Source organism: Enhydra lutris, unplaced genomic scaffold, assembly GCF_002288905.1.
Source record: "Enhydra lutris kenyoni isolate GAN:26980312 unplaced genomic scaffold, ASM228890v2 scaffoldscaffold6, whole genome shotgun sequence".
Taxonomy (NCBI): Eukaryota; Metazoa; Chordata; class Mammalia; order Carnivora; family Mustelidae; genus Enhydra; species Enhydra lutris.
The window spans coordinates 31,243,916-31,388,094 of NW_019154090.1; the positions used below are offsets into that span (position 1 = coordinate 31,243,916).

The 144,179-nt window shown below is 41.1% G+C and overlaps 1 protein-coding gene across 2 annotated transcripts; it reads right to left on the reverse strand.

Annotated features, from left to right (window-relative positions):
• Positions 1 to 26,747: 26,747 nt before the first annotated feature.
• On the reverse strand, positions 26,748 to 79,718 carry LOC111141391 (glycerophosphocholine phosphodiesterase 1). Of its 2 annotated transcripts, XM_022493902.1 has the most exons (20): positions 79,666 to 79,718; positions 74,290 to 74,366; positions 71,473 to 71,569; positions 67,245 to 67,329; positions 61,397 to 61,472; positions 59,459 to 59,500; positions 57,513 to 57,636; positions 53,523 to 53,754; positions 51,695 to 51,857; positions 51,243 to 51,375; positions 50,247 to 50,301; positions 47,140 to 47,232; positions 44,410 to 44,487; positions 43,680 to 43,719; positions 41,517 to 41,578; positions 39,154 to 39,219; positions 37,274 to 37,410; positions 36,640 to 36,775; positions 35,947 to 36,107; positions 26,748 to 30,169 (listed from the first exon to the last, which is right to left on the reverse strand). In XM_022493902.1, exons 2-20 carry the CDS (start codon positions 74,336 to 74,338, stop codon positions 29,980 to 29,982), a joined length of 2,019 nt encoding a protein of 672 aa, XP_022349610.1. In that variant the 5' UTR covers positions 74,339 to 74,366; positions 79,666 to 79,718; the 3' UTR covers positions 26,748 to 29,979. The 2 variants fall into 2 exon arrangements, with proteins under 2 accessions (XP_022349610.1, XP_022349611.1); XM_022493903.1 differs by lacking the exons at positions 67,245 to 67,329; positions 71,473 to 71,569; positions 74,290 to 74,366; positions 79,666 to 79,718 and adding an exon at positions 65,744 to 66,583.
• Between the last annotated feature and the right edge of the window lie 64,461 nt (positions 79,719 to 144,179).

Consider the following 144,179-nt stretch of genomic DNA (forward strand, 5'->3'; position numbering starts at 1 on the left):
GCAGAGAGGCAGGCAGAGAGAGGAGGAAGCAGGCCCCCCGCTGAGCAGAGAGCCCGATGCGGGGCTCGATCCCAGGACCCTGAGATCATGACCTGAGCTGAAGGCAGAGGCTTTAACCCACTGAGCCACCCAGGTGCCCCCCATTCACTCATTTTAAATGTACACTGGTTTTTAGTGTATTCAGAGTCCTATATCCATTGCCACAAGTTAACCTTGGGACATTTTTATCATCCCAAAGAGAAACTGTACTTGTTAGCAGTCCCCTCTACTCACCACCGTCCCCCAGTCCTAGACAACTACTAACCTACTTTTCTCTAGAGATTTGCCTATTTGGACATTGCATGTAAACGGGATGATACAATATGTGTTTTTTTGCAACTAACTTCTTTCACTTAGTATGTTTTCAAAGTCTCTCCTTATTAAATCATGTATCAAAACTGCATTCCAGGGGCACCTAAGAGGCTCAATCGATTAAGGGTCAGACTCAGGACCTGGTCTCAGAGTCATGAGATGGAGCCTTGAATGGGGCTTGTGTTGGGCATGGAGCCTGCTTGAGAGTCTCTTTCTCCCTCTCCCTCTGCCCTGGCCCCTGGCTTGCAGGCACTGTCACACTCTCTCAAAAACAAGAACAACTTCATTCTTTTATTGCTGAAACATAGTCTATTGTACATAGAAACCACATGGTACTCACCCATTCATAAGCAGTTTTATGCATAAGAGGCAAAAAGTGGAAATAATTCAAATTCTCATTCATTTATGAATTTTAACTGGCTTTTGTCTTTTTATTGCGTTGTAAGAGTCCCTTGTGTATCCTAGATAAAAGTCTTTTATCAGAAAAAAAGTATCTTATCAGATATATAATTTGAAAATATTTGCCTCCATTATGTGAGGTGTATTTTCACTTTCTTGGTGGTGTCCTCTGAAGTACAAAATTTTAAATTTTCATGAAATCCAATTTATTTTTTCCTTAGTCACTTGTGCTTTGGGCATCAAATCATTGCCTAACCCAAAGTCACAAAGATTTACTCCTATGTTTCCTTCTAAAAGTTTAACAGTGTAGCCCTTACACTTAAGTCTTTGATCCATTTTGAACTACTGCTTGTATACGGTGTGAGATAGGGATCCAGGTTTATTATTTTGCCCGTGGCTAGCCAGTTGTTCCAGCACCGTTTGCTGGAAAGACTATCCTTTCCCCCATTGAATTGCTTTGGCATCTTTCTCGAAAAGCAATTCACCATAAATATAAGGGTTTCTGGGGCACCTGGGTGGCTCAGTGGGTTAAAGCCTCTGCCTTCGCTCAGGTCATGATCCCAGGGTCCTGGGATTGAGCCCTGTGTCAGGCTCTCTGCTTAGCGGGGAGCCTGCTTCCTCCTCTCTCTCTGACTGCCTCTCTGCCTACTTGTGATCTCTGTCTGTCAAATAAATAAATAAAATCTTTAAAAAAAATAATAAATAAAAAATAAATATAAGGGTTTCTTTTTGGATTTTTGATTCTATTCCATTGATCTACACGCCTATCCTTAATGCTAATGCTACACTGTCTTGATTACTGTAGCTTCGTAATAAGTTTTGCAACCAGGAAGTGTGAATCCTCCAACTTGGCTGTTCTTTCACCAGATTGTTTTGGCAATTCTGAGTTCCTTGATTTTCTGCATGAATTTTAGGATCAGCTTGTCAACTTCTGTAAGGAGACCAGCTGCGGTTCTGGTAGGCATTGTGCTGAATCTATAGGTCAACCTGGGGAGTTATGTTTGTCAGGGTTCACAAGACAAACAGAATAAGGTATATATTTGTGTGTGTGCACAGGCAGGTGAGGGCACAGAGGCATCCACGCCATTCTGTGTCTCTGGATGTCCACACGCACAACATAGCCGACACCGCGATGTGTCCCTGGGACATGAGTCCCGGTGACCTGTTCATCACTGAAAGCCACACACTGAGGTGGAGCCTTAGACTGCCACCACTCTCCTTGCTGAGAGCTTCACGGGGCTCTGTCTGGCGCCCTGCGGTGAGCAATAGCATTCCAGGAAAGGCAGGTGTCAGGCACTGTAAGGAGCAGGTCCTCTGAAACCACAGCCCCCCACCGAAGATCCTCACAAGGCCATAAGATGGGGACCCCACATGAGAATCCTGCCCCCGCTGGCGGCTGGTACTGCTGGGAGGGGCGTCTCTTAGGGTCTTTGGCCTGGAACTTAAGGTTAGGGTCCTGCTGTAACCATGCTGTCATCCTAGTTGCCCATGAAGCCCACCTGGGAGCCTTCCCCCAGTTCTTGCCCCTGGAATCTCACCTCCGCAGCCCCTGAGACAAGTGTTTGGTGGTGCTGAGTGAACATCACGGGTTGTAAACCTCCTCCAGACTAATGTAATGAGCAGCCGAGGTTGAAACCCTCTGCTCCAACCCTTCATCCTTCTAGCAAGTACCCCTCATTTTCACGTGGGACCTCCTTCATCAAAACACCTGTTGCCAGGGCTCCTGGGTGGCTCAGTGGGTTAAGCCTCTGCCTTTGACTCCGGTTATGATCCCAGGGTCCTAGGATCGAACCCCACATAGGGCTCTCTGCTCAGCGGGGAGCCTGCTCCCCCCTTTCTCTCTGCCTGCCTCTCTGCCTACTTGTCATCTCTCTCTCTCTCAAGTAAATAAATAAAAATCTTTTAAAAACCCCACAAAAATCCATTGCCACCATAGTGAACAACTGTCCTGGTGTGCCTGGACACAGAAGCCCTGGGTCCCAGGAACTATGAGGGCATGGCCTAGTGGCTTACCCACTCACCTACTCTGCAGGGTCACCCTTGAATCCTCCCTGCTGCCTGGTGGCAGGAATGCCAGTCACCCCTCTAGAGGCCGGCAGCAAAGGCTTGCCCCCGGTGAGGGGGACAAAAGTGCCGGTCACTGATTGAAAGAACAGAAAGCACAGTGCAATTCACACTCTATCACATGCCAGGATTAGATGGAGGTTCAGTTTCACTGCACCCAACAGTGCAACAGCCCTAGTCCCTCCCTCAGTTCCTCCTGGGACCAGACTCCAAGAAGTCATGTGCTCATAAGTCCTGTACACAGGCTCTGCTTATAGGATCCCACATAGGACACTGGGGGGGTGGGGGGAGACAATGCAGGAAAGTTACTATGTTAAGCCAGAGCTATGGGAAGGTGGTGGTGTCATTGAGGCTCAGGGAAAGAGGGGTCAAGGAGAAGAGAGAGGTCCACCCAGGGCACCCTGTCCAGGGGTGGGGGTCAAATGAGGATGGGAGACACAGTGACTGTGGGGAGAAGGGTTGGGACGGAGTGGTGGGTTCTGAGATCAGGTAGGATTGGGCTGAAACTATTCAGAATTTGGGGGCGCCTGGGTGGCTCAGTGGGTTAAGCCGCTGCCTTCGGCTCAGGTCATGATCTCAGGGTCCTGGGATCGAGCCCCGCATCGGACTCTCTGCTCAGCAGGGAGCCTGCTTCCCCTTCTCTCTCTGCCTGCCTCTCTGCCTACTTGCGATCTCTCTCTCTCTGTAAAATAAATAAAAAAAAACAAAAAACTATTCAGAATTTGTGTCTGTCATCTCAAGAAATTTGCCTGTGAACAGAAGAGGGACTGGGAAGTGGGTAGAGAAGGATAATGGCCAGAAATAAGTTCCTAAACAGAGAATATAACCAGAGAGAGAGAGACAGAGGGAAATCCAACACTTCCCAGGCAATCCTACAGATTCCTTTTGGATTCTGGGCCTCTTCCTAAGTGTTTATGTGATTTTAAGGTTGTGCGTGTTTGAATGTTTTTACTGCAATAATTCTGATTTAGTTTGTGTTTTTATTCATTCACTTAGCAGGTGTTTGTTGAGAACCTACTGTGTGCCTTACACATTTCTGAACCTCGAACAACGGCTTTGAAGAGGCAGATGAAATCCCTGCCCCCTGGAACTTACATATGGAGAAGGCAGTGGTGGGGGGAGGGGGAGCAGCAACAAATAAACAGAGAGTGATATGGGGGGGGCATTGCTGAGATTGAAAACACCTTGATGGAGGAGGAATGGGAGACTCCTCGTGAGCTTTACAACCACCTGCCACTGTCAGCTGGCTGAAAAGGGAGGGGTCAATGGGAACGCAAAAATGAATGTATTTGCAGGGAAGGAGAATGCGAGGAACTCATTGACACTGGGTTTGGTACAACCACTTTGGAAGAGAGTTTGGACTCATCCAGTGACGTTGAGCGTGTAACTTTGACCTTGCAATCGCACCACTAGATAAAACTTTACACCTCTGTCCCGGAGGACAGGTAACTCTGGAACAAAGGAGTGAAACTAAGAATAATAACTAAGAACAATCCAACTGTACACAAACGGAAGAATTGTGGTCGAACCACCGCCATGGAACTCTTCATAGAGGTAAAAAAGTGCAAACAAGCTCTCTACACTTCACTATGCATACAGTAAGGAAGCCAAGGAATCCAGAAAACATGAGGGAAAGAGACACACAAAATGCTCCAGGGCATTCTTTGCAAATATGTCTCAGTGGGTTAAGCCTCTGCCTTCATCTCAAGTCATGGTCTCAGGGTCCTGGGATCGAGCCCCACATCAGGCTCTCTGCTCTGTGGGGAGCCTGCTTCCCCACCTCTCTCTGCCGTTCTCTCTGCCTACTTGTGATCTCTCTCTCTCTCTCTCGCTTAAATAAATAAATAAAATATTTTTAAAAAAATGTACAAAGAATTGTCTTCCATCTACAAAGAAAGGCAATCAATTGAGAACCACGATTCTGGGTACTGGTTTCCAAAGATGTGGCTGGTGGTGAGCGCCCAGGCGCCGGTTTCCAGAGCCAAGGGACAGTCACACCGAGGGACAGTCACACAAGGGAGATTCTGTGATTTGTTCTCCTTCTGCCTCATGTATGCAATTTGTGTTCTTTCCAGTTTGGCTACTACATTTCATTTTTAAAGATGGAGTAAAAGACCTACACATGGAAACCTTCGTTTCAGTGAAATGTATGAGTCTGGGCCAGTATTCAATCCTCCTCTGGACAGACTCCCTGCTAAAAACTGATTTGGGAAAAGCTTCCTCCATTCAAGAATACGTAAGATAAGAGCTGGACCGAAGGACGACAGTAATTACAACAACAACACCAACAAACTGTGAAAGAATTGGAAAGAAAAGAAAAGCCAAACAAGGCCTACTGAGAACATGCCCCAGAATGTTCGAGCAGAGACAACTATGACCCAGATTGTTGCCACCAATTACCATGCAGCCCTGGTGAGATCTAACAGCTCCTGGAACAGAAGGGGAGACAGCAGGGCGCCGAGAACTGGAGCTGGCAGAGCTGGGGGCATGGGGAGAGGGAGGGAATAGGACAGAAGATCTTTGCATCTCAGCTCAAAGAGCAGAAAATGGCTTTCTGGAGGGGGGCAGGCAATGGGGACAGGTCAGGGGAGGAGGTTTCCTGAAATAAAACCTCTTTGAAGTTCTTCATTCGGTCTACATGAATAAATAAGTTTGATTAAAAAAAAAAAGGAAATAATAGAAAGCCCCTTTCTTGGCCATCAGCCAGTGCTGACCCAGAGACCCTGTGCCCTGCGGGAGTCTCAGGCCTCTGCTGGCAAAGTGCCTGGTCCCTTCCTCGACAATCGCACCAACATCAAGGCCTTCCATAAACAGAGCCTCTCCTACCTGCCGTGGTATGTCCTTCTCAGGCTGATCCTACTGCTGGCCGCAAAGACCTGGAAACCTCTGGGTGCCCTCAGACAAACCTCTACCCATATTCCCCAAATTAAGCTGCTGAGACACTGTTTCCTGTGCTCCCTGTTGCTGCCATCCTGATCCCCAGGTCCAGAGCCCCAGGCCATAGTGCCTCCCCTGTCCTTTTTTGAGCCTCTTTGCAAAGCCTGATCACTCACTCGGGGGTTCTGTTCCTCTGTGTTCCTGTTCATGGCATCTGAACACTTGGGCTAGCAACCTGTAGCTGCTCTCCTGGAACCTCGGGATTTTTTTTTCTCACGCAAACCTGGGGTGTTTCATTGACTTTACTGTGGACAGATGGGGGTGAACTGAGGAGAGAGAGAACCAGGAGCTAGAAGTGGGGAAGAGCCGTCACTGGGGAGCCCCTCTGAGACTGGGTGTTGGGCTGGGGCCAGCAGAGAGGCAATTCCCAGAGTCAACTAACTCCAAGGGGGGCAGGGAGGTCATGAGGGTCCCTTGGTGGCCCCTACCTTCCAACCAGGAGGGGAGGGAGGATTGGTACAAGAAGGCACAGGAAGTTACAGAAGGGAATAAAAGGCTAGTTGCCCAACAACCAAACTAGAAATTCATAACAGAAAGATAATTAGGAACTCTCCAAAACTCTTGAGAACTAAACCACACATTCTGAATAATCTAGGCATCAAAAAGGAACTCTCGGGAAATTTCAAAAATAGAGGAAAATGAATAAAAATGTCTCGCCATCTGTTCTCCTACAGTAGAACAACTTTGAATAACTTCATGGGCAAAGTGACCCACTTCGTGAAAAACATTTTTTGTGTGTGCAGTTATGGGTGTTGATGTAACACACGTGCTTAGGAGTGTATGTAATCCTCAGAATGGATAGAATTCACCAAGTCACCAAAATGCAGCAGAGACATGTTCCCCTAACTACCACAAGATGGCAGCACATGCACACAGCATTTAAAGAGCTTTCCCCTGTGCCTTACCTTGCAATGAAAGGGTCCAGCAACACCCCCGCCCTCAGGAAAACCCTACACTTAAAAGTTTACAACAAAGCATATTTTAATGATAATGTGCTGCAAATGCATGAAGAATTCCTTTAGGTAGATAAGGATGACCATAGATCATGTAGTCAGACTTCTTCACCTTTTGGTAAAGAATATGTATCTTGCACCTAAAGCCAGAAATGAACAATATTTGATAAAAGGATTTCTTAAGCACAGGTTTCCTCTTTGGGTTCATGGCTTGAGACTGGCTGTGCTGGACAATTTCCCTGCATCTCATTTGTTGAGAATTTAGTCAGATGCTGGGCAAATTGCCAATACTTTACATGTATTATGCTTTAAACTGTACCGCAGCTGTTTCAAGTGGCGATTACGGATAGCCTAGTTTTACAGGTGGGCAAAATAAGGACTGGACCGGTTGGGAACTTTGGTAAGGATGCAGAGCTAGCAAAGCCCAAGGTGGCTCTAAACCCAGCCAGACTGGGGGCGCCTGGGTGGCTCAGTGGTTAAGGCCTCTGCCTTTGGCTCAGGTCATGGTCCCAGGGTCCTGGGATCGCGTCCCGCATTTGGGGTCTCTGCTCATCAGGGAGCCTGCCTCCTCCTCCTCTCTCTCTCTGCCTGCCTCTCTGCCTACTTGTGATCTGTCTGTCAAAAAAAAAAAAAATCTTTAAACCGAGCCAGACTGACTCCCGGCACTCCCCAGTACACGAGGGCTCCTCTAGGTAGCGCTCATGTCTGAGCTTTTACTGATTGATGATTCCCTGAAGCCTAAGACCAACACTCTAACAGAAAGGGTCTTTCTCCTTTCATCAAGAATACCGATGGTATTGATGGTATTGATACCGATTGGGGATAACCCTCAGTTTGGAAAAGCAAGAATAGGAACTAGCAACTTATTGTCAAAAAGTTTCATGGGGCACCTGGGTGGTTCAGTCGGTTAAGCTTCTGACTCAATCTCAGCTCAGGTCTTGGTTTCAAGGGTCTTGAGTTCATGTCCCACGTTGGGCATGAAGCCTATTTAAAAAAAAAAAAAAAAAAAAGGTCTTCATAACATTACATGGGCACCTGATGAGTTATTTTCCACTTCCATAACTGTAGGACTAAAATTACATCAAGACCCAAAGTGCTATTTGTTGGCAAGAAGACTCACAGGAGTGGCAGATCTCAGGTAAGCATAGACGGCTGATTTCGCATAGCCCACATCCAGACGCATGGCTCCTTTGGTGATGGGCAGGGCCTGGTGAAGGGGCTAGACATGAATGCTTAGACCTTTTCTGGAAATTCTGGCAAGTTGGCCTTTCTCAATTCCTATTTATGACCATGGGTGGAGGGGATCAAGATCATCGACAACAGGTAGTACTTAAGTCATCGAATGGTGAATGCATGAAAAGACAGGCAGGCAGGCATTCGGGATTCAGTCAATAGGAAATCACAAGTCCCTGTCTTTTTACTATTATTATTGAAAATGCCAAATCCATCTAATGCTCAGCACTGTGATTATGGCTAACAAACCATGTCATATACTTGAATGTTGCTAAGAAACTAAATCTTTAATGTTCTTACCATAAGAAAGAAATATAATTATGGGACGTGACGGAAGTGATAATTAGCACTATGCTGGTAATCATTTGGGGATATATAAGTATATCCCATCAGCATGTGGTCTACCTAAAACTCACACAGTGCTGGATGTCAATTATATCTCAATTTCTTTAAAAAAAGGAAAATGCCGGATCCTATCAGAACATATTTGGCCTAGGGGTTTCCTAGAACTAATATCTCTGATTTTTGATATGCACGCTTTTGGCATATGTGACTTACATAAGTTTTGTAAAGCCTCCATGTTAACCCCATAAGTTGGGCATTATGTCTTTCTTCAAATCAGGAAAATGTGGCAGCGGGTAACTTTCCTCAGTGGTCTATCTGGGGGAGGAAATGAATTTAGCTAAGTGGAAGTCTTTTGTACTTTTTGAAGGAGAGTAAACTACCGTCTAGGAGAATCAGGGATGAAGTGCAGAGAGAGCTGTTGGATTTGGGTCCAGCCCTGCAGACCCACTGAGGGTGGCCAGGGGTGACTATGGTGGCAGCCAGGCAGACGTGCTCTCCTCCAGCACATTCAGTTGTGTGGGTGCAGGTGCAGACTTGGAGGTGAGGGGGACAGAGTCAGAGGGGTGTGGTGAACAAGCCAGTGCGGGGCCTTGAAGGCACAGTTGAGCAAAGGACTCTGACAATGGACCATCTATTTAAAGCTGGGCAAGACAGGAGGGGGGCTGTAGTTGAAGACAAATTGATGCACAAGTGATCTGGTTGTGCAGAAGGCACACAAAGGTGTGAGCCATGATAGGGGAGGAGGATGCATGACATATCGAATTCTGAGGGTGTGTCGACAGTGGACAGACCAGGTCTAGGGTCTGACCATGGGAACGAATGGCTAAGCAGAAAAGACCATTGGTGGGGAACTGAAAGCCCTTCTGTTGGAAATAGTATTTAGAGTACTGATATTTCCAAGGATCGTGACTGGAGAGTGTTCAAGAAAGTGACAGTGAGCCAGGAAGTGAGGTCTTTGAGGAAAAGAGGCATCTACCCAGGCTTTGTGGTATTTCCAGGGAGAATGTCCCAGGAAAGCAGTGATGAGTGTGGAGGAAGACACCCATCCACCTTCGGGCTCACAGATACACAAAAAGTCTAGAAAAGACCCAGCTCTTGAGAGCAGCAGGAAAAGTGAGGTTTCCCTTAGATGGACAAAGTCCAATATGGCTGCCACCAGTCACTCGTGGCTAGAGAGCACTTTGAAATGAGGACCTGAATATTTAATTGCACTTCATTCCAATTAAGCTAAAAATCGAAATGCTGTAAATTATTTTTTCTGTTAAACATAGCCTTCATGTTTTGGTAGGACTGCATGACACTTTAACCATCAAAAAAACCAAAGCAAAATATACCCTAAGTGTAAAATGCGAACCGGATTTCAGACAGTATGAAAAAAAGATACAAAGTACCTCATTAATATTTTTATGCTTTTTGCTTATTGGAATATATTGGGCTACATAAAATATGTTTTTGTATGTCTATTGTGTTTGATGAAATATATTATAAAAATTAATTTTACCTGTTTTTTTATGATAAGAGTATACTCGAAATACAATGTTATATTAGTTTTACCTGCCTTTTTTCTGTTTATTTTAATGTGACAACTGGAAAATTGAGAATTACATATGTGGCTCACATTACATTTCTCTTGGGTAGTGCGGCTTAGAGAACCATGATGAAGGGGACAGCTAGAGAAGAGGTAGAAGACGCAGGGCATTTAGCTGACCTCTGACCAAACGTTCCAGAAGACATGGTGGGTCGGGGTTGGAAGAGGCTGCCAGAACGTGTCAGAAAGGCCAATGCGTAGGTCACATGAGGATGAGCGTTTCAGAGCTGAGGACTCTCCAGGGAGTCCTGAGATGCTTGTGGTTCCAGGAGAAAGTAGACACCAAGGTCAAAGGAGGTAAGTCCTGATTTTCTCAACGTAGATATGGATGGTGAAGTCATGACCTTGGAGGTGAAGGGGGTGATCCAGTTCTAGTTAGGGACTCCCATTCACTCTGTCAGACGAGGCAGGGAAAACAGAAATATTTTGAAGGAAGCATGCAACAGGATTTGCTGATGGATTGGATATGGGGCACAGAACTGTAAGAGATGTCAACGGTGACTCTAAGATTTGGCCTGAGCAACTGAAAGAACAGAGTTGCCTTCAATTGAAAAGGGGAGACTGTGGGTCAGTTATTGGGGGTGGTCGTGGACATCATGACTTCATATGGGGGTATGGGAGGTTCAAGGACCCTGTTGAACCCTCAAGTAGAAATCTTGAAGGGGCAATTGGTTATGGGGGTCTGCAGTTCACAGGAGAGATAACGCTAGAGATATCCTGAGATCAAAGAATTCTAGATCAATCCAGTTATCTCCCCATAGCTTGCTGAATAACCACAATATAAATAAGCCCCAATTCATTTTGTAAGGTGACTTTTTTTTTACAGATGTAACTTCCTTTGACATTTGGCCCAATCCAGTATTACCTCGAACACAGTTCAGCTGATAGAAAGTACAAGGTCCAGAAGCCAGATTTGTATTTCTACATTTTATAACATAGAGAATCTATAGCTTCTCATCAAGAACTTTCTACCCTTTGCTTGCCCTGCTCACAAGTTGCTCCCATCTCCTTGCAAACTCTCCCTACAAACTTGGAATTTTGCTACAAAAAAATAAAATATTGGGTAAGAATTTGGGGGGTTGAACCAGCCACATCACCTGAGCTGAAGAAAGCCATTCCCTCTGTGTTAGGCCAACTGGTAAACAAGAAATCCTCCTGTCCCAACCCTCAGCATCGAGGTTCCCATACAGAAATTAACCAATAGCATACACTGAAAAACAAAAACACAGTTTAGAAACAAGAAAGTTGCATCAGACAAATCTGTCTTCCCTTTTGCAGTTCCTTGTCTACCTAAAACAAAACACCAGTCAATCCTTGTTTATCACCATTTAACCACAAGTTGGTTCCGCATTCTCCTTCCTTCCCTCAGAGCCCCCCACGCCCCACTTCCCATGCAACCAGTACTACAGATGCCTTTTCACATGGACATAAACAGAAAGGCATTTAAAATTGGTTCCCGGGGCACCTGGGGGGCTCAGTCATTAAGTGTCTGCCCTTGGCTCAGGTCAGGATCCCAGCATCTTGGGATCAAGCCCACATTGGGCTCCCTGCTCAGCTGGTAGCCTGCTTCTCTCTTTCCCACCTCCCCTGTTTGTGTTCCCTCTATTGCTGTCTCTCTCTGTCAAATAAGTAAATAAATAAAAATCTTGGGGGGAAAAAAAGCGGTGCCCAAACCAAAGAGAGGATAAAGAACCCTAGAAGTCAGGAGCTGGAAGCTGGTTATTTCAATGAACTGATTTCACCCATAAGGAAACCAAAGCCCAGAAAGGTGAACTGACGTTCAAGTTTAGAACTGGTCAGTTTCTCAAAATAGAGGATCATAGGGGAATGGAGGGAAAAATAAAACAAGACGAAATCATCGAGGGAGACAAACCATAAGAGACTCTTAATCATAGGAAACAAACTGAGGGTTGCTGGAGGGGAGGGGTGTGGGGGGATGGGGTAACTGGGTGATGGACGTTAAGGAGGGCACACGATGTAATGAGTTCTGGGTATTATATAAGACTGATGAATCACAGAACTCTACCTCTGAAACTAATAAGACACTACATGTTAATTAATTTAAATTTTAAAAAAACTGGCCAGTTACTGCCTTCTCTTAACTTTTTGTTAAAGAAAATTTCAAGTGTATACAAAAGTAGACAGAATAGTATAATGAAGGATGTCTGGGTGGCTCAGTGGGTTAAGCATCTGCCTTTGGCTCAGGTCATGATCCCAAGGTCCTGGGATTGAGCCCCACATCTGGCTCCCTGCTCTGCAGGGAGCCTGCTTCTCCCTTTGCCCCTCCCCCGACTCGTGCTCTCCCTCTCTCTGACAACTAATAAAAAAAAAATAGTATAATGAACTCATACATACTCATCACTCAGCTACAGTTATCAGCATTTTGTCAGTGTTGTTTTATCTACCCCCCCCCTTCTGTTTGTACTGGATTGTCTCAAAGCAAATGCGAGATACATCATTTTTCTTGTGCACTTTAGCATGCTTCTTGAACTCAGGTAAAAATACTAAAAAAATAAAAATAAAACCTGGGCACCTGGGTAGCTCAGTTAGTTGAGCGACTGACTCTTAATTTCAGGCTGGGTCATGATCTCAAGGTCGTGGGATCGAGCCCAGCATTGGGCTCTGTCCTTAGTGCAGTCTCATTGAGAGTCTCTTTCCCCGTCCCTCTGCCCCTCCCCTGGTTTGTGCTCTCTCTCTCAGATAAATACATAAATAAACTAAATCTTTTTTAAAAATGTAAAAACCCCAGACCATTAAACTTTCAATAAAATTAATGATGATTCCTTTAATATCACCTAACATCTGTCCATATTCATTTCCCCATTTATATCAAAGGTGTCTTAAAAGTTGGGTTGTTTGAATCAGGATTAAAAGGGTCCACACATTGCATCTGGTTGTATATCTCTGAGGTCCCTTTTGGTCTACAGCAGTCTTCTCTCTCTTTTGGCTTTAATGCCATTGATTTCTTAGAGAGAGTGGCGCATTCTAGAAGGTTCCGTGTTCTGGGTTTGATTTTTTTTTAAATTTCCTGGGGTGTCCTCCACATCTCATGGTGCTCTCCATTACCTGTATGTCCTGTGCACTGGACGTCAGGTGTAGAGGCTGGCTCAGATTCAGATTCAGGTTTGGAGGCAAGAAAAATTGAGAGGAGTCCAGTGGAGAATTTGCTGGTGCTACCCATCGGGGGCCATATAATAGCTTCCAGCTATCTCTGGTTGTGCTAAGACCCTTGGGCAGGCGCAGGTGGCGCTAGCCTGATCCCTCCACGAAAAAGCTCCCCATCCACTTCCACGGGTGATTCCAGCATCTCGCGATGATCACCGTCTGCACTCATTGTTTCATGGTGCTTGAGGTTGGTGGGCTTTTGGACTCTATCATTCTTTTTGCTTCTATTAGCTGCTAAAATGGAAGACTTCCTTACCAACTACTAGGTTTTCCTGAAATGCAGCTGATTCAGTAAAGATAGGATAAATGCTCGATTCTGTCCATTTATTTAACAACTGTCAGAGAACTGGGTTGTGCCCTTGAAACGTCTAACGGTGACAAGGGCAGGATTTTCTGTTGTTTCATTTTGTTCGCCTATCATTATGACGTTTCTGTCCATTATAGACATTATATGCATGTCGGTGCTAAAACTGTTCAGTCTTAGGCGAGTGAAAGTCCTTTCAGATTGGCTCGTGTGTCCCTTTGACTTCATTCCATTAGCCTTTGACACCTTCTTTGCTTCTGACTTAGTGAGATGCCCATGCATGTCTCCCTCATGCCCTGCCCAAGACCTGTTAACATCTATTTTCTGCTGGTCGAGACATTCCATTGCCTCTCTTTATACCCCCTATTCCTTTGGGCTGGTCTGCGCCTTTCCTCTGACTAACGGTCATGGTCATTAAATACTGGTCTTAGACACCTCCATGCTCAGCAAGATACCTTGAGAGTTGTACAAAACTCTATGAGTTTTGTATGGCTCATTTCTTTAAGGCCTTGGAAGCCCTTTGCATGCCCAGATCTCATGCTCTGCTTTGCTTTTAGTTTTGTTTTTGGTTTTAATATGGCTGCTTCATAACCACAGAGGCAGAAACAGAGAGGAAGGGGAAGAAATCAGAACATTCTGGAGGTTCAGCTCAGCCTTTGGAAGAATCCAGTGTCAATTCAGGCATTCCTTTATCTATCCCCTCCTCTCCGAACACTGGTGCCCTTGGCGCAAGGTGGATAAGCTCCGTTGAGGCAGGTTCTGGAATCCAACATCCAAAGAATAACTTTCCACCTACTGTTGTTCACTTCTGACTCTTCCTCCATTTCTGAGGATTAGAGACAAGGGACAGGCAGCAGAGGTAGGAGCAGTAGGAGCAGGAGGGACTGAAGCTCAGAGCTGATGTGGGGGAATTAGGGAGGATGAGGAAGAGAGGGGAGGCCATGGAGGGCCAGCGGAGGCCTGAAGGTGGAGTAAAATTACCCAGTGCCCACATACTGGCTAAAAGTCCACTTGAACAAGCTGGAAGTCCTGTGCTTGTTTATTTAGCATGACGAAGAACTTGTAAAACAATTTGTCCTGAGATTGCTCAGGATGATGATGATATCCTTTGTCATTTGTGTATCAAAATATTCATGCCTCCAAATGGGATCAGACCATCACCCACACCGTTCACTGTAACAGGTGGGGGCGGGGCGTGACCAGCTCCTCATGCAGGGATGGTGGGCTCGGCATGGAAGAATGGGTGGAGCTCAGAGTTAGGCAGAGGGTGTGCCTCTGTGGCCACTGACTGCCCAGAAGCCAGGACGGGGACATTCCAGTTGTGAGTCAGCCCGGGGAGGGTTATCAGTGAGGCCTGCCGTGGGGATGTGCGTGTTGCCGTCAGACCGTCTAGAAAACATCTGGCCCCAGACTGATAAGTTCCTTTCTCACTCCCTCCCACTGCCTTCCTATAGCCCTCACCCAGTTTTGGAGGGAAGCCCAGAACTTGTTGTGACACCATGTGTGAAGCTGGCTAGATGATGGGGTCAGAACAAGCCAATGAGTGTTTGCAACAGACATGCATTAAATTTTAATATTAGCATTAACAGTCATCTCATTGAGGAGGGTCCTTGGTGACCATCCCATCTCACAATGAGCCAGGGAGCTCTCACCACCCCTAACGCAGCTCAACTTTAAACTTATTTGATGGTGAAGACCTCTTAAAATACAGATGAAATGTAGGGGCACCTGGGTGGCTCAGTCGGTTAAAAGTCTGCTTTTGGCTCAGGTCATGATCTCAGGGTCCTGGGATCGAGTTCCACACTGGACTCCCTGCTCATCAGAGCCTACTTCTTCTCCCTTTGCTGCTCCCCCTGCTTGTGCGTGCGCTCTCTCTCTCTTTCTGTCAAATAAATAAATACATAAAATCTTTAAAAAAAATATATAGATGAGGGGCGCCTGGGTGGCTCAGTGGGTTGAAGCCTCTGCCTTCGGCTTAGGTCATGATCTCAGGGTCCTGGGATCAAGCCCCGCATCGGGCTCTCTGCTCGGCAGGGAGCCTGTTTCCTCCTCTCTCTGCCTGCCTCTCTGCCTGCTTGTGATCTCTGTCAAATAAATCAATAAAATCTTAAAAAAAAAAATATATATATATATATAGATGACATGTGTTTACTCTGTGATGCCTGTCATGTAGGAAATCAGTAAAGGTTTATACAATAACTGGATGAGCAATGTCTCCTCTTGGGAGAAGCAGTTACTGGCGACAGTCCTCCTGATACCAGGACAGTGTCCCTGGACCCACCTCTCCATCTCCCCTTTGGTGTTTTAGGAAAGCCCAAACAGTACTGCTCCCCCACCCCACCACTAGGTTCCAAGTGCCTGCAACCTAGTCTCAGGGGTTCGGACACAAGGGACACAGAGAAATGGGCTGTCCCCTCCCTTCCCTTGTTGCCCTCCCCAGAGCTTGCTCCTGGCTTTCACGCCATCGGGTGACATCACCACTCCAGTGGAGATCTGTCCTGATGCCCAGAGCCATCCTCCCTGCTCCCAGGAGGGGAAGCCACTCCTTCCAGGTTCCAGAGCCCGGAGTGGCCTAGAGGGTCCCAGGCTGACGTTGACTCTATTCTCTCTCATGGATTCTTGTGGCCTTTATTTTATTTTTTAGTCTGTTAAACTAATTGAAAAGAAACTCTTTTCTCTTTGACGGGCTTTTGCACCCTCCTCTATTCTGTGTTTCCCTGGGCTCTTGTTCCCCACACTGTCTTGCACACCTGTATTCTGGAAGGCAGGACAAGGCCCAGGTATCCTGTGCCCCAAAAGACTCCACCTGCCCTCTTTGCTGATGAGAACCTTCCCCAGCACCTGCAACTGGAAACTGACCCACACTCAGGTACAGGACTGATTGGAGGCAAACCTTTCTATAGCTGTGTTTCCAAAAAAAGACTATACAGAGAAGTGGTTTTTTAAGTTAACTATATTTCTATATTCCTGATTCCTTTATTATTTATTCCTTGATTGCTGATTTCTAGATTACTGAGTCCCCAGAATTTCTGATAGGCTGTTGGTCAGAATTTCTGCAGGAGGAGATTAGGAATGTCTCCCTAAGCTTTCACCTGCAGAGCCCTGTGTAACACATCCAACATCCTAACTTTGGCTTCAGAATGCCATCGTACACACTATGGAAACGTTGTCCTGAAGTTTTTGCATTTTTGAAATAGGTCTATGACTCTAATAAACTGCTAAGTGTTGGAATTTCTGACTAACAAAATGCAAAGGAACTTTCCTGGCTCATTTGAGTGTGTGTGTGTGTGCGCACACACACACACGCGTGACATCGTGGCAGGCAGATCTCCACGGTAATGACTCTGATCTCTTCCTGGTCAGCCTGCTCAGTTCCAAACCAATATACCTGGTGGCCAATGTGACCGTCCCCTTGGGCATTCCCAGACAATGCAGACCAGCCAGACCCACAGGGGACGTCACTACATGCCATCCAGCAGCACATGGCCACAGCATCCAGCCACTCGGAGTCGGTGTCACCACCCTTTCCCTCCCACGGTGCCCCCACACCAAGTCCTGCAGCTCCCGCAGCTCTGTGGCTTCCTGCCCACCCCACACCCCTCCTGCCATGCTCGTGTCAAGGTCAGGGGCTGCGTGACTTCCCTCCGGACTGACCAGCTGCCTCATCTTCTCTGGGCAATGTCAGTAATAACAGCACCTGCCTCACTGGGCGGTGATGAAGAATAAAAACTTGCAAACGTAAAGCAACGATCTCCTCTCTCCTTGATGAAATAGCCGCCCATTTGAAAGTGTTTCTTCTGTGCGTGCGTCATCATTTCTAGGGCACTGCTTGGTCCTCAAGCCACAGATGGAGTAGATAGTTCCTGGGCACTTGATGGGTCGATGGTCTAACAAAAGCTAATGGAGGTGAGTGTCCTGGGCACTGAGACAGAGGCAGAGGCTCAACCCACTGAGCCTTATTCTTTTAAATAAGTGTTTGTTTTGTGGTGAGAAGCTGTTTCAGTATATCTAATTTGTCACGTTGCTGGAAATGGATGATTTCTCTGAGAAACCAATCAATCAATCAATCAACCAAACCAAACCAAACCTTGATCTTGGACTTTCAGCCTCCAGAACAGAAAAATTAAATCTGTTGTTTAAGCCCCCTGCTCTATGGGGCTTTGCTGGGGTGGTGTTAGCAGACGGATACAACACCAACCCATCGACTTCAACAATGAGGAACATTCTGCCGTTCTTGTCTCGTATCCCCAGGATCCCAAATCCCCATTTTATTTTTGGTCAGATTGTTATTTTAAAGCACATCCATGGCAGAATATCATTTTGCTTATGATAACATCATTATCTGTTTCTAACAGGCAAGGAGTTTTTAGACACAGCCCTGGTATTCACGTGGCTTTTGATTTAGGATTCCATTCCTAGGAATTGGCCCTAGGACACTTGCACGTGTGCTCTGCTGGGCCTCTGGGGAGGGAATGACTTCTGAGTGGTAGCTTGCTGACAACGTCCCCCCACCACTAATGCCCCCAACCCCATTTCTGTGCAGCAGTGGGGTCTCCAGTGTTCTACAATCTCCCTACTTCTCTGGGGGCTCGTTCAGTAACTGCCTCAAGGGGAGGAAATGGGACACAAGGATCCTGGTGTTTCACCTACTCCCGTTCCCACTCCCTTCCCCAGCACCTTCCCTCTGCTTTCTCACCCCCTTTCCTAATATGATTTGTGAGGCAAAGAAAAATACCCACCTTTATAATTGCAAACTCTTTTCCTAGTACCAGTTTTGTACACTTGAGTTTTCTGTGGTATCTGAACATTGCTTTTGTCCCCAAAAAATATTCAGAAAAAAAGAAAATTTGGATAAAACACAAACCTTAGAATTCACTCTAATTCATGTTCTATAGAAAAATTCTATACTACTTACATACTTCTAGCAAATTAATACACACTTCTTTTGGCCTGGAGTGATTTATTGTTTTTTATTATTAGTTATTATTATTCCGTGTGGATGATCCTGGTTTGCCGAAACACGATTATTTTTCAAGGCTGTGGGAAGGGACATTTGTGGCATCAGGCATTTCTGACATCAGACCAGACCATTTCTTCCCAAGGCCGGGGATCAGAGCAGTCCACACCCGGCTGTGTAAGGACCCTGTGCTGTGCACAACCCAGTGTGTGTCCTGCGCAGGGGCTGGCTTATCCTCAGCCTGGCATGGGCTCTGATGCGCCACCCTGCAGGGTAAATGTTTCCAGAGCTCTGGTGAAACACAGTCAGTTCTTCCCTTCCCTGCAGAAGACAGTGGTAGCTGCTAAGCTGGACAGAATCCCCTTCCTCTGGAATCAGCTTTCGAAAAGAGCCAAGGGCAGCAGGCTGTTTGGGGGTGGCAATGGCATTGCCATTCTGGGCAAGACACAGTGGCCACACTCTGCAAAGGCAGCAGAGGGCACCTCAGCTCAGAGATCTGGGTCCCCCCAAAAGAAGCAGGTTTGACTGTGACAGCTGACCAGCTACCATGACATTTGCCATTAATTCAATGAATAAGGAGGTGGTCAAGGACTAAGGGACAAGAGAGGGACAGAAGACGGACATTTCCCTCCTTATCTTAGAATTACTAGTGTTTTGTAACTGACATCAGGAAAGACGGAAATAGAATGCATTCCAGGGTGGGAGGAGGCCATCCTGAATTTTTGTCCTTTCCCATTCATTCACCATTTTCAAGAACAGGAGCCCATGAACAGTGTGGTATTGACTCGGAAGAGAAACAAGTGACTTCAGTTACTGTTCTTTTTTTCAGACGGTATCTGTCTGTGGAGCTGGCCACATGCCCTGTAAAATTCATGTGTGCACGTTTATAATCATTTTCATTTTTTAGGTCCCCAATGTTTATAGTTTCAGTTCATTCATTCATTCGATTAACTTGGGCATGGTTTATCGTTCACCCTGCATGTATCATTAGATAACATTATATATATTTCCCCACGGAGTGCTCCCCTGTGACAAAGCAGCCTCATTACCGCTGGGCACTGCTGAGAACCTTGATTCTCCTGGCTCTCTTCTGCCTCCATCCCAGAAGGGGAGAGGGGTCTCATTATTGCAAGTGGAGGTGGACGACAGGTTCCCACTAGGCCTTCTCTGACAACATCTTGGCAGGGGGTTGGGGTGTCAGTTTCAGCCTGGCAGGGGTGAAGTCTAGGCTCTCCATTCGGTCTTTACTGGCTGGAGGGCAGGGGGAGGATGGGGCTGCAGGCTTTCCCATGGCATTTGATCAGAATAGAGCAGTTATTGCCTGAAAGATTTGTCTTGCTAGCCTGCCCTTTTCCCTGGTTCTTGGGTTGGAGAGAAGGCTTTGTTGTTGTTTTGGCTTGTTGTTTTCTTCTTTTTTCTATACTTGGTGTTACCTGGTTGCCAGCTTCTCTGATATTATCTGGGACAGATGAGGCAAAAAGAAAACCTGAGGACCTCACCACCATGGAGTTCCTTGAGTCCTTAGGTTCCTAACTAATCTGTCTTCTCTCTGGCTTCGGGTCCTATGTTTTACACAGAATGTTCAGGATTTTTAGTTGGACAAGCAGCAAGAATATGGGAAGTCTGTCTATTCCATCTTTGTGGAAGGAGTCCAATTTCTCACTATATATTAAGTCAAAAAATGAGAAAAAAGATCAATTTTACTAAAAATAAAATGTACTATTATACCAAATTATACTAATGGTAACATTCAGGTCGTAGGCTTGTGGATATTTGTGTCTTTTGTTTACTAAATAATAAATCGCTTTGGAAATGAAAAAAAATTGTTTTCCTACAAGTCACTTTCAACTGGTATCTTCCCTTCATGTGAAACCGCCAGGTTATGCTCACTTTCGCTATGTGAGTATGGGTTCCAAACACCGGAAGCCCAAGTGTTTGGGTCCTTATTTTAGTATGCTTTTTAAAACTCCCAAGCAAGCTGGCGCTTTGCAGAATCACATCCTGGTCCCTACTTTCCAGGAAAAGGTCCTCTGGGTTCCTTTCTGCCCGAGGGAATCACCGAAGCCAGAGGGGAGAAAAAAGCTTGTCATCTTGGGCAAAGGCCCTCTGTGATTGCCGCCACTAGCAAACACGCCTTGTAAGCCAGCGGGCCGACCCAGACAAACCTGAGCAACGCCACCTCCTGCATGAACGTGATGGATACTCTTGAGAGTCAAGGTATACTTTGCCACCTTACAGCAACACTGTGATCTAGAATCCGTTCTAACAACCTTTCTTGGGAGATCCGGCTTATCTTCCAAACACCACTAGTTTTATTTAGGTGGAGCTAGGATACGAAGAGTTTTTTCAAGACAAGAACTTTCAATCAATATACTGAACATATCACTGCCCCAAATTTCCCCAAGTCTTTGTATAACCCATTTCTCCCTCATTTCACCCCCATTCCTCTGCCATCGCTGATGTGCTGTTTTCATATTCTAGAATTTTATGTAAGTGGATTTATATGGTATGAAATTTTGCCTTGCTTCTTATACTCAGTAAAATTATTTTTGTGATTCATCTATGTTGTATTAATAGTTTGTTCTTTTGTATTGGTGGAGAGCGTTCTATTGAATGGATATACCACAGGTTTTATATCCGTTCGCTTTTTAACGGACACATAGGTTGTTTCCGATTTGGGACTCTCACAGCTTATGCTGTGATATACATTCAAGGCTTTATGTGGGCGCAGGCTTTCACTTCTTGTGATAAACAGGAGGGAATGGCTGGCTGTATGCTAAGTACGTATTAAAGAAACCATGAAAACGGCTCAAATATGAAGTCACAGGAAAATCCAGTCATTGCTCATTCTCTTGTTTTACAGGTCATACGAGATTTTAATGTTCCAGCTCCCTAGCCCACTAATTAACGAAGTGCCACCTGTTAATGTTTAGTAACTCTAAATAGGAAACCCTTCCTGACAATATAAACCCTGTCCTAATGCTTTACATCTTCTCTTCTTGGTTGTCTTTGGCAGGAAGCAGCCATTTACCATTCTCATCTTCAGAATATTGGAAATTTTTTGCAGAGACAATATATTCAGCTCAGTTCACTTCCTATGGATATTAACTGACATTAGTATAAAACAATTTCACCTGCTAGAAAAGTATTAAATATTTAAATATTACTGTACTGCTGGGCCCCTGGCCATTTGAGATTTTCAAGAGAATGTTATGACCTCTGATTGATGTTAGGCTGATTTTGGCTTTTCTTAGTTCTCAGAAATTAAAAATATCTGAGACTTCCTGCTACCAAAACAGGAGTTTCATTAGTGAAGGAAGTTCTTCATGTATGCTATAAACAAGGCGGCTAAATCTGTCATCAGAGGCCCAGGCTCCAGTCCTTGAGGACATGCAGGACCTTGGTCTCTCCAATTCACAACTCATAAGGAGGTTTCTGACAGCTCCTTAAGAACTAGAACCAGCCAGGGGAAAAAGTGACTTCAGAAGGTTTTTCTGAGGCAAAAATGGAGACAAATATTTTTTAGGGGAGGGAAGGTGGCTTCTTCTTTACCTTTGGTGTTGGGTAATGAAATGTATCTCCTGCATGAGTATGGGATCTACTCACTTAATGGATGAAATGGTGTGAACATAATGCCGTGATGGACACTCATAGGACAGAAGGCAAGTGTGCATGTATCAGGCACGGTGATAAGCCTCTCTGACATGCTGTCAAACAGGGTGTTCTTTATGTCCTGGACTCAGACACACAAGTGACAAGGCAAGCAACTATTAAGTGAGCAGCTGTCGGCTGTTCTGGGCATTTAGGGCAGGGGCTGGGGAAAGGCACTGCACTGTAGCTCGGGAGTTCAGAAAAGGCTTCAGGCCATTGAGCTGGTCTTGCAGGAAGAAGCAAAGTAATAATAATAATAATAACAATAACAATAACAATAAAAGCATATACCATGAAGAGTGTTTAAGTGCCTTCTGAGACACCAAGTAGAGAGGTGTGACAGGAGACGAGCGCTGGATGGCCAGAGACAAGACTGGGAAGTGACAGGGGAAGCAGGGCACCCATGAGGATAGAGAAGTCACTCTGGCCACACTGTTCACCAGGCAGCAACAGCACGGGCTGGGGCGCTGATCCACCAAGACACTTGCCTGGCTAACTGAGATGTGGCCTACCACATCGTTCATCTATCCACATGCCAAGTACACGGAGTGTCTGACCTGCGTGAAGAAAATGCAAACTGTCATCCTGAAAAGCAGAGTACGTAAAAATTGTATCTGAGCACTTACACACACATCTGTAAGGCTACGTGGTCCACCAGTCAAGCTTCCCTGGGTGTTAAACAACAAAATTTGCCTCTAATAGTAGAAGGAAGGAATTTACTAGAGGGATGTAGGTGATCTCACAGAAGTGAAGGGAGGGCCCGAGCACAGGTCCAAAGGAGCAAGTAGGAAGATCCTAGGGGCTTCACTGCAGGAACTAAAGTTGCTCTAGAAGGCAAACAGTCTAAGTACTTATTCTATCCTTCAGCTGTTCTGATTAATATACAGTGATCCAAGACAGTCCAGGGTCCAGTTGGCCTGGCTCTGTTCATGCACCTAGTCCTTGGCTGGGGAAAGGATGACATTTTATTTTACAGGTCCCCAAAGACTGTACCCAACAGGGGAGAGAGAACATCTGCCACCCTCACCAAAATACTGCTCCCAAAAGTAGGAGTTGGGCACTGGGCAGCTAGACAACCCTACCCCTCCACCACACACACCACACACATTAACTCTGGCACCCTCTGGGGAGGAGGAACCTATACCACGATGCTCTGGGATGGCGGGAATTTTAACACCGTATGATGATTTGGTGAGTTTGTGCCAAAACAAAACAAAATAACAAACAAATCTTTTCTCCAAATATACAGGGAAAATGGGCAAACCACAAAAAGAGGAAACAAAAATAGCTAGATACAGTGAAAGTAAACAAGTGACCTGGAAGACAACACTGAGGAAATCAATCATGTCCTCCTCACCACCCCCGACACCATCCCCGACCCCCCACAGGTCTGATAGGCATCTCAAATGTTTTAGCCAAGGAGCCCTACCTTCAAATCACCCAGGTGCCCCCAATCTTTCATTTTTTAAAACATGTAATACCTCAACTAAATAATAAGCACGTTGAAGACAGAAGCTGCTTTATTCTCCTAAACAAGCCCTTGGCAAAATATTTGGTCATGGTTATCCCTTAAAGAATTACAACATAAGGGAATTCCGTTCAATCAGACTAGCTAAAAACTAAAATATAAGGTTCATACTTTACATGGTGCATACTTCCATTATTACAGAAAAACAGCTCCTTATGCAGATTTTTTTTTCCTTTTTCAAAAAGTAGTTCTTGTTCCCCTTCTACTAAAACATATTTTTCCAAGGTCAAGTCTATTATTCTGCTGCTATAGAATCAGGACTGTTTTTAGTATTGCGATAGATTGAACTCAAGGAGCAAGAACAGGTACAAAATAAATCCAAATTAGGTAGAATTTTACACACTAAATTTAAGAGCGGTGATTAATGAAATAGTAAAAACATTGCTCAATACTACTAAAGCCTAGTTTTAAAAAAAAAGATCTTTGGCAATCTAATCAAGGATAACTCCCTACTTCATGTCAAAGAAAATATTAAAAACAAAAAAGTGATTGTATCTCAGAAGATTTTACATATATATGATATCCAGTATTTGTATGTGTGTATATGTATTACATGTTATATAATATATACACCACACTAATACAGACTACATACAACATATGGTTGTATGTAGACAAATAATTTTTTTAAAATCTAGGAAAACTGCCTGCTTTTCCCCCCAAATATAAATTTAATAAAAAAGTAGAGAACACAAACAGGCTATGACTAAAGAAGAAACTGTGAGGGCAGAAAAGAAACACTTGAAAATATGTAGTTTTATAGGGGTGCTTATCAAACCATCAACAGAGGATACTAACATTATACACACTGTTCCACATGACAGAAAAACCTGAAAGGCTAACTCAAGTGACTTTATAAAGCGATCCTGATGGTCTCTAAAACTAGACATAAATAGCAGAAGAAAACTAAGTCAATCTCATTTATGAATATAGATAATAAATTCTAAACGGATCAATCACTGTCAAAAGAACAATAGGTTTTATACCAATTATTGAAGGGTAATGCAACATTAGAAAACGTATCAGCATCATTCACTTCATGAAAAATTAACAGATTAAGTGAAAAACTATGATTGTTTTCTAACTCCTCAAACACTCACTGAATAAATTCCACACCTACGCCTTGGGGGTGGAGAGGGGTTGGGGTCGAAGAAGAGATTCTTTAGCAAATCAAGAAGAAATTTCCTTAATTTGATAGAAACCCCAGAAGCCATCATACTATTTCCCATTACAGTCAGTAAAGAAACAAGGATGCCTACAATTGTTTTTAGTTACTGAAATAAGACAAGATAAAGAAAAAGCTGTGATTTTAAAAAATTAGAAAAATGTACTTGCAGATACGATTAACTAGAAAATCCCAGATACTTAAATAACAAATAATTTGACTGAATTCAGCAGAGTAGCTACAGATGAGATCAATAAACAAAAATTAACTGTGTATTATTGAAGAAGATATGTAAGGAAAATGGGAATTAAAACTCATTCTTTCAAATGTAAGAAAAAGTATACAACACGTAAATGAAAAAACTCATTTTCCGAGAAGACGTAAAAATTCTGAAAAAAATGGAGGCACACTGTGTTCTGGAAAACCCTATTTTTAAAACATTAATCCTTCCCACATATTAATCTAGAAAATCAATCCAACACTGTTCAAAAAAATCCCAAGGAGACTTTTCTGGCACAAAAGATGATTCTATGCTATTAAGCAAAAGAATACATGGACGATTTCTTTTTTAATTGAAAAGAAACAGGCAACTGACCTATCACATATCATAATATAAAGTTCCATGAGCTCTTTCTTACTGGTAACTTGTGATTAGTGTAATACTCCTGAGTATCGCTGACTGTGACATAGATCACTGGAGGAAGTGGGATGGGAGCAGTTTTACAGGAAGGAAGAAGAGCGTTTTGGCGGTACACACGTGAGGTGCCCATTACACCTCCAAGTGAAGATGCGGACACAGAGCTAGAGGTGTGAATCTGAGCTTAACAGGAGAAATCCAGGCTGCAGAGAGACACATTTGAAACGCTGGGACAGACTTTTGCTATACACTTTTAAGTTTTCCTCCTGTGACATTACATTAGTTTAGCTTTGCACACGTGCAAGTTAAGTTTCAGAAACTCACTTACCCCATCTGCATTTCTGTTTTTGGTCTGAGCAGGTAAGATGGATGTCTGGACCAATTTAGTAGAGGATTAGATAAACTAATCTTTGTATTTATTATTCCTGTACCAATACTACTTTCCTCATTATTTTAAAGTACATTTCTCTGGGTGTGTGTATAAACGATGAATTTTGGAACACTGAAAAAAATTAAATAAAATTTTTTAAAAAGTACATTTCCCTAATTTTCCTTTAAAATCCATTAAAAAAAAAAATCCTTTCCATTATCGGGATGGTTCCTTCATTCTCTCAACACTCCACAACTACTACCCTGGCCTCTGAGTTTACAAAGGCCATACCCCAAAGAGGCTTCACAACTACCCTGACCTCTATCCACTCCATTCTGCAATGGCTCAAGAGCCTTGCTTTAACCTATTATCTCTTCCTAATCTCCAACACACAGAAAATATAAAACGCTCTTAATCATATGCTCTCTTGCATTTTAAACATTTCAAATCCATTTCTCAAACTATATAAACTCAGATTATATTTGAATAGACTTCCACTCAGGAACAACAAAATAATCAATGTTCTTCATATGTACGTTTTGCTTCCTACCCCCAAAATACACAATCCAAACCTAACATGCAAAAAGAGTGAGTTATATCCAAATATGAATTAAAGGCCTCCACTGCCAACCCAGACTACCAAACCAGTAGAAACGTGAGACAGAATGTGGTCAGCTGTGAAGAGGAAGCACCGAGGCACAAAGGGCAGTGACGCTCCACCAGGGTTAATGAGACAGCGGGCCCACAGGTCACCTGAGTCCTACCCGAGGCAGCACATCCCGCACTCCCAGACCACCAGCTGCAGGACTTAGGTCTATCAGCCCAGGGAGGGCCAACCAGGCCTGCGGGAGAAACTAGACCTCACCTTCCATTGGGTCCCACAGTTGTCCTCATTCAGCACGGAGCAGAAAATTGGTTTACGGTAACCTGTCTGTGACCTTAAACAACTGGGGCAGAGTGGGAACTCCACGAGGGTACATGCAGACACACATGCACACGCATGCACACGAGCACACACACTCCAGACGACATAGCCAAGCAGGCCATACAAAACTGTATGCAGACTGTGAAACAATCTGAGTGAGGAAACTAGGATCGTTGCCACCGCCATTTATTTGTCTAGTTCATACCTAAGGAGAGAACATGATAGCAGTGCTAGAAATGCAAAGAAGTCCCTGCCCTTAAGGGGCTTACAATCTTAGGGAAATAGAACAGGCACATAAAAAGACCGTAGAAAGCACATGCTAACAAATGCCACAAGAATTCAGAAGGCAGCGTAGTTTAAGAACACGGGGTTAGGAATCACAAAACCCAGTTTTAGTCCCAACCTGGTAAGTCAGTTAACTTCCCTGGGTTTAGCAGCCCAGCTGCGAAATGAAGTCGTGAGATTGACAGGCTGTAAGCATTTGATTGCATCATGATTCTGATCAAAAGCTGAGCCAAGTTTTATGGAGGTGGTGGCACCTGAGCTGGACACAGAGGGAAGACAGAGAAGGCATTTCGGACAAGGAAAGCGGCACTGAGGTAGGCGTAAGTGTGGGGTTTGGAGGGGCGAAAACACAAGGGACGATGGGAGTGAGGTCATGGGTGGCTGTGGTAGCCCTTAGGCACTACCAACACAGGAATGAGCTGTATTCCTCAAATTTACATCCAGTCAGTTACAGTACATAATTCCAGAGAGTAGAAAACACCAGAGAACAACGGCGGCATTTTATCGAACATTGCACTCGATTTCCAGAAAATATAAAATGATTTTAACATTATACCTCTACATTTAAAATGGACATCAACAAACTGTTCCAACTGTCAAAAAATGTAAACCAAAGTTTACATTCTTAGTAAACATAATTAAATCTCTTAATTCAAAAGGACATTTGATACAAATTATATTATCCCAACAATTCCAACATTTATTCTCTACCGTGTTACGCGCACTGTGGAAATAGAGAGTAAGACGGGTTCCCTGCCCTTGAAAGAGCCCGCAGCCTGGTAGGTGAGACGAACAACTACGTCTACTTAAGAATGTGCTAGGACGCAAGGCATGATCAAGGTACGAGCATACGGCTATGGAGTAAGAGATGGATTCACACCTTTCTGCTTAACTTCCAGCAAGAACTCCAGAGAGGCTGATGGCTCAGCAGAAAGGAGTGTGGCAGGGAGACAGTGTCTGTGGGGAGGAGAGGGCTTCCAGGCAGAGGGCACATGGCTACAGACAGGGCATAGTGTAGGAGCATGGCATGGCCAGGGCCTACCATGGGTATAATGTGGCCGGAGCAGAGTGTACAGGGCAACAGTTAGTGATAAGGAAGCCTAGACTCAGTCCTTTAGCAACGGGGAGCTACTGCTATGCTTCAACTGTCTGCTAACCCTGGTTTGCAAGGTTGGGAAGGGACAGGAAAGAAAGGGAGCAGTGAGGTTCTGTTTGGGGCATAAGTAGTCCTTGTAAGTTCTTCGCTGCAAATTACACTGTTCAGGAAACTCCCCCCTCTCCCCATCACCTCTCCTTTCCTTTAATGGTCTGTGAGTCTTCAACATGGAGCTGCATTGCCACTGGATGGAAAGGCAGAAGGGAGGAGAGCAAACGAACAAGATCAGAAACGCACACCTATGGCTGATCAAGTTACCATAAGGTAATGGTCACTGTATTGTACAAAGGTCTACAGACAAAGAAAATGAATTCCTTTTTAGGAGTTTTCTAAAACTGCCTAACTCACACCAAAGCATGGGAAAATCTCATTCAACGTGGGAAAAGTATATAGAACACTTACAGAAGACTGCATTTCCTAAACTCTTTTCCATTAAATATAATGGTGTTACAGCCCAACAGCACAGGAGTTCAAAGCCTGTCTTCACACAATTAAGACTAAACCACAATTGCATTGTTTGGCTTTAAAAAATAAAAAGATACAACGTGTAATTCCAAATCTTAGGTTCTCAGCTAGTACTAAAATATGTCAGTGCGTGAGTAAGTTGCCTAGTGAAGAACACGCAGGAAAAAGTAGATGCAAAGAAACCATCACTTTAGGGCAGGATTCCAATTCTTAAATTCCAATTTCTCATTATAATAGTATAGAATCAATTCTACAAAAGTAATACCTTCTTGAAATTTCGTTTTATAAGGAAGAAAATAAATCTGTATATTTTATTTAACATTCATTCTTAAGTTACAGTTATGCCAAAACAATCAGTATCTAACTAAAGAAACCTTTGTATAATCCTAAAAACACACACATACATTTAGAAGGCTCTTCTACATTTCTAAATAAATTACATGCCTCATATACATTAACCAATAAAGAATACCAATATGAGAATTCAGGACATTTATTTTTCTGCATGGAGATTTAACTACTGTACAATACACACACAACAAACCCACAAAGCAACGGTGTGTAATAGGTAGTGAGAGACACTTAAAATAAGCATACTGAAAATGCCTACAAACAGGCTTTTTTTTTTTTTTTAGCAACAAAATATTTTCAGTCCTTGACACCTTCTCACACTCACCTAGCACCACAGATGCAAGGACTTACAGTAAACACGTATAATCTCATGCTTAAAACCTAAAGCATGCACTCAATAGGATTTATACATTATGATCTACTCTATTAACTACATAGACATACTTCTAGTATTTTATACATTAAATTACCCTGCAGCATTTTAACATTTATGCAAAACAAATTTTGAAAGACTTATGAAGCAAGTTTTCAAGGATCACCTCCAGGCTGTTTACACAGGCATTGGTTTGGTTAAGTGGGAGAATGGCAGCAACCTCAAGGTTCATACTGAATGGAAATGTTGTCTGTGCATGTCAATCCATGTAAAAAATACATATATACATAGATGGCACAAAGATTTGTGCAGTTGGAATCACCAGTGCAAATGCATGCATTTGAGGTACTTATTTTTTCCATGGTCAGGTATAATTATGCATAGTCATGTTCCCCAAGTGCTAAATGTTTCAGACCTGATCAAATGAAAGCTGTAAGAACTGTAAATATAAGATATTTATATAGTTAATTTCAAAGCACTATGCTTTTAATGAACATCTGTTTAACATTATATGTTTAGATATTTCGTTTAATATGTTTGCCAACCAATAAATTTTCTCACTGGAAAGAGACTGACTGGTAATTATACCTGGCCAAGTGATTTTAAATAGCATACTTGAAATTCGAGCAAGAATTGTAGTGAAAAGAGTAAAATACTTCATTATTGCTTCATTGGACGGAGAAACCTAGAAGGCGTAGATAAGACGATGCTCGACGATGAAAAGGGAATACCCAGAACAGTGGTGCATGCCCCCAGATGGCCTCTGTCCAGTAAGAACTAAGCACTCTCAACATTATCGATGCCGTTGGCATCCACATGGATATCAGGCTCCCCACACAGAGATGAGGGAACAAAGCGGCTAACAGTGGGACACAAACAGCTCTTAAGCTCTGGCAATTCTTGCTTCAGGCGTTCCAACTGCTCCACTTGGAATATATTTGGCTGTTCAGGCATCCAATCATATATCCTATGATGAAACAAACACAAAACACAAAAAATAGTACAATTTTATGGTCTACATAAGATCCGTCTGCCTTAACCTTTTCAGGGCAATCTGATTACAGAATGCCTGGAATATCCATTGTACGAGAGCCCACCTCCCTTTTAAAAGATGTAAGTTATCAGTTCAGTTTAAAAATACTTCTCTTCCATCTTTCCAACAACACAGAATAGCAGCATTTCCTTTTGTGCCCATAATGAAAAAGAATGGATTACAAAGCAACTGAATCAGAAAATGAAATAAACCTGTAGTTTACTAGTGACTGATTCGTCAGGTATCTTCTCTCCAAGCCAAGCAACTGGCAATGCCGCATTTTACCGATGGGAAGCTATTAAGAGGCAGGGTTGGAATTCATACCCAGTTGTGACTTCAAAGCACTGAAGATCTGGACTGTGAGAACTGTCCTAAAGTTGTGCAGCCTAGGCCAAGGTACCTCTAGTTGAAAGGCCAGAAAAAGTCCCATGTGACAACGGCAGCACTGCACTGCCCATCAGCAGAGAGAGGATGGCCTTTCAGGCCTAAATGTGAGGGCCAGGCAACTCATGCTACAGCAGAGGTCGTTGTGACATCATAGTAGGAAAGAATTTCTAAGAGAGTGAGAAGTGACCTCTGGGTCAAGATATCAGACCAAAATCAGAAGCAACTATACGTTCTCTGTATATTCCATTAAAAAGAAAATAAAAGGATTTTAAAAGAATCCATGCGTATGGGGGGGAAAAAAAAGAGACACACAGCAACAAAATTTTGGAAGCTGGAAAACAGATGCATAAGTAATAACAAAGTGTTTCAGTTAGCAGAACATAAAAGGCCAAATCACAAGCCAGTAGTGGAAAACATGAAAAGGCTGAGTTAAAAGCAGCACCAGATTCCCCTAGAACTGGGGAAAGAGGGGGGTGGCAGCTAAAACAGGGAGGATGAGTAAAGGCTCTTGAGCGGCATTAAACATCTCCCTTCCTTCTAACTTCCTGCCATGAAGGCTGCCCGGCACCCCGCTCCCCCACTTAGGTTGATTTGATTTCGAGAACTTAACAGAAAACCTCTTGGAATGGAGGACTAGACCACCAGGTGAGGGTTTGGGCGTTTTACAAAAGCCACCAGCACCAGGGGAATTAGAGACAGTCCATACATATAACACATGCAAAATTCAGAGACATGCCCTCCCTTCCCCAGCTCTCTTCCCTTACCTGAATCCCAAGAACCCTGGGAGCCAGATCTGGGTCCTCTAGGTAGTTTATATAGACTCTTCTGTGAGGAATCTGGTCAGCCAAAAAGTAAAGTTCTAAATCTACTGACAGCAGAACTATGACCAAACAGGCCACCCAGATCACCCCTCAGTGAAATCCAAGTTAACAAGCCCCATTCACACATTCAGGAGCCTCTAACAAGCATTTAGATCCCAGTTTCTTACCATGAGAAGCAGCCAAGGATTTCCCAACAACCGAGGAAAGCTTCTAACATGTAAGATAGTGAGTCAAAGAGAAAAAAATTCCAAAGACACAAAAGAAGTCCTTGATGCCTTCACAGAAATAGTTCACTGAACCAAAACAGGATGTTATACGTAGAAGAAAAAAGAGCATTCAGAGAAAAAAGACAGTTCTTAAAATTAAAGACAGAAAAAACGCAATAGAACGGTGGATGATAAGGTTGGCAAAATCTTTCCAAGTAGAGCAAAAAGACAAAGATAGGAAATAGGAGAAAACGTAAGAATTAGAAGTCTGGTCCAAGAGTGAATAGTATGTAAACTAAAGGATTTCTATAACGGGCGGGAGGGGGGAGAACCCAGAAAAACAGAAGAGACAAAAATCAAAGGATAATTCACAAAATCTCTGTGTCTTCAAAGACACATATCAACAGATTAAATGGGCTGCTGTGTGCCCAGCACAAGGGATGGAAGGAGACCCACACCAAGATCCATCTCTATGAAATTTTATAACACTGATGACAAAAAGAAGACTCTGTAAGCTTCCAGATAGGAAACAAAGAAATCACATGTGCAGGAACAAGAATCAACATGGCTTCACACTCCTCAATAGTAACACCGAAACTGTGAATGTGACAGAGAAATGCTTTTAAAATTCTAAAAGAAAATTATTCCTAACACGAAATTTTATGCCCAGCCACAATACTTCCAGGCATGCAAGACCAAACATTTACTTCCCTGTCTTCCTTTCTCAAGAAGATACTAAAGGATGTGTTCCATAAAAATGACAGGGAAGGGGAAAGATCAGGACTACAGGAGATGGGAGCTCTGACACAGGAACAGTCAGGGAGCAGTCTTCACTCAGGATGACAGCAGTACCCAAAGAAGTCAGTGAGTCTAGGAGCAGTCTGAGTAAAAAGGAAGGCGTGTGGGGGACTACCGTCACTCCAAGAGGGCCAATGCCACTGGACCAGCATTGTACCCTAAGGACAGAGCGCCCTAGCAGGCCTGATTCAGAATCCTACTTACACACGGCTTAACCATGTGTTGATGATAATAAATTGTCAGGTAGACAGTTTGTTACGCACTGGCCTTCTCCTGAGAACTGGTAGCAGGCTACAATGGGTACAGAACCAAGGAATACAGAACCATCCACTCCACAGGACATTAATCCTTACATACTCTTCTAATACATGACCCACAGACACCTTACAATGGGTTGCAAAACAACTTTGCAAAGTTAAGACTAGCATTTAAAAACATGAAGGCCAGCGGCAAAATGGACTAGCATTTCAAAAGTACACATACAAACAGAAAATGTCCGAGGGCCATTATTTTTAAAATTCTGTTTCAGGTACGTACTTGTAGATATACGTATCAATGTGTGCACCTTGTCATAATGTAGAATGCATTTCTAGCTGGGTTGGGTCAAGAAGGTTTGAAAGTCATTGGCCTAGAGAAATTCTACACATGTTTTCTAGAAGGCCTGGTTCAACAATGTTTACAGCAAACACTGCAAAAGCAAAAACCTAGCAACTACCTAAATGTTCTCATACAGAATAAATTGTAATAGAGACATAGCCATGAGTATTATACAGCCACAAAGTTGAACAAATTATAGGTATATACAACAAATAGGTTAATTTTAAGAACATTATCACAAGTGAGAAAAAAGTACAAATAAAGTTTAAAGATAATATATTATTTAGTGATAGAAACAGAATTTAAAATTTTTACAAAGAGAATAATAATTTGATAAGCAGTTTTATCTGAGGGAGGAGATAAGGAATTGGATTAGGGAGAGGCATATGGGAGACCTCAAATCTAATGATAACATTCTTTAAACGGTTGTGTTTGTTACTGAATTTATTTTTTAATCATTTGAGCAGGTACAGTAATTTTTTTAATAAAAAGAGGAAACACTGCCTAATTACTGAGGCAGTATTTTCCCCATACCAAAATGAGACAACAACCAGTTGAGAAAGGTAAATTTAAAGGTCATCTTACTCTATCAAAAATGCAAAAATTCCAAATACCAGCATATCAAACATAGCTCTTTATATGAGATAATGTACCATAAAACCACGATTAAATGTAAAATCTATAATATGTTACTGCCTTTGGAAAGAAGAGAAAAAAATCAGTTTTGATCAACTAAAACACCCACTCTCATGAACAATTCCCCCAACGTAAAAGAGATCAAAGGCTCCAAAATCATGAATTGTTCAAAACCTTCCCTGTTATGTCTAGATTTGACAATAAGAAAAATAATAGCATAACCACATTATGTGCCAAAAGAAACAGCTAAAAAAAACATTAGGGTGGGGCACCTGGGTGGCTCAATTGGTTAAGCGTGATTTTGGCTTAGGTCATAACCTCAGGTCATGAGACAGGTTCCACACACTGGGCAAGAGTTTGCTTAAGACTTCCTCTCCCTATGCCCCCCACTCTGTGCCTGCATGTGCTGCGCGCTCGCTCTCTCTCAGTAAAAAACATTCAGGCACAAGAACTCAGCTAAAAACAATGAAAGGGATAGGCATAGGGAACTGCTGGCTTTTATTGTAAACCTTGCACACACACACACTTGTTTAACTAAAACATTTTAAAAACCCCCAAACTTTTGCAGGTAAACACAACCCTAACAGACCCTAGCAGAAGCCCCGTCCTAGGCTATCTCCTCAACGTCTTCCACACCTTCAACACAGTCCTGCCCTGAGTCACACTATTGCTTCTGCCTAAAACTCAAATCCTGTCAAAGCAAACAGCCACTCTCAAAATCCAAATCCAGGCTTCCTCTTTGAAATTATTCTTACTGACCCAGGCCAGAAAGAGCTCACTTTCTTCAGGGCCTTTAATATCACAAAGCATCTTCCTGTTCTCCATTACATGTCACAATTTGGTTCCAACCAAGTTAAGGCCCTTCAAAGGATCTGTCTCACAAACCATTTTCTTGCCAGAATATATTTGCAATCATTCCTTCCTCTTCCTCCAAGAAAAATCTTCAAAAATTTTGCTAAAGCCAGCATTTCTTTCAAATGGTTACTGTAAAAATTTTATCTTCTTTTAATTAGTTGGAAGGGTCTATCATAAGTGATATTAACTACATAGGACAAACAGTAAAGTGAACTAAATTCAGGGAAAGTATTTTTAAAAGCAGGCCTGTAAGAATTTCATCACTTATTCTTTATATGATGTTGCTCAAGTATTACGAAGCCTGCTAATCCCTTAGCAGACTAAATGACATCCCACCTAAGCCAAACTTTCTTTATATTAAGAAATCTTTTAATCTCTCAGATCAGTGGCTCTCAAACTTCTATCATAAACATCTAGGGAGCTTATTAAAAAAGGAAAAAACTTTTGTTCAACAAATATTTGAGCCCCTACTGCATGTCACATATTGTTCTAACTTTTGGAGATATAGAAGTGAACAAAACAGGCAAAGAGCCTGTCCTTGTGGAGCTTATGTTTGTGTGGGTGTGTTGGGGTAGGAGATGGAGGAAGAAAGATGTCAATCAGCTCACGTGGGGCCTTGGAAGGACTCTGGATTTTACTCTAGGTGACAAAGAGAACTGTGGTAGAGTTTTAAGCAGTAACAGGATCTGACTTCAGTTAGAACAGGCTCCACTCTGGCTGCCGCGCCGGGAACAGAGAGCAAGGAGGCGTAGATAAAGGAGTGGACGGTAAGCAGACAGACTTCAATAAGCCACATGAGAAGTGAGCTGGTCTTAGCAGACAGTGACAGTGGTAAATACGGTGAGTGGATACATTCAGGTTATATTCTGAAGACAGAATCAAAAAGATTCGTCTGACTGGTTTTAGAGTATGAGTTTAAGAAGAGAGCCACAAAAGACTCCCAGGATTTGGAATGAGAAACGGGAAAGACTGAGTTGTCATTTATATTGAAATAAGTCTATAGGAAGGTTAGGTATTGATAGCTGGATATAAGAGTTTAGGCAGTCAGGGGAAAGACACAAAGGTTGGAGATTAAAAAAAAAAAAAATTAAAGAATAAAGGTATGAAAAGACACAGAACTGGATGAGATCCCCAAGAAAGTTGGTGCAGAGAGGTCTGGGGGAGACAGCCCCCCAACCCTCAAGATGACAGTACATCCGGTATAGAGCCCAGTTATCCAAATGTTTAATAAGCTTCCCACATGGCTGTGCTATACTCCAGAGTTTGAAAAATTCCACTGACAAATGTTAAGATAAACCTCAGGCTGAACTACAGAATTTTAACTTAACTAAATTTAATATTATTTTTAATTTTATAAAACAACTATTTTTTTTCTAACAATCCATGGAAACTTTTCATGAAAAACAAATACCTATCATAAATTAGACCATTAACTCCAAGTTCCTTCAGTTTCTTTCTGTTTTCGGGATCATTGGTATCATCACCCCAGCAGAATATGACCAGTCCCTTAGCTTTTGCCTCCTGAATATAGGATGGGTTTCTGAGCAGGTCTTCAGTATGAGCATTGATCCCCTAAAAGAAGAAAAATTAGTTACTCATGAAAAAATAACTTATTAACTGCAAATGCTGAAGGGTCATAATCTACATCAATGTTCCCCAAAGTAGAGTGAGTAGAGAAAAAAAATGTTAGAACTTTAAATTTGATAAAATAAATTGGAAGAAAAACTTCTAACATATTTTTTCAGTCTAGCCATTTTAGATGATTCATAAAATACACTCAGAAATCTATAAAAACTCACCAAAACCTAATATTAAATGTCAACTGAACTAACATTAAAAAAAAAAAAAGACTAAAAGAAAAAAAAAGACTAAAAGAAAAAAAAGACCTACAAAAATTTACTTGACCTAGGCCTGCAAGAAAATATTTTGTTGCTCATTTAACTGCTTTTCAGTATGAGATCTAATATCCTTATTTAAGTAGAGCTATAAGATTGTTATAAATGTGTCAAAACTAACCAATTAGATGTGTAAAATAACATGAAAACATATTTACTACTGCTCTCAGACATTTCTTAAAAAAAAAAAAAAAGCAAGCATAACTTACTAGGAGGTTTTCAAACTGTGCAAAGCTCATTGCAATGGGGGTTGTCCGAGATCTGAGGTCCATGAGTTCAGGGTAAATATCAGATTTTCCTTGAGTCAGAAATAATATGGGGTATTTGTTCTGCTTCTGCCGAACCCTAAAAAAGACAATTTAAAAATACTTTTCTCATCAGAGAGAGAATTCTAATATATTGTTTTAGAGTTTTAGGAAACTAAAAATATAAAGAAACCACCTCCCCCAAAAGAGCATAATCCCATTATTGAGATATAATCACCATTAACATGTATTACACCTGTCAATCAGAAAGAAAGATTTTAAATCATTCTATACAAGAGGTGAAAGATTCTCAGAATGGGCATAAGAAAGCCTTCGAAGGCTTATGAGTTCGTAAGGAGGATGTTACATGCCTATAAAACGAAACACAGGGTGTGAGGTACTAGGATCCAGTGGGTGTAGAGTTCATTGGAGGAGTTGGCAGGGCATCCTGCACCTAAAGGGATGTGAAAACATATGTAACCTGACTAAGAGGTCAAGTCAAGGGTGAAGTCTGGGCAACCTTCCTACCTTCAACCATAATCTTTGTACCCTAAATCCCAGCTACTATCTAAGGGTGAAAAAACTGAGTATTACTCACATTGTGCAAATATCTGCATCAAATGAGGAAAACACTATTCTCCTCTTCCCAGAATTTTCTAAGACAGTTTTCAAAATTATATCCAAAAACAGATTCATGTCAAAATACGTTGATAAGTTACCATCCCACATTCCATCCTATGTAGAAGAAATAAATAGGAAAACAAAAGTCATTAGATACCCTAGAATCATAGTGCCAGAAAAAAAATCTTGAGATCATCTAATCTAACTCTTATTTTACCTGTGGAAATCAAAGGCCTAAGATTAAGTAACTTGCCCAAGACCACAGAGCTACTTAGTGATTGTGCAGCTGTCGTAATTCAGGTAAAGACACATATACAAAGTGATTATACCATCAATAAACTTTTGCTTTAATAAAGTTAACAAAATAAAAGCTAAAACCCTGGAACTCTGCACTCTAAAATATTAAAATAAATTAATATTAAAAATATTTAAAATATTTTTATATGGGGTGCCTGGGTGGCTCAGTCGGTTAAACGTCTGACTTTGGCTCAGGTCATGATCTCAGGGTGCTAGGATGGAGCCCTACATCAGGCTCCAAACTCAGCGGGGAGTCTGCTTCTCCCAAACTATCCCCACCCCATGTTCATACTCTATCTCAAATAAATAAGTAACATCTTTTTAAAAAATAAAATATTTATATAATCTTCATGAACTGTAAGACAAAAGGGCTTCATTTGCTAATTCATTATCAAAAAACCCAGGTAATTTTTTTTTTTTAAAGTAGGCTTCATACCCAGTGTGGAGCCCAGAAAGAGCTTATAGTCATGGTCCAGAGATCAAGATCCGAGTTGAGATCAAGAGTTGGATGCTCAACCAACTGAGCCACCCAGGTGCCCCCCACAACAAAAAAACCCAGGTAATTACTAATCACTAATTAAAAGCTTCATTCTTTGGCTCTTAAAGTCATATCAAGTACCCTTAACAAGTAACAAAAATATTCTCTAAATATAGCTAAGACACTAAGAGCCCTGCTGATATTCAAATATTATATGTTTTATATACCAGTCATTAAAATAATCCTAAAAGCTCAGAAAACTAAAAATCACTTATTAAGAAAAATCACTTACAATGTTAACTGGGACCAGGTTATCATAAACAGCTACTTAGAAGGTAAGATTTGAGGGCAGTTATAGAGTATTCTGACAAAAGAAATCCAGGATATTGCTCTGACTGCCCAATCACACCTGAATTAAACCCTTTCAGCAACCCCCAGGCCCAAGAACCCTCTTCCCATGCATCCCAACCATTTATACATATCCCCATTGATATATTCAATAGTTAATTGTTTTCCTCAACTAGACTGTAAGTTCCAAGAAGGTAAGGTTTATTGTTTGTTCACAACTTGAACCCAGCACCCACAAAATGCCTCATTTTCAATATAAACTTTTGAACAAAAAAATGACTAAATCTGGGAATGATTTACAACACACCTATGGAAATTTCTTTTCTTGGTTAACTATTACTAGCTACTACTGCCACCTAACAGGACACTGCTTAGGGAATTATTTAAAATATATATTTAGATGGCGAATAAGAAAATAAAAACTAATCAGTTATAAAGTTAACGGTCCAGTTTTCACATTCATTTTCTAAGTATAGTCAGAATAATCCATATTAATGTTCACACAAGACACATGTAAACTGAAATTTATACTATGATACATTCATCATTACTTTTAAGTACTCATATATAGTATAAGGATAAAGGATGCTTTATTGAAAAGGTCCAATAATGTTGGGAGAAGCCACAGTAAGATTTCAGCTTTACTTTTCCATTAAAACAAGGAGATGGGAATAAATGCATTTAAAGAAATGAGGGGGAGAGAGGAAGAAGGCATTACATCAAGGATTACTTACCCTCTGTTGGCAGATCCATTTTATTTCTATGTTAAACCCTACATCTTCTGGCAAAGACTCTAAAACCTAGAGTTTTGTTTGTTGGAGGTGAATTTTGTTTTGTTTTTGGTGAGATGAACAGCAGAAGAAGAGAAGAAAAAAAAAGGAAAAGAGAATTATTACAAAATGCTACCTATAGTAAAACATATCACTAAGTACGGATAAAAATGTTTTGTGCCTTCAGCAGAAACCACTATCTTTTCTCAAACCCAAACTGACAATCTGGTTGATGATTAAGTCAAATAAGAAAGTCGACAGAAATTAAACAACAAAAGCAGCAATCTCAGGCAGCATCAGTGATGGCAGATGCACTACCATCACAAAGTTGTATCTTTCACCTCAAATCCTTCCACCAGCATAGCTCTGGGGTCTACAACAACCCGCTGCATGGAAAGTACAGCACCTAAAACTGTGTACTCAATTTCATGTGGAGCTTTTTGACTTTCTTCTCTGATACCTTTAGCCTTATTTTATTTAATGTACCTATCACGTTTTTACTGGACTAATGCAACATTAGAAAAATAAGGACAATAGTGAATGTCAGTGTTGAGAGTGCTAAACATCAAATTTACTAAGATTCTCTTTTATTTTATTTTTTTTAAAGATTTTATTTATTTATTTGACAGACAGAGATGACAAGCAGGCAGAGAGGCAGGCAGAGAGAGCGGGGGGAAGCAGGCTCCCTGCTGAGCAGAGATCCCGATGCGGGGCTCGATCCCATGACCCTGGGATCATGACCTGAGCCAAAGGCAGAGGCTTTAACCCACTGAGCCACCCAGGTGCCCCTAAGATTCTCTTTTAAATCAAGACTTTCAGGGGCACCCAGGTGGCTCAGTCTGTTAAGCATCCGACTCCTGATTTCAGCTCGGATCAAGACCTTAGGGTTGTGAAATCGAGCCCTGAGTAGGGCTCTACGCTGAGCCTGAGCCTGCTTAAGATTCTCTTCCTCCCTCTGCCCTTCCTCCCCCAACTCCCCTTGAGCACGCTCTTTACCCCTCTTAAAAATAAACAGATTTTATTTGGTCTTTTTGGTTTTAAAATTTCTGTGATTAAATTATAGTTGACAGTGCCAAAGTACATGAACAAAAGTGTGTTTAAGGTATTTGCCTAAGTAAATGTTAAACTGTTAATACACTTCTTTTAAAAAAAGATTTTATTTATTTGACCGACACAGATCACAAGCAGGCAGAGAGGCAGGCAGAGAGAGAAGGGGAAGCAGGCTCCCCGCCGAGCAGAGAGCTCAATGTGGGGGCTCGATCCCAGGACCCTGTGATCATGACCTGAGCCGAAGGCAGAGACTTTAACCCATTGAGCCACCCAGGCGCCCCAATATACAATTTTTTTAAAAGTTTTTAATCACAAGTCTAGGAATCATGAGATTTCCCAGAACCAAATGATTTCAGATTTTTGAACCAGAAGGAATGACGTTACTTGGCTGGGCATCATAAAAATCTGGAAAATTATCCCAATCATGTTTTACGAGCACTCTTATAGCTTCTTTTCTGTTGTGTAAATAATCATGATGAACTGTTGCCTAAGACATCTAGTGTACCTGACATCACCAGAAAAAGGCAATGGAGAACAGAAGTTAGAAAAGGAGCCAGAAGGAAAGAAAGCAGACCCAGCATGAGCAAGGAGTGCCTGGCATCCACAGGGACTTGCCTGATACTGGTAAAGGGATTCCTGTATGAATTGTGTCTAGTTTTAAAATCTTTGTACTAGTATTTGTTATACTTTTTCAAGTGAATTCTTGAAATTTGTGTCTCATTTTGAGTAATGAGGGTAGTTATTTTCTTTGGCTGGAGAATCTCATTTCTCTCTAAAAGCTAAAGAACAGTTTGTTTGTATGTTTTCCAAGTTTTTATTTAATTAAGTAAGCTCTACACCACCCAAATGGGGCTGGAACTCATAATCCCAAAATCAAGAATCACATGCTCCTCTGACTGAGCCAGCCAGGCACACCAGGGACAGTTTTAAATATTGTAAAAATGCTCTCTTACCATCATCAGTCCCTCCCACCCCTTCTTCTGTGCCCTCTATTTCTTGTTTATATACAGAAATATGTGAATTTCCTGTTCTTATCAAATTAACCCATTGAGATGGGGATTTTTATTCATTTGGGCAGAGAAGTTACTCTTAAAAAAAAAAGTAGCATACATACACCATACAAAAATATATCTTCTCTAAAAAGAATCAATGACAAGTTTATATAAATGCTATCTTTGACACAGTCTTTTTAGTGCCCATCTAAGAGACCAAAATAACTAATTCAGTTACAACAGAATTAATGAGACAGCCTTTGCTAGTTTCCCTAAGGAACTTACCATCTTAAGAGAAGGAAACGGCTGATTTTCAGAAAAAGAATTTTCTTCCTCAACCACAGATTCTGAAAATTAAAATTATAAAAACTCAGTAGATAGGATACTATTTTATCACTAAGATCTTATCCTAAACTCTCAGGACCAAAAAAAAAAAAAAAAAAAAAAAGAGAGAGAGAGAGATGTAAAGTTAATTAAGAGATCCCTTCATATGCAGTATTTTTCAAGGAAATAAGCATCCTTTATGAAAACTAGTTTACCACATTTCATAGAAACACCAAGTTTGAGGCCCCAAGAGTTGAGTACTTTCTTATAGACACTGTAATACTACTTTTTACAAAGTAGTCACCAGCAGTAATTCATTATTTCTCAATGGAATTATAAGCTGTGTCCTCGTGCTAAGGCTTCTTTTTGAAATATTAAAATCAGCTCAGAAGTTAGAAATTAAGAAAATATAAAGAAAAGTTAAAATTGTGCTTTTGTTACCACTACCATTTAATTAAAAATAGATTATATCTCAAGACACCTAAGAATTTTTTTCCAAGAGGGAAAAAAAATTTGGTATCAAACTAATTATCAAACTTTTCTTTTGTTAAAAAAAAAAAAAACCCTGTGTATTACAAAGACTAAAGTCATATAAAAATTTCCAACTAAATAATAATAATAAAAATAATAAATAACATTCATTTTGTTATTAACAGTCGTGAAATAGCTACAAAGCCTACAAAGTCCTATCAGTGCTCTGGGGATAACCTCTGGAGTCTTTAACACTTTACAATATCTTCATGAAGTCATTCCAACCACCCTGTTACCACAATTGCAGATAAATATCTAATGAGCACCTACTATATACAGAGCATTATAAGTGTCTTGGGGAATACAAAAACATGTTTTCCACCCTAGAGAGATTTATATTCTAGTTGAAGAGACAGGACATATAAAGAATCAAGTGTTAAAAAAAAGGAGCCATTCACAGTTGCCAAACTGTGGAAAGAACCAAGATGCCCTTCAACAGACGAACGGATGAAGAAGATATGGTCCATATATACAATGGAGTATTATGCCTCCATCAGAAAGGATGAATACCCAACTTTTATATCAACATGGATGGGACTGGAAGAGATCATGCTGAGTGAAATAAGTCAAGCAGAGAGTCAATTATCATATGGTTTTGCCTATTTGTGGAGCATAAGGAATAACACAGAGGACATGGGGAGATGGAGAAGAGAAGTGAGTTGGGAGAAATCAAAGGGGGAGATGAACCATGAGAGACTGTGGACTCTGAGAAACAAACTGAGGGTTTTGGAAGGGAGGGGGGTGGGAGGTTGGGTGAGCCTGGTGGTGGGTATTACGGAGGGCACGTATTGCATGGAGCACTGGGTGTGGTGCATAAAGAATGAATTCTGGAACACTGAAAAGAAATTTTTAAAAAAATTAAAATTTAAAAAAAAAAGGAGCCATTAAACCTCAAATGAATGGCACAAACTATGAAGTTCTATGAGAGTGCCAAGTAAAGTACAATCACAAAGGGATTTTATAGGCAGGACAAGTTTCAGGGAAACTGAGGGACAACGTGGTTAAAGTAACCTGCCCAAGGTCACAGCTGGTAAATGTCAGAGTTGGATTCAAACTCCTGGCTCTAGAGCCAGCTTTCATACTTTATATATCGTCCACTTTGTTCTTGGGTTAAGAATGTTTGGAAAAGGGGGGCCTGGGTGGCTCAGATGGTTAAGCCTCTGCCTTTGGCTCAGGTCATGATCCCAGGGTCCTGCTTGGCAGGGAGCCTGCTTTTTCCTCTCCCTCTACTGCTCCCCCTGCTCATGCTCTCTCTCTCTCTGTCAAATAAATACATAAAATCTTAAAAAATATATATTGGGGAAAAAAAAGAATGTTTGGAAAAAATGATAGGTAAAAAATTACAAAGAACTTTGATCATCAAGCTAAGAAAACTCACAAAAGTAAAAACTCATAATTACTATACACATGACATAAATGCATTTGAAAATGAATATATGTAAAGACTTCATGTCTACAAAATGATTTAGACAGCCCAATATTATATTCATTAAAATGACCAAGGGTATGTTAAAAGAAAAAAGAAAAAAAAAAGGAAATACCATATACATGTTAACTACGAAATGAAAATGGTGCCTCCATATTGGTACATACCTTTCAGATCTTTAGATTTTAGAGCAGTCACATGAGCAAGCTAGAAAACACACACACACAAACACAAAATGCAAGAAAAAAAGCCTTAGTTTATGAAGATATGGTTAACAGAACTATAACTTGAAAAGCTAGCAAGAAAACCATAAAATGTAGACTTAATCAGTTTAGTAAGAATAATCACTAATCACTATATATATTTTACATGTGCACACATACATCTAAGATCATGATCAAATACCCAAGTAGGGAAGAATATAAAAATTCTTAAGAAACTCTTTATACTCAATCAACCATTTATATAGGTATCTAGTGAAAATAGGAAGAGTAATCATATAAAATTACATGGTATAAAAAACATACAAAGATCCTAGTAATGGAAGTATAAAAACCAAGGGGAGCATAAAAGGCCAACTGTCAAACAGTTCTATGAAGAATGGCTAATGCACACCAGAGGCAATCTAGGACTGGATGAGAAGGGTCAGCCCCTATGGTCTACACACAGACTTATAGCCTAGCCTCTTCACATATGCAAAATCTGTGGGGTCTGTGGAAACTGTTAGAGAAGACAGATGGATTAGCACAAACCCATTCTTCCTACTAGAACAGAGAACCAAGCATATAGTCTACTGATGCTGAATATATAGTCATCTCCATGCAGAAAGAGAACATAAACAAGGTATAAATCATTCTAAAACTAAAAGATCATTTTCATTTTATGTATCATTATTACCTTTAACAACTGGAGTTGGTCAAATGTTAATTCCTTTACTGGAATTTCAAATAATTCAACTGGATCAGCATCAAATTTCTAAAAAGAAAATAAAGAGAAAAATGGGCCTCAAATTATTACTGAATGTTTAACCCTAGACAGGCCTAACAACCCAACATAGTGAATGATGAGAACAAAGCAAGCCACAGCAAGCCCATGCAGGGGAGCCCCCCCCCCCTTTTTAAAAAAAAGCACCTTCCAGCTCTTAAATTCTGGTTTTTGTTTTTGATGTAGGTGGGAGTGCCTGGAAGAAAAAAGCAGCTGGGAGGAGGCTAGGGCCCTGCAGACATATTGAGCCAGGAATCAGTCATTTCCCCTACTTCCTATCATACTGCTGACATTCTGACATATGTATATCCATGCTACATGACAAGGCAATCAACATGTACAAGTACTATACAAAGATTAATTTCTGTCAGTAAGTTTCTAAACTTTTCTAAACCTTTTAAACTTAAGTTTGGTTAAAAACAGCCACATTTTTTCAATGGTCATGAAAAAAAAAATGTCTGATTAGACTGAAGCAGTAATACTTAACAGGAACTCTAATCTATTACAAATGTTTTCCCCATGAAAAAACCTGTTTTATTAGAGTTTACTACCATATCAAACATCACACTATTTAAGCACCCCTATCTTAAGGAAATGAATTAACGGGCCACCGATAAATCATCAATCCAACAAATATGCTAAAATCTACTACATTTATATTCGTTCACATACATATGGTATAAACCTGTACATATAGCTCTTCTAGAAGACACACAAGAAACTGTTAAGAGTAAGGGAGTGTTACCAAAGACAAAAAGGAAAGGAAGATTTATTTTTCATTTCATAATCTTCTTCAGTTTTATAATGAACATGAATTGATTTTGTTAAGGAAAACAGCAGCTTGAAAATTAAAACTAAAAATACATATAATTTTTTACTTTCATTCTCTAACTCATCCAGATTCAACTTAAGAACAAGACAAAGTCTGGTGAAAACAGGATCAGTAATACTTTTCCATTAACTCTCATAGGTTTTTTGAAATTACGGCTTGATTCATTAACCTCAATCTTGGTTATAAAGATCTTTCTGCTCCATTCCTTCCTGTCCACTTTTGCATTGATTTTTTTTCCCACGACAAAACAATCTCCTCTTTTTCTACTAAGTTATTTTACCTCTATTATCTAAATAGGTGTATCTCCTTCCCTCTCCTAAGACTATGGACAAGAAGGGTCAGACCCTACGGTCTACCAAGAAAGACTTACAGCCTATCCCCTCACATATGCAAAAACAGTGGGGTCCACTTCTAGAAATGGAAGCATGCTTTTTCATACATCATAGCAATCCAAACCCCCATGACTGATTCAAATCCATGAGCAGGCAGGCACCTTGCCATGTATACTTCAACAATCATGTCTGGTAAAGTGTTGTATGTTAGCAAACTAGCCTTAACTTTAAATCACCTCAACAGAAAATAATACCCAAGAGTTTAATAGAAAATGCCAAATGAACCTAGTAAGTTCTTAAGAAATCACTTGGTTAATTTATACACTAAAGTTTAAGCACTATACAATTATCACAATTATGTTTGAACAATAATTACAATTTTTAGGAAATACCCATTTTTAAATCTTCTGGACTTTGTCCTCCATCGTGCCATTCTCCATTCTATCTCCACTCTGGGCCAGGCTTACTGTACCTTTGGCCACATTACCACTCCCCCTGCCTCTGGTCTCTGTCCTCTTCAATTCCCCTGACATCAGGTACTTACATCTAGAGGTTTAGTTCTGAACATTTCCCTTCTTGACTCAAAAGTCTGTCACATTCCCCTAGCTCCTAAATCTACACCCCTTTCCTAAGGCCCTCTTCCATTTGCTTGAAAGTGCTTTTCCACTGTGGCTCTTCTCTTCTGGCCAAATCATACTAACCTATTAATCTGAGGAAACGCTTGAGGCAAAACTAGAAGGGAGGCTAGAAAACAGGCACTATGACAGCTTCCTCTCTTGCTTTACTACAGGGAGAGTGGCAGACTGATACAGAAGCCACCTGGAAGGTTCCTTTGTTAGACAGTAGAAGAAAACAAATCAGCAATACAGAGACACTGCTCCAGGCAATTATTATTCCTGTCTCCTTACTCCATGTTACAGGAACTTGACAGAGGAAAGAACTGGCATTAATTGCCAAAAAAATGAACTGGTCAACTCTAATAAATAACTGTACACATATATGTAAAACAAACTTCCTAGCCTTTAAACCTATCTAACTGTAAGAGTTTAAAATGAAAGAATTTGGGGGCAACAGGGTGGCTCAGTCAGTTGAGTGACCAACTCTTGATTTCAGCTCAGGTCATGATCTCAGGGTTTTGAGAGTGAACCCCGTGTCAGGCTCTGCACTGGGCATGGAACTTGCTTAAGATTCTCTCTCCCCGCCCTCCCTCTCTCTCTCTCTCTGAAAAAATAAATAAAATAAAATGAAAGAATTTCTTTTTTTTTTTTTTTAAAGATTTTGTTTATTTATTTGACAGAGAGAGATCACAAGCAGGAAGAGGGGCAGGCAGAGAGAGAGGGGGAAGCAGGCTCCCTGCTGAGCAGAGAGCCCGATGCAGGGCTCGATCCCAGGACCCTGAGATCATGACCTGAGCCGAAGGCAGAGGCTTTAACCCACTGAGCCACCCAGGCGCCCCAAAATGAAGGAATTTCAACATACCTTTTTCATTGTCAAGCAACAGGTGAGATCATGATACACCACAGGCACAAAATCTTTTGAAAGATGTACATCAAATTCTACAAAGGCTGCACCCTAAAAGAAATAAAGGAAATGAGTACTTGAAAAACATTATCTAGCCCACAATACATCTAAAACTACAAGGACATAAGAAATTTACTGTTCACTATAAACTCACAGACCTGTACACAAAACAAAAAACTTCCTCATGAATTATGTTATGCTTCAAGCTTTTCTAAAAAGTAGTTTCTTCTCTTAAAATGTTTTTACCGTTCTTCATTGTAATAGCACAGCAATTTTTTTTTTCCTGGCAAAAACATGGGCACACTGACCCACCTGAACACACTCCAGGGCCACTCTGTGGCAGTAGCCAGCCTGTCACCTCTGCTACTACTATAAGCATAAACTGGGCCTGGCGGAACAGGGAGCGGGGGTCACCTTGTGCCTTATTGCCCATAGGTACCAGACCCTCAGAGATGAGGAGGTTAAAGGAAGAAGCCACTGTCTCAGTTCTGCACCCTGGTGCACTTGGGCGGCACACCTTCCAGCCTTTCCCGGCAAAACCCCAGAAGCAGAGTAAAGAGGAAATGACAGGTGCTGCTGAAAAGATAGAAAGAAGCAAGAGGGTCAAGAATGGGGCCGCACAAGCCCAGTCTCCTGACAGAGCGTCAAAAGGAAGGAGGATGATGACAATGAGTTAAGGGTGCATTTTTCCAAGTCAGAGCCATTCTGACACAGGAATTAATCCAAATAAAGCTGAGAACATAAACTGACCCACAAAGGTGTGCATTCATGGAAAGAAAGCCGGCTGGAATCAAAGGAAACTAGGTCTGAGCATTCTGTACGTTACTGCAGCCTAGAGAAGTGCTTGTGTAAGGATGGATGACATGCTTCCACCTGTGCCCGAGCTTTAGGTCACGGAAGGGGTGTCCAACTTTTGAGGGCACATGGATCACAGACTAGAATCAAAGGAGCCTATTTCCTCGATGACTTCTGAAGCAGGAAGTAAGTTTAGCTCCTTCTAGTGCTATAAACAAGACAGTAACACAAAGCATTTCTACCAGAGAACAAAACCTGCAATCCTTAAATAGTTACAATAATTAAACAAATTATAGTTCTGTAGTTTAAATGTTTAACTTTACAGGATCACCACCCTTTAGGAAGGTAATTTTACGAAGAGATAAAATCTGATCCCTAGATCCATGTGTAAGCTTTAAGAAATAAGCTAATAACATACCAGAACCCCTTCAAGGATATGTTTTTAGTATTAAAATAAACAAGCCATTAATAACTAGCATATGGCATTCTAAAATGCGATCTATATGACTTACGAAGGATCTCAACAGAACATGGAAGAAAAAAAGCTTAATGAAATTTTCTCTCAAAAAGCACAGAGGGATGCCTGGATGGCTCAGTCAATTAAGTAACCGACTCTTGATTTTGGCTCAGGTCATGATCTCAGGGTTGTGAGACTAAGCCCTGTGTCAGACTCTGTGCTAGGTGTGGAGCCTGCTTAAGATTCTCTCCTCCCTCTCCCTCTTCCAACCTTCCTCTCTTTTAAAAAAAAAAAAAAAAGAAGAAGCATGGAGACACTGCAAGTTCATTAACATGATCTTCATGTGTTTACAGAATAAAACAATGTATAGAATAGTTATTAGCTACCATGAAAACCGGTTCCAAATAACGAAGTAGAGCCCAACACTCATAGATTTAATACCCTTTCAACAAAAAGGCAAAGAAATCCACTATTCATATTTTTAAACACTAAAATAATTAACGTAAAATGTCATGAATTATAAAATGCTTCATATACCACTAAAAAGAGGAAAAAATGCTGCCCATGATACCAGGATGCAAGGCTAAGAAAGTAGTAAAACCCTTACCAATTGTAGAGATGCTCAAATATGAAAAAAGTATGTCTTGGAATAGATGTTTGCTCATGTAAGTGATAAAATTAAACATCACCTATTCAAGTTTACTTGCTGAACTATTTTATAAAAAGGCAAAAGCTTAAGGCATGCGGAGCACACTGTGGAAAAAATGAAAATAAAAGAATGAGTTGTTCCTCCATTTCCTCCCTAGTTTAACTTCAGAGCATGAAGCTTTTCAGTCAGGTACAAGGGCAGCAGGGGGGGACCTGGAAATCTCAGGTTCTTGATTAAAAATGTCAAGTTGTAGTTGCTGAAAAAAACTAAAAGCTAAAAAATGGACTCTAACCTTTAATAAATGCATAAAAGGAATTAAGAAATTTAACATAATCAAGTTGGTATGCAGGAGATAAACTGACAGACTTAAGTGTTATATAAAACCATCATCAAATCCTTCTGTAATCATTATTTCCAAAGTATCTGAATGAGACAATACTCAGTTAATGAAAACCAATGCTTAATGGGGAATGTTTTTCTTGTTCCAATCACTCAAAATTTGTGAACTCAGGGGCTCCTGGGTGGCTCAGTCGGTTGAACGTCTGCCTTCACCAGGGTCATGATCTCAGGGTCCTGGGATTGAGCCCCACGTTGGGCTTCCTGCTGAGTGGGGAGCCTGCTTTTCTCTCTCCCTCTGTCCCTCCCCCTGCTTATGCTCTCTTGCTCTCTCTCAATAAATAAAATCTTTTAAAACAAACAACAAAAAAACCCTTGTAATCTCAAACAAAGATGCTAATGATTCTATAGTTTTCATCACAATCCTAATCAAGAATCTAAAAACAAGGGGCACCTGGGTGGCTCAGTGGGTTAAAGCCTCTGCCTTCAGCTCAGGTCATGATCCCAGGGTCCTGGGATCGAGCCCCACATCGGGCTCTCTGCTCAGCAGGGAGCCTGCTTCCTCCTCTCTCTCTGCATGCCTCTTTGCCTACTTGTGATCTCTGTCTGTCAAATAAATAAATAAAAACTTAAAAAAAAAAAGAATCTAAAAACAAATGCTCAAAGATACTTTACCTTCGCTTAGAATTATAGTCAGAAGCACGCATCTTTAACCTACTTAACCTTTTTAAGCTTTTAATGGAACAGACTACCCAGGCCCACAATTCTCTACTTTGCTACCTTTGGACCAACAGTCCCAAGTTTTCAAAAAAAGAGAAGGTCACTTACATGACTCGCAGCATTTCTTAAAGAAGCAATAGTATTTTCTTGAACTTTAGCAAGTCTGGAAGAGAAGAAATATATAGATAAACAGTTATCACCGACGATAGAAAGGATAAAGAAAACAAATGTAATAAAGAAGCCAACTGGAGCCCCTGGAGGGCTGAGTCATTAAGCGTCTGACTTAGGTTCAGGTCAGGATCTCAGTGTTCTGGGATGGAGCCCTGCTGACAACAGGCTCTGTGCTTGGAGTCCGGGGGATAAGTCTGCTTGTCCCTCCCCGTGTTCTTGCTGTCTCTAATAAATCAGTAAAATCTTAAAAAAAAGAAAAAAAAAAAAAAAGAAGCCAACTATGTCTTTAACAATGGAACCAGTTCAATACTCTCTATTCTGGAGCTACTTCTGCCATCCCCAAATTAAGACTGTGACCATCACCTGGTGATGCATTTATTCCATAAAAATAAGCTCTAATGACTATAATTATGTATAAGCTGAATATAATTATATCCCACAGCCACACATACCTCCCCCAGTAAGGTGGCCAGGCAAGGAAAACCACCTTTTGCAGTGGCATAAAGTAGAAGAGACATGGAGACTTGCTCCTTGCAATGGTGCCTCAGAGGATTTAATCCTGGCGGACCAGGAGAATGGGAAAAGGCTGAGACCCGGCAGGACAGCAGTATGGAAACGATACCAAGTACGGGTGAGGAAACCGAGACCCAGAGAGTGGAGCACGCAAAAAGTTGAAACCACAACACACTGAAATTCAGGTTGCTTCCTGCATCAAGCTTTTCTTCCTGGCTTTCTGTTTTAATGTGCCTCTTCGCATCGGTTCAGTAGGTTTTAGACAGACTGTCCGGAGTCTTATGACAGAGTTTCTACTTAATTTGAATTACATTAAATCCCAGGTAATAAAGGATCCCTGACCTTCAGTGGGCCAACCCAATGGAGCCTTATCATGCACAAGCTACCAAGCACTAGATGCCGCTCAAATATTCAACCTACTGAGCAGTCGTTGTCGAATTCCCTGCACCTCGGTGTCCAACGTCCAACGGTGTTCTCGGCTTCCAATACTTGGAAAATGAAGATTTCATGTCACAACTGTATCCTGGTAATGGCTTAATAATTATATAGTCAACTTCCATAGAAAAAAAAGGGAGAAATAAAGATAAAGCCGATTAAAAAGACCACAATGAGCATCTAAATAGTATTAACATTTAAGTACTTGAACCAACCTTATCAATCTCTATCAAATAGAAAACAAATATCAAGCCAAAACTGATTCAAAGTAAAGCTTCCAGAAAATTTCACAGATGCCCCTTATTGCTACTATAGTAGATAATATTCTAAAAACAAATAATTTAACACCATTCCCAAAAGCTCAATTTGAAACTAACCAAAATTCGAATCTTACCTTTGCTCATTTATAAAGGGCCCCTCTGTTTCTCTCAGCTTACCTCTCACTTTGCCTATTGTTTTTCTGGAATTTCTGCTCATTATGGGAAGAGTGAGAATTCCAGCGCTCTTCCCACTCTCAGCAATGGTAGATGATAAGAGGCATGCTGTCCCTACATGTCCAGGAAGGGCATCACCCTGAACCACATGTTCACTGAGATCTTCCTGAAATAAAAAATGAGGCTTAAAATAATCCATATTCTTACACTTTAGCATTTCCCATTTAAAGGTCAACAAACTCCCTTAAAATTAATTCAAAATCTATTGAAGAAGATCAATAATAAATAGGAATCAAATTTATATTCAGGTAATTTAGATAGATTCTTTGTAAAATAAATGATACATTTTCTTTTAGTATATAATATTTTAAGATTTTATATGGTACTTTATTAGTCATAACTCTGGCGATTGGCACTTCTGATTCTCTAACATGTATCAGATGAATTTCAAACACTGACAAAATTTCTAAGTATCTTTATATTCAAAGACTAACAAACACCTGTAGTGAGCCGTTAATGTGCATTATATTCTCTAAAAATGCTTTCCAACAGAGGACATAAAGGGATAGTTAACTCTCTAGGAAACTGAATACTCATTTGGACATTACATTGGATATTTTATCAGCCCAGTCTATGAATAAAATAGTATTTCCAAAACTGCTAAATAAATGAAAAGCAAGTTAGGACATTTAAGAGTATTAAAAGGTACGTCCTTAAGAAATAAGGAAGTATTCAACGAAAACCTCACATTTTAACAATAAAGTCCCACAGATCTTCTTACTTAGGTAAGATCGAATTACAGGTTTTTTTAAAAAATAAAAATTTTTATAATAGTTTTTTGAAAGGAAACACTTTAAATTTCGTACAATACAAAGTAGCCAAAAAGCCAGTTGCAAAGGCAATGCATAAAGGCATCATCAAATTAAATAATTCAAAGACTATAATGACTTCAATTGACAAGTGTAACATATGTTACTTGTGGGTTTAAATCCATTCTGTTTTCTCCTATTTTGACAAAACTGTGGTTGGGTGCCCTCATCTAAAGGAAATGGGAGTGGAAGTACCAAAGATCAAGAATCTAAGGAAAGCAATACACATAACCACTAGCTGGGCACAATCAAGCAAGGACCTTAGTTAGCCAAGGACCCAGCAAGACTTGTGAAGACGAGAGCACTTGTACAGCCACCAAGTCAGAGGGCTCTAGTGTTAAGAGTCATAAGTAACTCTGGAAGGCTAGCAGCAGATTCTGAACAACCTGGCACAATTTTCATAGCAACTCTTTTTTGCTACATATTTACAATATCAAGTAAAGTTGCAAAAATGAGTCCACTGTTATGAATTCTTACAATAAAATGCCTCAATAAACTACACACTTTAGTCATGAGGAGGACTCAGTCATGTTGAGTCCTGGGTTGCCTATCAAGAGTTACACAGTCTGCTCGTCCCTCTGTTTATCCTTGGAGGCTCCTTTATATTATTCATTTATACTTAGAATAGGCACAGGGGTGCCTGGTTGGCTCAGTCAGAGAGCATGCAACTCTTGATCTCAGGGTTGTGAGTTCAAGCCCCACGTTGGTTTAAAAAAAAAAAGAACAGGCATAAACATTAAGACATCTGGTCTTGATGCAAAACATCAACTGAGATTTTTTTATAGTACTTGAGTCTATCAACTCCAAGTTTTTTAAGCCTGCTAAAATGTATAGAAAAATAAACATCTAAAAGGATGTATGAATCATGGGTTTACACTCAGACTAAAATAAAAATCAAAACATTTAAAAATAAGCCCATGCCCGCATTCTTTCTCAACTCTCTCCATGAAATAATTACTCACCTCAAAAAAATCAAATATTAGCTCCAGGTTATCTGGTTCCATCGTCTGTATGCTGTACTCTGTCCAACGATCAGGCTGTAAGCCATATCCACACTCTGGCTGTGAATGCCTGCACTTGAACTCATTGTCGCTTATTAAGGATATCTCTAGACTGTTGGACATTTTGTGAAGAACGGTGGGAGACACCCTATCATCATCATCTTCTTCCAGGCCCTCTAATGTCAGCTTTACCCTACACCAATGGAAAAAATAAGAAATGCAAAAAAAAAAAATGGAAAAGGAAAACTCATACAAATGTTACCCAAACGCCAACTTTTAAAAGTGCACCCTGAATATGCTAATCCTTCAAGTAACAAAAATATGGTATTATATGAGACTACACATATTACTGGTTAAGGTGTTAGTTATGTTTTATAAGATATTGATGTTTTTATCTACATGTATTTCTGCAAAGAATTAAAACAAGATAAATGCTCATTGTATCTAAGGTTATCAGTAATTCTTTTTCTATAGAGGCATTTACTATTATCTCATTTATATATGGCTATCTCAATTTCTTTTGAAAAGTCTCACAAAAGAATATATGTATAAAAACAAGCACAATACTGAAACCATATTCTGTCAGTGTACATTACAAGACTAGAGTTGGAGGCTGTAAATTAAAAATTTTCTCCTTTTGGGTGCCTGGGTGGCTTAGTGGTTAAGCATCTGCCTTCAGCTCAGGTCTTCATCCCATCAGGCCCTGCATAGGGCTCTCTGCTCAGCGGGGAGCCTGGTTCTCCCTCTCCCACTCCCTTGCTTGTGTTCCCTCTCTCATTGTAGTGTTCTGTGTCAAATAAATAAATAAAATCTTTTAAAAATAGGGAGAGGGTGGTTGGGTTATGGACATTGGGGAGGGTATGTGCTATGGTGAGTGTTGTGAAATGTGTAAGCCCGATGATTCACAGACCTGTACCCCTTGGGCAAATAATACATTATATGTTAATAAAAATAATTAAAAATATATTTTTAAGAAATTTCCCCTTTCTTCTACCTTACCACAGTGTGTCCAGGTATTCTGTAAAAAGTACATTATTTTTAAAAAATAGTGCATTAAATGTTTATTTGTATACATGCACATTTTTTACATGTGTGTGTATATACTTCCATGTAACTACTTTTTAAATGAAACAAATAAACAGGGCACCTGGGTGGCTTAGTCGGTTAAGCATCTCCCTTCAGGTCATCATCTCAGGATCCCGGGTTTGAGCCCCGCATGGGGCTCCCTGCCCCTCCACCCCACTTGTGCTGTCTCTCTCTCTCTCAAAAAATAAAAAAAATTTAAAAATTACATAAAGAATAGTTCTGGATAACTGATTCTATTAGTGATCCTCAAGGAACATTCTCCACCAGGATATATGAAGAGAGACCACATTTGGACAGTAATAAATAAGCAAGAAAGGCACAAAGATAAAAATAACTATTCTGAAAACAGCAATGTTATCAGAAAAATTCTGTAAAATTTATTTTACAAAAAATAAATAAATAAATTCAAGTTTAAAGGGATTTATGAAAAAATTTCAGTCATTTATATTAAATGTTTTCTTCAAATAGCTCTGTAATGGTTATAATCTCTTTCCACTTATGGAGAGAGTAAACTGAATGAGAAGCTTATTTAAAACTTGGTGGTAATGAAAAAAATTTTTTTTTAAACCTGCTGATAATGAGAAAGAACAGCATGTCTAGCATTTTATTTAAAATACATAGGCTGTTGCTAAGTTTTTAAAGTCCTGATATTCTTGCAGACCAATTTATTTCCTACCCCATAAAGGTTTAGTTTATCAAATACGAGTTTGGGAGGAAAAGGTGGTCAGAACACAAATTTCTAGTTACACACAAATTTTAATAAAGTTTACCACCTTTTTTTTTTTTTTTTTAAGTAACCTCTCCATCCAACATGGGGCTCATATTCACGACCCTGAGATCAAGAGTCACATACTCTTCAGACTGAGCCAGCCAGGTACTCCATACACAATTATTTCAATAGCAATCAGTTATTTAATTTGTAGAGCCCACAGAAGTTTGGTTATACAAAAATATTCCAATTTAAGCCTGATTAACACAATAATATATACTAACACTCAAAATAACTTCTATATAAATAAGAATGGTATAGGACTCAGTATGCATTTGCAATCAGAAATCTGCAAGCAGAACCCCAATCATTAATTATCTATTAATTTCTTAACCAAAGTCAAGGAAAGAAAAAAATCCTCATAAGCCCAACCAACCATCTGGTTTATCTTCTACAGTTATTTCAAGGTCTTACTTTTTTTTTTTTTTTAAAGATTTTATTTATCTATTTGACACAGCGAGAGAGCACAAGCAGTAGAAACGGCAGAGGGAGCGGGAGAAGCAGGCTCCCCACTGAGAAGGGAGCCAGATGACGCAGGGCTCATCCCAGGACCCTGGGATCACAACCTAAGCTAAAGACAGATGCTCAACCATCTGAGCCACCCAGGCACCCCTCAAGGTTTTATTCTTATTTTAAGAAGACCCTTTATAGTTTTAACATGATTTGTTTCTTCTCCCATGTAAATAAAAGACTCGATTATGTTAAACACTCCACCCCAAGAACAGAACCAAATCTCACAACCAAGTGAGATCAATACAGGAGCCAAACTCAAGAGGCTTAACAGACTGAGCCATCCAGTCTGCCCTTACGCCCTAGGTGGGGGGTCAGGGTGGGTCTCATGCGGGTACATTGGCGCTCTCCCGCAAAAAAAAAAAAAAAAACAAAAAAAACACCTAAATAAATAAAGTTTAAAAGAAAAAAGGATTCAATTATGTATGAAAAAGGCCTAGAAACACTATGAACAAAGATAAGATACACGTAAAACCTTTCACTTCTCAGAATAGCTAATGCAAAGGACTTCGAAATGCTACCCACTCTGTCCCTTTTTAAATTTTATGACTGAAGTAAGTACTACAGTATTTAAGCAGTTATTACAAAACACTTATGGGTTATTACCTACAGTATCTTTTAAGTCTTATTATAAAGACACTAAGTATTGTATTATTCATTACTTCAGTTGCTGAAAATGGCCCTTTCAACCCAACCCTGACATTTTGTCAGAAAAGGATGCATTACATACCAAAACTTACAACTCTCAGTCCCTAAGTTATAAAAACTCAAATGATAGGGCTGCCTGGGTCACTGAGATGCCAGCTCACTTAAAGGTATATATGATGGACATTACAGAAAAATCAAGTTACCCACTATGTAGCTATTTACACAAAGCTTGAAATCTATTCCTAATACAGAATTAGGAAGAAACTAATCTGGAACTGCCATGATCACTGTTACCTTTCTTCATGAAAAAATTTTCATTTTCAAGCCACAGGAACACTTTAGATCACTGAAGGATATTCCCAATAGTCATTTTTCTCTGTTTATACCATTATCCCCTCATTTAGCACAAATTCATTTCTGTCATATCAATTTTAAAACAAAATATTGCTACACTAAGAAATTTTAAATGGGGGCACCTAGGTGCCTCAGTTGGTTAAGTATCCAACTCCTAGTTTCAGCTAAGGTCATGATCTCAGGATCATGGGATCTCTGCACACAGTCAGCTTATCCCTCTCCCTCTGCTCCCCCAGCTCGCATTCATGCTTTCTTTCTCTCTCTAATAAATAAACACACAAAATCCTTAAAAAAAAAATTCTGCATGGTAGAAACCACAAAGATATATACATTTGGAAATCACTTACCTAGATAGAAAAATTTTCTGCTTTCAAATTTAGCAATAAAGAAGTATGTTTAACTGGAACAATCTGAGTCAGGGAAGCAGTTCACTCTCACAAGACCCTTCAATAAGAAAATGTAACCTTATCTATATGTGTGCTATGTTCTTAGTTTATACACTTAAAGGCTAAAAGCAAATGGGTCAGAATTCTACAGCATTAGTAAAAATGAACAGGTTAAGTAACAAATACACATGGTCATACCTAAATCTAGATTTTTTTAATTTTTTCTTTGTTATTGAGACAGGAGGTTTTTCAGAATAATGCAAACGTAATCGTATTTCAGTCTGACATGTCAGCCATCCAGAATCCAGAGTTTCAACACCATCTGGCAGAGTAAATATGAAGAACAGTAATTATTATACACACTTTTTGAAACAATCTGGTAAGTACAACACACCGTTGACAATTCTAGTTCATGTTTACATTTGCATACACTCAGTTTATATATCACTGGAACTTCTCTCCAAAGCAAACACACATGTTTTAAATTTATTCCTCAAAAACTTTTATATGAAGTCAGGGGAAAAAAGTTAAATGTTAACAATTAGCCATATTTAACCACTTAAGTAAATTAAAATTTCTTACTGAATCCATTATCAAGGTAACAGCATCTATTTCTGAGAGAATACCATATTCCTCACTGGCTCTAACCTAGTAGTGTTTCACTGAGGACCACTATGACACTTCCAAAGGGTCACATGAGCTACTCAGCTGGAACAAGTTCTATCACTAAAGCTGGAGCTTGAGACAGGAGAATGTTAAAACCAAACCTGTGAGTCAATTCTGTATTCCTGCATTTAGAAATTCGGACATAAATAAATGGCAGGATTGTGATAACACTGTATTAGTATTATTTAACTTGAAGTTTCCTGCTAACATATGTCATAAAATTTTTATAAATACCAGAGAGCTGTCAGCCATTTTGGACCTAAGTTTTTTATCAACAAGACTTTAAAAAAAAAAAAAAAAAAAAAAAGAACTTTTTCTCTTTAGATATAACTTAGGTTCAATAATTACTAAATTTTAAAAGTAAAAAGAAACCACTATCCTCTCTTAATTTTAAACTGTTCTCAGAAATGGATAAATTTGGAAAGACAGTCTTCCATCCTGACAGCTAAATTAAGCTGAGTTTAAGAGAACAACTACAAAAGAGCAAAGAAATGCCTGCATTTGTAACTATGCAGAGATATTAACATAGAGTAGAGGGACATGTCCTGCCTTATAGTTAGGGACATGAGAAAGCTACTTCTCCATCCAGCAAGCTCTCTAAAACATGTAGCATAAATATCTTTTGTAAATAAAGAGAACAAGACTCTAAAACACTAAAACTAAAGCTATGCAAGTATTTTAGACTACCTTACAATGTAATATAAGTCATCCCAAATAAAATTAAGGAAAAGAAGTAAAATTTCTATCCAAATACTGCCAAAGCATGTGTACATTTCTCAAGTGTATAAACATAGGCGCCTAGTATCAGCAATTTATCTCTGGTTCACGGTTAGTGCAAGTACACCTTTTTTGCTCACCCCCTCTGTATCTTTGACCAGTTTAGGATCTAAAACAAAAATGCAGTTTAGCATCGTAACACTATTCTACTGTGAGAATCCCAGTCACCAAAGACAACTTGAACCCTCAGGATAAAGTATTTAGTGAAGCACAAAAATATATGAATGCATAACATTTTCAACATATTCAGAAGTAAAAGGATTATCTACTCCACTATAAATTAATTTTTAAAGTATCAGGAGAATTACCAGAACATTTTGTTTAATCTGGATTTTACTGTAAGTGCATATACACACAAACTGCACAAACCTCACTTAAGAGTCTAGAATGCTGGGAACATTAATACCAAACACAGGGGTTAAAAGGGGATGATCTATTAACAGTTAAGTATAATATATAATACTCTTAAATTAAGTATAGTAATTCATACGTCTAAGTCACCAGTCAAAAACCAAAAGGATAAAATTTTAAAGCTTAAGAATTATACTGGAAACTATTATTTAACACAACGTGGTTGTTTCTTGGATCTAGTCTCTATTTTCAGTATCATACTGTCACATTTCCCTGTGCTGTTTCTAACAAAAAGTAAGGTAACATTTCAGTGGTATCAGTAAAGACTGTCAAAACTCAGTCTCACTTACTGTGGATTCCAAATTGTCCATCGTCAATAATAATTTCAGTTTCTAGAATTGAAGGAAAATAAAAAAAACCTAGTTAAAATTCATGATGTATACAGAATGCACAACTGAGAAATTACCCACCTTAAGGATTTTTAAAATATGAAATCTAAAATTTAAAAGCAGCCCAAAATGAATAAGCATATTTATTGTAGCCCTCAATAAAGAATTCCCTTTTAAGGAGGTAATCAAACAGTAGAAGTTCTTACAAACTTGGTGATGATTCATGGTGTTACAAGGAAGGGAAAGAAAACTCCTCAGAGAGGCCCTCTAGAGGCACTGGGACAAACCTCTACACCCACCAATTTATAAGACAGGCTGCTGAACAACAATATCTCCTGGGTGATTTTTTAAACCAAAGGTCTTGGCACAATTAAAATGCTTATTCTTATGTAGTGCATATTCTGAACTTATCTAAAACGTAACTCTCCTCGAATCCCAACTATTCTCTAGAGCCAGCTACAAGCTTCACAAACAGCACAAACTTACCTGCATATACAGAGCTGTGAGGAACTACCAAAAGAATAAGTGCTAGCACATTCCTCTCTAACAGAAATTTCAGCTAAATAAGAAAAGCGGGTAAGCCCCACCCTCTTCAGTAAAACACTAATGATCTTCCCTGCTACTTCCTTTCCCAGTTTAACTTTAAACGTTAAGTCTGAAATATTTGTCAAAATAGGTGTGATAGTTCCCAATAAAGATTCTTGGTAGATTTCACGTAGCTCTTTAGAGATTATGCTTTCCAAAAGTATAAAATTAATTTTTAAAAGACCAGAAACAAACATCCCATTTCTTACAATAAGGACATATATTTAACTGCAAGATGCTTCCAAATGCATATTATTTTTTCAATGTTTAATACCTAATAATTTCCAACCTCAGTATGGGACTATTATAATTCTAAAGTATGCTATTCATGAAAACTTTAAATATACTATCAAAAATGTATTAAAACATAAAAGAAAATCCAATAAAGAGGATGGAATGAAGTATCTGTTTAAACAAGACATGTCCTTGCCACAGGGTAAAGCAGGATCTCTCACTACTTTCTAATCTAAGATAGCTACTAGCAAGCCATTATTATCTTTAAATTCTAATTTTCTCTAGAAAATAAAAGATACAGTTTTCAGCACGAGTGAATTTACAGATGACTCCAAGTGGGTAATTTATGCATATGATATGAACTTCAAATTTTAATCTCAGTAAGGAAAAGGAAATTCAAAAATACTTGTATGAAGAGAGATGCCATTTTTTGGGCACAAGAAAACGGAATGAAGTTTTAGGGGGAAAAAAAACAAGAACAAAATAAAATCAACTATCTGAGTATCAATTTTAACAGAGCCAGCAGGTATTTAAGTAAATCAGGAGGAAAATATGTCTGCTACAAATCTGAATGCATTCATACAAGTTTATTCAAGTATTTACTAGTTAAAAAAAAAAAAAAAACACAACACAGAATAAATAGGATAACTTATTCTATTGCTCCTGCTATTCAAAGTTAAAAATTTAAGAATTTTTGTTTTGGATTAACTCTTTCCTCAAATGTTCTCTAAGCTCTCTGAGCAAGTAATCAAATAAAGCCGTGGATGCTCAGTCAAGAAGAATGTTATTTTACAAACTTTGTTAAATATTCCAAATGAAAATAAATATTCCACAATAAATTAATAAAATCCCCCCAAATAAAAATAACCTGGCAAGCATTTCTAACAAGTTTATAAAGAAAGGCAATTAAGAACTGTTTAGTTTTAAAAGATCCATGATATGCTAAGTGAAATTTGCAGTACTGACAATGCATTGACCTTAAACTTTAGAATAAAAATTTATTAAATCCCACTAAGCCATTGTGCAGCATATTAGTAACTTTATGCATATGCCTCAAACAGATGCAGTTAATGCCCATACCTAAAGGGGTTATTGATCGTGGTTGTAGATGAGTCTCCCACTTGTGAACTATGACTTGGCATGGACCACCGATAGTCTGCAATTTAAAAGTTAAACGTCTGCAATAATTTCTTATATCTTATTTTCTACCCATGACTCCATTAGATGTTTGTGGCCTAAGTCTTATACTAAATATGAAACCAAAAGATTCATCTTGTTATTTATCAATATTATATGCCAAAAATCAGGATGTATCAGGTCACAAAACATGAGTGCTGGAAGAAAAGGACGGTGAGGCAGTAAACAAGAAAAAAGAGATGAAAGTGGCACATAAAACCATCTTAAACCCTTTCTTAAATCTGCCTACAGTACTCCTAATTAGCTGGTAAATTCCCATAAATTAAAGTTAACACCAAATATACTTTATGCCTTGTTGTCAGTGGTCAATGAGGTATTACTGAATAAAGTTATCTCAAGTAACTCTCCAAGTGTTTGGGAAAAGCCTATACTCTATGATAGTAGGAATAGTAGGTACAAGTACTTCAAGATCAGTGATCACAAGGAACTAGAAGGCATAACAAGGTTCTTTATTATAGTAAGTAAATAACAGGAAGAACATCAGATTTCTTGTATTAGAGTAACCATTGTTTCTAAAGAGTACAGGAAAACCCTAAAAGAAAGTACATGTGCATGAGTAAATTCGAAGAATAAGTCTGACAAAAAGGAACTACCATCTAGTTTTTCTCTTTATGCCCTACAGTTCATAAATTCATACAGGGTGAAAACTAATACTGTCTACTGTTATCAAATTCTCTTACTAAAAGGGAAAATAAAGCTTTATGTGTTAACATCTACAGCGATTTAAAATTAAAAATGAACTATCGACTCAGATTCCCTATGTATACCTAAAGGATCGAACTACTAACTAAATGCTTCCTAATTTTAATTATTAAAAAAAATCAACTGAACTTATGTGCCAAAATAAAACCATTAAATACATATTTTAGAAGCAAAATTTCAAACTGTAACATTACAAGGCATTTTATATTTCTCTTCACATCTTCAGAAGACATTTAATAAAATACAAAGAAGCAAAAAGAAAACATAAAAGTTATTCATTATCACACCACTTAGGGATAATCACTACTGATATTTTCATACATAAATCTTCAACCCCTTTCCTAGGCATATATTATATATTCTAAAAAAGCACAGAACATATAAGCTCTCTATACACTGTATACCTTTAGATGGTATTAAATACTCTTCTATATCATTTTATAGCTTTCAGTATTAATAATAATGTGCTAAATGATAATCGAGTATGAGACAAATTAAGCACATTAAGTAATTAAATGCAAGAGATATTCTACTTAAAAATAACCAGAGGTTGAAATTCTTTTTAAAACTTGCAAACTTCTGAACTTTGAAAACTAAAATAGCATTTGCTATTCATTCAAATCATAAAGCAAACGGGATAATCATCAAATCCTCATTTTCTCTTGCTGAACACCTCCTTGTTTTAAGGGTTCAACTTATAAGTTGGTAAACTGGGCAGATGTTTTTAAAATTTTTTTTACTGTGAAACTGCTCATCTTAAATATAGTGAATTTCATTTCCTTTACACTAAAACATGGAAATAGTTTCATTCCTATATGTTAGATATTTTTTATCATGACTTTCCTGTCACATTTTTTTAAATTTCTTAAACATCAAAGTTTCTGATCCTCAAAAGATACAAATATATACGTTAAAAAAGGAACAATGTTTCTTAGCAATAGAGAGTATCCAGAACGATCTAACCTATAGTCTTCCCCATTCCTCTCATGTCCCCTGCACATCCCCCTTCCCAAAAAAATAATCCTCTTTGCTACAAAGATGGTATAGCTAGCTCTACATTCTTACAGAAGTTACTAAACAAAGGTGCCTTTAAAAGGTGCCAGGAACATAGTATTAAATACCAGCAAGGATAAGAAGTGGACAGAAGAAAGGAGAGTTTGTTTTTGTTTTTGTATCAATTCAGTGTCAGGGGAACTTTACAAAGTGTTGACTACAATATCTACATCTAATGTCAGAATAGCCCTGTGGATAAAATATTTGGTAGAAAATATATTTTAATAGTATTTTAATAACTCTACCCTCATCTGCTTTAGTAGCAAACCCACTCACAGCATAAAACCACCTAGGCTTGAAATGAATGGGGCATTCAAGGAGCAATCCAAAGAGCTGATTCAACGGATGACTTCTAATTGGGTATATAAGCGTTCACACTACAAATCATGTTTGTTGGTACAACAAAGTGTTAAAATTAAAAAAAAAATTAACCAAGTTTTAAAATACAGTTATCTTTCAAAATGGTATTACTCTGTCAAACTTTAGAAGGTAATCTTAAATTTTAGCTTACTGAACTTCTTAAAAAATATTTAAGCCCTGAGCACGGAAATTTAAAATCTCAGTAATGACTCCAAAACCTGCAATCCTTTTTAACAAGCTAAATGTAATAAACTCATTCTTCAAGATCTTAGAAAAAAGAACAGTTTCATTCCGTAAAAGGCTGCCATAATTTTAAGCACTTTGGAGTCAAGTGCAAGGTGGATCTTTGAAGAAAAAAGTAACATCATCAGTCCAAGACATTATTCCACTAATAGTACTGATAGAGTTGTTTTACAATTTAACGTATATTAAATCAGTTGATTGCTAAAATGTATGTTAAATTGTGAAACAACTCTATCAATACTATTAAGCATATTAAGAAAAATACAAAATAATCTATTTCTGCAAAGAAAGAAAAGCACAATGACTGCTTTCTTAAGCAGTGCTCAACATCACTGAGCTAGCTACATCAAGCCCTGAGAGAAACAACATGTAGACTGAGGTTTTTGGTCTGTTTTGTTTGAACAAAACATGTAGCAAAATCATCAACTAGTCAAGTTGTATCACTGCTTTCAAATATCATGAAAAATAAAACTTCTAAAATTTTATTGTTGTCTTTCCACATTTTGAAAAAAGGGGGGTGGGGCATGTAAAAGGGGCTCTGAGGAATTTGCATTTATGATGGCAAGGCCAGACCAACAGTCATTTAAAAATAACGATTTTGAATAAGACTAATAAGAAAAATAGTCACTTATGGGTAACTAAAGTGTGAGGTGAAGGAAGCTAGGCAGACAGAGATCTGTGAGATGGTTCAAGTCTCAGGTTAACAGCTGAAGGTATTTAGCATCTGGAAGAATTTTATTAAGAAAACCACTCAACAAAATAAGATACCTGGGCTATTCTATAAATAAACAATGATCTGCCTATCACAGATGACTGATTCTTTTGTTAAAGGATTTAAACAAAAATCAAGGGAAATTAAGAACAAAATAAGGGTTTATAAAAAAATCTATGAGTGAATGTGAATACCTATAAAAAGTAGAAACAGAAGTTACTAAAAAATAAAGAGCTATTTCCATTGAAATTAAGGGAAAAATCACAGACAACATTATTATAAATTGGCTAACATTTCATCAGGTTACATCACTAATCCTGCCCACAAGTATAGAAGGATGGACATGGACTAAAAAAATGTTTTACACATTTTTGTTCACACTGAAAAATTATCTCTGGTGAAGATGTGAAATTAATGGGCCATCTGCAGCTCCCACCTGTGTTTTCATTCCAAGAATATCTACAACCTTTGTTTGCTATGTTCAAGATAGTATTTGATTTGTCACCTGTAAAATTATTTAAAAATCAACATATTAACACCTAATTCTAATTCTACAGAGTAGAAGTCAACAGTTAGTTATAAAAAGTTGAGAAAAGGGACTCTTATAAACTAAAAAGAATATGCCAGAAAGAGCAAAAAAGGAGGAGAAAATACGAATGGTAAAATTTTATTTATTTGCAATAAAATTTTCACAATGGAAGGGATCTAAGAAATCTATGGTCCAAGCCCTTCATTTTATAGGTAAAAAAACTGAAATATGAAGGTCAATTGACAAGACCACAAGATTTTTAGCTTAGGCTCTACAAATGCTTGGGTAGACTACCTCAGCAAAATTAATCTTATTACTCATTTCAGCTTTTCACTGTTTCATAATTACTTTGCTTTCCTATCATTCTTTATATTTATAAAATATATATTCCAATAATTTCATTTTACAATTTAAGATTCTTTGCACATTAGTTTTATCATTTGACAATGCACAACTGAGACAAAGTTTCATAATTATTTCTATTTAAAATTAAGTGTCATTTAAAGAGCGCCACCAACTTTTAAAAGAAAAGAAGTGTCACTTTAAGCTGGCATGTGGAAAAAAAAACCTCTAGCTATATGCATGGGATTTTATGTAGCTATTTACTCTAGTCCATGAAAAACATACTTACCATGGCAGCCCCTGCATCACACGGTACATGTGTACACGATACAGAGCACCTACTTAAAGAAACACACTCACCAACACATACTGTAAACTTTTGCAAGTATTACAAGGGGGAAAAACTTGTTTTTTACTGTAAGCAGACTTTTTGCCAATTTTTTCAGAAGGCAGTTTGGACTGATTTGCTGCTTTTGGTTACACTTCAATGAAGAGGGAAAATACTGTAGGTTGGCTTAATTTGATCTATGTTGACAATAGTCTTACTTTAGAAAACTATGCCCAAAGGATTCATTATGATTTGTCTTGTCCAAATGCCCCTTTAAGTAAAATTTAGTTGACTTCATGTATTACAAATTTCACATACCAGGATCCTCAAATTAACTTTCAATGTCATGAGTGCTATGACCTACTTATCACTGCACAACTGTTCAATTTAAACTGAAAAACTCTGCCACAATGCACAACCCTTAAGCCAGAAAAATGATATTAAGTCATTAAAATGAGACTATTGTCAAGATAAGCCAACACAACGATCAACCATAATGTAATTTTAATTACTGAGTATTTACAATATATTGTTGGAATAAGAAACGTAATAGGTGCAAAAGACAGCTGAAGTGGCTTTGTCAGTTTTTTCTTTTCTATAATGGTGGCTAAGAGAATGAGGTAACAGTGGCTGCTTGCATTTTTCACATGTAATAAGTATTCAATGATCCCAAAGGGAAATAAAAATTTTAAAACGGTTTAATCCACGTTTTGCTTCCTAGACGCCTGCCTAAACCCGTGCTCACATGCAGCCTAAGTGTACTCAAAGATAAAAAACTGAAGGAAAAGAATCCTTTCAGGAAATAAGCATCTTTAAAATAAGAAGGAAAGAATCAACTTTTTTTTTCTTTTCTAAATATGAAAACAATCCCAAAATAATAAATCATTGTGAGCAAGCAGATTAGATTTAAGATACTCCGAAGGCCTTCAGAAAAGATCCTACTCTATCAACACCATGGTTGAAAAAAAAAAACTAAGAGGAATTACTTCAGTTCTGACAGGAGTTAAAACAAATGCAGCCACTAAGAGATGGCTTTTATGAAATAATTTTTAAAAATAATTACTCACTTAAAGCTGGCTATATACTCTTTCAAATGTATTTATACCATGTAAGAATTAAAAAATGAAACAAAAAGAAAACCCTTTTAACTGGTTACTTTACAAAAGTTAGAGAAAAAGCACAGCTACTGAGAACACTCGTTTATCATTAAAACCAATTTCATAACAAGAATACTGCAGAATATACTTACTATTAGTCTTTTAAAAATTCCACTGCAGACATCGTCTGCCTCTGAAGTGGCTACTTGCTTGCTTTTTAGCACTAAAATATCATTAATCTAGAGTTCGGTTTCCCTTATTTGATCAAAACAAACTCGCATTACTTTCAATGTTTCCAAACTTAAATTAGTTGCTTTTGAAAGAAGTTTGTTAAAGAAACTGGAAACGAGATAAAGAAAACATACCTTTGGTTCTAGAAAGCACCCTTTGAAGTAGCGATACTGAACTGATACTCCTCTAGTGAGTACAATGGTTGCTTTCCATAACATGCTGTGAGGAAAAAGAGCAGAAGCATTAATATCAAACTACAATGCATAGACTTCATAATGTATAAAACCCCTCCAGCAAGGTCTGTGACCAATACCACTTGTTTATTCCTACACAGAATTATACTCCAGGGTGACCCTGCATCAGGCACTGGGAACACAGTGAAGAATAAAGCAGAAAGAGCCCTATCTTCAAGCAGATTACTTTCTGGTGAAGGGAGACAAATAACCAAACATACATAGAAAGGGCTATTTGACCTTTCTGACATGACAGGAAGTTTTGGAGGAGAGGCCTCAATGAGGAAGAACAGTCTGAGCGGAGTCCTAGGTAATGAGAAGGAACCAGCCATACAAAGACAAGGAGAAGTATTTTAAACAGAAAAAGTAACACAAAGTTGGAAGCAAGAGTCAGAATCTTTTCTGACTTTCCACTTAGTTAGAGATGTTACAGGGCTGCTAAGAGGCTTTGGGGCTGAGGCAAATGAGTTATACTCGCATTCCCAAGTGTCCCTTGTCCTGATTTCTTCCCCAGCTTCTGGCTAATCCCCTGGCCAAACAAATTGGGATCTATATCTTACTCGTTTCAACTCAATGTCTTCCTCTGAACTATGCTATGCTAACATAGTCTACTGCTATTCTAAAGCTTTGACTCAACTGTGAAAGCAGAGTATAATCCAAGGACTATGACTATCACCCTGGAGACTGTTAGAAATCCAAAATTTTCAGGCCACACCTAGACCTACTATAGAAACTCTGGGGGGAGAGTCCAGCAATCTGTAATTTAACAAGCCTCCAGGTGACTCTGATGATGAACACTTAAGTTTGAGAGCTGCTGTCATAGACCATTACCCAAACATTACTTCAGCATGAATAGTTTAGTGAATAAACATCAGCTCCAAATGTTCTTCCACGATACCAGATGGCTAGCGCTGTTTCCCACCTGGCTCTGCCAAGGCAGGCTTTAGGGCATTATTCTCACTCGGACTCAATCCTGGGTTCCCAACAAAATACCCACAACCACCTGTCACCCCTGGTCAACAATTAGATTAATCTAGTAGTAATAAAATACATATGCCCTGGTTCCACCCTGGGAAACTCTGATTCCAGAGGTCTGGGTGGAGCCTGGTCAGGTGGAGTTTGCACAGGATAGGTGAAGACAGAAGGCTGGTTGAGGGCCACTGCTATAAAGCAAGACCAGCAAATGCTCAGCACAGGCGCCCGTACTACTTTTCTCTGATAAGCCTCAGAGTCCTTTTCAACACAGCATTCCAGGAACACTCTACCAACTCTGAGGTGAAATTATTTCCCATCTCTGCTACAAAAAAATGGCAAATTTCTAGTACTATTTCATTCATAAATTGGTCAGCCAGATAATGTGAAGCCAGCCTCAGATGTGAACAGCAGAATTAGCAGGAAGCTCTGAAAATGTATGGGGTCCCTCTCTCATGCACTATTCCTCATTCCCCAGGGGTAGGATCTAGACATGTGTATTTTTTAAAATCCCTCACAAGTGAGTCTAAGTGAGCCCCTGGTTAAGAACCACTAAATGAAAAAGATGCAGAGAGCAAAGCACTGAGTTTTTTATTCTACCTTCCTAAGTAAATGCTGCAAAGTTAAAAATGAACCGGAACTGTTCAGTGACATCAAAAATGAATATAATCTGATGAAATTCAAGAAAAGTCAGGAAAGAGGGGCAATAAGGCTTAGTGTACCTGCTTGATTTTGAATGCCCTCATATCCTCCCCCAAAATACCATAAAATCTACAAGAGCAAATAAAACCACAAGTGACCCACATTTTCTGCATTACTAGGAAACAATACCACAATTTTCAAATTATCTGTAAGTTGAAAAAAAAAAAAATCCTAACAGAGCTCTTGTCACTATAAGCCTACAGGTATGAAGAAGCTTAAGAGACTCTGAAAAGGAGCTCTGTACAAAGGGCTTAGATGCACAAGACACTGAAATCCAAATAGACACAATTCTAAAACACAAGAATGGTGTCCAAGGCAAATGTTTTTTGTATCCTCTTGTATCACCTACTTCCTTTCTCCATGTGAAACACTGTTTATCTGCCATATGTGAATCAATTACATTTCAGTGCATGTCAGCAAGGTAAAGTGGCTGGTCCCTTCAAGTTATGTAGTTAAGTGCTATCTCATCTGTTCACATAACTTTGATCAGGCTAGCTGAAATGGACTTAAGACAGGTGACAGTGCAGCTCAAACATTCAGAGCAAGGTGTGTTTTAGGAACAAGTTCAGAAAGGCATAAGGTTTTACTTCAGAGAGCAGTGGCTGAACTGAAAATGGAGGAAAAAATAGCCACTTGAAGGGAATAAACATTTCATTCCTCTGTGATTCCAGTATTATCAACTTCACTTATAAAAACCACTGCGAACTGGCTGAGAAAATATGTCACAATAACAAGTAGAAAAAGGATGTTCTATAGACTTTTTTTTTTTTTTAAGATTTTATTTATATTGTGAGAGAGAGAGAAAGAGCACAAGCACGGAGAGCAGCAGGCAGAGGGAGAAGCGGGCTCCCTGCTTAACCCAATGAGGTACTTGAGCCAAAGGCAGATGCTTAACTGACTGAGCCACCCAGGTGTCCCTGTTTTCCTTTTCCTTAATTTGCATTATGGTACTATATTTGTTATTTTCTTTTGCTCTGTCATCAGTGCTCCTCAAGCTATCTGCTGCAAAAGACCAGTTTTTGTTTGCTTGTCTGTCCTGTAACCAACACTTCTGATCTATGTATCCAGCACAACAAGAGGTGAGTCTACGGTGACATACATGAATGCCCTAACAATCTCAAAGTGCTATAAACATTTCTAAATGCTTGCTCTTAATTTATGTATTTCTCATATAATGCACTGATTATTAGAAAAACTAAAGTTTTGTTGTTGTTGTTGTTTTTTCCCCCTAGCACTGGCCCACAGGCCACATTTTCAGTAGCCATGCTCTACATGGAAAACAAGTTGAGCTTAATAATATGTAGTCTGGTGTTTCTCCCTAGGGGCACTGCATGTATTTGTATACTGTTTAAGTATCCTCTCTCCTTACCTCCCACATATATATCTTGACAACCCATAACGCCCCAAATATCTCTAATATTCACTGATTTTGTCCTAACCCCTTTATCATGCAGATGAGGTAACCCAGGCCTAGAGAAATCAGATCTGCCCAAGATTGCAGTTAACTGTGGAACTGAAACCTGCACCCAGGCCCTTCTTTCAACAGTGCAATGCACCAATACACCCACACTAACTTTAGCATTCTATTTAATGTCAGTTGCAAACTCATTTCAGTATATTAGCTAAAATACCTGTTTCACACTCTGCTCTAGAAAAATATTTTATAGGCTAAAGAAAAAATCAGATCTTTTATCAAGAATATGTATGGAGAGGAGCTCAGGCAGTTAAGCAACTGCTTTCGGCTCAGGTCATGATCCCTGGGATAGAGCACCACATTGGGCTCCCTGATAGGCGGGGAGCCTGCTTCTCCCTCTCCCTCTCCCTCTCCCTCTGCCCCTCCCCCTGCTTTCTCAAATAAATAAAATCTTAAAAAAAAAAAAAATAGAATATGTGCCGAGAGGCACCTGGGTGGCTCAGTTGGTAAAGTGTCTGCCTTCAGCTCAGTTCATGATCTCAGGATCCTGGGATCCAGCCCTGCTTCAGGGTCCCTGCTCAGCAGGGAGTCTGCTCCTCCTTCTCCCTTTGCCTCTCCCCCACCACCACTGGTGTGCTCTCTCTCTCTCTTGATCTCTCTCTCAAATAAATAAAATTTAAAAAATATATATACATATAGATATATGTATCCATATATAAATATATATTGAAAGCTAAAAGATAATACCTTAAAAAAGCTTAAAAAAATAAAAAATAGCAATATAAGCCTATTATTTAGAAATATAGTGGTAACTACCAAAAGAACCAGCCAAAAGTTGAAAATAGTTGAAGTGGGAAATTAAGAAACAGAGAAACTTTTTTTTTTAAACAACCGACTTTGTACAACTACTTCACTCTATGCACACGCAAGAACTATCATAAAAATTAAAAGAGAAAAACTACATGAAGGTATCTTAGAAACCCTCCAAGTTTCTAATCTGGGTATCACAATCATTCTGTAACCTGTTATTACCCTTCTTACCTTTCACCTGTCTCATTTTCTGGAAGAAGAGCCACAGCATTCTGAGGACTCCAGTTTCCCAAAGCATCACAGCTCCCACATATGGCATAAACTTCTCCTAAAGAAAGAGAACAACCAGTTATAGTGGGCTAAGTAAGGAAGTTTCAGACTATAGTTTTAGGAAGCCAGAAAAGAGCAGTCAGTTGCACTAGTTCACCTAGATGCAGAGCCCCCACTAGCAGAGACGGCAGAGCCCCACTGAGACATGTGTCAGACCTAGGTACCACACCAATACCTGCCTTCTTAACTTGACCTAACTCTACAGAACCAAAACCAAAGAAAAGGAGGGATGGATAGGGATGAACTTACTTCATTTGTTCAACCACTTAAGTGAGCTAATAACAAGTACCAAGAAGACAAAGTGATCATGCCACAGTTCCTGCCTTCAAGGCAGCTTCTGATTTAAAAAGGCACACACTAGGGGTGCCTAGGTGTCTCAGTGGGTTAAAGCCTCTGCCTTCGGCTCAGGTTGTGATTCCCGGGTCCTGGGATCGAGCCCCGAATCGGGCTCTCTGCTTGGCAGGGAGCCTGCTTCCTCCTCTCTCTCTGTCTGCCTCTCTGCCTACTTGTGATCTCTGCCAAATAAATAAATAAAATCCTTAAAAAAAAAAAAAAAAGGCACACACTAAATGCAAAGAAGTATTCTAGAGAAATAGTAACCAATATTTTCCAGGAACTCAAACAGTGGCTATTAAAACAAACTAAAGATTAAGAAAATTATCAATGGGACAACAACAACAACAAAACTTCTTCCAAAGACTTAGTGAAAAATCTAGTTTTCCTTACTAAAATAATGACTATTGTTTTACCTGAACACTTCTCATCAATAGACAAACCAAAATACAACTGTCACCTGTATTTGCTGAATTATATGCATTCAGCAAAAGTCTACAAGGTGCCTGGGTGGTTCAGTCAGTTGAGCATCTGACTCTTGGCTTTGGCTAGGTTCATGTTTGGGTCATGGGATTGAGCCCTGTGTTGGGTTCCACACTGAGCAGGGAGTCTCCTTGAGGTTCACTCTCACCCTGTCCCCCGCACCCCCACCCCAGCTTGCACATGCTCTCTCTAAAATGAATAAATCTTAAAAAAATTCTTGGATAGAAGTATGGAGAAGTCTTTGACTTACATAGCAATATATTCTGAATTACTATAATTAAAATTCATGGAGAAAAAGATAATGAACTGATGCCAAGTGAACAAAGTTCAAGACAAACTCCTCTACATTCCAAGTGGCTTTCAGGCGCTACTCTAGTAAAGCCAGAATTGTAGTTGGCTTTAACCGCCCTCATGAGCATTTTTTAAGGTTGGACTATCTAAAATTTAACTGAAAATTTCAAATGCAATAATCACTCAGGAGTTTTGGGGGTTCTAAATACATGTTTGTCAAGAATGGAGTGGTTATATATAGAGATTTCATGTTAAAATATTCACCAATCCTTTAGAGCAACCAGATTTTGTTTTGTAATTAGGTTATCACTACCTTCTCTGATTAAAAAGAAAGATAAAAGCTGTTGCTATATGCAAATATTCATTCCCAGAGTCAAACACACTGCTGTGCACACAGTGCTCTCTTATATTCACATCCACCACTATCTTCCCTCTAGTCCTTGAGAGTAAGACCTCGCCAAGCTCACCCTTCTAGGGCTAATTTTGTGGTTGGTCCCTATGCCTGACATGGCCAGTTCCTTCTACCTTAAGTTGTCTAAGAACAATTCCCTGAAAGGGTATGATACAGCTCTGCAGTCTTCTCTCCACAGAGAAGGCTACACACTGGACTAGAGGTGAGCTCTTGACCCCAGTGAGCCAACTTATCAGCTGACTAGCAATTTTCAATCTGCAGAATCCTGCCCAGAAATGAGAGCTCTCTACCAGATCATCTTGGCTAAGAATTTGAATTTGGACAAATATACACTCTGTCAGCCGCTCTGATTGCTGCTAGGCCAAAGATGCTGGACATACAGAGTTAATCATTTATTTATTCCTTGAACACGTATTTACTCCTGCTCTGAGTCAGGCACTGTGTTAGGTACATGCACTCAGCATGACAAAATAGTCACATTTTCACAGAACTGACAATCTATCCATAAACAAAATTACTCAAATAATTCCATAAAATCTGTAGGTACTACAAAAAGTCCTGGAACCCTTAATTTCACAGGAATCCTAACCTAGCTAAATGCAGGGCTAGAGTTAAGCAGAGTTAAAGGGAAGAAGGGAGGCCACAGATCTAGACAGAGGAAACAATTTTAAGAAAGGCCCAAAAGAGGGAAAGAATGTAACAGATATGGGGAACTGTCCAGTTGGTGAGTATATTAAATGAGGAGATACATGCCTCAGGCCTGATACTATTTTGATATGCTATTTACCCTAAAATTACTTCACACTGTGTTAGCAGACAACAAAAAATACAATAAGCCAAAAAATTTACAAATAGGGAACAAAGTTATCTTAACCAAATATTTCACCAACTTCTTGCACTAGGAAAATCTCCCTCATTTTCATGGTACTTAAAAATCATAGTCCATAGTCTTCATCCTGTGCAAAATTAAATACATTCACAGCCTTCTTGGAAAATATGACACTAAGACATTTACTGTTTGGGCAAGTATGTTTTTCTTTCTTATTACACTCCAAGCACATTTCTGAAATCAGGTAAGTCCTAAAGATAGTTTCATCTAAAAATGAGGCCTACTGTAATAACAAAGAGCATATTTAAGACAATCAAGATAGGAAAAATACTCATTTAAAATTTTGTTTTAAAGTAAAACTTTACAATACCTGGTAAAAGAGTTCCTCTTATTTCAAAGGTAACCTGAGAAGGTGTCATTCTGGTGGATTTACTTTACAATGTTGAGCTAGGAAAAAAAAGAAAAGATGTCATTTAAAATATATAAAAATCTTAGCTCTAGATAGCTGCCACCAAGAAACAAATTAAAAAATGAAACAAAAAAAAAAGAAAGAAATCAAAACTATGAACAAAAGATTTCAGAAAACTTACATAAAGGTTGAATTATTTATGAAATACCTAGAAATTTTTAAGACCTAATATTAAAACCTATTCTGTGTGTACGGACCAGAAAAAATGCAAAACAAGTGTGTCCACTTTTTTTTAAAGGATTTAAGATTTTCTTGTTACAAACTTTCTCTTCTGATAAGCAGCTGTTCCAAATTCGACATATCTTTCCCAACCAGGTTCATGTTATGATGGAGGGGGAAAAAAAGCCAAACAAAAACAAAAACAAAAAAAAAAACAACTACAGATAGAAAAAAACTTGGCTCAAGAGAGGATTTCTACTTCAGTAAGGTTACAAATTTAATAACAAGGAAACAACTGAAGAACTTAAGTACCATTCACTGAAACAAACTAGTTATGTTCTGCAACAAGAAGCAGGCTCTGCTTCTAAGTAATGTAACTAATAACTTACAAAAAAAAAACCCTCCCCCATAAACCACTCTTTTCAGATTTTCTCTGTATTAACCATAGGACTTTCATTACTCTAGTTCTGTAGACTCAAATTTAAAGTCTCAACTCTGTGATCTATTACCAAACCCTGTTGATTCTAATTGATCCTACATACATGCCTTTCTTTGTACGGTCTGAATTTCATTCAAAATCCTAAGTATTCTAAGCTATGTTTTGGATTCTGTGTTCCTAATAATATTTTATGTCAGTTAGAATATTCTTCCTCAGGGGCACCTGGGTGGCTCAGTCAATTAAGCACCTGCCTTCTGCTTAGGTCCTGATCCCAGGGTCCAGGGATGGAGCCCTGCACTCAGCAAGGAGCCTGCTTCTCTGTCTGCCTGCTGCTCCCCCTACTAGTGCACTCTCCCTCTCTGTCAAATAAATAAAATCTTAAAAAAAAAAAAAAAAAAATTCTTCCTCATGTCCCTGACTTGGAATTACTTCCATTACTTATAGAAATCTAAACCCCTAATCCTCGATTTCTTATTCACATTGTCTCCATAGCCGATTTTTCATTTCTTGGTTGTTTTCCCAGCCAAAACAATCTGTTTACCACTCCCTAATTTAAGTACCTGAGGGAAGATAACAGATTTTCTTAAAAATATATACAGTATCAATTGGAAAGAGTGCTATATAACTTATATATAGAAAGAACACATACTCTACACAAAGAGCAGATTCTACATAACTTCTCCAAACCCTCCCCCAAATTTTGTGCCCCAATTCACCAATATTCCTAAAACAATTCCAATGTCTTTACCCTGCATCATTTCATTAAGTTACCAGCTTAAAGGTTATTTGTATTTCTACATTATTTTAAAAACCATAAAGTAATTTTTATAGCTATTCATTCTTCTATTTCCCCTTTGCTCCCTTTCCCTCTCCACGAACACATACCCAACTCCGCAACGACCATTCAACCAACACTGCTGCTCAGGTAACTACACTTCCAAGTCACGGTAATATACAGCAGCAGTTCTCACTGGGGACAATTCTGCCCTCCAAGGGATATTTGGCAATGTCAAGAGACCTTTTTGGTTGTCGCAACTGGGAGTGATACTGCTGGCATCTAGTGGGGAGAGGCCAACAGAGCTGTTAAACACCATGTAATGCACAGAACAGCTCTTCACAAATAATTGTCCAGCTCCAAATATCAATAGGGCTGAGACTGAGAAACCTGATCCACAGGGGCTGCTATGAGGGCCAAGAATCTAGACTCAATGTTTGCTATGAACTATTTATCATCCCACTCACATCAGTGATTAAATGTAAATGTTGAATATTCATATTAAACAAGACCACCAGTCAGTGTGGTTTCATATCACCTGAATACAGAATTCCCTATTTGTAACTCTACCATTTCAGTTAGAAAACCTAAGACTGTGCACTAGAGAAAATCCTGTCCTTGATCAAAATAATTTGTGTCTAAGAATAAACATGATCTATTTAAAGCATATACATCCAGTTCTAGCACTGCCAAAGAATGTTCTAAATCTAAAAATAGCTGTAGACTGTCAACCCCCTCATTAAGCAATCATTATCCAAGTATCTTATTAGCTCTCCTTTAATATGACATCTGATAGGAATCAGAGTACTAATTCTAAGAAAAGGAATTATTTCCCTTCTAATAATTAAATAGTTCACTTAAACACCACACTCTAACATTTATTTTATGTTATATGAAGAAACCTCAAGACTAGCAAAAGAGCTTGGCTTTTACATAACTGAATTAATTTTGAGACACAGCAAAAAGCCCCATCATCTAGCAAAACTGCTGAATAACCAAGCTTAATCTCAACCTACAACTTCTACTTTCACCCAGTATTTACAGTCACAGTTTTCAACAAAGGACTACATAATCTCATCTGCATAATTACACAGTTGCTACAACTATTTTATGATCAATTTTAAATATCTATTTTAGCCAATTTTAGGGAAATCAAATGTAATTATTCCTATGTATTAAAATCAACAACTGGCACAAAATTACCTCTAAATTTCTACTGCATTAAATGGGAAACTTACAAATTCAATTGATTATTAAAATTGACTTTCATTCTTAAGGTTGCTTGTAAAAGTGGCTATTGTAACTTGGTAACAGCTATGGTAACAACTGCAGTAAATGTACTGTACAAAACTATATACACAAGCACAAAAATACCTCCCCCCCCCAAAAAAAAACCTTCCTGGATGTCAACAAAGCATCATTTTCCACTTGAATTGCCAAAAGTCCTATAGTCTGGTTTAATTTCCTGCCGTCCTCCTCCCACAATTTAATACCATACCAAATAAAAGCCTGGGGAGCTGCTCCTACACCAGTTTACTTGATCGTGGACAGAGGCCAAAATTCTGGTGCAGGATTGGCATGCACAATTTTGGCACCCAGCTACCACCACAACAGTAGTGACAAAGTAAAATACTGTCCTGTTGCGGAATGCAAAATTTACACCCCCACCAACACTTCCTCTTCTTTCAAACAAGCCAAAAAAATCATCATCATCACCAACATCATCATCATCATCATCCCAACTTGGACTGGGGAGGTCTTCCAGATATAAACAAAACAAGAGTCAGATGAAAAAATCTAGCCATTTTCATGTACATGAGCTCATAGTAAATGTAATTTAACCAACTCAATTTGTTTTATATATAACTTCTATTTTGTGTTTTTTGAAGATAAATATCAAACAGGATTCTCATCTGAGATTTTGAGTAGCATCTAACTGTATTTTAACACTTTTTTAAAGACTTAAGCAATCAGTAAAGTATGACATTGTAATTTACATTCAAGAAATATTTCAGAGTTTACACTACCTGCCGAAACAAATTCTACTTTATTTTTGTGGTCAGAGAAACTATCCCAACACATGACCTTACTGGTTTACCAGCTTGAGGAACAAAAGGGGTATTTAAGCAAACCAAGGTACAGGAACATTTAGTTTAGAGCTAAATTGAGAGCACAGATATTTTTAGCTAAAATGTGTTTTTCTGGCCAAAAAGAACATCTCTGTCTTCCTTCAAATTTTTTCAAAGAAAAAAGCCATTTCCAAGTCTTGCTTTTTCCTAGACTCCAGCAGCTTTGGTTCTCATAACTGGCTATAAGGAATATATGAAATGCCTACGTTTTCCTGAGTTAATTTCTGGTCATCCTTTTGGAGGATCGTTATGACCCCACTATTCTGACCCCAGTATACTTGAGCCAGTATTTTAAACAAATGTATGCAAAAACGAATGGATTTTCATAAAGAAAGCATTTCTGGAGATTTCACTAAGCCAGCTTTATTCCTGGTTCAACTTTCTAAGCAATGCTGTAAAGTTTTCCATTTCGCTTTGTCTTGATATTATTTCATGTATAGTTTAGTTCATATACTTTCCCTGGTTAGGTTACATACAAGGATTTGATTCATCAACCTACTTTTTGTAGGTATCAAATTTTACTCTGTCACTATGAGATTTCTTTCGTGGTCATTATTTTTCTGAACAGAACTTTCCTAAGTCTTATTTTGTCTAGAATACTGGTTCGCCCTGGTTCTTAAGTCCAGAACAGATTAGGCCGTGTGCAGTTTTACCTGTTTGCTTTATCCTGAATTATTTGTACCCAGACCATCAGGAGTTGAAAAAAGGACTGACAGCTTGTATTTACTTCTTAACTAAGTCACAACTGTCAAAAATGTAGCAAGAGGGAGAACATGAAGAGGTAGAGGAGAGGGTAGTTACCAGGCAAGAATAGGGAGGGTCAGAGAACACCATGAAGAAAACATCATCAAGTCTAAACATCCTGCTGGTTCCTGTCTTCTTCTATGTCGACACTACACGGACTCCACAGCTGCCTCAAAATGAAAGAATTCTCTACAATTCATGACTGAATTCATGAACGATTTCCTTTATAACCGGGCAGTGGGGTGAGAGGGGGGCTGATGAAGCCCCTAACTGATCGAGGCTTTCCCCCAGAAGTCACCAAGGCTATCTGCAGAGCCTTGGGCCAAGTGCAGTTTTGGAAAAAGAGAAGATGCAGATTTCCCAAAATTGCATGGAGAGCAAAGATGTCTATGGCTGGGACCTCTCCTTAGAATAAGAAGGGACTTCGGGGTTTTATTTTTTAGAATAACTGAATTATACAAGCACGCCTTCAACTATGTGGTTAGGCAATTTCAGAAAATAAGCAGTTGCAAAAACACTATGAATTACGCATGGACAGGCGGTTCCATGGTGTAATGGTGAGCACTCTGGACTCTGAATTACGCATGGACAGAGCGAGTCGGGGTAGGCGAGGGGCATGCTGCGGGCTAGGGGTGCACGAACGACTTCAGTGGCAATTTTTGTTTCTTCGTTCCCTAAGTTCGCGTACTCGTGGCGGTCCTACGCTCTATGCATTCTGGTACAGGGAGAATCCCGCACTTGACAAATTTTTCGGAGGGGAACTAAGCACCAGGCAGCCCAACGGGATCGTGGCAGCAAACAATAAAAGTGGAAACAGATAGAGGCTGCCCACCGACGGACCGGCTCGAACGTCCAGGCCGCTGTTTCCCGGGGGGTGGGGGAGAGGGCAGTGCCCGCGGGGGCCGGGGCACGCTGCCCACCCCTCGCCCCGCTGCGTCCCCGGCCGGGCCGCCCTGACAGCTCGGCCGCCACGTGAGCTGCCGCCGGGCCTCCGCACCGAGCGCCGGACCAGGCCTGGCGGCCCGCCTCACCTGCCGGGTCTACGGGTCCGCGCCGTCGTCGTCGTCGTCGCCGCCGCGCTCGAGAGCGAGGGCCGCGGGCCGAGAAGCCGGGCACCCGGCGTCAGCGCCTCGCCAGCGCTCCCCCAGGCAGCCCGCGGCGGCGCCGAGCGGCAGGAAGCGGCTCCGCTCAAACCGGTTTCAGCTGCTCCAGACCAAACCGCCAGGCCACCCCGCGGGGCGGGGCCGGAGGGGAGAGGGGGCGGGGCCTGACGTCACGCCGGCGCCTCCTGGCCAATCGGCGACTGCGCGCAGGGGGCGGGCCCGCGCGTTCCTGGAAAGGGCTAGCGTCGGCGACCGGGGGCGGTAGGGCATCCCCGGGGTCTCCCCCGCCCGTGAGTGTTTTCCGCAGACCCAGAGCCCAGCTAGGTGCAGCGCCAACACCCGGACTGGGGTATTAGACGCATTCCTTGGTCCCCAAAGCCACCTTAGGACGACCAAACGTGGAGGCCGGAGCTGCAGTTCTGAATCACATTTTTTGCCGTTCAAAAGTGAGGGAACATAGCAGGCTTAGTGTTTTCTGGGAACTTTCTTTCGTTACAAAACAGCGAGCACATTTGGACCAAATCTTTTAAGTTGAAAACGAGAATTGAGTGACCTAAGATGTTGGAGCGTTTATACTTTTGCTACACAAACTCTTACAACGCCGGCAGCATCACCTGGGAGCTGTCAAAATTGCACTCCCAGGACCTTTTCAGACCTGCCTAATCTAATTTGCATTTAACAGGACGCCGGGGTTGTTTGTATGCAAACTGAAGTTTGAAGGAACTTTTCCGAAAGTTAGACAGACCCTCACAGACTCTCTCTGCAAATGTACTTTATGATTTTGTGAAAAATCAACCATACCAAAAAAAAAAAAAAAAAAGCTTTTTCTTTCTTTTGAAGTTCCCAGAAAATTAATCAGCATTTGCCACTTACCTTACTTCAAGTGTTACCTTCCCAGCGTCAAAGTTAACGTCTGGTTAACCTCTAATATAAAATTACGTTATCAATATTTCATTTAAGTGAGATCCTGAAAATTAAAGAACCACCTTTTTAGTGGGTGTCGAAGAACTCTTGCAGTAAGAGATAGCTCCAAATTGCGAATTGGTTGAAATGGGCCTACTAAAAAAAGCATTTGTATTAGATAAACACTAGGTTTAGAAAGAGTTTCTGGTTTTATAAATCAAAGCACTCACAACCACTCACGACTCACAACTTGATATTTCAGCTTGGATGAGATCCCACAGCATTTCTGACAATGTCACCCATTCAGTTACTAAATAATTATTAAGTGCATGCTTTGTGCCAGGCATAGGATGCAATGGTTTCTTGATGGCACTCCTTTTAATCCCAAATTTCTTAAAGAATTAAAATTTCCTCCCAATTATGTACCATTATCTGCTCAAGTCTGCTGTTGTACAATTCCTAATAGCTTGGAGTTTCATTTCTCTGTTGTTAGTCATACTTCAGTGATGGATTTCTTCCCTTCGAGTTTGCGTCCCTTAAATATTTATAATAGATCTTTATTTTCCTGTGATCACCACTTAGTCAAGCCATTATTTGTCTGATGTTCATAGTTGGTTGATGGACCAAATCCATGTTCTTTCCTTAAATCCTATTGAAATTATAGAAGAATTATACATATTTGAAAGATGTCATCAGTGGGTTGGAAGCTGAGGAACTTCTTCAAGATTTAAAACAAACCAGTAGCATTAGATGATAGGAAGAATAATGAGAACAAAGAAACATGGACCCATACAGGGGAAGAAGATACTCCGGGAAATGCCATTTTACAAAACTTTGCTTAGAAACTCTTTAATAGTGCAACATACAGATAAGTGACTGCCTTCAGCTCAGGTCATGATTCTGGAGTCCCAGGATCCAGTCCCGCATCAGGCTCCCCACTCAGCAGGGAGTCTGCTTCTCCTTCTAATCCTCCTCCTCTCATGCTCTCTCTCTCTCTTAAATAACTATCTTCAAAAAAATTAGTGCAACATATTTAGATTACAACTTATATGAGATATTGAGATACTGAAATAGAATATAGAGAATATATTCTTTCCTCCTGTCACTTCTGTGGAATGTTACAATTTTTCAAAAACATGGTTAATGCGGTTAATTAACTCATAATTTCCAGAGGGGCTCCATATGTAATGAATTTTACAAAAGATTAACATCTTATTTGATTACATAATGAAATAGGTTATCTCATTTGCCTAAAATCAACCCGGCATGATCTCACTTTATACCTTAACCTTTTTGAAGGTGGTAATGTCCCCAGCTAGACTCCAAGATCTGATCTTTACAGCCTACCTGCTTGTACTTGCTGTCGTCTTATATTTTCCCTTAAGTTCTTCCTTCCAGTTCTTCCTTCCTCTCAACTCAGGCAAATGAAAACCTGAAACCATGCCTTAGGTGATAGCAACCGCCGTAACAAGACTTACCTGGCCCAGAACACCCAGGCCCTTTGAGCTAAACCCCAACTTTAGCCTGTGCAGAGGTACCATGGAGTGATTGATGGAATGACCTACCATTACTTTCACCTCATTATAATATTAAAATCTCTGGCCAAGGAGGAGCCTCAACCCCATTTACAGGACATAACAATGTACCTATAGGCATGTTTCTTTAAGGCCCATATTCTACCTTATGCCTGACCCTATACATGCCGACAAGGCTTCCCTATCTAAATATTCATCCTAACCCTAAACATTAGGTACCCATTCACCCATTCTTAGGGAGTCATGACTTTGGAAGCTGTCCTATGTCATCTCCTTATTTGCTGCAAATAAAGTTTTTTTTCTTTGTACAACAACTCACTTGGTGTTGCCAACTGTGGGTTGCCAAGAAACAAACTAACACTAGCTTGGTTACAGTAATGATATGGATGGAAAAGCTCCATATTTCGAGGCCAGACCTAGACTTGAATCCTGCCCCTCCCCATCTCTGACATTTTGAGTATAAATAATCGTTTTTCATAATGGGGACATCTTCAATTTGATTTTGACTAAAGTGACTTTTCATCTATAAATAAGGCATCTGTGGGTCCCATTGTGGGTCACTAACCAGCCCCACAGAGGTGTTAGCTCAAATTTTCATATTTAGAGTAATAGGATACTATCTGTAAATGACCAATACATTGGTAAAACCAGTGATGAAACAGTCTCTGAAGAAAAATGACCACGTGTAACATAAACATAATTACAACTCCGGAAGGCATCTGCCTTATGGGCTCTAGGAATGAAGACATAAAACTAAGAAGTACGAGTTACATCAGAAAATGCTGAACTGAGCCATTTTGTTTTTAGCCCTTTCCACTTATTATTTTTTGTCTTTCCAAATGCCTCTCATGTATTCTGCATTAAAATGGACTCCCCAAGGGAATTACCATTATGGCTCAAATTGTTCAACAGTCGACTGGCTACCATTTTATCATTTTAGTGAAACTATTGATGACTGTCCACAGAATGAGCTGTTGTCCTCTGGGCATATCCTTATTCTGAACAAAAGGACTCTAACAGCACCACTACCACACAGCGGCCTCAAAATCCCAGCTGCTCCCTCCCGGCTGGCAGAGCGCCAGGGAGCCGGGAGTGAAGTCAGGAAGGCAGAGGTTCTTGGCAATAGTGGTGCATTTATTATGTGAATGATTTAGATGGGGGAGATTAGAGGCAATGATTCTGCTCTCTGTTGTACTCCCAACTTGTTGGCTTATGCCGTACCATTGTTATTTTTCCTATAAAACAAAAATGAGAGTGAGAACTAACACTTGATTGCCTTTATCTGTTATGTCTCTACTTTGCCCTCCTATCATTAGGGTCTCAAGGGCAAGGACTCTGTATTATTGATCTGCACATCCCAGCACAGTGCTTGGCACAGAGCAGGTATAAACATGCTTATAGAAATCACTGAAAATTTCAGGAAAAGGTATGAAGCAAGTGTGTCAATTCCAGATGTGAACATTTAATACTAAGCAATGTTGTGTCTACCCACTGGGGAAGCAGGGATTCATGCTATGGATTCCGTGGTATGGCTTCCCCTTGCACTCACATCACTTCGGTTTAGGAGAGTACTGCTCTGGCTATCAACACTGACATTGAGTTAGATGACATTCTGATCCGCAGCCATGGACATGTGGCTCACATATCAGTGTTGTTTTAAATTTAGTTGTGAATACACACCCTCATCCAGCATAGACCCCGCCACTCCCTGTTACTCATCCATTGTCCTAATCATACATTTCACATGTCTTTCCTGGCCCAGATAGGCCTCTGAGTTTGGATTCCAAGGCAACAGAACAAACTGATTATCCTAGTCCAGCTAGGCTAAAGAGAACCTTGTCTTCCTTTCATGGAAATAAGTGCATGCTGTGGCTACGCTCCTTATTGCATTTCCTCCTGAAAAAGCAATTGTAAGTCCCAACCCAAGGGGCATGGAGAGAGGGTGAGAATCATCCAACTCACTTGGGATTCATCCACCTTATGCAATCAATTAATGTGACTATACATAAAAATGCTAAGCCCTCAAAACTTAAAATAATCAAAATATTTTCCTAAAGAAGAGGAAAAACACACCAAGGACCTATGAAAGTGATGGCAGTTAGAATTTGGGGGCCATCTTTTTTTCTGAAGATCTAACTACTAAGCTGGGATTTTAAAATCTGATTAAGAGGGGCGCCTGTGTGGCTCAGCAGGTTAAGCCTCTGCCTTCAGCTCAGGTCATAATCTCAGAGTCCTGGGATCAAGCCCCACATCAGGCTCTCTGTTCAGGAGGGAGCCTGCTTCCCCCTCTCTCTGCCTGCCTTGCCTCTCTGCCTACTTGTGATCTCTCTCTCTGTCTGTCAAATAAATAAATAAAATCTTATAAAAAATTTTAAAAATCTGATTAAGTGGCCTTCCTTTATTTAATACAGACATCATATCTATGATTCATGGTTAGAGGACTAAATTCTAGCATGTGTAGATAACCAAAGTCCATCAGAAATGGAAATCATCTCCCTGATGATTTTCTTACCCAGCTAACAGCAGAAATGAGCATTGATAAATCCAACTACTTGGCTTTGGAGATGTTTACTTTACTGAGTCTGGGGAAAGAAGACAGATATTATAGTTTATTATAGAAACATTCTACAAGAAAATGGCCTCCGAGCCTGAGAAAGCTTGTCATTAAAATCAGTGGTTATTTCCTTACGTATCAGGTCAGGGCCCAGAGAAGCCACTGCAAAGTCACCAAGTCACCATTCAAATCATAGAATTATGGCCAAAGCAGCACCCGTTGTGTAAGGCAAACAATCCAAATTGTTCTGTAGATAAAAACTCATTTTGGAAATTTTAAGGAATTCAAAGACCTAAGAATCCTGCAATAGCCAAAAATCTCTTTTTGTCCTCAAAATAGTGCTGATTTCACTGGGTGCTAAACTCAGCCAAACCAAGATTCCCTCCAGGATATCTATTCATCTATTTAAATATTGTTGGCATATGTTGTCTGGGTTGTATAGGCCAAGTTGTGTCAGAAACTGTATTATTATGAATCTACGGTTTTAGAAGTCTTCCCCTTTGCTTGCATCAAGTAATTCTCCAGTTATATGGCCTAAATGCAAGATGGTGATGGTGATGATGATGAGGATGATGGTGATAAGGAGGAGGTAGAAGGAAAGGAGGAGAAAGAGGACAAGGAGAGGAAGAAGAATTCTTAGAAGAAAATGGCTAAGAAGGAGAAAGGGAGGAGGTCAGGAGATTTATTCTCCATAGTCTGCTTCTCTGAATTAGATTCCACCACCTCCCCCAATTTATCCCTTCTCTTTTTAGTACCCCAATGGCTCTCCACCATTAGATAGTTTTTCTTTAGCTACCCACTACCTCTCCAGTTTTATTTCTGACCCAAGCCACTTCTTTCATTCCCAGTCATTCTAAAGGATTCAGGGCCTCCTCAATCTAGATCTTTGGCATTCAAGCTTCAATGTGTGGTTTTTGAGCCAGCGGCACTGACATTCCTTGGGAGCCTATTAGAAATGCTGACTCTCGGGCCTTACCCCAGACCTGCCAATTCAAAATTTTCATTTTAACAAGAACTCTGGGGATTCGTATGAACAGAAAATTTGAGAAGATCCCTTAAAAAAACCCTTCTTCACTGGCCACCCAGCAACCCACCCACTTGAACCAAGGTGAAAATGATCTCCAAGAAGCAATCAAGTGATCTGGTGCTCACCTGGAAGCATTTCCTTGTAAATGCCCTCCTCCCTTCTTCTTAGTTCTTCCATTATGGATGTGCCAAAACTTTCTGTGGGTAAATATGCCTAAGTAATTGTCCCTCACAACCCGACTGAACTCTATGGAAGGTGTTAGTTTCTGGTTTTCAATCTCTTCTGCCCTCCCCAACAGAGACTGTAACCTCCTTGAAGTCAAAAACCTTATTTTATTTTTATTTTGAAGTCCCAGTGCCAAGAACAATGCCTAGAAGATGGCCTTAATGAATTCTGTTGCCTGAGGAAGTAAAAGATTGACTTTTAGAGCCCATACTATCTTATAATTAGACTCAGCCACTTAAAGGATCATCTAATCTTTAGTAGAGTTTTAAGGGATTTCAGAATCACAAATCTTGAATCTCACATGACTATTTAAATTTGGCACAGGGTTGAGCACTAAACTCTTCTCCATCCTGATTCCCTCCGTACAAATTAGCCTCTGATCCTGTTTCCAGTGCAAGAGATGCCCAGAGCCAAAATGAAGCGATCTGTCACCCTACTATGCCACTCTATTGCCACAACAGGCTTACACTGTGTGCGGTGCTTTGGTCTTTGAGGTTTGAGGCCAAACACAACTCTCTTCCTTCCCAGGCCCCAGGAGAGTCCTATTTGACTCTGGGTCCAAAGACTTCTCCTAGCAGCCCATGGAGAAGTTACACCCAATCTCTAGTTCTGTGGTCTTCAACCACTTCAGTTTCCAAGAATCCTTAATAAGAAGGCAATCACGGAAATCATCTGTTCCTGTGATAAGGGTTTATAGTACCCATTGTTGGAAGGATGTGAGGAAATGAGTGCTCTGGCATGTTAATCCCTATTGAATTCATTGATAACACTTTTTTTTTTTTTTGAGAATATTTGGATCACAGCTACGAAAAATTTAAGTGTGCATCGTTTTCAACCCAGAAATTGTACTTCTAGAAATGTATATTTACAGAAATACTAATACAGGCACATAAAGATATACCAAGAATATTCATGTAGCATAGTTTGAAATTGCCTAAAACAACCACCCACCCACAAAAAACCAGAAACAAAAACCAAAAGTGAACAGGAAAGCAAGGTAAACATCTGGCAATGGGAAGGGTGACAATGGATACTTAAGTGATGCTTATTTATTTGCACATGAAAGACACAGCCACTGAAAGGATCTGATTACTCCTCATGTACCCACTTGGAAAGACGTTCAACAGTCTATTTTTAAGTTTAAAAAAAAATGGTAGCCCGCTTTTTAAAAAAGTATATGTTGATAGATAGATAGGTAGGTAGATACACTTATAGCAATGGATGTTGCTAACATACTTTTTAAAAGGCTGAAGAAATGCACAAAAAGGCAGTAGGGCTATATGATAGTGTGGCTTTTTTGCATTTTTCTCAGTTTTTCGAAGATTGGATGTGAGTAAGTGTTAATTTTTTAAAAAATATTTTATTTATTTATTTGACAGAGATCACAAGTAGGCAGAGAGGCAGGCAGAGAGAGAGGAGGAAGCAGGCTCCCCGCTGAGCAGAGAGCCCGATGCAGGGCTCGAACCCAGGACCCCAGGATCACAACCCGAGCAGAAGGCAGACGCTTTAACCCACTGAGCCACCCAGGCACCCCTGTAAGTGTTAATTTTTTTATTGTGCCTGAACACAATAAAGATTTTTCATATATAAGCACTCTAAACTACAAGCCCATCTTTTAAATACTGAATTATGGTAACAAAGGAAACAAAAATAAAACGAGAATATAAAATTTGGGGAACAAAAGAAAAGTATCACTTCTTGTTTCCACTGAAAATCCTCAGTCAAATCAGGCAGAGAAATGCCATCTACCAAAAATAGCATATCCTTGGCATGTAAACCACAAGCGCCCCTCGTCTGTCCACAGTAAGCATTATGCACACATAGCCCTGCTGTACCCCTCAGAGGAGAGGCCCTGCTGTCCTTTGCAACATAGCGTACAACAAAGGGAACACTTACCAATGACTGGGCTTGGAAGAAACACATTAGCTTTCCCTAATAATAATTTGTCTGACTTTGTTCTCTCCCCATCTCTCTTGCAACATTCATGGGGGGTAAAATTTTTAGCCACTATGTGTTCCCATGGGTGTCCTGACTCTAGGCCTTGGCTGCATCTCCTTTCTTGGGACTCCCACTCCAGAAAAAAAAATCATAGCACACTCGAGTTGACAATGACGTTATTATTCCTCTAATTTATTTTAAAAAGTCATTTGCATACATCGGTATGCAACCTAAGCTCCCATCATGATTCAAACAAAATTGCACTCAACCATTGCTCAAATACTTCATCACTGGTAAAGTATTTCATATGCTCAGCCTGCCCTATCCAACTCATGGTTCTGCAGAACCAGAATTTTGCACCAATGTTGTTCGCAGCTAATATTTTTTTTATTATTTTTTTAAGATTTTATTTATTTATTTGACAGACAGAGATCGCAAGCAGGCAGAGAGGGAGGAGGAAGCAGGCTCCCCGCTGAGCAGAGAGCCCCCCAATGCGGGGCTCGATTCCAGGACCCTAGGATCATGACCTGAGCCGAAGGCAGAGGCTTTAACCCACGGAGCCACCCAGGCGCCCCCGCAGTTAATATTTTAAATTAAATTTTAAATTTTCTTCTTTTTTGCCGATTGGTACTATCTAATGTTCTACAATGAATATTTATTGCATTTGAAATAGGGAAGAACTGCATACCGGACAATGTGCTAAGAATTTTACATGCATTATTTTATTAAACCCTCCCAACCATCTTGGGGTACTCATATTAGCCCACTTTGCAGCAAAGGAAACAAAGGCCCTTGAGTTGAAATAACTTGCTGAGTTCAGCTCCGCTACCTGGCTTTATATGAATGCCTCATTCTTTCAGGCACTCAATTTTATGGCCTATAAACCTAAGATGTCTTCGACCTCATCAAGTGTAAAAATTAAAAAAGAATGTCGAATGTGAAGGGGTTCTTATGTGCAACACTCAGTCCAAAGAACACATCGTTTTAAAATTTCTTTACAGATGTCAAGTTTAAGTATTAAAATAAACTCCTAAGCAATAGCAGGCAGGAGCTAGCTCCTGAGTGGGTTGTGCACACCCCTTCCCAACTTCAAGTTCACTGTCTTTAAGGTTGGTGACTTGAAATGAGCCACGGTGGGAGTCGGAAACCAGCAAGCACTGCTGGATCAGAGCTTTTCCCTCCTAAGAGTTGGTTGTTGGATATTTACCAGCATACCACAACGCCTAGATTGAAAGATAATGGATTTACTGGTTTGGCTCAAATTCAGGTTTTATTTATGTATTTAGGGAGAATGATTCATCACTTGGCTCTGCATGTCATGAGGTCTATTTTCCCAGTGCAATGTGAAGGAATTTCAAGAATGGCAAAAAAGCCCCAGAAAAAGATTTTTCCTATTTCAGCTGTTTCAATCTGATTAGAGAAACAATACACCACATACAGTATCTTTGGATGTTGATGTGGGCTTTTTTTTTTCCCTTCTGAATCTCTATCCTGCTTGTTGCTGCCATAAAGGGCCCAGATTAATATTTTTATGAATAGCCCTTTTTTTTGTGTGTGTGGCATACTTGTGCCTTGGAATAAGCAAGCTCATTAATCAGACCATATTTCTTCTCCCATGGACCCATATCTTGCAAGAATGCCTGGCATGGAGAAATTAAGATAGTTTATCAAAATAAGACAGTACTGGTCAACATTATTTTAACGGTTGGTATTCAAACCCAGAAAGCTTCCCTCTCCTCCATGATAAAAGTTCGAGAGCTTCTCAGTATGGCTGCAGAAGTGAGAAATTTTGGGGTTCATTGCCCCCTCCTGAAAGCAAAGTTGCAAGCCAACAAAGACAGAGAGTTAGAGTCCTACTTCCTTGTGTCTTCAAGCCACTGGCCACACTCCCTGGCCTTTCTCCAAGTGGGTCCTAGACTGCCAGCCTTCCTATATTAGACATGTAGGTCAGACAGCCCCACTCACAGTTACTCAGGCTGGGAAGCAAAACTGACCTCTAACCGGACCAGGGTTAGACAGCCAAGCAGCTTTGCTCAGCGACTTTAGCTGGGACACTGTGATAGTTGCCTGGGACTGCTGTAACCAAGGACCACAATGTCAGTGGATAAAAATATCAGAGACTTACTGTCACAGTTCTAAACACCAGAAGAGCAAAATCAAGTTCCAAGAACCATGCTGTCTCTGAAAACCCTAGGAGAATCTAGTCTATGTTTTCCTCTTCTGGTGTTGTAGCAATCCTCAACATTCCTCAACTTGTAGATGGATTGCTCACTCCAGTCTCTGCCTCCATCCTCACATAGCATTCTCCCTGTCTGTCTGTCTTTTGGTCATCTTCCCTCTGTGTGTGTCTGTCTCTGTGTTTCTTCTCTTTCTCTAAGGACACCAGTTATATTGGATTCATGCCAACCTTAATGACCTCATCCTAACCTGATTATGTCTGCAAAGACCCTTATTTCCAAGTAAGGTCACATTCACAGGGATGGGGGTTGGACTTGAACTTGTCTTTGGTGGGTCACAGTTCCTCCCATAACAGACACTGAGAAGGAAGTCCTCTGTAAGTGCTATCTATTTAGGCCAGTAGGTTGTAAATAATCAGGGCAAGTCCGAGATGAGTCAACAGGGAAGGCAATAGGAAGAGGAAATGACAAGCAGAAGAGATGTACAGAGGGAAGCAGAAAGAAGAGTCTATGAAAGATGGATGGTGTGATCTCCATGCTTCCTTGCCATGAAAACATTCATTTCTTTATTTTTGTTCACTTCAGAGACTCTTTGGATACTGTAAAACCGTTAGAACTTTGCCCAGAAGAGTGATTTCCCCAAAGTCAGTGTGGACAAGTAATGATTCCTTGGAGACATGTTCACTAGCCAGAAGAGAAATGAGAAATACAGAGGAAATGCCATAAATTCCCCCATGAAGCCAAATTTATCACATAAAAAGAGATCCTGTAATAAATACTATCTATGTTACTTGTTAAAGGTTAAAATAGCCATTAAAACTGAAATGAGGGGCGCCTGGGTGGCTTAGTGGGTTAAGCCTCTGCCTTCGGCTCAAGTCATGATCTCAGGGTCCTGGGATCGAGCCCCGCACCGGGCTCTCTGCTCAGCAGGGAGTCTGCTTCTCCCTCTCTCTCTGCCTACCTGTGATCTCTGTCTGCCAGATGGGTGAATAAAATCTTTTAAAAAAAATAATAACATGTGTTCTTGGGCTGGACCCTGCTTCAGAAAAAAGTTCCTATACAAGACATTTGGGGGCAATTGATGAAACTGGAATATGGACTACATTAGGCAATAGTATTCTACCAACGTTAAATTTCTGTGATTTCATAAGAGAATATTGTTTTTAAGAAATATACACTGAAGTATTATGAGTAGAGAAACAGGACTGAGAGTTGGTTCCCAGGGGCTGGGGGATGTGGGAAACAGGGAGGTATTAGTCAAAGGGAGCAAACTCCCAATTATAAGGTCTAATGCACATGGGGACTTAATGTACAGCAGGGTGATTAAAGCGAACAACACTGTATCGTGTACTTGAAAGTGGCTAAGAGAGCAGATCTTACCAAAGAAATGATACTTATGCATGGGATAGAGGTGTGAGAGCCAATGCTATTTTGATGATCATTTTGCAGTATAGAAATGTATCAAATCGACAAGTTGTACACCTTAAATGTACACAAGGTTGCATGTCAGTTATCTCAATAAAGCTGGGGGAAAAAAAAACCAACTCCACACAAACTCAAACCCAAAAGGTGGTTAGCTCTTGTCAGTTCTCCCTATAGATAAGTAAAAAAAAATTACACAAAAAAAAATGATTGGAAAGATAGCTTAAAATCGGGCTATTTGTTCTCAAGGATGATGGAATATCTAAGCAGGCATAGAGGAAAAACCAAACAAAATCCTAATTAACTCTAAGAGTGGAATTCATGGACAAGGCAAGATTTTAATACTGCAAACTTTGAATTTCTTTTTTCTTGTTAAGCAATCAGTATAAATAATCTCCAATCTAAAACTCAAATCATGAGCCTAAGAAAATAAGATATGATCCTTACCGACCCTACATTTAAAAAAGGGAGGGGTGAGGGTAAGGGGTAAAATAGATACAGCCTTCTGAGCTAATAATTCATGAGTGTGTGTGCATATATGTACAAAGAGACAGAGAGCTAGCAAATATCATCAAATGTTAAAAATGGTGAATCTGGAGGCACCTGGCTGGCTCAGTCAGTAGGGCATCTGGCTCTTAATCTTGGGTTTGTAAGTTCAAGCGCCATGTTGGGGGTGAGGGTAGAGCTTACTTTAAAAAAAAAAAAAGGCGAATCTGGATAAAGGATATACAGAATGTCCTTGTGTTATTTTTGCAATTTTCTTGAAGTGTGAAATTCTTTCAAAATAAAACAGTAACAAAAGAAAAGGGGCAGAATCCTGATGCCTTGCCTCTTGTTCAGTAACTTCAGTAAGTGATGAGATCTCAGTGACTGACCGCAGGCTAGCAGAGGAAGGAGGCAAAACGCACACCTTTCCACATCCACCTGTGTCTCCCCTCCTGGCTCTGCTCCAACTGGGTGGAGAGACTCATCATCACCACCTTTCCATACCCCCCTTTCAGCTCCTTTATAGATTCATGCTCCTTGTGGTTGGAATTATTTGGCTTTGTGAATACGCATAAAAACGCATAAGTTGAAGGTCTCTATTTCCCTGGCATATGTTCTAGACGGGGAGAGAGGAGAAAAAGCAGAGAGGGAGGGAGGGAGGAAGAGAGAGAGAGAGAGAGAGAGAGAGAGACTAAGAAGCAGGAGGAGGAGGAAGAAAGAGAACAGAGGAGAAATGGATGGAAGGAAGTAGGAGAGAGGTTGTCCTGGGTCTTTTGGCTAATTCATGAAAATCAAATACAATAATGGGATACCCTAGAATCTAGGACCTAAATCATGGCCCCTCAAACTCCAACTTAACCCTTGAATCACCAAGGATGTTGTTAAAGTGCAGATTCTAATTCAGCGGGTCTGGGGCCTGAAATTCTGAATTTCTAACAAAGGAGGAGGGTGGGGAGGGGGTGGCTGATGCTATCAACCTCTTTGAGCAAGAAAGTACTCTGAGTTGCAAGACTTTGAGTAGAGAGTCTTACCGCAGTCTAGCCACAGCGGAGTAATTCTCAGGGAATACGTCATGCTGTAGGCCTTTCGTGTTTGTGATTCGTCTCTCGCCTGATGTTCTTGGGTTACATCATGTATTTTCAGGAGCTGCAGATGGCGGAGCAACATCTAGACCTCAAGGTGATGCCAATATGAGTCATCAAAACACGACATGGACACCTACAATCATAGGGTTGCCTCTTGAACGAAAGCACTCATCACGCACTACACGTGACCTGGCGCTGTGATCCAGAGTTTCAATTGCCTCCACTGTAAAGGCTGCTTTTAGGCAACAGGCTTGAACAATGGAGACCTGAGTGAGGTACAAGTTTCCACAGGGACCAGCAGACCGAATACAACAGGCCCATCAGATGGCCCACCTCAAAACAATGGGTTACTTACAACTGGGCACAGGTACCCAAAAAGGAAACTTCCATAGTTCCCATACCTCCTCACTTCCCCCTAAAAACAGCTCCCCTCCTCCCACCCCTTACTGCTTTCTGGGCTCTTCTTGGATGTCCTGCCCCATCCCCCCTCCCTTGCAGTGTATTCAGTAAACTTGTATCTTACCTCCTTTGTTGTGCTCTGGGTGAATCCTTTCACTGCTGCACCACAGGCCTCCTCCACCAGACCAGCTCCGTCCCACACCCACCGCTGGCAGACACCAGCTAATAATTTACACCCTGCCCTTGTGTGGTTGCTTTTACATAATGACTCATGAAAGCAAACCAAAAGCAGGGAAAATATTTGCATAGAAGGTAAATAACGAACATCAAGACTGTATCCAATATCCTTGGTTCCAATTTCATTTACCTTTTCCCACAACGCATTTGCCAAGAACTTTGATAAATCCCTGAACTTCTTCGGCTATTTCCACAGCCAGTAAGCAGTGGCAATATATTTACAACCCATGAGGGATGTTGTGAAAACGTTTGGGTTTGGTGATCTCTCTAAAACAAAACAAAACAAAACAAAACAAAAAACAAAACAAAAAAACACAAAAAACAGAGATAAACTCTACAAATTTCCCAAGTCAAGTAGAAGTTAGGCTGAGCTAAAGGATACCATGTCCCTTTCACCTACAGAAATCTTTCTTTCTTTTTTTTTTTTTTTAATTTTTATTCATTTGACAGAGAGAGAGAGAGATCACAAGTAGGCAGAGAGGCAGGCAGAGAGAGAGGGAAGCAGGCTCACCACTGAGCAGAGAGCCCGATGCGGGGCTCGATCCCAGGACCCTGAGATCATGACCTGAGCCCAAGGCAGAGGCTTAACCCACTGAGCCACCCAGGTGCCCCCAGAAATCTTTCTTTTGGGCTTAAAAATTCTATATGACTTGATTATTTGGGAAAAATGTCCTTCCTTGAAGAGTATCCTTGCTCAAAGGATAGCAATTTGTATTAAATGTGAATCATAGCTTAGAATGTAAACAATTGCAACATGATGTACTAAAAATACTATCGGGGGACACCTGGGTGGCTCAGTTGGTTAAGTATCTGCCTTCAGCTCAGGTCATGATCTCAGGGTCCTGGGATTGAGTCCCTCATTGGGCTCCTTGCTCAGCGGGGAGCTTGCTTCTCCCTCTGTCTGCCACTCTCCCTGCTTGTGCATGCTCTCTTTCTCTCTCTGACAAATAGATAAATAAAATCTTTTTTTTTAAAGTGCTATCGATCAAATAAATGGAAATATAATTAGGTAAAAGTTTATTTAAATACTTAGTCCATAACTTTTTTTTTTTTAAGTTGGCTCCATGCCTGGTGTGGAGCCCAGTGTGGGGCTTGAACTCACGACCCTGAGATCAAGACCTGAGCTGACCTCAAGAGTCAGATGCTTAACTGACTGAGACACCTGGGTGCCGCTACACTTAGCTCATAACTTTTAAAATTTATTTAACTTAATAAAGATTTTTGCATTCCAAAGGTATTTATCTGTATTGTGTTTATTACTATAAAAATCTACCCACTTTAATTTCACAATGCCACTTTTTTCAATAACAAAAGGATTAAAGCTATTCATAAGATACATTTAGAAGAGATATATGGCCACTCTTTAAGGTGTTCTTTTTTTCTTTTTTCTTTTGATTTTTTTAAAGTAGGCTCCGTGCCCAATGTGGATCTTGAGCTCACGACCTCATGATCAAGAGTTTTGTGCTCCACCCACTGAGCCAACCAACCACCCCTAAAGTGTTCTTTAAGTGACCAAAAAAAGTCTTCTAAGTTAAATGATACATTCATAAAATATCCTACTTATTCATTTGATGCAGTGAGATTATAGAATTCTAGCTGCTTTGGTTGCCAAAATATTAGGTCATCTAAAAATTTTTCTAAGGTATATAGTAAATAATCTTTGTCTTTTACCTTTTTAGGGAAATGAAAGCCAGTGTTTCCTATCCCTGAATTCTTGGTTTTGGTAGACATAGTAGGGTATATACTAATCACAATACAGTAGGATAGGTACTAATTGCATTCGATTGTCTCTGCGCAAAAGATTTTGAGCCTTTCTGGATATGGAGATTAAAAACCCAACTCCGTAGATACCAGTGTATTTCCTATCCTACGCCCAGTCACTGCAGTCATGGGTTGAAATCTTGGGCTCCATCTGCATTTACTTTTCTCACTTTTTTTTGTGTGAAGTATCAGCAACTTACCAGACAGGATGGGTTCAGACCTGTTTTAATGGTTTGGGAGTGGTTATTGTAGAGTCTGTAACTTATCAGCAACCACTGAGACAGCTTCTACGGAAAACTGCAGACAATGATTCTCACATTTTGTTCTTCAAGTAGAATAGCCTCGGAATAGCAGGTATACAAGGCAAGAGAGAAAACTTTCGTCCCATTAACTCTCTTAATAGCATGTACCTCCTTTCTGAAAATAAATCCTTCCTTCTTGACTGTCTAGAACAAACCATCCACTTGATAAGCCTGGGAACACTCAGTTCCTAAATCCTTTCTCTAATGTCTCAAATATCATTTTGTTGCCAGCCGAAGGCCCTGCCAAGGGCTTATACTGGGGAAAAAAAAAAAAACAAAAACCAACAAACATCCTGCCTTAGCCTACCTCCCCTGAAGAATAAGCATTTTCATTATTAAATGGTCAACACTTAATAGCTGAGTCTGACGTATTTGTTATTGGAAGCCTTACCAAAGTCAAGAGCCACCCCAAGAATGAGGAGGTTGACCTGACCAAGAGAAGTCATTAAAGTGACCAAAAACAGTGATAGGAAGTATATTTCCAGTGTTTTGTTTGTTCTAAGTAGACTTCATGCCCAACATGGGGTTCAAACTTACAATCTTGAGATCAAGAGTCACAGGCTCCACCAACTGAGTCAGCCAGTCGCCCCTCTAGTGGTTTTTTAAACTTAAATTCAATTAGCCAACATATAGTTCATCATTAGTTTCAGATGTCAAATTCAATAATTCATCAATTGCATATAACACCCAGCACCTCATCACATCACGTGCCCTCCTTAATGCCCATCACCCAATTACTCCATCCTCCCTCTACCTCCCCTCCAGCAACCCTCAGTTTCCTATAGTTAAGAGTCTGTCATGGTTTGCCTCCCTCTCTGATTTCTTTCCATTCCATTTGCCCTCCCTTCCCCTATGCTCCTCTCTGCCATTTCTTATATTCCACATATGAATGAAACTATATGATAATTATTTCTCTGATTGATTTATTTAGCTTAGTATAATACCTTCCAGTTCCCTCCACATCTATGTAAATGGTAAGTATTCATCCTTTCTGATGGCTGAGTAATATTTCAGTGTGTGTGTGTGTGTGTGTGCATGCACATGTGTGTGTGTCTCACATCTTCTTTATCCATTTATCTGTCAATGGACATTTCAGCTCTTTCCATAGTTTGGCTATTGTGGACATTCCTGCTATGAACATTGGGGTGCATGTGACTCTTCGGATCATTACATCTATACTTTTTGGGGTAAATACCTAGTAGTGCAATAGCTGGGTTGTAGGGTAGCTCTATTTTGAACTTCTTGAGGAACCGCCATACTGTTTTCCAGAGTGGCTGTATCAGCTTACATTCCTACCAGCAGTGTAAGAGGGTTCCCCTTTCTCTACATGCTTGCCAAAAGCTGTCATTTCCTGACATGTTAATTGTAGCCATTCTGACTGGAATGAGGTGGTATCTCATTGTGGTTTTGATTTGTATTTCCCTGATGCCAAATGATGTTGAGCATTTTTTTATGTGTATTGGGCATTTGTATGTCTTCTTTGGAGAAGTGTCTCTTCATGTCTTCTGCCCATTTCTTGACTGGATTCTTTGTTTATTGGGTGTTGAGTTTGATAAGTTCTTTATAGATCTTGGATACTAGCCCTTTATCTGACATGTTGTTTCTCCCATTTCTGTAGGTTACCTTTTAGTTTTGTTGACTGTTTCCTTTACTGTGCAGAGGCCTTTTATCTTGATGAAGTCCCAATAGTTCATTTTTGCTTTTGTTTCCCTTGCCTTTGAAGTCGTGTTTAGCAATAAGTCATTGTGACTGAGGTTGTAGAGGTTGCTGCCTGTGTTCTCCTCTAGGATTTTGATGGATTCCAGTCTCACATTTTGAGTTTGTCTTTGTGTATGGTATAAGAAAATGGTCCAGTTTCATTTCTCTATATGTGGCTGTCCAATATTTCCAGCACTATTTGTTGAAGATACTGTCCTTTCTCCCTTGGATATTCTTTCCTGATTTGTTGAAGATTAGTTGACCATAGAGTTGAGGGTCCATTTCTGGGTTCTCTAATCTGTTCCATTGATCTATGTGTTTATTTTGGTGCCAGTACCATAAGCTTCCAGCACTCTGCTTCATGATCAAGAAAAATGTTAACAATAAGAGGATGTTGATGTTTCTTCTTAAAAACTAAATAACAGCACTACAAACCTTCATTGAAGGCCTGTTTGAAGCATAAGGCAGGGGGCTACCAGGATGTTCAAAAGAACAAGATGGCCATTGCCCTATGAACTGTCACCATGTCATAGCTGGGAATAACTCAGTGCCTAAGTTATTACAGTGGAAGACAGGAAAGGGTGATGAAATGGCGTGGCCAAGAGTTCACAAGGAAAATGCTAATGGTCAACTATTAGCTTTGGGTTTTTTTAACAGGTTAATTTTGGGAGCAACACTGGCTCTAGACAACAAGACTTTGGGAGCCATATCTCCATTTTCTGGATTCTTTGCCTCCTTTTTAAATCAAATTTAGTTTCATTACATGCCCATTTATCACCCCTTGGTTTGCTGTCTCTTCATGTCATGTGGCAAAATAATAATCTTTCCCAGTTCTGCTAGTTATTCCTCTCCTCCTGAACTTGAGGCTGAGCTGGAGAAAGTCACACCACTAGACAATGGCTGCGTTGCAAACTAGTGAGCACCTCTGCATTAATACATCCTAGTGTTCTCTGATCAATTCCCTCTTTCATTGTTCCAATTATTTTGCTGCAGTACAAACCATTCTACAACTTTGTGTCTTGAAACAACCATGTTATTATCTCACTCTGTTCTGTTGGCTGGCTGGGCTCAGCTGGAAGGATCTTCCTCAGGTTTCTTATATAGTTGCAGTGAGATGGCAGCTAGGGCTGGAATTGGCTGATTGACTGGACCAGATGTCCAAGATGGCTTCTCTACTTGCAAGTCCTGCACCTCAGCTGGGATGGCTGGACCAGGTAGGGGCTGGTCAGGCATCTCTCTCTTTTCTAGTAGCTCTCCAGATGGCTGGCTTGGGTTTCCTCCCAGTCTGGTGGTCTATGGTTTAACTGGCTTCCCCCAGAAGTGGTTATTTTTAATCTAACATGATAGTCTGATGCAGTGAATATTTTTTTTAAAGAAGCTCTGACAAGAAGTATAGACTTAGGAGAAGTTTGATCTGAAGCCAGGTTATATAGGACCTATTTACTATATATTAGCATCTTCTGCCCTCCCCTACTTTCCAAAATACACATATGTGCAGGAAAATGATCTCATGTCCTTACCCCTGCCTTGAATCCTTCAGTGCATTTTTTCTGTGTTATGAAATTTATCAGTTACGGATTTGAATTTAAAACAATCTTCTTCCTTTTTAAAATATTATTAATACACAATAAAACAATCTTCTTTAGAATGTAAATGCTATGCCCCAATAATGGATCCGTGATTAAAGGAGCGAGACTGATATAAAACGAAGGTCAAGCAACGCTTTATTTTGCGCCAAGCATCAGAATCTAACCAAACGTTCGGGGACGCACCTCTTACAAGAGAGGGTGACCCTTCTCTGTTTCACAGACTAGCTTTTCAGGGCAAAGGCCATGCGGTTGGGCCTGGCCACGCACAGGTGGTCAATGAGATTGTAACACACACAGGAAACTCCACAGTGATGCTAGGTGACCAATTGAGTTACAGTTTACCCTAGTAGACATTTGAACCAGCCTATTACACCTTGATTGGGATTGGCACCCAAAAGGCTCACAAAGGGCGGGGCCCATACTTCTTGGTAACCAGAAGTTATGCATCCCCCCACTGATCGGATGTCTCCACCTGGCCTGACCCACCTTTGTATCTGGGCTTTGTTACCTGAAGCTAGTTTCTGGGACTTGTCTCCAAGTAAATCCCCTGGGGGAAGGGGAGCAGGGACAGTTTCTAAATAGGTCCTTACAGTAAACTCTTCTGGCAAGTTTTGGAGCTGTTCCCAATATCAATCTCAGTGATGTACTGTCATCTATTACTCTATAATGCTCAAATTTAGTGTTGTAAAACAATAAGCATTTTATATCACAGTTTCCATGGGTTACGAATTCAGTAGCAGCCTAGCTGAGTGATCTGACTCCAGGTCTTACAGAAGGGTGCAGGTAGGTGTTGGCTGGGGCTGTAGTCATCTGAAGTCTTGACTTGGGCTGGAAGACCCATATCCAAGATGGCACACTCACGCAGTCCTGGTTATAGACAGGAACCTTCAGGTCCTCTCCATGAGGGCCTCTCAATGAACTGCTTTACTGTTCTCATGATCCAGTGGCTGCCTTTTCCCAGGGTAAGTAGTTCAAGAGAAAGCAAGATGGAAGCCAATATGTTTTTTGTGAACTAGCCCCAGAAGTCGTCCTCTGTCATTTCTGTACTGTCACAGACATTGATGAGGAAGCAAAAGGCAAGCTGAGGACAAAGCACAAGCTGACACCCCACAGCCCAGGACCCTGGGTGAGATATGTGTGACATTCTTGAAGGAAACTTCTATCTAAGTGTTAATGCTTTGCTGGAGGGAAAAACAAAATTCGTTTGATAATAGCAAGACCTTCAGTAACCTGAGGGTCTTCTTTAGCATATGAAAGTCTTTTTGGACACCTCCCTTTTTCCTTACCTCCCCCAACCATATAGTATATCATCAATTGCTCCTCACAACCCTAGTGAAGAAGCTCTTTAATAAAGAGCTTTAATAAAACCATGTTTTTGCATCAAAGACATCTCAAGAACTCTTTCTTGACAATTGGCTTCGAACCCCAATGTCTTTCCCTACATCAAGCATCAATCAGACCTTTTCAGTGAGAAAGGGGACTACATAAGGGCATGAGGACTAGGAGGTGGGATCATTGGGAGTCATCTTAGAAACTGAGCTCAGTTAACTAAGGAAAAGATAGTTGAGAGAAGAAAAGACACAAGGAAGGTACATAATATGGAAGCCAGGAGCATTTTAAGGAAAACTCAAGCAAAGATTTTTGTCCAGGAGCTAGGAAAGGGGTAGAGAGTCTTTAGGGCTGGTAGTTCCTGACATGTCTTGCTGAAGAAAAGAGGTGGAACAGAAGTGAGCATGACAGACCAATTTCTCCTCTTCCAAAGTTATTATTGCACTAACAGTAGGAGACAAGCTGTCCCTGTCCTCAAAGGTCATTTTCAATTTCTTGGCTGAACTATAAAGGGGATTATTTCTTCTGAATAATTTTTTGGTTTTATGAAGATAAATATTTTCAGCTTCTAACAAGAAATCAGGGCTGCCTAAATGATATCTTTATTCAGCAAGGACACAGTCATTCAGGAAGTTTACTTTTGCCAACGTAATTAGTAGTTACTTTACAGGACAATAATGTCCAGGTTTCGTGCTGGGATGAAAGGAGGTGATTTTCCAGTTAGTGCTAATTGAAAATTGAAGCAAAGAGGACTTTGCAATCAAAACAGGAAGGGAAAACCAGACTAATAAGAAAAGAATCTTAGAGCTTTGTTTTTGCACAACATGTATAGAAGCAAAGATCTTTTTAACTTACTTTCATCAGAGCCAAATTTCTTGGAAGAACGCCCTCCACATGCTGTCTCAATCTCTTTCCCTCCCCCATTCCCCCTGGCCTGGTTTTTGGCCCCATCATTTCATCGAACCTGCTTTCATCATGGTTAACAACAACCTCCTTGTTGCCCAATCTGATGGACATTTTTCTGTTTTTGTATTAACTGATCTCTAAGCATCACTGACCCAGCTGACCACCCACTGTTTCTGGAAATATTCTCCTCCTAGTCCCTGGGAGACTGATTTCTACTTGTTTGCCATCTAGGTAAATTCTTTTTCCAATATCCAACCTCCAAATTTGGTAATTTTCTCTCTTGTCTTTCCACATAACTTTATCCAATCCCATGGCTCTGATACCATGTGGATACCAACAATGTCAATTTTAATACCTCCAGCCTTGATCTCTTCCTGGAACTCAAGACTCCTATATCCAACTGCCTTCTTGATATTCCCACTAGAGAATTTCACAGATACCACAATGTGTCTCCTGCTGCTCTTGCTTCCTCACCTCCCAAACCTGTTGTCCTACCCCTAAGCCTTACCTGTTTTGTAAATGGTATCACCCCTCCTTAAATCTCCCTGGTGAGAAACTTCAATATATCTTGAATCACCCTTTCCCTCTCTCTCTGTATCCAATTCATTAGAAGGGCTGTTGATTTTATCACCAAAGTCCGTTTCACACCTCTCCATCTCCCTTACCATCCAGTCTCCTTGCCCTATCCAACCATTCTCTACACAGAGAACAGGTTGGTTTTAAAAAGCAGATTGTGCCATCATTTATTTAACATCCTTCAATAGATTTCTACCATGCTTGGAATTAAAAATAAACTTGCTGTGCCCTCTAAGCTGCTGTAGTACCTACGCACCTTCCCAAACTCATTTCATACCACTGTCCCTCAGGCTCATTACCCTGGTCCTTTCCAGCCACAGGGCCTTTGCTCATGCTGTTCCTTCTTCAGGAAAGCTCTTCCCATGCTTTTCTTACACTAGCTCTTTCTTCCTTTGGATCTTAGCTTAATTATTATCCACTCAGAGAAGCCTCCCCAACTATCCTGTCTGAAATAAGCCTCTTTGTTCCTCTTATTCTCTTCTTAGCTCTGTCCCCTGCCCCCACCCCCAATCATCACAGTTATACCCATGGTTAACTGACAATTTTTCCACAAATGACAACATTGGGAAAACTTTTAAGGAGACTGTTAGATTTTTAAAAAGATTATATTTATTTATTTGAGAGAGAAAGAGAAAGAGAGAGCACGAGCGTGGGTCGGGGGGACAGTGGGAGAAGCAGACTCCCCAGTGAACAGGGAGGGTCTGTAGGGAAGGGCAAGAGGGTGCTTGGTCTCAGGACCATGGGACTATGACCTGAGCCACACGTAGATGCTTACCAACTGAGCCACCCAGGCGCCCTGGAGACTTTTTAGATTTGAAACAAATCCAAGGCAACATAAACAATGAACTTCTTCTGTCCTAATTGGGGATCCTGCTGGATGTGGCCAGTCACACCCAATAGAATCTGTATCTAAAAACTGACAATGTGAATCAGCATCTGAAGCCAAAAATAAGGACATTCTTGAGACCACTTCAGTGGAAAGCGCTTAGCTAAGCAGTTCCTGTTTTGCTGTGGTCTTGGCCCTCAGTGACACAGCCGCACACAACTTCAGATGCAGAGACTGGGAGAATTTTCTCACGAGTCTCATTTCCTGTGTTTCTCATTGGAGTTTACTGGTCTCTTTTTTCCTCCTCTGAGATCCAAGTCTTGTGAGATGGGGTAAGAGAAGAAGGTTTCAGCTTGCTTAAAGATTTTATTTATTTGACAGACAGAGATCACAAGTAGGCAGAGAGGCAGGCAGAGAGAGGAGGAAGCAGGCTCCCTGCTGAGCAGAGAGCCCTATGCGGGGCTCAATCCCAGGACCCTGAGATCATGACCTGAGCCAAAGGCAGAGGCTTTAACCCACTGAGCCACCCAGGCACCCCTCAGCTCAGCTTAAACTCTTCTGGATGAGAGCATGAGTGAAACTCCAGACGAGCTTCTGGTAGCTTAATATTCTTATATTCGTAGAAGACATTGACGTTAAGGAAATAGACCCTTTAAAGCATAACATCTCACTTTGATGTCTATGACAAGACTTTGTGTAACGTGCATGGCGCTGACAACAGATCTCCTAATAATTACGCGACTGGGAGTTGTCATTCACTTGGCTACAACTGACTCAGGATTTGAATTCTGCTCTAATACCTTAAACAGCTCCTCTTCTGTTTTGTTAATAAATCACTAAATGTTGGGTACAAATCACCAGCAAGTTATCAGTGGAGTTTAACCCACAGAAGCTCCTACTTTCCAGCACTTGGAAAAGCCATAAATCCCCTTTGTCAGGTTATGGGTCTGGAAAGTCTAGCCTACCCTCTGTTAAGTGAATTCAGATCATCTCCCCACAGAGCCAAAAAATGTCTCAAGCGCCTCAGAATAAATCATGAAAAGTGAGTGGGTAAATAAAATTCTCTGGGAAGAAATCTGTTTTGCAGAGAAAAGGGCTGTATTGTCTAATCTTCTTCTGACAACTAGAAAGTTTTTTACATACAGAGAGTGAGTCATCAGACACACGGGGGTCAAAGGTTCCAGATCCATCTGTCCTTGAGGAAACCCTGGAGAGGAAATGTGCCCAGTTGTTCGTATTTGTTTATTTCAGGACAAAAACGTCACTTTTATATTTTCTCCTGCCACTTTGTTGCAGTCCCTATATTATTCAGGACCCAATTTAAAAAAAAAAAGGTTTTTTAAAGATGTATTTATTTATTTGAGAGAGAGAGCACGCACATGCAAGTGTGAGCACAGGGAGGGGAAGGGGCAGAGGGACAGGGAGAGAGAGAATCTCAAGCAGACTCTGGGCTGAGCACGGAACCTGACGTGGGACTCAGTCGCATCACCCTGAGATCATGACCTGAGCTGAAATCAAGAGTCAGATACTTAACTCATGGAGCCACCCAGGCGCTCCAAGACCCAATTAGAAATCTTCGGTAATATAAAAAGAAACATTTTTGTTTTGTTTTGTGAACTGTAAGGATCAGATGATCAGATGAAGAGATTGTCCTAAACTATCCAAGCATGCTATATTTGTTAAGACCCTTTTCTTGGCTGCTTCTAAAGGGAGTTGTTTATACCGAGCCCTGCACTGAGCTGACCAGCTGAACTTATCTGTAGAAAATCACAGAGTTTCATCTCTACTTCACAGTATCTGCTGAACTTCTGGGAGAAATGAGAAGACGCCCCAAGCCGCAAGACACAGATCTTTTTTTTAATTTATTTTTATTTATGCATTTATTTATTTATTTTACAGCTCTCTTTTATTGCTCTACCAATACGGACAGAGTGCATTTTCTGCTCCCAGTGAGTCAGCCAAATTGGTCAGTCCTGAGCACGGTGCATTCCTTCTCCTTTAATTGGTTCCTGTGGGTATGGGCCTCTTTCAAACACCTCCATTCTCTGGATGCAAGGCAAGACACACAACCAAAATAGTTCAGAGCCGGAAGGAACCGAAGGGATTTTTACCCACTCTGATGCCACTTTTTTTTTTTTTTTTTTTTAAATCATTAACTAACCTTTTGTTTTGGAGTCGATAAAACAGAGAAGTTTCCTGCATTCTCAGTAAAGGATTTCATTAGAAATGAATGACCACCAGACATACATTTGTGGGGTAAACGGAAAAAAAGGACTTCATTCTCTCACTGAAGGACAGCCACCAGGCAGTTACACCAGAATCTCACAAGAAACCCAAGGATGATGATTTGGCACTTGGGTTTTCACCAGCACTGCCATCAGCTGTCTAACAGTGGAACAAATATTTAGTCAACCCCAGCTCTTACTGGGGTGACATGTGTGGAGGGTCTACTTCCCTCTCACTTTGACAAGGTGACATTGTCCAAGCCTCATTTTTCTTCTCAGCACTCATCAAAACTGTATGCTGGCCTGTCTGGCCTCTCCCTTCCATGCTCTTTCTCCAACTCAGTGACCTCCTCCAGTGCTCCCTTCTTGTCTGTCAAAGCCTGTTCTTGAATAAATTCACGTTAGCATAAATACCTGATTATGGTTTCTGACAACACTCTCAGGGCTATGTGTATTTCAGCAGGAGAGGTAAAAAAAAAATGAATCTCTAATTGTAGAATTTGCAAACCTCTCATTTTACTTTATTTTATTTTTTAAAAATGATTTTATTTATTTATTTGACAGAGAGAGAAAACACAAGCAGGGGGAGTGGGAGAGGAAGAAGCAGGCTTCCCGCTGGGCAGGGAGCCTGATGCGGGGCTCAATCTGGGACCCTGGGATCATGATCTGAGCTGAAGGCAGATGCTTAACGACTGAGCCACCCAGGCACTCCTCAAATCTCCCACTTTATTTATTTATTTATTTATTTTTTAAAAGATTTTATTTATTTATTTGACAGAGAGAGATCACAAGTAGACAGAGAGGCAGGCAGAGAGAGAGAGAGAGAGAGAGGGAAGCAGGCTCCCTGCCGAGCAGAGAGCCCGATGCGGGACTCGATCCCAGGACCCCGAGATCATGACCTGAGCCGAAGGCAGCGGCTTAACCCACTGAGCCACCCAGGCGCCCAAATCTCCCACTTTAAAGAAGAGACATCTGAGGCTCTAAGAGGCCAATGAGATGGGCCAGAGGTTACTTTGCTGGCTAGCTGCGGGTTGAAGCTGGAGCTCTTGGCTTCCCGTCCCATGCCACCCTCTTTTCTTGCTACCCAGATGTCCTAGTATCTACCAGAAAATGTGCCTGTATTTCATGGACCTGGGTACTTGCATAAGGACTCCTCCATAGATAGTGATATGAGGTCCCATGGTACTGAATTTCTCTCTTTAAGAAATGCACAGTCCCCACAACTTCTTTGATCAATCGCTAACATGATCTCACATTTCCAATACAGGAAATGTTGAACAAATATTTTCAATTTTGCAGAGAAATGTTTGGAATGGATTTTGATTACTCTCTGCTAAGGAAAAAAGCCTATTTGACCCCACTTTTAACTCAAGAGTCAGTCTTCTGGACCCATTAGGATCTACACATTCTTGTAGGACACAAAAGTTTTCTGACATTCATCATGGACCCCACCCACCCCCCAGTCTTGATGGGCCCTTCCCTCCTTTCCCTGCTTTGGACGGAGATGGACACCCTTGTACAGGTCTCCCCATGTCCCATGGCCCTTGATTGCCATGGGTCACAAGGTATGCGGGTGTGTCAAATTTCACCATACTCTTGAGGAAAACCCAGATCACTATGATAGGAAAGACGTGGTTTCAGATGAGGCTATGCAAGAATTCTCTTCTAGTTTAAGGGAACCCTTTCCCAACAGTCCAGCTGTTCATTGGTTGTTTGATGGTTTCAGATGAGGCTATGCAAGAATTCTCTTCTAGTTTAAGGGAACCCTTTCCCAACAGTCCAGCTGTTCATTGAGACTTCTTGTTGGCACACCCCAGTTCTGAAATCTGCCCCCGCCAACTCATCTCCCACTCTGTGAAAGGCTCTCTAGCTCTTCTGCTCATTCAAACCTGACATAGTCTGTCTCTCCCTGAGCGGTTCATGACCCTGAGGCTGATGTATCTGGTCCTGGTCAACACCTTGCGGGCATGGGTGTCAAGATTGCTCTTGAAGGTATTGGTATTCCAAGTCCCTTCCAAGAGTCCAGCAGAGACAGGGGTCCTTAAATCCCAGTCCTGAAATCTTCCTACCAGTAGAGTTGCAGATAAAACACTTTATTTCCTAATTGCCTATCAGGGAGCTGAAGACTCTCTCTCTCTCTCTCTCTCTCTCTCACACACACACACACATACCCCAACACACACACACACACACACACACACACACACACAGTCTCCCAAGGACAGATGTAAATTCTTAGTCTAAAACCAAAAGGAGGAAATGAAACATTTTCCTATATACCCTATAACTGGCATATTTCCTCTTCCCAGTGAATATATAATTTCACATTTCTATATAAGGTTATATTCCTTCCTTTCCTTAATCTGCCTTCCTTTCTCCTTCTCCCTTACAGATTGTTTTCTCAGGCCTGTTTGGAATATGTTTTGGAATATGAGCTTTGTGACTGAGCTGTTACGTTTCTCACAATGGCTCTCAGCCCCACAGAGACCCAGCTAAAGTTCTGTAATAAGTGTGTGTGTGTGTGTGTGTGTGTGTGTGTGTGCGCGTGCACGCGTGTGCCCTTATGTGCATATGCAACTATTATTTTAGGCTATTTTTGCTACATATTTCTGCTACATATATTCTATTTCCTGGTTTAAAAAAAAAGTCTTGTGACCCAAAACTGCATTCACAGTGTCCATTACTCAGAGTAAATAGTGATGATACTCATCAAATTCCACCATTCTCTGTATCACTGTGAATATATTCATGAAGTTTTCCAGGAAGTACGAGCGACAATAATAGGGTTGTTGGGAGGGGTCAGTGAATTCATACATAACACAAGTACACGCAAATAACCTAAAAGTAAAATGCGTGTTACCTGACATACAGAAAGCGCCCTCACATTTGGGGGATTATCACGTATATATGTATCTATGGGTTTCCACACGAGATCTCAGTTTTAAAAATGCCACTGTGTAGGGGCGCCTGGGCGGCTCAGTGGATTAAAGCCTTTGCCTTCGGCTCAGGTCATGATCCCAGGGTCCTGGGATCGAGCTCCGTATCAGGCTCTCTGCTCAGCTGAAAGCCTGCTTCCCCGTCTCTCTGCATGCCTCTCTGCCTATTTGTGATCTCTGTCAAATTAAAAAAAATAAATAAATAAAAATTTTAAAAATGCCACTATGTAAAGGTTGAAAATCTTTGCTCTGGATTAAGCTTTGAACTACAGGTTGAAGGGAAGCCCAGACGTTGTCCAGTACAGACCTTTGAACCTTTGAGGAACCCATGCTTCCATCAGATAAATCAGCTGTGGGTTTTGAAATCCATATGAATCACTAACATCCATGGGATACTTCTGATGTGCTGCGTCCACTGAAAATTTATTCTCCAAAACCTCCAAGTGAAGAAGATTCTAGAGTCATCAATGTCATTTTATAGTTGGGAAAGTTGAAATGGACTTAGACAATAGAATGAATTAATTGGTTCACAGGTTGAGAAGTGCACAGGTAGGCTGACTGCAGATGTGATTGGTGCAGATGTGGTTTGAGTCAGTCGTTTGAATCTCGTGATTACTTCTCACCTCCACTTTCCCGTGTTGCCTATGATCTCAGCAAGCATCTCTTATCATCTTTAGATGCCTGTCAACAACTCAAAGGCCACACGCTGCCTTGTTCACATCCAATGACAGAGAACTAGTCTTCTGGTAGACCTTCTTGAAAATTAGAAAATCTTCGTTTTCAGGAGTCTTCATCAGACCTCTTCTCATGGTTTCATTGTCCTAATTCAGACACTGGTTGTGGCCTGGAAATGTGCAGGAGCACATGGGCTTTTCCAACTGCCTTAAACCCAAGGTTGAGTATGGAACAAACCACTCCAAACTTGTACTGTAAAAGTAAGAGAAGGGACTTTCCAAAGGAAGTTTAGGTTTGTTGCAGATTTTTATCCCAGGAGCAGATTCCGAGATGGACATTCAAGTATCCATTTATGAGGGTATATCCTTGTGAGCAGCACTCTTGGATGGGAAAGGAAAGAGGCAAGGTTGAGCAGAGAGAAAAGTTAGACTGCAAAGACATCTCAACAAGGACTTTGGCCAACTCTAGATGGGGCTCTCTGTTGCTGGGATGACCTTCCAGGGGGATCTTGAGTTGGAGTAAGGTGAGTAGGAACGAGGGGGCCAGGCCCTCATACCACATCCATCTTCACCCCCTGTAAACCAATTGTTTGTGGGATGTCCGCGGAGGAAGCAGGGCCCCGTGGGAGCCAGCTCTTTTCAGGAGAAGGCAATTTCTGGAGAGAGATTCGCTGTCAGCTGACAACACTTCCAGCATCTGGGAGAGTAAATCCTTCTGGCCAAAAAAGGAATCTGGGCAGTGCATTCCAGTGATCATCAAGCAGTTGTGGGAGAGGAAGCAAGTCACCCGGTTTCTAGAAGCAAAGCCCAGATTTGCACGCAGGCCTTTGAGATGGCCTTGCCCCAACTCTCACCTTGTTGCTGACTGTCCACTATGTGCTGATTTCTACACATTGACCGCAGCAGAGTCTCTCTGGAAAGAATCCCAGATACACAGCATCTAAGTGTCAGTGGCCCATGCACGTGTGTCATGTGAGTAACTAAGAGGGCAGGATGTGAGGAGGAAACCAGGGATGCTACACCTCATTGGGCGGTTAGGGAGACAAGATGTCTGGCCAGACTAGTACCGGACAACGGTCCAGTCTGAAAACAAATGAGGAATGTGAAGCATCTGGAAAGGTTACAAAGAAGCCACTACAACAACGAATGTTTTTTTCTGAGCCAGCACGGTCAGGGAAGAGAAGACTGCGAATCAGGGACAGCTTTGGTGATCTCGCAGAGCTGTCTACACTGGGATGCAAAAATGCAGCATGGACACATCTAAAATTTTACGATGACAGCCGTCTCCAGGCAAATATGCCAAGTTATGTCACTCCTGTCAAGCTAATCAGACACTACTAATCTTAGGTTCGCGCGCTTGGCCATTTTATTTCAAAGGTTTGGGTGTTCGTGGGCGGTGAAATTAAAAACGTACCAATCAGAAGAAAACACCCTGGTGGCTTTGTAACACCTGGCACGAGGATGAAAACCTGACCCAGCTTTAGAATGTTGGTCCACGGAGGCTGCATTCAATAAACTACTTAATCATGTCTGGTTGCCATGGCAACAGGCACGAAGGCAGCCTCGCTGAATAAGACTGAATGTGATCAACTGCCAACATGGAAATAGAAATCCTCCCCTATTTCCTCTCTGTTTCCCAGCATTTCTCTTTGGGACACGTCCTGTGTTACAAAGCAGGACTGGGAACATGGCTTGTAGCTCCCTCCTCCTAACACTCCCAAAATTGTAATGGTGAAGCCCCCATCCTCTATGTTTTCAGCACCGATCGCAGAAATGGGGGCAGCGGAGCATTACGTGTGTCCTAAAAGGCAAGGAAAGTAATTCTAGATAGTACATTACCCATCCATGGCCCTCACTAAGAGCCCTGTTTTTGGTGGTTTTTTTTCTTTTTGTGAGTGTGTGTGTGGAGGGGGTTGTTTGTTTGTTTATTTGTTTGCTGTTTTTTTTTCTTTCAGGCAGTAATCTCTTTTTCTGTTGGAATCAAATCAAAGCATGTTTGTGCTCAGGAGCAACACAGATTTCCTAAGTAACACAGAAGCTATTTTTAGAGGATCTTAGGAGGGGGAGGATCTTGGGATCCACCTAAACTTAGATCCAGCCTATGGTGTGGTCTCTCTCACAAGGAGCGCTTGTACATTTCATCCCGCTTGTTATGAATGGCCTGAGATGCCCCCCAGGGCTGTGCCCTGTAAGCCTGGAGCTGCCCATTGCAGCATCACACAGTCTTTCCCTTCTTCTCCTTTAAAGCACACTGCTTTCCACCTCTTGGAGAGCCCTGTGATGAGGCCAATTTGTGCTGACCGTGACATATTAGTGGTACATCTGGACTGTCTGTCGATGCATTTGGGTAAGTTGTTTCGAGGGGACAAAGTCAGTAGCAGTGTGTGGTTGTGGTTAGCTCTGCAAATATGAATATGAACCGGGAGTTTGCATCTCAGGTGTGTGGCCTGGAGTGTATGCAGGCACAGACGACACTGTGTGGTTCGAACAAGGTGGTAAGGGATGTGCAGTCAACGCATATATATTATAGATCTTAACTCGGTGAAAAAATTTAAGGGTTATTTTGCAAAGTGTGAACTCGGGATCTTGATTCAAACAAACAATTTAAATGATTTATGAGACAATGAAGGGAATTTGAACACTGATGGAATATTTGATGCTATGCCATCATCCGGTGATGCTGAGTGATGGCTGAGAGGGAGTTCATGGTATTGTTTTCACTACCATGAAGTACAGTAAACATGAAAACCACATAACCAGCCTTGGGGAGGGTAATCTGAAGTTTTCTGGAGGAAATGTCTTCAAAACTGAGATATCAAGAATGGGAGAAGCTAGCAGGCAGAAACTGAAGGTAAGGGGATGAGAATGAGGTATTAGGTGGGCCTGTCTTTCTCGTAGAGGGAACTACACTGGCACAGCCTTGGGGGTGAAGGGGGCATTTCCTGAAAAGAAACTCAAGAGGATTGCATCACAGTGTGGCAAGAGAAGAGGCTTGGAAGTGGAATTGGGGGTCTGCTTTCTGTGTATTTTCTACGGAGCAGTTGGGAGCCATTGCGTACGGAAGTACCAGATTGGATTCAGGGTTTAGGAAATCTGCTGTTAGGCTTGCTGGTCCCAAGAGAGTCCCAGCTTTAGAAAGTCTATTTTGAGTACTCTAGCCTGCCTCTTTTTGAGCTATGGATTCCACATTCCTTACCAGTTGGCGCTGCTTCGTGCATCACAAGCTCCAGGTTAAGGGGAAGGAGAGACTCTGTATTCTTTGCTTAAGAGTGAATTGTATCACCCACAATGCAGAAGTTGGAATCCAGAATCCTACTATGACTGTATTTAGAGATGGGCTGTTAGGAGGTAATTAAATTTAAATGAGGTCCTAAGGGTAGAGTCCTGATCTCACAGAATTGGTCCTGATGTAATAGAATTATAAGAAAAGGAAGAAAGAGAGAGATGGCTCCCTATCCACACGCAAGCCCTAAGGAAGGCGTTGTCAGGATCCACTGACAAGGTGGCAGTTTGCAAGCCAGGTGGAGAGTTCTCACTGGAACCTGACCATGTTGGTATCCTGATCTTAGACTTCCAGACTCAAGAACTGTGAGAAAATAGAGCTGTTGAAGACTGTTGGGGAAGTCACCCAGTCTATGGTCTTTTGTTATGGTAGCCCAAGCCGTCTAAGACATTCTCCAAAGTCCCCCTCTATCCACATAGATTATCCTGGGCTGGAACAAACCTTAGGCATTTCAAAAACTCTTTTTTTTTTTTTAAGATTTTTATTTATTTGCGAGAGACTGAGAGAGAGAGCGAGCGAGCGAGCACACACGAAAGAGCACAAGCAGGGGGAGCAACAGGCAGAGGGAGAAGCAGGCTCCCCACTTAGCAGGAAGCCAGATGTGGGACTCCATCCCAGGACCCTGGGATCATGACCTGAGCCGAAGGCAGATGCTTAACCAACTGAGCCACCCAGGCGTCCTCATTTCAAAAACTCTTCATCCACTGATCTTAATCATTAAAGATCCTCAACATTATACTCTCATTATACTCACAGTTTCATATTTATCTATGCAAGTGCCTTTCTCAACTATCATGAAGCCAAGCTATTACATAAGGAGATGGTTCTCCTGAAGTCATAAATAGGTATAATAAGCTGATGTTAACATAATCATCTATCTTTCTGGTTTACCTTGAAAACACATCTTTTGTGTTGGTGAGGTTCTTCCCTAATTGAAACTAGCAACCGTCACATTAGCAGGCAGCTGCTAACTCCCAAGTTCGGGTGAGCTGCCCATGGTATTTAGGGCATGTGTTTATAAGAGGAGAGACTTTATTTATGTTGATGTGATACAGTGTTATCTTCTGCTGGCTGCCTTTCATAGACAAGGCAACTCTTCCAAACAAATTGTCTGGCAAGTGATGGTCTTTGCAAGTTAGGACAGGGTACTCAAACTGACTTTCCACTTCCTTACATGGCAGACCACCCAAGAATGTGTCCCTGAAAAGTCTCTAAGCCCAAGTAAATGAGTCTTTTTAAAAAAGCAGGGTGAGAAGCATGAGTCTCTAGTAAAATCCCAGCGGAGCTAGAGCCTTGCCGCTGCCAAGGCTTCTCCCACCACCTCTCTCAGTGCCAAAACCACCTTTAGTCGCCCTTTTCTTTGAATATTCCATTTTCCCTAACAGCCCTCTATTAATATGATTTTACGTTCATGTGTATGAATCTGTATGAATATGTTCCATGAGAATCAAACTCAAGAACTTTCACCTTCCTTTATGCTCGTAAATGAAACTAAATCAGACTCAACCTGTATTGGCTTTAGCAGTGGAGAAACCCAACCCCAAGGCTTCTGGTGAACAGTTCCCTCCCTACACCCTTAGGATTCTAACAACAGTCAGGGTTTGCTCAGAACTGGTATCTCGGCTCTCTGATCTGTTGGAAGAGATAGAGTTCTACTTAATCCCTCTATTGTCCCCTATCTTCATTTGGGTGGGGGCTCTTTGCCAAGGTCTCTGGGTACCACCTAGGTTCCCAAACCCTTTGCGTACTTGTAGCCACGCCACACAGAGGCCCTATCTCTGCAGACCTTCCTTATCCGTCTTCAGAATTAACACCTCCACTCTGACCCCGCCTCTCATCCTCGTGCAATGTAGCTCAACTCTCGGACAAAGAGTGTGTGTGTGTGTGTGTGTGTGTGTGTGTCTGTGTTTAATTTAAAGAAATATTTATTTCTTTATTTTAGAGAGAGAGAGATTAAATGATGGGGAGGGGCAGAGGGAGAGAGACAAAATCCCAACCAGACTCCCTGCCGAGCATGGAGCCCAATATGGGGCTTGACCTAACCACCCCAAGATCATGACCTGAGCCGAAATCAAGAGTCAGACACTTAACCGACTGAGACACCCATGTGCCCCATCTGCCAAAAAGTTTAATTGCCACTCCAATCAAGATACAGACCATTTCCACTACCCCAAAACATTCTGGCCTTTCCCTTTTCCTGACCCCAGCCCTTCATCGACCACTAGTTATTTTTCTATCCTTACAGTTTTGCTTATTCTAAAATTTCTAATAAATGGACTCATACTGTGTATACTCCTCTATGTTTGGGTTTATTCATTTGGCATAATGCTTTTGAGATTCATCTGTGTTGTATTAGCAGTTCACTCGTTTTTATTGCTGAATATTGCTCCCTAATAAGTACACCATACTATCGATTCCTAGTTGGTTGACATCTGGGTTGTTTCTAGTTTTTAGCTCTTATGAATTGTGCTGCTAGAAACATTCCCACATAGGTTTTTGTGTGAACACGTTTTTCTTTCTCTTGAGCTGTTACTTAGGAATAGGAATATAAATCACAGGGTAGGTGTGGTTCACCATGATAAGTTTTCATTCAACTGTATAAAAAACTGCCCAACTATTTTCTATAGTGGCTGTTCCAGCAATGTATGAGAGTTCCAATTGCTTTATATTCTTGCCAGTAATTGGTTTTGTCAGCCTTTGTAATCTTAACTCTTCTAGTGGGCATGTACTAAATAAAATTTAAAAATAAATCTCCTTTCTAAATATACATCGAAATAACTGATTACAATGTCAATGCCTCCGAGAAGGATATAATTTAAGGTACTACCACCAAATATCTTAGCTAGTATTTGCTCATAGAGTCATTCCCACACAGGGCCCTTGGAACTCAGTGACCTCCTAGAGGCTGTAACAGTGGTTCTTAAACTATTTGCATTCCAGAAATAGAAAAATGAATTATTATCATTACTAGAGAAGACAGACTCTTTTCACACATGCAAAGGGATTCTTTTCAGGGAAAATCATTAGAGATCATAAAGGTGAGAACTGGTAGAGGGTAAAATCTGGAGGAAAAGATTTACTCTTGTTAGTATTTTGGAATTACTGTGGTTATTAGATCCATTGCTACATCTTGTTGCTGAATGTGTTAATGTGGAAGCAGATATGTTATTATATCACAAACTTGTTTTCTTAATATTTTGATTTCTCTCTCCTACTATAAGAGACTTCCTTTGTAAATGTATGGATTTAATTTTGTGCTTTATAAAAAGGCTATTCTGAGGAGGAGTCCATTGGTTTCTCCTAATGCCACAAGGTCCATGGCATATAAAAATTTCCAGTGTGTGGGCCTAGTTAGTTGATCTTGGGTGATACCAGCACCTGTCTATTTTTTACAAAGCTACTGTCATGCCAGGGTGGGATCCTGCAGGGTTGACATTTGACAACCCCTGCAGGGTTGACAAAAGGGGTAGAACCAATTCTACAATGTCATACAGAATGGCCTTATTAGGGAAAGGAAAAACCAGCAAACAGAAAGGCAGGCAGTACTACCTACCTCCTTTCATATCTCGAGGAAGGAATGCGAGGTCCAGGTCATTTATGGACATGCCGTAGGTTCTATTCAAATGGAGAAACTCCCCTCCCTCCTATGGCATAGATTGGTGCCAAGTTGTTTGGATTTGGGATGTCAGCTTGAGAGTGAAGCTGTCAGGGGATGCCAAGTGCTTTGCATCGGGGACATTTGGGGACTTTGCAGTCCAAGAGCTGTTGCATTTGCCCTGCGAGCCCAATAGCCCAATATCCCAATGGGTCACAAGTTTGGGTACTGTTCCTTCACGGGAATGAGCCCACACTGGGTCCGGCAGTTGTCCTGACTCTGGCAGATCACTCTTTGATTTAATGAGAAATTGAAGATCGTGTGTGAAACTGTCTTGCTCACCTTGGCCTTGTGGGTTTTGCCTTTTTGCAGTAAAGCCTTCTTTTCAACCAATGCTGTACGAAGTAGTGTAATGTGACCAACTCTTTGCAGGATGAATGGCAGCCTTGAAGGGACCCATCGGGCACCATGGTTGATTTTCAGCATGCAGCTAGAGGTGACTTAACCAGAAAAGCTTGGCACTTGGGTAGATATTCAATGATCACTTGGGGTCCAACTGCTACATTTTACTGATAACATACTTTGAGAATCCATTGGGTTCTCAAGATTTATCACCCACTTCCCATTTTCAGGAAGGGTTTAACAGCAATAAGATTGGGATAGGACTCTGAGCCCAAAGAACTTTGAGAGTTTTCAAGTCTTGAGGGACCCCTTTGGAATCCAAGAGCACAAGAATTTTTGAGTGCATATTCTAAAGGCACTCTTTTTTTTTTGGTTTTTAATGATAAGATGTTATTGTATGTAGGACTTGTCAGTTCATTATTGCTGCATTAGCAAACTACCTTTTGATTTGCTGATAATTCTGTAGGTCATCTTTTGGATTTCAGCCAGGTGGTTCTTCTGATGCTCTCATCTGGTGTCACTATGGCAAGTAAAATAACGCCCCTCCTCCAAAGATGCCTATGCTCTAATCCCTGGCATTAGAGCTGTGTGTTACACTGTACAGTAAAAGGGACATTGTAGATGGGATTAAATTTATGGACTTCTGGATAAGGATTTTATCCTGGATTGTCTGGGTGGATCCAATGTTGTCACATGGGCCCTTGAAAGTGGAAGAGCAAGGCAGGAGAGTCAGGCAGAGAGATGCTACGGAAGAAGAGACATGAGAAACTTGAATATGAAAGAAATTTGACTCATCACTGATGACTTTGAATCTAGAGGAAGGGGGCCATGAATCCAAGAATGCAGGAACAGCCCTCACTAACAGCCAGCAAGGGGATGGGAACTTCAATCCTACAACTGCAAGGGACTGCAACAGCCTTCGGAATGAGCAAAGAAATAGATTCTCTTCTAGAGCCTCTGTAAAGGAGCACAGCCCTGCTGACAGTTCGATGTTAGCCTGTCAAACCCATGTTGGATATAGAGAATTGTGAGATGATAAATGTGTGTTGTTTAAGCTGCTAAGATTGTGGTGATTTGTTATACAGCAGTAGAAAGCCCACAGAGTCACACATGTTGCTGCAATCAGGCATGACTGGGTCTGGGTGACCTGAAAGCCCCATTTGCATGTCTGGTGGTTGGTGCCAGGTATCGACTGAACCACTCTGTCCATGTGATCTCTCGCCCTCAAGGATGCGAGCCTGGGCTACTTTACCTGGCATCTTCAGGGTTCCAAGCAGATGTGAACAGAGCTGCAAGGGTCCTTGAAACATTGCTCAGAACCCCCCCCCCCATCTCAATCCAGCAACTTAGAAGGTCTGTCCAGATTCAAAGGGGTAGAGAAATCGTTTCCACCCCTGATGGGAAGAGATGAAAAGCCACACTGGGAAGAAGCAGGCAATGTATGGATTAGAGAGATTTGAGGCCATTTTTCAGAACCTGCTATCTCATGAAAGTCTTGTGCAATAAGATATTAAGAGGGACTTTCCTTGTTGCTACCTTGGGAACAATAGTATATACACTGTTGACAACATCAAACACAAACACCTCACTTTCTTTTTTTTTTTTTTTTAAAGATCTTTTTTTAAAATTTGACAGAGAGATTACAAGTAGGCAGAAAGGCAGGCAGAGAGAGAGGCAGGGGTTGGGGGGTGGGGTGAGGAAGCAGGCTTCCTGCTGAGCAGAGAGCCCAATGTGATGTGGGGTCAGATCCCAGGGCGCTGAGATCATGACCTGAGCTGAAAGCAGAGGCTTAACCCACTGAGCCACTCAGGAGTCCCCAAACACTTCACATTCTTAAGAGGTCTGCCAACCTGGGGGAACAGATACTTCCTTCTCAGGCTTCTGTCAGCCACACCCTACCTCTTCACTTCTCCCTCATTTCTTGATCTACATAGAAGAATATTTTTTTTTTTAAAAGATTTTATTTATTTATTTGTCAGGGACAGAGGGAGAGAGAGTGAACGAGCACAGGCAGACAGAGAGGCAGGCAGAGGCAGAGGGAGAAGCAGGCTACCCGCCAAGCAAGGAGCCCAATGTGGGACTCGATCCCAGGACGCTGGGATCATGACCCGAGCCGAAGGCAGCCGCTTAACCAACTGAGCCACCCAGGCATCCCTACATAGAAGAATATTAAGGAGGGGCGCCTAGGTGGCTCAGTGGGTTAAAGCCTCTGCCTTTGGCTCAAGTCACGATCTCAGGGTCCTGAGATCGAATCCCGCATCAGGCTCTCTGCTCTGCAGGGAGCCTGCTTTCCCTCTCTGTCTGTCTCTCTGCCTACTTGTGATTTATGTCTGTCAAATAAATAAATAAAATCTTTTTAAAAAAAGAATATTAAGGAGTGGTGTTGGAGGTAACTGGTTTAATGAGGAGTGGACTAAATTAGAGTTGCCTTTCATTTCTCCTTGAATCAAATAACTGGGGAGGCTCCAAGGTAATCACTTAAAGAAAACAGTTGGGTTTGCAAGAAGGGGAGACCAATCCTGGCTGCCCAAATTAGAAATCTGCAGAAGAACCTGAAGGTGGGAGTTCATCCATTTAATAAAAAAACATTTCTTGGGCACTGTAATGGTTAATTTTATGTCAACCTGACTGAGTCACAGGATGCCCCCATAGCTAAACATTATTCTAAGTGTGTCTGTGAAGATGTTTTAGGATGAGATTAATATCTGTGCTGGGGAACTGAGGAAAGTCTTTATGAGGTTGGGCTTTGTCTAGTTTTTGGAAGAGCCGAATAGAACAAAAAGGTGAGTAAGGAGAATTTGTTCTCTCTCTGCCTAATTGTATTTGAGCTGGTACATTGGTCTTCTCCTGTTTTTTTGGACTCATACTTGGACTGAAACTTACACGATTGGAGCTCCTGTTCGGGCCTTTGGTTTTGGACTGGAACTCTACCATTGGCCCTCTTGTCTCTAGTTTACCAACTGCAGATCTTAGGATTTCTCAGCCTCAAATAATCACATGAGCCAATGTCTCATGATAAATTTCTTTACATATGTTATGGCTTGAATCTTTGCTTCCCGCCAAAAGTAATATGCTGAAATCCTAACCCTCAAAATGGTGGTTTTAGGGGATGGGGCCTTTTGGAGGTGAATAGGTCATGAGGGTAGAAGCTTCATGAATAGGATTAGTATCCTTTAAAAAAATATATATATATATATGTAATATATATATGTATTTATTTTTATTTTTTAATTTTATGTATTTGTCAGAGAGAGAGAGAGAGCACAAGCAGGGGGAACAGCATATGGAGGGAGAGGGAGAAGCAGACTCCCAGCTAAGGAGGGAGCCAGCTATGGGACTCCATCCCACGACCCTGGGATCATGACCTGAGCCAAAGACAGACACCTAACTGACTGAGCCACCCAGGCATCCCAGGATGGTGTCCTTATAAACGAGAGCCCTAGAAAGCTCCCCTGCCCCTTGTGCCATATTGGGGCTCAGCAAGAAGACAGCTGCCTATGAACCAGGAAGTGGCTTCTCTCCAGACACCAAATCTCCCAGCACCTTGGTCTTTTACTTCTCAGCCTCTAGAACTGTGAGAAATGAATTTCTGTTGTTTGTAAGACATCCAGTCTAGGTAATTTGGTTTAGCAGCAGCCCCAAAGGACTAAGATAGATACAGATACAGATAAAGTATAGGTCTAGATATAAGTATAGGTGCAAATATATAGATCATTTTTAAAAAAAAAATATTTTTATTTATTTATTTTTGTGAGAGAAAGAGAGAGAGAAAGAGCATGAACAGGGGGGAGGGGGCAGGCAGAGGGAGAAGCAGGCTCCCCAGTGAGCAGGGAGTCCAATGAGGGACTTGATCCCATGGCCCTGAGATCATGACCTGAGCTGAAGGCAGACACTGAACTGACTGAGCCACGCAGGTGCCCCACAAATATATAGAGTCTACATATTCTCTTTCTCTGGAGAACCATGATGAATACAGGTTTCTACTGGTTCCTAATATAATGTTTTAAACTCTGGGAATTCAACAGTAAAAAACAAAAACAGAAAAACCCAAACAGACAATTATCCCTACCCTCAGGGAATTCCTGCCTGACTGGATGTCTACTGGGGAAAATAAGATAAGACAGTAAGTAAAATGTATGGAATGTTAGATGGAAATAAAGGTTGGCGGGGAAGGCAGGGGCTGACGTTTTAGATAAAGAGTTCCGGGTAAGACTTGCCAAGAAGGTGACATTTGAGAAGACCTGAAGTAGGTGAAGGAGTGAGCCATGCAGTTATCTAGAGCAAGAGCATTCCAGGCATGGAGCATTCCAGGCACGTGCCTGCCTCTGCTGCTGGGTCCAACCCAGGAACCATGAGGAGGGAGTGTGGGAGAGCAGCGCTCAGGAAGGAGATGGTGCATGTGGTATAAGGAGGCTAAGGAAAGGGCTCTGGTGTCACAGGAGGGTCTGTGTTTTGTGGTGGTAATGTTCACGTAACATGGCATTTACCTTGTGACCATTTTCAGACGTACAGAGCAGCAGTGTTAACATGTTCACTTCGTTGAGTAACCAACCTTCAGAACTCTTTCATCTTACAGAACAAACTCTATACTTCCCACCGGCCCCTCCCCTCTGGCTTCTACTTTCTGTTTCTGTAATTTTGATGACTTCCATGTACCTCATATAAGTTGAATCATACAGTATTTCTTTTTTTGTGTGTCTGGCTGATTTCACCAACATAATATCCTCAAGTTTTAACTTGATACATGGTAGCATGAATATCATCCCATTGTACAGTGACAGCACATTTACGTTCATATCTTCACTGGTGGACATTTAGGTTGCTTCCATCTTTTGTCTTTTGTGAATAACGCTGCTATGAACGTGGACGTACAGATCTCTTCTCAAGATCCCACTTTCGATTCTTTTGCCTGTATACACAGAAGTGGAATTGCTAGATCATATGGTAATTCTGTTTAATTTTTTTTTTAGAAACCATCGTACTGTTTTCCACACTGACTGCATTATTTTACATTCCCACTAACAATGCACAAATGTTCCAATTTTCCTACATCCTTGCCAACGCTCATTATTTTCTGGGGTTTGGTTTTATTTCCATAGCCATCCTAATGGGTATAAGGCGATATCTTGCTGTGGTTTGATTTGCGTCTCCCCAGTGATAACTGATGTTGAGCATCTTTTTCATGTCCTTGGCCATTTGTATATTTTCTTTGGAGAAATGTTTATTCAAGTCCTTTGCCCTTTTGTGAGCTGGGTTGTTTGTTCTCTTGCTGTTGAGTTCAAGGGTCCTTTATATATTCTGAAATGCTAACATCTTGCCAGGTATATATGACTTGCAAATATTTTCTCTCCTTGCATAAGTTGCCTTTTCACTCTGTTCATGGTGTCCTTTGCTGCCCAGACGTCTTTAATCTTGATGGAGTCCAATTTATTTATTTATTTATTTTTAAGATTTTATTTATTTATTTGACAGACAGAGATCACAAGTAGGCAGAGAGGCAGGCAGAGAGAGACGGGAGGAAGCAGGCTCCCTGCTGAGCAGAGAGCCCGATGTGGGGCTCGATCCCAGGACCCTGGGATCATGACCTGAGCTGAAGGCAGAGGCTTTAACCTACTGAGCCACCCAGGCGCCCCTGGAGTCCAATTTATTTATTTTTACTGTTGCTGCCTGCACTTTTGGTGTCGTATTTAAGAAATCATTACCAAACCCAATGTCATGAAGCTTTTCCTCTGATTTTCCCCCAAGAGTTTTATAACTCTTTAGAGTTTTATAAGGGTTTTCAGCAGAGAAGTAATGTGTCAATGTAATATTCCCAAGGCATATGTGGGATGTGGGAGGTTGAGTGTATGAAAGACCCCAGTCCTTCACTTCTTCTCTCATCCACACCCTTTGCCATGTCAAGCTGCTCCCAACAAGAGACACCATGCATTTCCCTGCCACTTGATTTGATCTAAGCCACAGAACTTGGAAAGGATCACTCACTCTGACTCTGAGCTTAACCCTATTACTTGCTTCGGCTGACAGAACAAGCCCAAAGGGATGGCAGTCAACCTAACCAGCGAACCCCCAGGCATGAATACGAGCCACCCCGCTGATCCCCAGTGAACCCTAGGTGCATCATTATTGTCTGCTACCAAGGTTTTGTGGCTGATTCTTAAGGCATCTTCATGATGACAGTGGATAACTGATACAGGGAGCAAGCTGGAAGCAGGGAAATGGGTTAGAAGGACATTACAGTGATTTAGGCAAGAGATGATGATAGCAGGGAAGGTGGTTAGAAGTGGCTGGATTTTGGATAGATCTTGAAGGTAGAAGTGGCAAGACTTACTCTCAGATTGGCTATGGGGTATGGGGAAAAGAGAAGAGTCAGGAAGGGTTTTGGTCCAAGCCATTGGAATGATGGAACTGCTATTAGCTAAAATGAGAAGAGGAACAGGTTTGGGAAGGGTATCTGAGAATCAGTTTTGGACATTTGTGATTCTTGGGAGAGTTGACATATGACTCCTAGAATTTGAGAGTTCCCGTGAACTTAGAGATCAGCAGTGCTTTTTTTTTTTTTTTTTAAGATTTTATTTATTCACTTATTTGTCAGAGAGAGAGAGAGAGAGAGATCACAACCAGGCAGAGCTGCAGGCAGAGGCAGAGAGAGAAGCAGGCTCCCTGCTGATCAAGGAGCCCGACGTGGGACTTGATCCCAGGACGCTGGGATCACGACCTGAGCTGAAGGCAGCAGCTTAACCAATGGAGCCACCCAGGTGTCCCTCAACAGTGCTTCTTGAATAGGTAATTCTGACACAGGGAGGCCTCACAAGGCTGCCTGTACTAGCTAAGCCGTGACCATACTGTAACGTGATCCAAAAGGATAAGATGAGGAGACTTTTACTCACCCTGTTTCCCTTAGCTTGAGGGCATGAAAGAGAACCTCAAGGGGTCCCAAGGCTCCTCCTAAGGGAACACAGAATAGGTTAGAGGTCTAGACTAAGGGGCTTCCCAAATAGTTGTTCAACAAAAAGATGCTTCACCCAGAGAGAGTCTAGTACCTGGAGGCTGAGGGGAGCTGGGACTGCCCCTGCCTGAGGTCAGTCTTCAGTGGCAAAAAGGGGTCCAGATGAAGTTAGGCAGCACTTCAGAATTACCACATATAACCTCTCAGCAAGAGCCCCACTGTGGGACCCACCAGGGGCAGACCCTGCCTGAAGGAGTCCTCCCAGGAAGCGGTCACACAAGAGGAGGTCAGAGATCAGTGACAACTCTTCTCAGGAGTCCCAACAGCAGAGAATGAGGCTGAGAAGGGTGGAGGTTTGAGGAGGCAGAGAGTTCTAGAACATAGATTTCCAGCTCTGTGAGAGGGTGGGTCTAACTTTTTGATGACCTTCTATGTCAACCCATTGTTTGGTAGTTTATAACAAGTTATTTAAGCTATTTTGAGAGAAGAGGGGGGAATTTCTTATACCTATGTAGACATAATTCACAGACTAGGATGTAGGAGGGCTGCAGGAAGGGAGGTAGCCTGGAGCAGGAAGCCATCTCTCATCTCTGATTCTCTTGCCCATCCTCTTCTCTCTCTCTCATCCCTTCACTCCCACTCCACAGACTGGCTTTCTTTGCTTCTACATGTGTGTGTGATACACTATGACCCCGCAAAGCTCCTGAGTTCACATGTGAAAGCCCCAGCCTCCTGCAGAAACTAGAAAATATACTCTATGAAAATCCTAAAAAGAGAGTCCAATTGGCACAGTCAGGTGCCCACCCAGCCAGCTACAGCTAGGTGCTGAGAATGAATTGTATGAATATTGCTGTAGGCTTCCCCTAGAAGCAGACCAAAACACAAGGTTATGCACACAAGCAGTTTATTTGGGAGAGGATCCCAGGAAACTCCTGTAGGGGAGTACGGAAGCAACAAGGAGAGTGGAGAGAAGCCATGGATATGTTAGTAAAGAATGGGAAACTGGCCCTCACCTGCACAGGGACTTCTTAGAGAACATGAAGAGCACACCTCAGACTTGTCCTACTTGAAGAAAAAGACCCCTGGGGTATTCATCCACTAACTCCCACCTGTCACTGGTTGGGGGCTGCTTTCAGAGATGTTAATTTCCCGCCCTCCCAGGAAGTCGCTCAGGTGGAAATTCCAAAGACTTGCATCAAAAAGTACTTGGTGTAAAAGGTGAGAGCCCTATGATCTAGGTACTGATAGCATTTGCTGTAGATATCATTCAGAAACTGAGAAGGATATTCAAAAGAACATGGTTGAAAATCTGATTGGAGAAAAAAGAACTCTCTTTTTTTTAAGATTTTCTTAAATCTAGAGAGAGATAGAGTGCATGACTGGGGTGAGGGGCTGAGGGGTAGACCAATGCGGGACTCAATTCCAGGACCCTGGGATCATGACTTGAGCCAAAATCAAGAGTTGGCTGGTCAATGGACTGAGCCACCCAGGTGTCCTGAAAATAGAGTTTTCAATTCCCCTCTGTCTAGACTTCCCAGTGAATCGACAATATACATGAATTAAACCAGGGATGGCTTAATAGCCAGAGAGAGAGATTACAAGCATAGACAGAAATGAACATATGTATATTGTAATTAAAGTGCTTAACACACACCGACGAAATTCACCAGCAGAGAATTTGTCTTGTACTATGAGTGATTTTTGGTGAGAAGAAGGAAATGAAATTGTTCTTTTAAACATGCTGCTTTTGCTGGAAGGCATCAAAAATGTGAAAACAGGTGGTAATGGAGCAATGAATTTTTTTTTCCCTTTACCTTGTTATAATGATGTTTGTGCACTGATAGGACTTGAGAGAGAAATGATACTTCTAAAATATATTTTCCCCCTAAAAAATGTCCCCCATCTCCTAGTGTTACAAAGTCCTATATTTTTCTAACAGCCTCAGGAGCTCAGTTAGTGCAAGTCCCCTTTGAAAACAGTGGAAACTGTGCTCAGTCAGCCTCTTTAGTGCCTGGGGCAAGGCAGCAAATGAGACTCATGAGAATTTTGGGCTCAGACAGTTTCAGATGACATATGGGGCTTAAGTGCTCAGATGGGGCCTGTGATGGAGGGAGGGAGGGTTGGTCTCTAGGGGCCTTGATTACCCACTTAGAATGCAAGGGGTAACCAGAGATGTTTGGGGGTAGGGGGTCCTAAGGGAGGCAGAGTCATCTTTCCAACATATGGAGATGTCTGTGTTTCTCCAGGTAGCTTTCCCTCACCTTGGAAATAAAAGAGGTAAATTTTACAAACTGGTGGGAAATGTCCACTTTACATTTCTCCATCCCAGATTGGGAAGGACCCAGTGCTTTCCTTGGTTTGTAATCATTACCCCACAGTCAAGTGTCTTAAAAGAGTATACCAAATATTAAAAGATAGTAACGCCAGAACATTTTTATTTAAAGAAAAGTACTGTTTTTATTTAAAAAAAAAAAGTTTATAATAGGGACTCCTGTGTAGCTCAGTCTGTTAAGTGTCTGCTTTTGGCTCAGATCGTGATCCTGGGTTCCTGGGATCGAGTCCCATATCAGCCTCCTTGCTCAGTGGGGAGCCTGCTTCTCCTTCTACCTGTTTTGCCTGTGGCTCCCCCTGCTTGTGCTTGCTTGCTCTCTCTCTGACAAATAAATAAAAGTCTTTAAAAAAAATACTTTATAATATGAACAGGGGTATTGATTTAAAATACCTAAATATTTACAACAAAATATTTAATTTATAATATTAATAGGAAATAACTAAAGCATTAACATTTTTTGGCTTGTACCTGGAGGATAGGATTATACCTTTTACTTTTACTTTTGGTTTATTGGTAATACAATAACTATATATTACATATTTTTTTTCCTAAAAGTCAGGAATGAGAAAGTCTCAATCTCAGAAACCAAAAAGAAGACTGATGAACTTACTTTTTTTTAAATATTTTATTTATTTATTTGACAGACAGACATCACAAGCAGGCGGAGAGGCAGGCAGAGAGAGAGAGCGCGGGGAGCAGACTCCCTGCCAAGCAGAGAGCCTGATGCGGGGCTTGATCCCAGGACCCTGAGATCATGACCTGAGCCGAAAGCAGAGGCCCTAACCCACTGAGCCACCCAGGCACCCCCTGAACTTGTCTTTATAAATACTAAATACTTCTTGAGTCAAGAGACACCAAAAATAAATGTAAAAGACAAAGGATAGGCTGGGAGAAAAAAATCGCAGTATGTATAGCAGGACAAGAATTTTAATTCTTATGTATATCATACAAATTAATAAGAAAAAGAAAACGACACAGTAAAAAATTGGACAAAAGATAACAGCAGGGATGCCAGGGTGCCTGGGTGGCTCGTCGGCTAAGTTCAACTCTTCGTTTCTGCTCAGGCCCTGATCTCAGGGTCATGAGCCCCTGATGGGCTCTGTGTTCAGCATGGAACCTGCTTAAGACTCTCTCCCTCTTCCTCTGCACCTCCCCCGCCAAGTGCACTGTCTCCTTGCCTCTCTTTCTGAAATAAATAAATATATATATTTTAAAAGATATTAGCAACTTGGGGAAGGTCAAAATTAAAATGTCCAATAAACATATAAAAAGATCTTAATCTTGCTAAAAACGAAGGAAATAGAAGCTATGACCACTAGTGAAATATCATTTTTGCCTATCATTTTAGGAAACATGTTAAAAATTGGTAGTATCCAGAGTTTGTGAGGGTATGAATTCTCTTAAAAATTTTAAAAGGTTAATAGTGCCAGTGTCTATGAGGATATGTACTTGTAAAATTGGCAGCATGCCCTTTTCAACACATGGTGTTGGGGAAACTGGATAGCTCAATGCAAAAGAATGAAACTAGACCACCTTCTAACACTATACACAAAAATAAACTCAAAATGGATTGAAGACCTTATTGTGAGACTTGGAACTATAAAAATCCTAAAAGAGAGAACAGGCAGTAATCTCTCTGACATCGGCTGTAGCAATATTTTTCTAGATATGTCTCCTGAGGCAAGGGAAACAAAACAAAAATAAACCACTGGAACTATACCCAAATAAAAAGCTTCTGCACAGCAAAGGAAATCATCAACAAAACTAATAGACAATCTACTAAATGGGAGAAGGTATTTGCAAATGACATATCTGATAAAGGGTTAATATCCAAATTATATAAAGAACTTATACAACTCAACACCAAAAAAACAAATAGTCCAGTTAAAAAATGGACAGAAGATATGAACAGACATTTCCCCAAAAAAAGACATATAGATGGCCAACAGACACATGAAAACATGTTCAATATCACTCATCATCAAAGAAATGCAAATCAAAACCACCACAATGAGGTAGTACCTCATAGCTGTCAGAATGGCTAAAATAAAAAACACAAGAAACAACAAAAGTTGGAGAAGATGTGGGGAAAAGGGAACCCTTATGCACTGTTAGTGGGAATGCAAACTGGAGCAGCCCCTGTGGAAAACAGTATGGAGTTTCCTGAAAAAGCTAAAAATAGAACTACTCTATGATCCAGCAATCCCACTACTGGGGTATCTACACAAAGAACACAAAAACACTAATTTGAAAAGATACATGCACTCTTATGTTTATTGCTGCATTATCTACAATAGCCAAAGTGCCCATTGATAGATGAATGGATGAAGAAAATGTGGCATATATATACAATGGAATGTTTTTCAGCCATAAAAAGAATAAAGTCTTGCCATTTGCAACAAACATGGGTAAAACAAGAGAATGTAATGTTAAGCAAAATAAATCAGTCAGAGAAAGACAAATACCATATGATTTCACGCATATGTGGAATTAGGAAACAAAAGAAACAAAGGGAAAAAAAGAAGAGAGAGACAAACCAAGAAATAGTTTCTTAAGTAGAGAAAACAAACTGACATTTACCAGAAGGGAAGCGGGTTGGGGGAATGTCTGAAATAGGTAATAGGGATTAAAGAGTACACTTACCACGATATAAACAAATAAATAAGTAAATAAATAGCACTTTCTGAAGAGAATTTAGTGACATATGTCAAAACATTAAGGAGGGCACGTATTGCATGGAGCACTGGGTGTTATATTTAAACAATGTATCTTGGAACACTACATCAAAAACTAATGACGCACTGTATGGTGACTAACATAACATAATAAAAAAAAGATGGTAGATTTAAATCAGTGTTGATAATCATATTACATGTAAATGATCTAAACACCCAAATTAAAGGCAGAGATTATCAAACTGAATGTAAAAAAAAAATTAAGTGTACATATCCTGCTTCCAGTTCTAGCCTAAAGAAATATTTACGCATGTATGGACAAGACTAGACATGAGTCATAAAACACGGGAAACAATACAAGTGTTCAACATGAGAGAATGGTTACATAAACTACAGTTAATCCATTCTATCGGAAACCATGCCGCACCTAAAAAGACTAAAAACCTACATGGAATGACATGACAAGATCTTATAAAGATGAAGGCAGGGGTGCCAGGGTGGAACGGTCGGTTAAGCATATGCCTTTGGCTCAGGTCAGGATCCCAGGGTCCTGGGATCAAGCCCCCCACTGGGCTCCCAGCTCAGGGGAATCTTATTCTTCCTCTCCCTCTGCTGCTCCCCCTGCTTGTGCACTCTCTCTCTTCCTGTCTCGATCTCTGCCAAAAGGATAAATAAAATCCTAAAAAGAAGGAAAGAAAGAAAGAAAGAAAATGATGGTAGTATAACACAGAGGTACCCAATGAGGGCTTTAACACCACCTGCCTGGGGTCCAATCCTGGTACTCGCATTTCCTGGCTGGCTGAGTTCAGGTGCGCTCTATGTGCTTCCACTTCCCCTTTTGTAAAAATGGGAAGAATGATGGTATATGCCTCTTAGAGTTCTTTATTTTCGTTTAATGAGAATTAAGGAAAGCATTTGAATTACACCTGTCTCATATCAACAAATGCTAGTAGCTCTTATCTATTAGATGAGAAAATCAAGTTGTAAAACACCGAGAATGGTATCAAAGCTTTGATATTAGAAAAGTATCTCCATGTGCACATGCCTATACACACATGGAAAATGGCCCAGGAGAAAACAGCACATTACTAGCAGTGTTTATTTCTGAGGAGGGGAGAGGCTTGAGTGGAGCTGGAACAGCCCAGGGGACTTGTCCTGTCAACTCCACACTTCATGTTTACTTCTTCAGAACAATAAATGTAACTTGCGTAAATACCATAGAAAGCAATACAAATATTTCAAAAATCTTAAAATAACAACCACCTGTACCTAAAGGCAAGGCAACACAGGCTTCAACTCTAAGCTCTAAACTTTAGAAAGTTACAAATGCATTACTCAGGGAAGTTGAACAATTGTGCAACTTTCGATACTGTCTTGTGTCTATTTTGGCTATACAAGCAACTTCCTTAGCAACAAGAGTTCAGGCCGTGGTTAACAATACTTTGTAGAAATAGAAAGATAGAAATGACATTTTTAAAAAAAGATTTTATTTTATTTTTTAAAGATGTTATTTACTTATTTTTAGAGAGAGAGGATGAGAGAGAGAGAAAGAGCACATGGCGGGGCAGGGAGGGGTAGAGGGAGAGGTAGCTGGGGAAGCAGACTCCTGGCTAAGTAGGGAGCCCGACACAGAGCTCTATCTCACAACGCTGAGACCATGACCTGAACCATTATTAAGAATCAGACACTCAACAGATTATGCCACCCAGGCACCCCTTAAGATTTTATTTAATTTTTAATTTTTATTTTTTTAAAAGATTTTATTTATTTGATGGAGAGAGAGTGTACATGAAAGAGCACAAGCAGGGGGAGCAACAGAGGGAGAGGGAGAAGCACGCTCCCCACTGAGCAAGGAGCCCAATGCAGGACTCGATCCCAGGACGCTGGGATCATGAACCTGAGACAAAGGCAGATTCTTAACTGACTGAGCCACCTAGGTGCCCTAAGCCCCCAACCTGGGGCTGGAACTCACAACCCTGAGATTAACACTTACATGTTCTACCCACTGAGCCAACCAGTTGCCCCCAAATGATCTGTCATGTTAACCCGCTGGCTGTCACCCACCACGATTCCTTCCAGAGTTGAACAGGGGCCAGTTTTATCCTGTTTTCATCATGTGTGTTAGTTTTAATTGCACATCTGCGCTGTCTCATAATCTCTTAGCAAAGAGGATGGAATGTTCTCATCCGATTGTGCAGAATTTATCTTGAGTCCTTGGAAGAAATGCTGGTGAAGAGAGATTCCTGGGTGAGGTTGAAGAACTTTCCATCAGGTGCAAATGTGCCTTGGGCTTCATGTTACACTCTTGTGCCGATCTGGATGAAGAAGCGTTTCACTTTCTAAAGTTTGTTATTAAAAGAAAATATTTTTAGAAATACTTAAAACATCATACAACACCCATGTATTAATGCAACCGTATATTAATCACTCAGATTTAACTGATTTAAGTACTTTTACATAATAGCTTCTGCTGTGATTTTAAAAATTTTATTTAAAAAAATAAAAAACTTTGTAAATACAGCACAGCTAAAGTTCTCCCCTCTACTCCCTGATCCTTGATTTTATTCTCCTTGACAGGGGTGACCAGTCTCCTGAACTGAGTGTATAACTTTAGAAGGCACAGTTTTAAATTTTCCCACACAAATATGTCCTTCATTCAGGATTATGGCAGGCACATGCGAATGAGCTGAGGTAGTCTAATAAAGGTTCTATTGGCAAATGTGTAGACTGTGATGAGGAAACTCACAAGAGATGGCGAAGCACCTTGGGGGAAGCAAATGAAGGGAGTCATCATCACATCGAGGCTTGGAGGGACTTGTTGGAAGTACCTGCTATAGACCCAGATAGACCTGCCTCCCTGGGAGCCCTGCTACCTGATAGAAGCTCTGGTGTTCAGTGAACAAATGCAGCCGACCAGGAGGCAGTGGGCAGGTAGGGGGAAGAGTTAATCTTCAGCCTCCCTCTCCTCCTACTGGTGCCTCCAATTGGATGAGCCCAACTCCAGCCAAAGGAAGAGAACTCCTTAATGAAATTCTTTTCTCTTTTTAAGATTTTATTCACTTATTTGAGAGAGATGGAGCAAGAACCAGCAGAGGGAGAGGCAAAGGGAGAGGGAGAAGCAGACTCCCTGCTGAGCAGGGAGCCAGGTTCAGGGCTCAATCCCAGGACCCTGGGATCCTGACCTGAGCTGAAGGCAGGCATTTAACTAACTGACTGAGCCACCCAGGTGCCCCCCACCACCCGCCCCGCCTGAAGTTCTTAAAGCCTCCCAGAGCCAGAGCATGGTGGAGAAGGCTGGAAGGCGGCTCTGGAGAGTGGAGAAATGTATTCAAAACAAAACAAACATTGGTTGTACAGCTCACAAAGGTACTTAAATGGTATCAGATTTTTTTTAAGATTTTATTTATTCATCTGACAGACAGAGATCACAAGTAGGCAGAGAGGCAGGCAGAGAGAGAGGAGGAAGCAGGCTTCCCGCTGAGCAGAGAGCCCGATGCAGGGCTTGATCCCAGGACCCTGGGATCATGACCTGAGCCAAAGGCAGAGGCTTTAACCCACTGAGCCACCCAGGCGCCCTGGTATCAGATTTTCACTTGTGCTTTTGCAGCTTGATTTTTTTCATTCACCGTGATATTTTTGCTATTTTATCCATGCTGAACAGATGTAGCTCTAACTCATACACTCATTTTCACTGCTCTGTAGTATCCCATTATTTTACTATCACAACCAATGCTGCAATGAACAGGCTTACTTACAGATGGCCGACCCACATATGCAAAAAACCTCACTTGGGGAAATACATAAAAGTGTGAGTGTCAAGTTGAGACGATGTACATATGAACATTACTAAGTATTACAAAACTGCCCCCTATCGAAATGACTCCAGGGTCCATGCCCATAGGCTGAGGATGAAAGCCCCCACTTCTGATTTTCCACTCTTACCACAGTGGATCAGACTTGAAAACGTCGCCAACCTAATGGCTCTGACATCATAGCTCCTTGTTATCTTAGTCTGCATTTCCCTGTTAAAGAGCACTGTTTACTTTGCTATGCCTCATAATCCTCAACAGTGACACTGAAGACGGGACAGAACAGTAATACCAGGAAGCACCTGCTAATGCTATTATTAATGTTCATAGTCAATGGTCATGACAAAGTATGCCTTCGGTTGATTCCTCATGTCTTCCATTCTTTGAGTTTTCTACACATACAGCTCATGAATGCCAGAGTACACAGGTGGGTGCTTTCATAAACCAACACTTGTTAACCAATTTACTCATAAGAAAGCATTTCAAAACAGTCTTGGTTTCTCGTGTGTTCTGACACTTTTGAGAGATTGTATTGAAGGGCAAATCACTAGAAAATGAGCTCCAAGATTTTTTTTTTCTACATGAGAAAGAATGGGTATTTTTAAAAAAAGAAGAAAGAGGGACACCTGGGTGGCTCAGTCGGTTGAGCGGCTGCCTTCAGCTCGGGTCATGATCCCGGCATCTTGGGATCAAGTCCCACATCGGGCTCCTTGTTCGGCAGAGAGCCTGCTTCTCCCTCTGCCTCTGCCTGCCACTCTGCCTGCCTGTGTTCTCTCTCTCTCTGACAAATAAATAAATAAAATCTTTAAAAAAAAAAAAGACTTCTTGTTGGCACACCCCAGTTCTGAAATCTGCCCCCGCCAACTCATCTCCCACTCTGTGAAAGGCTCTCTAGCTCTTCTGCTCATTCAAACCTGACATAGTCTGTCTCTCCCTGAGCGGTTCATGACCCTGAGGCTGATGTATCTGGTCCTGGTCAACACCTTGCGGGCATGGGTGTCAAGATTGCTCTTGAAGGTATTGGTATTCCAAGTCCCTTCCAAGAGTCCAGCAGAGACAGGGGTCCTTAAATCCCAGTCCTGAAATCTTCCTACCAGTAGAGTTGCAGATAAAACACTTTATTTCCTAATTGCCTATCAGGGAGCTGAAGACTCTCTCTCTCTCTCTCTCTCTCTCTCACACACACACACACATACCCCAACACACACACACACACACACACACACACACACACACACACAGTCTCCCAAGGACAGATGTAAATTCTTAGTCTAAAACCAAAAGGAGGAAATGAAACATTTTCCTATATACCCTATAACTGGCATATTTCCTCTTCCCAGTGAATATATAATTTCACATTTCTATATAAGGTTATATTCCTTCCTTTCCTTAATCTGCCTTCCTTTCTCCTTCTCCCTTACAGATTGTTTTCTCAGGCCTGTTTGGAATATGTTTTGGAATATGAGCTTTGTGACTGAGCTGTTACGTTTCTCACAATGGCTCTCAGCCCCACAGAGACCCAGCTAAAGTTCTGTAATAAGTGTGTGTGTGTGTGTGTGTGTGTGTGTGTGTGTGTGTGTGCGCGTGCACGCGTGTGCCCTTATGTGCATATGCAACTATTATTTTAGGCTATTTTTGCTACATATTTCTGCTACATATATTCTATTTCCTGGTTTAAAAAAAAAGTCTTGTGACCCAAAACTGCATTCACAGTGTCCATTACTCAGAGTAAATAGTGATGATACTCATCAAATTCCACCATTCTCTGTATCACTGTGAATATATTCATGAAGTTTTCCAGGAAGTACGAGCGACAATAATAGGGTTGTTGGGAGGGGTCAGTGAATTCATACATAACACAAGTACACGCAAATAACCTAAAAGTAAAATGCGTGTTACCTGACATACAGAAAGCGCCCTCACATTTGGGGGATTATCACGTATATATGTATCTATGGGTTTCCACACGAGATCTCAGTTTTAAAAATGCCACTGTGTAGGGGCGCCTGGGCGGCTCAGTGGATTAAAGCCTTTGCCTTCGGCTCAGGTCATGATCCCAGGGTCCTGGGATCGAGCTCCGTATCAGGCTCTCTGCTCAGCGGAAAGCCTGCTTCCCCGTCTCTCTGCATGCCTCTCTGCCTATTTGTGATCTCTGTCAAATTAAAAAAAATAAATAAATAAAAATTTTAAAAATGCCACTATGTAAAGGTTGAAAATCTTTGCTCTGGATTAAGCTTTGAACTACAGGTTGAAGGGAAGCCCAGACGTTGTCCAGTACAGACCTTTGAACCTTTGAGGAACCCATGCTTCCATCAGATAAATCAGCTGTGGGTTTTGAAATCCATATGAATCACTAACATCCATGGGATACTTCTGATGTGCTGCGTCCACTGAAAATTTATTCTCCAAAACCTCCAAGTGAAGAAGATTCTAGAGTCATCAATGTCATTTTATAGTTGGGAAAGTTGAAATGGACTTAGACAATAGAATGAATTAATTGGTTCACAGGTTGAGAAGTGCACAGGTAGGCTGACTGCAGATGTGATTGGTGCAGATGTGGTTTGAGTCAGTCGTTTGAATCTCGTGATTACTTCTCACCTCCACTTTCCCGTGTTGCCTATGATCTCAGCAAGCATCTCTTATCATCTTTAGATGCCTGTCAACAACTCAAAGGCCACACGCTGCCTTGTTCACATCCAATGACAGAGAACTAGTCTTCTGGTAGACCTTCTTGAAAATTAGAAAATCTTCGTTTTCAGGAGTCTTCATCAGACCTCTTCTCATGGTTTCATTGTCCTAATTCAGACACTGGTTGTGGCCTGGAAATGTGCAGGAGCACATGGGCTTTTCCAACTGCCTTAAACCCAAGGTTGAGTATGGAACAAACCACTCCAAACTTGTACTGTAAAAGTAAGAGAAGGGACTTTCCAAAGGAAGTTTAGGTTTGTTGCAGATTTTTATCCCAGGAGCAGATTCCGAGATGGACATTCAAGTATCCATTTATGAGGGTATATCCTTGTGAGCAGCACTCTTGGATGGGAAAGGAAAGAGGCAAGGTTGAGCAGAGAGAAAAGTTAGACTGCAAAGACATCTCAACAAGGACTTTGGCCAACTCTAGATGGGGCTCTCTGTTGCTGGGATGACCTTCCAGGGGGATCTTGAGTTGGAGTAAGGTGAGTAGGAACGAGGGGGCCAGGCCCTCATACCACATCCATCTTCACCCCCTGTAAACCAATTGTTTGTGGGATGTCCGCGGAGGAAGCAGGGCCCCGTGGGAGCCAGCTCTTTTCAGGAGAAGGCAATTTCTGGAGAGAGATTCGCTGTCAGCTGACAACACTTCCAGCATCTGGGAGAGTAAATCCTTCTGGCCAAAAAAGGAATCTGGGCAGTGCATTCCAGTGATCATCAAGCAGTTGTGGGAGAGGAAGCAAGTCACCCGGTTTCTAGAAGCAAAGCCCAGATTTGCACGCAGGCCTTTGAGATGGCCTTGCCCCAACTCTCACCTTGTTGCTGACTGTCCACTATGTGCTGATTTCTACACATTGACCGCAGCAGAGTCTCTCTGGAAAGAATCCCAGATACACAGCATCTAAGTGTCAGTGGCCCATGCACGTGTGTCATGTGAGTAACTAAGAGGGCAGGATGTGAGGAGGAAACCAGGGATGCTACACCTCATTGGGCGGTTAGGGAGACAAGATGTCTGGCCAGACTAGTACCGGACAACGGTCCAGTCTGAAAACAAATGAGGAATGTGAAGCATCTGGAAAGGTTACAAAGAAGCCACTACAACAACGAATGTTTTTTTCTGAGCCAGCACGGTCAGGGAAGAGAAGACTGCGAATCAGGGACAGCTTTGGTGATCTCGCAGAGCTGTCTACACTGGGATGCAAAAATGCAGCATGGACACATCTAAAATTTTACGATGACAGCCGTCTCCAGGCAAATATGCCAAGTTATGTCACTCCTGTCAAGCTAATCAGACACTACTAATCTTAGGTTCGCGCGCTTGGCCATTTTATTTCAAAGGTTTGGGTGTTCGTGGGCGGTGAAATTAAAAACGTACCAATCAGAAGAAAACACCCTGGTGGCTTTGTAACACCTGGCACGAGGATGAAAACCTGACCCAGCTTTAGAATGTTGGTCCACGGAGGCTGCATTCAATAAACTACTTAATCATGTCTGGTTGCCATGGCAACAGGCACGAAGGCAGCCTCGCTGAATAAGACTGAATGTGATCAACTGCCAACATGGAAATAGAAATCCTCCCCTATTTCCTCTCTGTTTCCCAGCATTTCTCTTTGGGACACGTCCTGTGTTACAAAGCAGGACTGGGAACATGGCTTGTAGCTCCCTCCTCCTAACACTCCCAAAATTGTAATGGTGAAGCCCCCATCCTCTATGTTTTCAGCACCGATCGCAGAAATGGGGGCAGCGGAGCATTACGTGTGTCCTAAAAGGCAAGGAAAGTAATTCTAGATAGTACATTACCCATCCATGGCCCTCACTAAGAGCCCTGTTTTTGGTGGTTTTTTTTCTTTTTGTGAGTGTGTGTGTGGAGGGGGTTGTTTGTTTGTTTATTTGTTTGCTGTTTTTTTTTCTTTCAGGCAGTAATCTCTTTTTCTGTTGGAATCAAATCAAAGCATGTTTGTGCTCAGGAGCAACACAGATTTCCTAAGTAACACAGAAGCTATTTTTAGAGGATCTTAGGAGGGGGAGGATCTTGGGATCCACCTAAACTTAGATCCAGCCTATGGTGTGGTCTCTCTCACAAGGAGCGCTTGTACATTTCATCCCGCTTGTTATGAATGGCCTGAGATGCCCTCCAGGGCTGTGCCCTGTAAGCCTGGAGCTGCCCATTGCAGCATCACACAGTCTTTCCCTTCTTCTCCTTTAAAGCACACTGCTTTCCACCTCTTGGAGAGCCCTGTGATGAGGCCAATTTGTGCTGACCGTGACATATTAGTGGTACATCTGGACTGTCTGTCGATGCATTTGGGTAAGTTGTTTCGAGGGGACAAAGTCAGTAGCAGTGTGTGGTTGTGGTTAGCTCTGCAAATATGAATATGAACCGGGAGTTTGCATCTCAGGTGTGTGGCCTGGAGTGTATGCAGGCACAGACGACACTGTGTGGTTCGAACAAGGTGGTAAGGGATGTGCAGTCAACGCATATATATTATAGATCTTAACTCGGTGAAAAAATTTAAGGGTTATTTTGCAAAGTGTGAACTCGGGATCTTGATTCAAACAAACAATTTAAATGATTTATGAGACAATGAAGGGAATTTGAACACTGATGGAATATTTGATGCTATGCCATCATCCGGTGATGCTGAGTGATGGCTGAGAGGGAGTTCATGGTATTGTTTTCACTACCATGAAGTACAGTAAACATGAAAACCACATAACCAGCCTTGGGGAGGGTAATCTGAAGTTTTCTGGAGGAAATGTCTTCAAAACTGAGATATCAAGAATGGGAGAAGCTAGCAGGCAGAAACTGAAGGTAAGGGGATGAGAATGAGGTATTAGGTGGGCCTGTCTTTCTCGTAGAGGGAACTACACTGGCACAGCCTTGGGGGTGAAGGGGGCATTTCCTGAAAAGAAACTCAAGAGGATTGCATCACAGTGTGGCAAGAGAAGAGGCTTGGAAGTGGAATTGGGGGTCTGCTTTCTGTGTATTTTCTACGGAGCAGTTGGGAGCCATTGCGTACGGAAGTACCAGATTGGATTCAGGGTTTAGGAAATCTGCTGTTAGGCTTGCTGGTCCCAAGAGAGTCCCAGCTTTAGAAAGTCTATTTTGAGTACTCTAGCCTGCCTCTTTTTGAGCTATGGATTCCACATTCCTTACCAGTTGGCGCTGCTTCGTGCATCACAAGCTCCAGGTTAAGGGGAAGGAGAGACTCTGTATTCTTTGCTTAAGAGTGAATTGTATCACCCACAATGCAGAAGTTGGAATCCAGAATCCTACTATGACTGTATTTAGAGATGGGCTGTTAGGAGGTAATTAAATTTAAATGAGGTCCTAAGGGTAGAGTCCTGATCTCACAGAATTGGTCCTGATGTAATAGAATTATAAGAAAAGGAAGAAAGAGAGAGATGGCTCCCTATCCACACGCAAGCCCTAAGGAAGGCGTTGTCAGGATCCACTGACAAGGTGGCAGTTTGCAAGCCAGGTGGAGAGTTCTCACTGGAACCTGACCATGTTGGTATCCTGATCTTAGACTTCCAGACTCAAGAACTGTGAGAAAATAGAGCTGTTGAAGACTGTTGGGGAAGTCACCCAGTCTATGGTCTTTTGTTATGGTAGCCCAAGCCGTCTAAGACATTCTCCAAAGTCCCCCTCTATCCACATAGATTATCCTGGGCTGGAACAAACCTTAGGCATTTCAAAAACTCTTTTTTTTTTTTTTAAGATTTTTATTTATTTGCGAGAGACTGAGAGAGAGAGCGAGCGAGCGAGCACACACGAAAGAGCACAAGCAGGGGGAGCAACAGGCAGAGGGAGAAGCAGGCTCCCCACTTAGCAGGAAGCCAGATGTGGGACTCCATCCCAGGACCCTGGGATCATGACCTGAGCCGAAGGCAGATGCTTAACCAACTGAGCCACCCAGGCGTCCTCATTTCAAAAACTCTTCATCCACTGATCTTAATCATTAAAGATCCTCAACATTATACTCTCATTATACTCACAGTTTCATATTTATCTATGCAAGTGCCTTTCTCAACTATCATGAAGCCAAGCTATTACATAAGGAGATGGTTCTCCTGAAGTCATAAATAGGTATAATAAGCTGATGTTAACATAATCATCTATCTTTCTGGTTTACCTTGAAAACACATCTTTTGTGTTGGTGAGGTTCTTCCCTAATTGAAACTAGCAACCGTCACATTAGCAGGCAGCTGCTAACTCCCAAGTTCGGGTGAGCTGCCCATGGTATTTAGGGCATGTGTTTATAAGAGGAGAGACTTTATTTATGTTGATGTGATACAGTGTTATCTTCTGCTGGCTGCCTTTCATAGACAAGGCAACTCTTCCAAACAAATTGTCTGGCAAGTGATGGTCTTTGCAAGTTAGGACAGGGTACTCAAACTGACTTTCCACTTCCTTACATGGCAGACCACCCAAGAATGTGTCCCTGAAAAGTCTCTAAGCCCAAGTAAATGAGTCTTTTTAAAAAAGCAGGGTGAGAAGCATGAGTCTCTAGTAAAATCCCAGCGGAGCTAGAGCCTTGCCGCTGCCAAGGCTTCTCCCACCACCTCTCTCAGTGCCAAAACCACCTTTAGTCGCCCTTTTCTTTGAATATTCCATTTTCCCTAACAGCCCTCTATTAATATGATTTTACGTTCATGTGTATGAATCTGTATGAATATGTTCCATGAGAATCAAACTCAAGAACTTTCACCTTCCTTTATGCTCGTAAATGAAACTAAATCAGACTCAACCTGTATTGGCTTTAGCAGTGGAGAAACCCAACCCCAAGGCTTCTGGTGAACAGTTCCCTCCCTACACCCTTAGGATTCTAACAACAGTCAGGGTTTGCTCAGAACTGGTATCTCGGCTCTCTGATCTGTTGGAAGAGATAGAGTTCTACTTAATCCCTCTATTGTCCCCTATCTTCATTTGGGTGGGGGCTCTTTGCCAAGGTCTCTGGGTACCACCTAGGTTCCCAAACCCTTTGCGTACTTGTAGCCACGCCACACAGAGGCCCTATCTCTGCAGACCTTCCTTATCCGTCTTCAGAATTAACACCTCCACTCTGACCCCGCCTCTCATCCTCGTGCAATGTAGCTCAACTCTCGGACAAAGAGTGTGTGTGTGTGTGTGTGTGTGTGTGTGTCTGTGTTTAATTTAAAGAAATATTTATTTCTTTATTTTAGAGAGAGAGAGATTAAATGATGGGGAGGGGCAGAGGGAGAGAGACAAAATCCCAACCAGACTCCCTGCCGAGCATGGAGCCCAATATGGGGCTTGACCTAACCACCCCAAGATCATGACCTGAGCCGAAATCAAGAGTCAGACACTTAACCGACTGAGACACCCATGTGCCCCATCTGCCAAAAAGTTTAATTGCCACTCCAATCAAGATACAGACCATTTCCACTACCCCAAAACATTCTGGCCTTTCCCTTTTCCTGACCCCAGCCCTTCATCGACCACTAGTTATTTTTCTATCCTTACAGTTTTGCTTATTCTAAAATTTCTAATAAATGGACTCATACTGTGTATACTCCTCTATGTTTGGGTTTATTCATTTGGCATAATGCTTTTGAGATTCATCTGTGTTGTATTAGCAGTTCACTCGTTTTTATTGCTGAATATTGCTCCCTAATAAGGATACACCATACTATCGATTCCTAGTTGGTTGACATCTGGGTTGTTTCTAGTTTTTAGCTCTTATGAATTGTGCTGCTAGAAACATTCCCACATAGGTTTTTGTGTGAACACGTTTTTCTTTCTCTTGAGCTGTTACTTAGGAATAGGAATATAAATCACAGGGTAGGTGTGGTTCACCATGATAAGTTTTCATTCAACTGTATAAAAAACTGCCCAACTATTTTCTATAGTGGCTGTTCCAGCAATGTATGAGAGTTCCAATTGCTTTATATTCTTGCCAGTAATTGGTTTTGTCAGCCTTTGTAATCTTAACTCTTCTAGTGGGCATGTACTAAATAAAATTTAAAAATAAATCTCCTTTCTAAATATACATCGAAATAACTGATTACAATGTCAATGCCTCCGAGAAGGATATAATTTAAGGTACTACCACCAAATATCTTAGCTAGTATTTGCTCATAGAGTCATTCCCACACAGGGCCCTTGGAACTCAGTGACCTCCTAGAGGCTGTAACAGTGGTTCTTAAACTATTTGCATTCCAGAAATAGAAAAATGAATTATTATCATTACTAGAGAAGACAGACTCTTTTCACACATGCAAAGGGATTCTTTTCAGGGAAAATCATTAGAGATCATAAAGGTGAGAACTGGTAGAGGGTAAAATCTGGAGGAAAAGATTTACTCTTGTTAGTATTTTGGAATTACTGTGGTTATTAGATCCATTGCTACATCTTGTTGCTGAATGTGTTAATGTGGAAGCAGATATGTTATTATATCACAAACTTGTTTTCTTAATATTTTGATTTCTCTCTCCTACTATAAGAGACTTCCTTTGTAAATGTATGGATTTAATTTTGTGCTTTATAAAAAGGCTATTCTGAGGAGGAGTCCATTGGTTTCTCCTAATGCCACAAGGTCCATGGCATATAAAAATTTCCAGTGTGTGGGCCTAGTTAGTTGATCTTGGGTGATACCAGCACCTGTCTATTTTTTACAAAGCTACTGTCATGCCAGGGTGGGATCCTGCAGGGTTGACATTTGACAACCCCTGCAGGGTTGACAAAAGGGGTAGAACCAATTCTACAATGTCATACAGAATGGCCTTATTAGGGAAAGGAAAAACCAGCAAACAGAAAGGCAGGCAGTACTACCTACCTCCTTTCATATCTCGAGGAAGGAATGCGAGGTCCAGGTCATTTATGGACATGCCGTAGGTTCTATTCAAATGGAGAAACTCCCCTCCCTCCTATGGCATAGATTGGTGCCAAGTTGTTTGGATTTGGGATGTCAGCTTGAGAGTGAAGCTGTCAGGGGATGCCAAGTGCTTTGCATCGGGGACATTTGGGGACTTTGCAGTCCAAGAGCTGTTGCATTTGCCCTGCGAGCCCAATAGCCCAATATCCCAATGGGTCACAAGTTTGGGTACTGTTCCTTCACGGGAATGAGCCCACACTGGGTCCGGCAGTTGTCCTGACTCTGGCAGATCACTCTTTGATTTAATGAGAAATTGAAGATCGTGTGTGAAACTGTCTTGCTCACCTTGGCCTTGTGGGTTTTGCCTTTTTGCAGTAAAGCCTTCTTTTCAACCAATGCTGTACGAAGTAGTGTAATGTGACCAACTCTTTGCAGGATGAATGGCAGCCTTGAAGGGACCCATCGGGCACCATGGTTGATTTTCAGCATGCAGCTAGAGGTGACTTAACCAGAAAAGCTTGGCACTTGGGTAGATATTCAATGATCACTTGGGGTCCAACTGCTACATTTTACTGATAACATACTTTGAGAATCCATTGGGTTCTCAAGATTTATCACCCACTTCCCATTTTCAGGAAGGGTTTAACAGCAATAAGATTGGGATAGGACTCTGAGCCCAAAGAACTTTGAGAGTTTTCAAGTCTTGAGGGACCCCTTTGGAATCCAAGAGCACAAGAATTTTTGAGTGCATATTCTAAAGGCACTCTTTTTTTTTTGGTTTTTAATGATAAGATGTTATTGTATGTAGGACTTGTCAGTTCATTATTGCTGCATTAGCAAACTACCTTTTGATTTGCTGATAATTCTGTAGGTCATCTTTTGGATTTCAGCCAGGTGGTTCTTCTGATGCTCTCATCTGGTGTCACTATGGCAAGTAAAATAACGCCCCTCCTCCAAAGATGCCTATGCTCTAATCCCTGGCATTAGAGCTGTGTGTTACACTGTACAGTAAAAGGGACATTGTAGATGGGATTAAATTTATGGACTTCTGGATAAGGATTTTATCCTGGATTGTCTGGGTGGATCCAATGTTGTCACATGGGCCCTTGAAAGTGGAAGAGCAAGGCAGGAGAGTCAGGCAGAGAGATGCTACGGAAGAAGAGACATGAGAAACTTGAATATGAAAGAAATTTGACTCATCACTGATGACTTTGAATCTAGAGGAAGGGGGCCATGAATCCAAGAATGCAGGAACAGCCCTCACTAACAGCCAGCAAGGGGATGGGAACTTCAATCCTACAACTGCAAGGGACTGCAACAGCCTTCGGAATGAGCAAAGAAATAGATTCTCTTCTAGAGCCTCTGTAAAGGAGCACAGCCCTGCTGACAGTTCGATGTTAGCCTGTCAAACCCATGTTGGATATAGAGAATTGTGAGATGATAAATGTGTGTTGTTTAAGCTGCTAAGATTGTGGTGATTTGTTATACAGCAGTAGAAAGCCCACAGAGTCACACATGTTGCTGCAATCAGGCATGACTGGGTCTGGGTGACCTGAAAGCCCCATTTGCATGTCTGGTGGTTGGTGCCAGGTATCGACTGAACCACTCTGTCCATGTGATCTCTCGCCCTCAAGGATGCGAGCCTGGGCTACTTTACCTGGCATCTTCAGGGTTCCAAGCAGATGTGAACAGAGCTGCAAGGGTCCTTGAAACATTGCTCAGAACCCCCCCCCCATCTCAATCCAGCAACTTAGAAGGTCTGTCCAGATTCAAAGGGGTAGAGAAATCGTTTCCACCCCTGATGGGAAGAGATGAAAAGCCACACTGGGAAGAAGCAGGCAATGTATGGATTAGAGAGATTTGAGGCCATTTTTCAGAACCTGCTATCTCATGAAAGTCTTGTGCAATAAGATATTAAGAGGGACTTTCCTTGTTGCTACCTTGGGAACAATAGTATATACACTGTTGACAACATCAAACACAAACACCTCACTTTCTTTTTTTTTTTTTTTTAAAGATCTTTTTTTAAAATTTGACAGAGAGATTACAAGTAGGCAGAAAGGCAGGCAGAGAGAGAGGCAGGGGTTGGGGGGTGGGGTGAGGAAGCAGGCTTCCTGCTGAGCAGAGAGCCCAATGTGATGTGGGGTCAGATCCCAGGGCGCTGAGATCATGACCTGAGCTGAAAGCAGAGGCTTAACCCACTGAGCCACTCAGGAGTCCCCAAACACTTCACATTCTTAAGAGGTCTGCCAACCTGGGGGAACAGATACTTCCTTCTCAGGCTTCTGTCAGCCACACCCTACCTCTTCACTTCTCCCTCATTTCTTGATCTACATAGAAGAATATTTTTTTTTTTAAAAGATTTTATTTATTTATTTGTCAGGGACAGAGGGAGAGAGAGTGAACGAGCACAGGCAGACAGAGAGGCAGGCAGAGGCAGAGGGAGAAGCAGGCTACCCGCCAAGCAAGGAGCCCAATGTGGGACTCGATCCCAGGACGCTGGGATCATGACCCGAGCCGAAGGCAGCCGCTTAACCAACTGAGCCACCCAGGCATCCCTACATAGAAGAATATTAAGGAGGGGCGCCTAGGTGGCTCAGTGGGTTAAAGCCTCTGCCTTTGGCTCAAGTCACGATCTCAGGGTCCTGAGATCGAATCCCGCATCAGGCTCTCTGCTCTGCAGGGAGCCTGCTTTCCCTCTCTGTCTGTCTCTCTGCCTACTTGTGATTTATGTCTGTCAAATAAATAAATAAAATCTTTTTAAAAAAAGAATATTAAGGAGTGGTGTTGGAGGTAACTGGTTTAATGAGGAGTGGACTAAATTAGAGTTGCCTTTCATTTCTCCTTGAATCAAATAACTGGGGAGGCTCCAAGGTAATCACTTAAAGAAAACAGTTGGGTTTGCAAGAAGGGGAGACCAATCCTGGCTGCCCAAATTAGAAATCTGCAGAAGAACCTGAAGGTGGGAGTTCATCCATTTAATAAAAAAACATTTCTTGGGCACTGTAATGGTTAATTTTATGTCAACCTGACTGAGTCACAGGATGCCCCCATAGCTAAACA

Bases quoted from the DNA above. Each gene is read 5' to 3' on its own strand.
- LOC111141391 (XM_022493902.1), bottom strand. From the start codon at position 74,338: ATGACACCTTCTCAGGTTACCTTTGAAATAAGAGGAACTCTTTTACCA. The intron at 61,473-67,244 runs GTATGTTTTCTT...TTTAAATTGCAG, and splicing joins GGTGCTTTCTAGAACCAAAG to ACTATCGGTGGTCCATGCCA. The intron at 39,220-41,516 runs GTAAGTTCCTTA...ACAAAACTCTAG, and splicing joins CGTTTCCTTCTCTTAAGATG to GTTTTAGAGTCTTTGCCAGA.